Source organism: Aphis gossypii, chromosome X, assembly GCF_020184175.1.
Source record: "Aphis gossypii isolate Hap1 chromosome X, ASM2018417v2, whole genome shotgun sequence".
Classification (NCBI taxonomy): domain Eukaryota; kingdom Metazoa; phylum Arthropoda; class Insecta; order Hemiptera; family Aphididae; genus Aphis; species Aphis gossypii.
In genome coordinates this window covers 51,623,958-51,740,154 of record NC_065533.1, presented here as the reverse complement: position 1 = coordinate 51,740,154, position 116,197 = coordinate 51,623,958, and the positions used below count along the sequence as shown (strand labels likewise).

Sequence of the window (116,197 nt, the reverse complement as noted above, 5' to 3'; positions counted from 1 at the left end):
GTAATGAGGTAAATAAATTTCACGAATCAGTTCATAACGAATAATAAATTCATTTATTTTTACCTATAGGTACTTAAATAATAAGAACTAATAAGTAGGTAATGGTATTAATAGTGTTGGGGAAGTTACCTACTGTTTTTTTGGTAATTAAATTACATTACTAATTCCTTATCAAAATTATTACTAAATTATTTTTAAGTTACTTTTTTTTTATTCGGTCAAGTTACATTTCTTTTGAGTTTAAAAAGTAACTCAATGTCAATAGAAGTTACTTTTTTCAAAAATATCACTGGAGCTTAATATAACCATGTGTTCAATATGACAATATACATATACCTACATAAACTTAACATAACTTAAAATAATAACAATCAACAATATGAAATTATTAACAAATACTCATTTTGCTACATATTAAATATTAAACTTTTTTTTCAAATTTATTTTTAACAAAAATAACTCAGTAATTTCAAAATTACAGTCACTAAATTTAGATCGCTTTTAAGTGCATGTATTAAACCAAATAAAGTAGCGATTAATTAAATAATAATTACTACAAAAAAGTAATTTAAATAACATATAAATTACTTACAATAAAATGTAATTAAATTACCATCATAATACTTAAGAAGTTATTTTATTATAGTAACTTGTAACTTAAGTTAGGTTAGTAAGTTACTCCACAAAACTGGGTACCTAGTAATTATTAGGATATATAGTATGTTTTGCACCGTGGAAGTAATAATTATGCGAAAGCAGTTTCCACAGCGCCGTCGGTTCCAAACTTGGAAAAAAGTATGTTGTACATGTTATAGGTATAATATTAAGGTTGTTTCTTATAAATGTTATATATGTAGGTATACTAAATACTTACGTAGGTATAAATAAAACGAAAACAAAATATTATTCACTGTGTTTGTATTTTATGGTGAATTAGTGGGAATAAAAAAGTGTATATCAACAGTTTAACGTCGAGGTAAGTTTATCAGTTATAAATGTTTGGACATAAATCATTATTAATTTTAATTAAATTTTATTTTTGAATTCAATCTCTTTTATTTGCTGTTAACAATACGGATTTCTGAAATCATTAATAACTTTGTTGTGAACTTAGGTATTCATTTATAAAATATTATTAGGTACCTAGGTACCATTCCTCATTTTTTCATTTTTCATTTCTCACAATCGAAAAACACACTATAAATTACAATAACTTATTGTATCTTATTTAAATAAAATATTATTAAACTGTTGTTTTATTATAAATATTAATATTATACCATTATGAGTTATTTGTTATTAATTCATAACGACTAATATATTGACATAGATACAAATGCTTTGTGTTAAAGTAAAATGTCAAACCTGATACTGGTTCAGCAAGTTGCACTTAAATGCTGAATCGGATTAAGATTGTTAAAAAAACAATTAAACACCAATATTACTTAAATTATGATTTGTACACGATTAAAGTGATCATTAGTAGTTTGTAAGTATTAGAATTAGGTATCTAAAGGATTAGTATATTAGATAATAAATATATTAGGACATCTAAAAAGATTGTATCCTTATGAAGACTCAATAAACGCCACTGCATTTTTCATTCAATCATTCATATTTACATTTTTGTGACTACTATTATTGTTATTTAGATTCTGAACGAAGTGATGAATATATTGATTTTACAATGATGTGTGTTTTTTTTATTAATGTTTTTGTGTCTGTGTACACTGTACAGCATAACTACCTAGTCAAAATAATGCTTCAATTTTAAACTTTGGAAGTGGTTTTCGATGGCAAAATGAATATCCTTGGTGCATAATAAAGGTCAAAAATAAACATTTTCCAATAGTTTTAAAAAAAATCGAGAAAAACAAAAAAAAAAAAGTGACAGAAAAACGGGAATTTTTACGCAAAACCAGTTTTCGACTAAATCAACTTTTTTATATGGTTGTAATTCAAAAACTAATCACTGCAAATACTTGAAATTTTCACCAAATATTTATGTTAGTGTTATCTATATATAGTTAAATTTTCAAAATATTTTGAATTTTTTTGAGTTATTTATAGACCACTGAAATTTTCGATTTTTATGAGAATTTATTTTTTGAAGTGTCGATAAAAAAATTTTGGATGACCAAAAAAACTTGAAAATTTAATACAAGGTTTCTTATGAGTTGTCCTTATTGTAGCTAAAAAAAAATTAAAAATCTTTAATCATAATTTTTTTATAACCGTTTATAGTTCAAATATGTACGAAATCTGTCAAAATCGCGAAAATTTGCAACTAATTTTGAAGTTGAATAATCATAAAATTTGTTGTGTTTATATCTAAGGATTAAAAATACAACACTAAGTTTTCCTTCAAGTAGCTATAGGGAAAACACGAAGCATCATTGTAAGAAAAATTTTAGGTACGTTTAAATATTACATTTTTACGAAATAGCGTGAAGATAACGATTTATCATCAAACGACTTTAAATATTTGTTATTATTCAAAAATGTATAATTTGTAGATACTTGAAAATTTCACCAGTTATTTAGATTAGCATTTTCTCTGCATGATTTAATTTTCAAAATATTTTGACTTTTTTTGAGCTATCTATAGACAACTGAAATTTTCAATTTTTCTGAAAATTTTTTTTTCAAGTGTCGATAAAATTTTTTTGCCCAATCAAAATACTTGAAAATTTAATACAAAGTTCCTTATAAGTTATTCTTATAGTGATTAAAAAATTATAAGAGTACATAGGCACAATTTTTTTTTTTAGCATTTGAAATTCAAATATTGACAAAAATTCGTCAAAACCATGAATATTTTTAAATTGTTTTGTAGGTATAATTCATAAAAATTGTTGTATAAGAGTAGCTAAGAGTTGAAAATTCAATACGAGATTTTCCATAAGTTTAGCTTATAATAATTATGAAATAAGTTAAATTCTAGTGTATTCAGGCCATTGAAACATAAACTACCTTTTTCACCAACCATTCGAAAGGATATCCTAGGCTGACAAATCATCTTCGTTCAGAATCGTTTTTCGTATACAATGATACCTATCATTGGATTCAAATTTAACACTTTTGTAATATATAATAGTGATCCACACGAAACCTAATGTACAACAGAGTGGTACCCACTTACCCGCTTTTTTTTTCTTTTTAATTTGCTAAGTTGTAATCAAATTCTTATGATCTTAGTTTTTATATCAATTTCTATTTCGATTTTGTTATAGTTTTAAATAATATAATATGATACCTACAGATTTTAATACGTACTGGTTTTTATCACTATTCTTTGGTTTCAGTAAGAATTTAGTTCAGAGCCAAATTGAGGGACTTTAGAGGACTAAACCTTTAGGGCCTAGGCCTTCAAAATATTAATAAGCTAATACTTACGTATATAAATATTTTCAACAAATCATATTACTATTAGCACATACTTAAAATAAATAAATACATTTAATAGCAATATGAATACGTCATATAGGTAGGTACTTAGTAATAGGTATAGGCTGACAGTCAACAAGCTGTTTCCAATCAGAATCGTTTTTTCAGATAACTGTGATTACTATGACTTACTCAATGATGAGGCACATTGATACACTCTACACCTAATATACCTACCTACAGCAGAGTGGTCACTTATTTCCTTCAATTTTGTTATTTTGTTTTGGTTTTTTTTTCAAATTTAGTTTTAAAATCAAATACACATTTCATTAGCTATTGATATAAAAACGTTTAGGTACTTAAAATGTACAATTATCATAATTATTATATTTATCATTCCACATTCCCACCAATATTATACATATTATTGGATATAAGATATTATAATTTATAGGTGTATTTTATGGTACCTTATATAGTACCTATATAAGTATAGTAAATGTCCAAATGATTCGATAATATTAGTAATAACTTACAATACGATAAATGCCATATATTATTGTAAGATTTTCATAGTAATAATAAGTGCCTAGTAATATAATACACTGCATCGTAAATTAAGACTAAGTACATAGGTAGATAGTTTAGTATGTACCTAGTTGTAATAGACAGTCGGAAACTAGGTATACATAAGTATTTTACTTGTCTATGTTTCAGACTTTGACTACTTCGAAAACCTAATAGTGATTATCAGTGGTTATTTATTTTTTATTTTTCATAGAACTTATATTTAAATTTGTGATTACTATTAATTCGTCCAAGGTATGGTAGCAAAATGTTATAAAGTACTATAAAGGTGGTAGGTACACATTTTTATTTTTCATAGTGCACAAAGTGTGTCGTAGTACACACAAAAATAGCCATTGGACTTATTATATTAAATCGTAGCAAAAAACTAGCAACATGCCAACATATAATATTTATCATACAAATGCATAATACATTTTGTACTTCTACAAGTATAATAAAACTTAAATGAATAATTGAATAAGTAGGATTGTAAAAAAAAAAAAAAAAAAAAATAATGAAATATTAACTTGAAAATTAATTTATGTACCATAGGTAGTCTATAAGTAAAACTATACATAATTTAATTTCTTTAATTAGGTGTCAAATACGATTTTGTGTTATAACCACTTACATATTATTAAGTGCAACAAAAACATATATGTATACAATAGGTCTAGTATCTACATATATGATCTATGTTAATTTATTTTCATAGAAATTATATGTGAGTACATTTTTCAAGTTAGTATTGAGATTACATTACATAATTACAATTGAAGTATTTTTATTTTTTAACAATTATTGTTTAAGGTAGAGATTAGAGAACAATAACAAATAGATACCTACCTAACAATATTATTGTGATGGTTTTTATCACCATAGTAACAACATTCACAACTGTATCATAAATTTGCTGTAGCGTCACGTTTTCAATTATACTGACCTACCTAGATAAACAATTTTGTTTATAAGTATCAGAAATATAGAAAATATATGTGACAATATAATCTAATTAAAATATAATGTTTAGTGACAGCCCAGTAAATGTAGTCGGGTTTAATCATACTGAAACGCATAGGAAGGGGTATGATAAAAAAAATAATTTAATATTTACTGCAATTATTTTTAAATATTTGTTTAAATAGAAAAACTGAAAAATCAAGTCAATATAATGGATTGTTTACTGAAGATAAATCATGCGATACCGTTGATGTGAAAACTGTAGAAGTTGGTTAAATTTATCATCAGTTTTTTCTACAATACATTATTTTCTGTTGAATGTTTCAGACGCAGACTGATGCCTTTGAAAATATTGATATTGGAAAAATTGATCTTGTTGCATTAAACAATTGTTTGGAGAAAGGCTTAAGACTTTTAAAGACTGAATGTAATGGCTGGCCAGAAATGCATAGTTATGAAGAGAAAATTCAGAAAGATATAAATGATGACAAAACCATTAAAGTATCGTTAAGACAACACCCTTCATTTGGAGCGGTAATTACTTGTAGTTTTTCAAATATATTTTTGTGAAAAGATCACATTCATTGTATTTTAATAATATTATTATTTCTCTAGTTCTGAATATTTTAATCAAAACAAAGTAATTTAAATTTGGTGGTTTTAAAAATTAATTTTGACTAAGCTATTAGAAATAGTTTAAAAAAATTTGTTTGATATATCAATGAGTTATCTTTAGTAACAACTAACAACAACTTAGTAAATTATTCTCAGATATTATAAGTCATGTTGATTATAGATTTTAGTTAAGAGGTTGATTATAATAATTAATGGTTACAACTGACATATTTTAGTCATTAAAGTAGTTTAGACGTATACCAGTACCCATATCCTACATATTATATTAATTATTTATTTTGAATTGACTTTCAAGAAAAACATCAGTGCATTAGGTTGGAATTGTAGCGGTGACAAGTTAATGGTAGCTACTGGTGAACATTGTCATACACAGTGGTGTAATCATTTAAATTCAGTGTTTGTTTATACTATATCAGAGTGAGTAAATTATTTCTAATATTGCCATATTGGTATCCAACTTTATGAAAATTATTTAATATTTGTAATAGTGTTATGAATAATAAATACTATAATATGTTTATATTTGAAATTTAGTTTAGAAAATAATGGCAGTACTGTATCTAATAAGTTGGAGGTCACTTCTTGTATAACATGTTTAGCTACACATCCTACTAATGAATATCTAATAACAGCAGGATTATACAATGGTAATAGTTTAAGTGTTTATGAAAAATACATATAACAATTTAACAATATTACTAATTACTATAATATTATAATGTTTTTGATTTTAAAATGGTGACATTTATTGACAATGTAATAGTTTTAAAATATTTATTAGTAATGTTTGACACATGTTGATAGATAAGCATTGCCTAAGCGATCAACATATAGTTCACTTGTGTCACAACCATTCTACCAGTTTCACAACTAGCGGTTGTGCATTTCACCCCGAAGAAACCTAATCATTTCTTGAGATGGCCCTCAAGACTTTGACACTAAATTATATTAATACATATAGAATTTGACTGACACCTAGGTCACCAAATCTCTAGTTGTGGCACCATATTCTACATTTCTATTATATATTTTATGAAACTCAAAAACTGCAGCCTAATACTAATCACTACCAAATAACTCACATTAATTTAATTATTGTTCGTATTTTTTATGACAACAGTGACCTTTATGTTGATTGTAACAATTACGGTAAATTTCTTATGATACCATTGCCAATAAAAATTATTGTACTTAATTTAGTACTTACTAAATTTATTATATATCAATGAATATATAATGCTAAACATAATTTTTAGGCGAATTATTGATTTGCAACACCAATGACAATATGTCTATGGTTTCCCTTGAATGGCATTCACAGCCTGTATCTGAATCATTATGGTTTGTGAGATCTGATCTTCGTGTGGTATTGATAACTGCTGGAAAAGATGGATATGTGTGTGTTGGAACTATGATGAGTGACAAAATAAAATTTATCCAGCGTATATGCAGGTATATAATACAGAAATTTAATTATTCAAAATAATAATCATAAATTATGATTAATAATTCATAAGTCATTAAACTATATTTCATTTAAATATATTTTGTACAAATTGATATAACTAAAATATAATTTATTATATAACTGATTTATTGTTTAAATTTCATACAGAAATAAAATTATTTCTAAATATTAAGATATAAAATTTGTGTATGTGTTGTAACTGCATATTATATATACATAAATCAAATCAATGTATTCATAATATTATACTTGATTCTCTGGAATAATTTTCAACTACATAGAACATTTTTTACCTAATGAAATGAATGGGCATTAAAAGTCATTATTTAATGATTAAAATGAAAATAATAACTATAAATTTACATTTTTGTTTAGTAATATTCTATATACGGACAATGTCTTAGATACTAGATAATAAAGTGCTGATCATGTAAATGTCCTTAGCTAACACTAAATTTTGTTCAAGTATTAGTGTATGCATTTATTTATTTCCTGAATAAACTTTACAAAAGCTCTGTATATATCAATAAATGATTACTGGTTTATTGTATTACAATTAACAATTATACACCAGTTTCTTGATTATTTATATTTGCTTGAAATGTTGTCAGACATCCAACACCTACTTCCTAAATAAGTAACACCAGTTTCTAATGAGTAGAATAATTGCTTTGTGACTTTAATTCAATTTTTTTATTAACTATTATAGAAAAAAAAGTACTTGTTCTGCAACTAGTAGGTGTTGAATATACCCTTTGTCACTATGTAATGGATGAGTTTAGTTTAAATTCAATGATAAATCATTGCAAAAAAAAAAAAAAAATAATGGTGTGCAATGATAATAGGAGGATTAACATTTATTTATAAAATGCATATAATCGCATACATAGTTTTTTAGAATTTATTTTAAAAACTAATATAGGTATATTATTATATTTATCTAATGAAGATCTGTAACTGTTATTTTTTTTTGTCATAAATATACTATTTACTCGTAAAAACTGACATGATTTATTAATATTAATATTTATTTATTTATTAAGCAATAGATAAGATATTATCTTAATACTTAGGTATGTGTGATCACTAGTAAAGTAATAGAATACCCACACAATTGTAAAACTTGTATAAAATCTAGCTCAATCCAGAATCTAAAATCAATAGATATTTTTAAATAAAAAATATTATTATTGTACATTTTAAATTATTTTAAGTGATTTGATTAGTTTCAACTAGAATTATGATCTGAATTCAAGTAGGTTAGTAATAAATTAAGTAGAAATATATATTATATAATAAATAATAAACATCTAACTACATGTCTATAGATATTTAGTCGGGATTCCAGGAAAAGTCGGTATTCAGTGTTTCGATTATTCAAACAGACATTTTTTAGTAGCTCTAGAAAATGGGAAAATTTCCAGTCATTTGTGTGGAACAACAAGAAACATTAAAGGTACTTTTTATTTATTGAAAATAAAATAAATTGGTTATTACACACACTATTCCACACCACCCATGAGGTTGTGTGTCAGGTGCGTTTTTTTTAAAGTGGTTTCCCCAATAGGCCTAATCCACTTTGACAAGTCCAGAGGATTATTACTTGTACCGTGCATTTTTTTTTTCATTGAATTATAGTAATTAGTACATTAATACGAATTTGACATACATTGGTACTTGGCTATTGATGTTGACTTTAAATTTAAAAGAAAATATTGCAATGTATAGTATAGATATGTACCTATTATTTTAATACAGATGATGTTAACATTTAATTTTTAAATTTTGAATAATTTGTATAAAAATATTAAGTATAGAACTAAATTAATTTATTATAATTTTTGCCTAGAATTTCAAGCCGCAAGAGCTTTATCATAATTTATAATTTTTTTTTGTACTTTTGGTGATTTAACCAACATTTTTATTAAATTGTGCGTTTCAGAAGACCAAGTTTTAGAAGCAGTAACAGTTAAAACATATAATGGATGTTCATTAATGATTGAAAATATACAATTTTGTCACAAAAATTCAACTACATTTATCATCACTCAATTTGATTGTACAATACTATTATATAATGTGTATCAAGTTGGTAAAAATAAATTATTAATTTTAAGTTTACTTTAGATTTAATGTGGTTTATTCACAGAAGGATCCACAAAAAATTATTTTCAATCAAAAACTAATAACCAGATTATGTTGGAGTTTAGAAAATGAGTTTATAGTGTATATTGGCGAAGACAATGGAGAACTTACTAAAATTAATCTGATAAATGAGAAAACAAATTCAATCAAAAAATTCAAATCTTGTGATATAATTGCAATGAAAATCAACCCAAAAAGGTTTTAATTTTAAAAAGTTTTAGTGTTGTATAATTATTTAATTATTAAATTTTTTATACAGAAAAAATATTGCAATCGGTTCATTACAAGGAGAAATTTATATATGTAAATATGAATAGCTATTTACGACTTGAAAATAATATGAATTATTATGGTTTTATACATGAATATGGGGCGGAATGTTACTCACGGTTTAATTAATTATAAAAATACACTGCATTTAATAAAGAGAAAAATTGTATTACTTTTGAGTTATTTTTTTGTGCTGTATCAGGATATTTTGAGACATTGAATTATTTTAAAGAAAAATTAGTTTTATTGTGATGGAAAAACTGATGAAGAAAGGAATAAATAAATATATTTAGTGTACTTGTAGTATTGTTATAAGAATGAGATCGTATAAGGAATACTAACAGCTTAGGAATGGCTGTATTTCATTATTATAATTACTATTTTTTTTTTGTTTTTTTTTTTTTTTTGTTTTTTTTTTTTTTTTTTGGTTTTTACATTTTTTCTTAAAGTTAATGATAAAAAAAAAAAATTAGTATTGAGTTGAATTATTACACTAATTGAAAAAGAATACACTACTAAATGTTTTAACATTAATAACAATTTTAAAGATATTTGTAAAACAATTTAAGTAAATAAAAATACATTTGAATATTGGTGATTCATCTTACACATAATGGATTGGAATACTTAATTTTTTTAACTGTAACAGTTTCACAGAAAAAATAATTCCAATTCAACATTAATATTCTTAACATATATTTTTAAACAATAATAAAATAATTTATCATAAAAAAATAACACAGTAATATCACACCAATGGCCACATTCCTTATAATATGTATAATATCAACAATAATAGGATAGCCACTAAAACAGACACATACTGTGTTCCTTAAAACTAATTTGAAGAATTATTCATTACCGATCTAACTTAACAGATTAATGCCTAATGCTCAACATAAGGAGTTTAATGGGATATGGTTTGTGCCCATTATTTTAATCACACATTTTGTATGTCAATATTATTTATAGCGAAAATCTATACCAAAAATTAATATTGCATAAGTGACAACATATTAAATACACATGAATTGTTATCAATTGAACAGCATATTGCTGTTTTACATTCTTTTTTTTTTAAATTATCACTTATAGCAATTTACATTTTTGATCGTATGAAGATCTTAGATATGAAATACGTACCAACCTCTATAACACATTAATACACTGAATCTATTCTACTTGATACAGTCGGTGGAATAGTTTTTGATAAACAATTAGTATATAATAATCTGTGATATTGAACTACAATACTTATTAATTATACTTAAGAGAGGTTGACATACAATTGAAATTCTTTCGCATTTTTTTTTAACAATCTATCTTTTAAACATTATACATTCGTTTAATCTTTCCAAAAGTTACAACATTCACAAGATACAACACACATAAGGGCTCACTATATGTAATATAATTATGGTAAGTAAACCTTAAAAAAAATAATATTGTTCTGTATCACAATTGCACTTAAATAATATCAGAGAAGGGTAAAAAGTGTATTTGAAGTAATATTTATTTTAACTTTTTTTTTCACATGCTTGTGTTCATTATTTATAAAATTGGTAGTTAAATTAAAATATGAATAAATATTAAATAAAAAGGTAACATTTAAAGGAACGATGAAGAGTTCCATATACATCTGATTGAACTGATGTATATATACTTTATGTTATAATTTTCTTTGAATTTCATAGTTTTTAATTCAAATACAAATTTTACCAATTACTGACAAAAATAAAAATTGAATCGCTGATTTCATTATTATCACAAATATCACATTAACAAATGAATTATTTTTACTTAACATAATTTTTTTTTTTAATTTAAATATTGGGTGGGGTGGGTTTGATGAAATAACATATTGATTGATAATACAACGAGGTATATATAAAAATTGTCTTATTAAACGTAGATTTGATTTTCATAAATATTACAACCAATCAGCAATTCAATTCAATTATATTATATAGCAGTTTAAAATAATAACTTTCATAACTATCTATGTACTAGTATTTGTATTGCAATAAACTTTTAGTTCACCTAAATAAGTGACTAGATACTGATGCAAAAATCAGTCCATGATGAGTTTTGTCACAAAAAACAATAAAAAAAAAAATTAAATAATTAAAAAACAACTTTACATTTAAATAATTATGATACTTAAGATTAAAAAATTTAGTTAAGAAAAAGAGACTGATAAGATAAAATAAAAGTTATTAACATATGATAATGTAAAAAATAGAACTAAAATGTTGAAAATATTTAAAAGACAACTTCATCATGAATATGGGGATGAGGGGGTAACATAATTAAGTGGAGGGGAATATACTATAGTGAAAAAAATCACAATAAGCGTTATAATGTAAAATCAAATAATAATAATAAAAAAAAAAACATTTGTCAAAACATATTCTGAAGAATATCTTATATAGTTATGTTGAAGATAAGAGGTGATTTTCGACGCATAGATTTTGCTTGTGCTTGACAAGAGTTAAGCCATTGCATGGGTGGCAATGGCAAATCTCCAGGAGATGGACAATTGTTGAATTTGGCACCAGCATAAAAGTTATCACCATTAGGTGAGCTGCATCGTTCATCGATGTTCATAAGTTGTTTGAGCAAGGCATATTTTTCAATAACCAATTGCTCTATATCATCTTCTTTAAATTTCTTGTAAGGACCATATTTTTGTGGGGATTCATACGATGGAGGAGTGTGATGTAATGGCACTTCTTGTAGATGTCTAGTAGGAGTGTCAATAGGCTGAGAGCATAACAAATGAGGTCTTTTATCTTTTATTATTTGGTTGTTTTTAGCTACTTTATGAAAATTTGCTTTATTGTCCACAATTTCATCTCCATCCGACAAACTATGATCCGTAAATTTCCTAACATTCTTTGTATGTGATTCATTATAATTTAGCTTTTTAACGCAAATAGGCGTTTTTGATTTGGGTTTTTTTGATTCATGAATCACTTTAGAATTTTTAGCTGGACTAAACTCTGCTTTAGGTAAATTTTTTGTTTTACTTCTATGTACATTGCTTGGTAAGCTGTTTCTTCTTGGGCGAATTGGTTTGTACATATTTATGATTTGCATTGAATAATATTTAATGAGCAATGTCAACCTACAAAAAAATATTTTTATAAATATCACTGTTTTACATAAAATAAAGAATTAACATGTACTCAAGATAGTTCAAAGTTTAGTATTAATAGATGCAATTAAAAACCTAAAAATTTCAGTATGTGCCTATGTATTAAAAGGAGAGCTGGACATTTCAATAACAAATTTCTATGAACAACTTATTGTAGAAGTGATTCCTTACTCTTAAGGTAGACAATTAAAGGAACTAACGGAAACTGCAAAATAGACAATTTTCATTCAGAATTTGTAAAATGTTCTTCATATCCGATTCTATAGTTTGTTTTAAGTATTATTTATATTTAAAGTGTTTATTTGTCATTTTGTAATAAGTATATTTACCTTTAAGTCATAATTAAAAATCTGATTAATTGGTCTACGCCTTTAAACTGAGATTTAATAAAAATTGATTCATAACATACAACTGTACCTATTTAGAAAGGTACCAAGATAAACAAAATTTTTTATGTTTTTATACATTAGGTATAGGTAGTCACAGAATGATTATAACTAGGTAATATACTTTAAAATAAACAAGAATAGATGCAACATAAAAATGACTAATAATAGTTATTAACTATATTATGACATGGTACATACAAAAGCAGTATAACAGAGAGCAATAAATAAAATAATAAAAATGATTATTAGTTCAGTAATGCTAATATTCACTTGATGAGTTTTTATGTATAAATATTTTAATTAGAAACTAGATAAATCAACATATGTATCTCAGTATTTTACTTAAGAAACTATAATATACTAGTACCTATAAGTATATTCTCGAGTACATTACGAAAAATATCATCTGACTTAAGTACCTAATATACAATATTGACCAACTTACTATTTTTATTATTATTTTTTTTTTTTATAGTGAAATAATTATTGTATTTTATTTTTCATATTCATAAATTAATGGTAACTGTATTAAAAGTGGTTTAAGACTGGTGGAAAAAAATAAAATTTAAAACAGGCAAGACAAATTACATTAAAAAATATGTTTATCATTGTAAAAAATAAAGTTGATATTTTAATTTTGATTATTAAGTCATCAGCTCATCATGTATCATAAAACATGTAATCAAAACTTAATAAAAGTCTCGATAAAAGTAGAGACAAGTAGCATAGATAGAAATTATAATATTACGTGTAGGTAGAAAATTATTTATAAAAATATAATGGGACCAGTCCAACGTGATATACCGCCAAAAGACCATCTATAATAAAGAGTTATAGTTAAATATATGATCTACCAATAATTAGTACATATTATGCTACCTACATATTATTTTAATAATACTTTAATACCTAATATTGATACAAATTAATTTTGTATATGTATTTTTATAATATCATTCAGTTATTTATCTGTGAATTATAGCACAGAGTGTGAATATGGTGGACATTTATATGAAAAGAAAAAGATCAGTAAGAAATACATTTGGATGGTACTTTTAAAAAAATTGGGGCTTCAAGGTTTATTTAAAAATATTTCAATATTAAATATCATAGTAGTAGGTAGGTATGGCAAAAATAATAGAACTTGTTTGATATTCTAATTTATAGTAGTAGTATATTTTAATATATTACTATTTTAAGAGGACACCACACTTACATGTGTTGTCTCTGTCTTATACACGCATAACATAGTTAAAGACTGTTTTGCGAGGGATGACTTTACTTCCTCAGTATTTACATCAGAATTACCAAAATTATAAATCGCATAAAGAATTTTATCTGTGTCATACTGTTTTAATTTTTTTTGATAGGTAATAGTAACCAGTAGTTTTTAATAATTAAATGAAAAAACCTCAAGTTCCAAAATCAATAACTTTAATTGTATTCATGTTATCAAAAAAAAAAAAAAATTAAAACGGTACAATACAAATAAAATTTTTCCCAATGCTATTTATAATATTGATAAAATATTGAGGGCGTAAATTTTTTTATAACTATGTTACATGGGTATAAGACAGATACAGATACAATACATGCAGGTGTGGTGTGGTGTCCTTTTAAGAAGCAAATATAAATAATATGTTGTTTCAACTTCAATAAAATATTTTGAAAATATACTTAGATTATCGATATTATAAAAAAATACACTTAAGCTCTATACGACCTAAATTCTGAGCTACTAATCTAATAACTATAAAACAGGGGTGGCCAAACTTGTTTTGGTCACGATCTACTAAAAATATATTTCACCTTTAAAGATTGATTCCATAGAAATTTTTTTTATTATTGAATAACTATAATAATTATTAAAAACATATAGGGCGCGTGGTCCTAAAAATAAATTCTAACATGATCGACTTTGAAATTGTCCGCAATTGACCGGTTTTGACTGTTTGGCTGCCCCTGTTATAAAATATTTTCACAAATATAATCATTAACATTACTTATCACTAAATATTTTTGTATTTTTTTTAAAGTTATTACCAATTAATTTTTGTACACATATTAATAATTTATTAGTGTGAAATAGTGCATATAATTTTAGTATATAATTAATGATTTTGATTTAGGAGACCTGGACAGTTTCACTTTAAATTTAAAAGAGCCCATGAGAAAAAAAAAGCACTACCTACTCTAAATTATTGATTATAGTGGTATGATTAAAAATCGTTTAAGACACATTTTAACAACCACTCTGATTAAAAAAAAAATGTTTAGTCATTTCTGAAACAGATATTTTATTTATATTTATTTAAAAATGGTTATCTTGTCAATTATTTTTGAGAATTGAAAAATTATTTGATCTTAAACAATTTTAAAGTACTAATTTTTCAGGTGGTAGGTAATTTAATAGATTTTAAGTATTTTCTATGAAATTTTGTATTTATAACTTTTTTAATTCATACCTATAGAAAATAAGATAGTTTTAGTAAAAAACAATAGAAAAATATATTAGTTATTTATACTTATAATTAAATAACTCCTTTGAGTATCAAGCTTTCAAAAAATTTAATGAACAACAACAATTTTTATAATTATTGTGGCAAAATGCCAAAAGCTTCATACTTAAAGACAATAATAAATATAAAAAAATAATATAATATGATCACACAGTATAAATGTAATAAAAAAAGGGTACTTAAAAATTATTATTAGTAAATATTCATTGTAGATGTAGTACTAACATTTTTAGCTAGGTTTGCTTTATTTATTTATTACTTTATGGTTAGATTAAGTTAATATCTACTGGATACTTAAAATAAATTATTTAAATATTTTTCTTCAAAATCATTATGACTAGGTATCATTAATACTCAATTAATATAGGAGGTACCTAATGGTCACTGGTAATAATTAGTAACAATACTTTTTTTTTAAATTTTTACGTTCAGCCAAGGTTGGGAAAATGGGAAACAAAGATTTGAGTAAGCTATTAAATTCAATCATATATAATATTCAATTATATTTATAGCAAAAATAAAAATAAACTTCAAACGACATGACAGTCGTCCCAGATCATGGTACCTGTAGCAGCCAGTGCTCGTCACCGCGGTGCTCGCCTACTCGATATCCAAAACACAAATAGGACACGAAGATTATGATATTATAACGATCACAGGTCACTTTTCACCAGCTGACAGACGAAACGTAGACGAAAATTTTAATGACAATGACAACACAACAATAACGCGACTGTACAGACTACGTAGGAAAATTATACTGGACAGGTACGAACTAACCTGTGATGGAATTTGTTGGACGGGAAAAAAAAAATTTAATTGGTCCGCCATTACCCTACTCTCTCCCTCCCCCCCCCGCCACGCGAACCATAGACAACACGCACTCAACCGCAACGACATGGGCTTCGGACCGTGGTTAGCAGCAGCCACGACGTCCGAACCCGCTGCCAGGTTTCCCGAATTTGCTTACCATCGACACAAATAATAATTTGAAACGCAATGCTCACCTATCGGCGACGAATATTGTGGCGCGTGGGTACGTCTTCTTCGTCTTCGTCTCTGATAATGACGTCGACGGCAAATGTTCTTCGTCGCGTTCGGGATGGCGAGTCCGCCACGCACGCACAGCACGGGCTGCGGGCCTGGCGTGTGTGCTAGTCGGCCGACAAGATCGAATTGGACCGAACGACGACGCACGACGAGCGCACTGTTATTGAAACAACAACGATAATGACGATAATAACAATAATACGATATTACTACACGGTACCGCACTGACGGGCAGCGAACAATGTTTTTTTCTTCCGCTTTTCTGTCGCACGCGGGACGGACGAAAGAAAATCGCCGAAACAGCAATAGCGACGACGTCACGATACGCGATCGGTCGGTGTTGTGGAAATAATACAACAATATTATTATCGCGTTATGAGTTTAGTGACGCCGAATTAATAAAAAAAACAATAACGATAATGTCAATAATTTTTATATTATAGCACTACTACGGCGTATCAATATTATTTATACACCCGTATAGTATAATAGATTCTCCGTCGACAAGCGCGCGCTAGTTTCGTGAATGCCTACTTACGTGCAAAAATATACTCAAATGTCGATTCGCGGCCGTCGTCTTGCGCGGACGGCGGAAACGATACAAATAATAAATTTCAAAAACGAATAAACAATGGTCACGATGCGATGCGGACGGTGCGCGTCGCCGGTGGCAAAAAACGCAACGGATGGAAAATCGAAAACGACTGAGAGCAATCGGCACCGCGGCGATGGAGTCGTTCGACAACAACAACAACAAAGACGCGCTACGTACTTTGCGTAGCCTCCGTCGTAAACAGTGGTAGTGGTGGGGCTTACCCGATATACCACCCGCCACTCGGCCGACCCACCGCGCCCCGTTCGGCAGTCGGGCGGGTCGTGTGGTGGCGGTGTTTCCCTTCGCTTCCTCACTCCTCCCCATCGCCGCACCGCCACGGACGCCGGGAACAATGGCACTCGGCACTCTGTTGCTCGGGCGGGCGAGTGGTAGTAGCAAAAAAAAAAAACACAAAGTGAGAGGCTGTCGCTCGCTCTGCTCGTTGTGCGTGACCAGCTGCGCCGCCGTTTGTCGCTGACGCACATTGCCACATCGCCTAAAACCTAACCCGCCGCCGCCGCCGCCACTGTCCTCCACGGCGATTGCTGCTACTGCGGCGTTGCCGGTTGTTGGCGCGGGCGGTTCGGCGGGACGGCGATTTCTCGACGTGTTACGCCGGCGACCCGGCGCGGTGAAAGGCTCGTCGTCGCGTTTTACGTAAACGTGTCGGCGTTAAGCAGCGTTACGACCGGAGAGCGCTGTACGAAAGTTCTCCGTTAGTCGGCACGGTGCGACACCATGACGTATAATGACGCACGACGAAAAACAATATTTGTAGTAGCGCCAAAATATTATTATTTCGGACGCTGAATTATTTACGATTTACGACGACAATAATATAATATACATATATTTTGTATTGGCGCTATAATATTATATTATGCGTCTGCACAGAGAATGTATACGTTCGGTTTTCGTCTCCGTTTTTCTGACAAACACGATTTAGATGGGCAGTGGGCACACCTACCGATCGTGGTTTATTATTTTGTACTTTGTAGTAGGTATTTTACTATTGGTCGGACTAGACTCGAAATCGCATCATTACAATGTCGGTTTTCACGTTATTGGCCAATCGCTAATGAGTCACGAATATCCATAAAATTTTAGACAGCAGTGCGGGTTTTTTAATTTAGTCGATAGAACAGTGTACCTACATAATATGTGTGTATCACATTTTTATGATTTCAATCACGTACAGAGTACTTACTGTATGTACTGTGTAAGCGACCTAACCAGTAACCTAACCACTCGCGCATAAGATATCTCGACGCGATGAACATAATGTATAAATAGGCACTTGGTTCGAGCTTTGAAAAGCTATATTAGGGTCTAGGCTCCTCCTCCGGCCCGCTCGTCGATGAGATGTTATGTTGTTTATAGGTCACTTACTCACTTATAAGGCTATAACTAATTATAATTTATAATTCAAGTATAAAGTTATAGATGGAGTAACAACAGAATCAATAATTGTTGTCTCTTTTGTCTATCTATAGTAGATATCTGTATTATGTGTTATGATAAAAGTACATAACAGTCAATATTTTTTTTTATTCGTATCTATTCCATATAGCTGACAACACGCCTCGCTGTTTACGACTCAATACAAAATGAGAATGACAAACAAACGTTTAAAATATACAGTTGGGAATCAGCAGCTAATATTGTATTTTAGCCAAACACTCGTGCAGGCATATTATACATAACAACAAAACTACTCACAGTGGCGTAACGAATATGGTACCTAATCGAGAGTCAGTTTCACTAGATAGGAACGAAAACCGCTTTGAAATACCTAGTTAAATTCACCAAAATATTTTTGTTTTTGTTATGTGAACAGTGTTGGCAAACACTTCCATGGAAGTAACTTACGTTTATTGTAAATAATTTCAATTACTTTTTCGTAGTAAAAATGTAAAATTACCGAATTACTTATTACTCTTTTTAAAAATACCTATACGTTTTGAGAATCAATTGACATATTATAATATGCAAGTATATCATACACGTACGATTTTTTGGCAATAACATTTTTGTATTGCTGTTTAATAAGAAAAAAAAAATAATTTGATTTAATTGAAAAAAAAAGAAACTTCTTCAATACTACAGATATTGCATTATTTTTATTCCGTTACACTATAGTGGGGCTGTAAACCGGGATTGCACAAATACTTGTATAATATAAACATATATAATATACAGGGCCGGATCTAGCGTATTTTTTTTACCAGGGCAACGGGGGAAAAAGTATAAAATTAGTGCCCCTTCATAATTCGGCCACTGTTATTTGGTTATTGGGCTCCCCGACCAAAATTTCAGGTGCCCCGGTTTGCCCCTTTTAGACTCGGCCTCCTGCATTTATATTATATACGATTGTATAATAACAATAACGTATGTGAAGGGTATGGCAGATGGTTCTTGTCGTAGTATACTACTGTAAATTGTTTTCATCGTTGAAGCTCTCAGTATTCTATTATGATATAATATTATGAATTTATGAACATTATTAAGTTGGCCCGCAGTAATGAACGAGTCATATACCTATATTAAACAATGTAATTTTATATTAATTATAGGGGTTGACCTAGGCTATGGTTTTTAACACTTTTATGTTGATAATAATATAATATATCATAATCAAACAGTCATAACTCATTAGTCATAGCCCTAAACTCTTATAAAGTTACTAAATATACACAATTATTAAACCGTTTGAACCTTTTTTTTAATAAAAGCATAATAATAATAATTCATTTTATAAATAACTGTACTACTTTTAATTTAATAACAAATAACCTGTTCCAACATATTTATAAAATGTAGAAGCGTTGTAGAATTTTTAAGATCCAATCGCATCTAAAATCGTGTTTATAACTGGAAAAGTAGGAACTATTACCATATCTGGTTCAACATGATTATATTTTTAACGGGGAAGAGATTCTATGATGAACTGATAAATATTGGACGTTCGCGTGCAACGTATTACATAATATTGCTAGTATGGCAGTATAAACACTATAAACTAAATATTATTTAAGATTATCGAGGTACACAACGTTTATTTACGTATTGTGTGCATTTAATATTTTCTAGCCTTTCAAAAGTATCATTGTCACAGTTATTTATACTGTAGACTATAGAGTATAGATAGGTACCAGTAAATCCATTGACCACACTCGCACCACAGTTACAAATAAATAATAATGACTGTGCAAACATAACTACTGTGTATTCGACGTTATTATTTTTCCATCAATTTTAATCAAAAATAATGATAAGATACTGTGCAATAATGGATAATAATACATCATAATGGGTACGTCATCAATATATTATAAGATTATACGTATATAAATTTGATAAATTTTACTTTTATGGTATATTCAATATTGCTTTCTCTATTAGCTTAGGTGTTCAAGTAAAAATACCGATAGATAAAATACTTTAAATGTCGATTTTTAATAATTTTAATAAATAATAATTATGACAGTGAACTGAACATTTTTGACTTGATTATCGTTGGTAATTATCTCTAATAGAAACAATTTTTTATTTTTTTATCGACATTTTGATATAGAATATTTTTGGTTTTTAAAATTGGTATGTAGGTACCTAAATGAAGGCATATAATAATATAAAATATCAAATTTCCATACTGATGAGTGATGATTAAAAGATACAATGTATAAACGGCAGTAAAATGTTATATAGGCTATTGAAATAAAACTGTAATTTTAATTGTATTAGGATCAAACGATCGTATTTTATATTTTTCTTTTAGCTACAATAAAGTAATATCCTTTACAGTTATTGAGTTATGTAATAAAAGAAGAGTAAGGACTAAGGACAGTAAAGTGGTAGCACTGATAGCTCGCCCAGTCGCTCCGATAAATGTATGCGTATTACCCATATTTGAAAAAAAGTATTAGTATAATATAGGTAGGTACCTACTTAAATGGCTAAATCCTAAATATCAAGTGTTTTATTCTATCCACGACGTTTTTATTTGCGATAAGTCGATACTCGATATCAATAAATAGGCCTGCGAGAAAGGGGTAACCCTCCACCATTGGCCTTTGCGCCTTTTTTTACACCTAGGTCATTAAAAGCTATTGGTTTTATCGAATTAAAAGAAAGTTTAATTCTGCGAAAATTCTATAGTATTATGTACATAATCTAAAAATTATAAATGATATACACTTTTCATATAGGTACTTGAAAAATTAATACAAATATAATATGTTTTGTTGTTATAATGCTGCAATCATTTTTTATGTAATCATCTCCGCCAAAAATTACCGAGTACGCGAGGGCCTGTATATTATAATATACAAGGTTGAAGGTATAAAGTATAAACAATATTCAATATATATATTTATGTGTATACATTATAAATAATAAAAGTAATCATGATGATAATATATAATGCATAATTTATAATAGGTACGTATATAGAAATATACGTATTCTAAATAATACAACGTTTAATAAAAAATTGTTGATTTATCATTAAATAATAACCTATCACGTAGGTACGTACTGTATACTTTTACTGTATACCTTTCGACATTTACCTAAATGTGTATTACACTATACTAAACATTTTTCCGCGAAAAACAAAATATTACTCTATAAACACTAGACATTGTATAGTGTTCATTTTAGAAAATGCTGAGTATAAAAGTACAATTTTATAGCCATTAGCCAAGTATACTTACTACTGCAAAGCGCATGTTATATTGCATTACAACAATACTGTCGTTGAGTGGCGTATCTATTTAGATTGTTATTAACTGTGGACGTCAAACAGAGTTTTAGCCAATCTACTCAGTACTCATTTTGTATTTTTTACGAGTACAGTATTTGCATGTTTTCTCAAAATGCGTGTCACGCACGATGTAGTCGAATGCAAATTTTGAAAGTTGTTGCTAATAGTGATTTCTGCGGGCCTTAGATTTTTCTCAGACTTGTTTGACAGAAGTGATTTCTGGGGCTTAGATGATTTTTAAATATGCCACAATTCATGAGTAGATGTTCTTCATTAACATATTAATTACATAATTATAAGTTGTACTAAAAAATATTTATGGACTGTTATTTTTGTTTAATCTTGTTTAAGAATATAAGTTGGATTTATTAAAAATATTATATTATCTGTATTATAATACTAATAATGTAACTTGAAGTAGGTTCATATATTTATTATCTATACATCTATACTCAAAGGTGAACATTATTGTTGTAGTCGAAGATTTATTGTTTTAAGCTTTTAAACTTAATTGCTAGTTTTTCTCAAATAAATTCATTAATTCAATTTAATTAATAGTCCTTTGTGATTACTTATGAGAGCTTTTTTCAATTAATTTGAAAAGTATGAAAATATTATATTAAGAGCAAATTAATAGTTGTACCTATTATTGTAATTAAAATTACAAATTAATTAAATATTTTTTTTTTATTTAATCACTAAGTAAAAAATAATTTTAAACAAAAGTAAAATTAAATAATTCTTGATTTAATAATTTATTGGAAATAAATTTATAATTGATATTGATTGAATAGAAGGATAAAATATTATGAAATATTGAAATGGATAGTTAATGGAATACAATTTAAAATTAGAAATAAATAATAAGGAAGTAGCCATGTAACACAATTTGGGTAAGAATTACAAAAAAAAGAATACAAATTAACTAGATGTAAATATTTAATTTTTAACACAATATATAGTTATGGATTTATGGATGTTCAATTAACTAAAGTAACTCGAGTAAATATACCATTTTAGATAAATATTTTAATGAATATGACTAACTAAGACTAAGCATAGGAATTACATAATTACATAAAAAATATACAGAAAATTAATGTTTAAGCATAATACTTAAAAAAGAATATGGGTGGGTAAGTAAGAAACCACTTTGCTGTACTATATTATTAAATGTAGGTACATCGAGTATTCGAGTTTATCTCTTCATCTGAGTCACTATAATTTATATATTAAGTTTCAATTCAATTCAACTCATTGGATAAGAAAAATATCAATTAAATAACTAAATTTGTAAATATTTATATAAATATCTAATTTCACCAGAATTTAAATTTCAAATGTGTATAAAAAAATTGTGGCAATATAATTTTTACATTTTTAAGGTTTAATATTAAAATTTTTGTTTTTATTAACAAATTATTTGTAAATTGTTTCAATTAGGAATAAGGTTAAGGTTTTCAAGAACCTGACATGTCTGATGAACTAAGCAGATGCCATGGTCACGTGGAACATCCAGTCAGCGGTCTCCGGCAACAATTCCATAGGCGGAGGGTGGATATAACAGCTATACTTTTAGATTTTTAGCGCGTGATTGACGTGGACGTCGTTGTTCTTGTTGATAGCAGTGACGTCGTTGTTACAGAGGAGGTGGTTGACATTCTGCGATTCAATTTTGTTACCCATCGCGACATCGCCTCAAGCTCTCGTTGGTAGTGGACGCAATACTGACTATACTCGAAGTGGTGCTGAATTTGGTGTGGACGTTGCTGGTGGCACCTATCATTTTCGTTTCCCTCATGTAAAAGACGAAGACAAGTCTGATTCGGTGGCCATCACATAAATCAGTCATGCTTATGTAAATAGATCGAAATCGTTTTCGACGAGTTTATTATATTTTATTATACGGTTAAGTTGAACGGTGATTTCCTAACCATTCCTCAATCCCACTAAAATATCTGTCTCGAAGTAGACACGACTCATTCTCTGATAGTTTTCACTTTTCTTTTACATCTGGCTGGCACTATTAATTTCTACTTAAATGGTCATATTTATAATATCTGTCACGGTATACCGACGAGTTCACTTGTGTACACGCCCAAGCTGCTCCGTAACCGATTTAAACCCAGTGTCTAAAGCTGTACTTTGACGTCATTGCCGAAATTCTTGCATTGCTTTTTGCAGTTATCAGTAATTATATGTGATCGTAATTATTGGTCTCAGTGCCCAACAGGTGGCTACACGGACGTTAGCTATGAAGTTATGGGGCTATGTCTAGTGGACGCACTGACCAGCGGACATCATCCTACATTTATTGTGTAAAAATATCTTTTAGCTCTTTTTTAATCGATATGGTTCGTCCTGCTCAGTACAACTTCAGTTATCTAACGATTGTATTTTAGCGTTTGTTTTCGACATCATGCAAGCGTTATCATAAAATATGTCTATTTACTTGGTAATTAGTATAGTATTCAATGTGATTCTATTGAAAATATTATAACTGTATTAGGTACTTTGTGTTAACTGCAATTTTACGGATTCCACGCCGAGGTGGTGGGGGTAAAAAAGCTGGATTTAAATATTTTGGATCAACATTTGCATCGTTAGTCGACATTTAAATTATATCTATTATGAATATATTATAATACATGAATTCACATATTACTTATTATAATCGGGCTATAAGGTAATATCTTTATATTATGAACGAGTAGGTATACATAATCATTTTTGTTATTAAATAGTCTTGAAGCTTTATGGTCTATTTTTAGTTTGTTTAGATTTTTATATCTTACATGACTTATTTGTATACAATTTAGGCAATTTTTTATTTTGTATACTTAACTAATATAATAAGCATTTTGCGTATTGCTACGGCGTAAGTGATGCTAAATAAGTGCGCACCGGCCACGTTTATATTTGAATCCGAAACCCTCGCTAAGACCGATGACACGAGCTGGTAGCGGGTTATTCGCTAAATATAACGACGTTACGTAACGAAATTACTAAATGTATAGCAGTTACGACAATTAGGTCGTGGTTTAATTATTATTAATAGCGTCCAACTGAGGGCAACGATCGTTCTCAATGTCGAAATCGTACACGTAACCGCTGTTGTCAGCAGCGCATTTTCTGAAATATACGAACACCTTTTGCACCTGATCGTCGGTTACGGTCGGCCCGATACCCGGTACGTGGTATCCGGTCTTCAGTCTACCGTCTGTTGTTGTAGTTGCTGCTAGACGACGGGATAAAATCGATTCGAGTGATACACAAACGTCACTTTGCTTCAACTGGTTAACTTCGGTTGGCGGTGCTGGAGACACGTCCAAAGACTTGCTGGTTTGGACCACTGCAGGTTTGTCGCCGCCTGGAAAAACAAATGTGATGTGTAAAAATAATATCACTTAAACACGGTAAATTATACGCTTCAGATTACAGATACGCACCCTAAAGACACCGACCAACCCTTCTTCCACAGGCCCCCATTTTTTAGTTGTATTTCATATATTTCCAAAGGCTTAAAGTTCTCTAAACACAAACAAAGCTTGTATAGAAATGCCTTTGTTATACTATACGATGAACGTTCATAAAACTATATCGGTATGTTTATGATATCTACCCGAAAAGTCGATCAGAGAGTATTGTTATAAAAAAAGCAGGTAAGTGGGTACCACTCTGCTGTGCATTAGGTGCCATATGGATCATTATTATATATTATAGGAGTGTTAAATTTGAATCCAACGATAGGTATCATTGTATACGAAAAACGATTCTGAACGAAGATGATTATTGTCAGCCTAGGATATATCCTTTCGAATGGTTGGTGAAAAATGTGGTTTATATTTGAATGGCCTGAATACACCAGGATTTAAATTATTTCATAATTATTATAAGCTAAACTTATGGAAAATCTCGTATTGAATTTTAAACTCTTAGCTACAAACATTTTTATGAATTGTACCTACAAAACAATTTGAAAATATTCATGGTTTTGACGAATTTTTGTCAATATTTGAATTTCAAATGCTAATAAAAAAAATTGTGCCTATATACTCTTATAATTTTTTAATGACTATAAGAATAACTTATGTATAACTTTGTATTAAATTTTCAAGTATTTTGATTGGACAAAAAAATTTTATCGACACTTGAAAAAAAAATTTTTCAGAAAAATTGAAAATTTCAGTTGTCTGTAAATAGCTCAAAAAAAGTCAAAATATTTTGAAAATTAAATCATGCAGAGAAAATGCTAATCTAAATAACTGGTGAAATTTTCAAGTATCCACGAATTATACATTTTTGAATAATAACAAATATTTAAAGTCGTTTGATGATAAATCGTTATCTATATTTACGCTATTTCGTAAAAATTTAATATTCAAACGCACCTACAATTTTTCCTATAATGATGTTTCGAGTTTTCCCTATAGCTACTTGAAGGAAAACTTAGTGTTGCATTTTTAATCCTTAGTTATAAACACAACAAATTTTATGATTTTTTAACTTCAAAATTACTTGTAAGTTTTCGCGATTTCGACATATTTCGTACAAATTTGAACTATAAACGCTTATAAAAAAAATTGTGACTAACGATTTTTAATTTTTTTTTGGCTACAATAAGAAAAACTCAAAAGGAACCTTGTATTAAATTTTCAAGTTTTTTTTGTCATCCAAAATTTTTTTATTAATATTTCAAAAAAAAAATTCTCATAAAAATCGAAAATTTCAGTGGTTTATAAATAATTCAAAAAAATTCAAATTTTTTTTTAAAATTTAACTGTATATAGATAATACTAACATAAACATTTGGTGAAAATTTCAAGTATTTACAGTGATTAGTTTTTGAATTACAACCATATAAAAAAATCGATTTAGTCGAAAACTGGTTTCGCGTAAAAATTCTCGTTTTTCCGTCATTTTTTTTTTTGTTTTTCTCGATTTTTTTGAAAACTGTTGGAAAACGTTTACTTTTTTCCTCTATAATGCACCAAGATATTCACTTTGCCATCGGAAACTATACCCCCAAAGTTTGAAATTGAAGCATTATTTCGACTAGTTATGCTGTACACAGACACAAAAAAACACACATCATTGTAAAATCAATACATTCATCACTTCGTTCAGAATCTAAAATATTAAAGTACCTTCTCTGACGTTGAAATTTAGACACATTTATTTATTTGCGTTTCTTAGTACATTAGTAAATATTAGTAAATATGATCAAAACCTATTATGTTGAATATTATCTAAGTCAATTATAGTAGATGTTTATTTGTTAGTAAAAATTATTTACGTTATTTGACACGACCGTATAATATCAAGTACCTACATACATATCATATTATATAATAATATGTACCTACTATATGCCTTTCAAGTTTCAGATATTATTGAAAACAAAAATCAATATTTATTTACAGTGCTTTTTTAACCGTAGTGTTCTCTACAACAAACATATTGGCAGAATATTCAAACAATTTAGTTCACCTAGTTTTTCCTATCCAGTGAAGCTTCACATTATTATGCGTAGCAAAATATTTATAGGTACCCAATATAATAATAACTGTAAATCGTACCAACGTGACGTTTAGTTTTTGGGCGGTATGGTAGTAGGTACATATTATTAGGTATATGTATGATACCATAAGTCCATAAACTATTGCGCCTTACGTTTGGTTAGATTAGGATTATTTTGTTCGTAGGTAAGACCGATAACCGTTGTTGATAGATAAGTCATAAGATGTGTTGTCGTTGATTAATGTGAGCAGTGGGCACGTAAGTATAACATAACATAGAACTGAGCATTGAGCTACGTCAATACGGATGGATAGTGCTTACGTCATACACGTTCTTATCATACGTATAAATCTTATCAATGGATCCGTTGGATCCAAACAAAAGCTATTACAATGTAATAATATCGCTTAAAATTAACATTTTACACGTTGTTTAAGCAGAATTGTTTAGTTATTAAGGTTTATGTGTACTAATGCACTGTGCATAGTTAGTTTAATGAAAAATCGCTTAAATTGAAAGTTTAAACTAAAATTTTGTTTAAATTTTCTAAAAGTATATGTTTTTCATATAGTACGAAATATTTGTTTGGATCCAATTGGGACATTTGATAAGGATTTATAACATTTGTGACGTAACACTATCCGTCCGTATAACGTCACGTAGCATCTAATACGACCGACCTGTGTAAACGTCGTCCGGAAGTGAACAATCCAACTTCGCGAGGTATCCGTAGAGCTTGCAGGTGACGTCCACGTGCATGAAATAACCGTTGGCGGCCAAACACTTGCAGAATGCTTCGCAGCACAATAATACGGTTTCTTTTAGCGACTGAAATAAATAAATAAATTTAATCAAACACTGATGAATAGATACGTCACGATTTATTTTACGTATCTCAATACGTATGGCATTATTATTGTTACCTACAATAATATTTGTTTCTCATTTTTTTTTTCGATTAATATTTAATCAATTGGTAGATATATCGTATAACTTGAGTCTTAAGTATAATATGGTACATACCAATAGTTATATACTATTATATGTCTATATTAGATATGTAATTTCGTTATAAATATTCGTATAATTTATTGTCTAATTATTATTTTTATCGTAATTTATTACAAACAGTAAACAAAACATCACAGATAAAATATATCCATATAGATAATGATTAATGAGTAATAACTAATAAAGATATTATACTATTGTTTATCAATTATTTATAAACACTAATCAATGAAGAATAATACAGCTTTAAATAATGACATACTCTTTATATTACTGTAATACCATAAATACCTAAAATAATTTAGTTAATATTTTTTTCCGTGCATAATATAACTGTTTAAATAATGATTATTATGGTTATCTGTTTTTATTTATAATTATCGGACACAGGATAAAATTTTTTAATGTCTTGTAATTGATATTTATTATATAATATGCACGATTGCACGAATACGAATATGAACATTAATTAATTATTATTTATTATGAATCAGATCTTAGTTGATATTTGATAACGACTATTACCTATAATATTGATATTCGTAATTTATATTAGTAGGTCTTCTGAATTATTACCTAGTCAATAAGTCTATATTTTCTGTTTCCATCAAAATATTAATTAAATACAAAATATGTTTATAGATGTTATCGAGATTTGTTTTTAATTATTAAAAATATCAATTTATCTTACTTTTGTCCAATGTCCAAAAGTTATACCCAAAAATTCTACCATGTCCACTTGTTCCGCACGAAAATCTCCAATCGTATAAATTTGTTCTAATAGATTGAAATCGAGCGATAAGTCCGACCACACTTCTTCTATTCTTTCTTTAGTACCTATAGTGGTACCTAGCTGGAACAATTATTATGAACAAATAATTACATTAGTGATACTGAATATGTATCAGGTATTCAACTTAATATATACTATCTATATTGTCGATTACTTACTTGAAAAGCTAATATTCTGAATAGAGTTCGATGTTGTGTTTGTTTAGTGTTAATACTTTTTTTTGTAGTCAATGAAACGTATTGACTGTCTGCACTTTTGAAATACTCCGCAGACCAATTAACTATATCTTCAGGCTGAGATCGGATCGCAGCTTTCACGTATTTTTTTAATATCTCCGGTAAACTGTCGGGAACGATTATTGAATTCATATTTTTTTTCAAAATATTTGTGCAAATTATTATTATATTATAATCGAAATTATGTTTTGATAGTTAATATATTTGTGGTACAGTGTACAAATGTAAACTGTTTTTTTCTTTTATCAAGAACAGCCTATTATGTGAAACGCGATGTGTTACACTCACAGACATTTATATATTAATTTCATGTATACAATGAGTACGGTTTTGGTCTAGAAAGAATCCATGAATATTGAACACACTATTAGTTTTCCACCCGACCAGATGCCATATCGTCGTGTTATGACATTTGTTTCTATGGTTCTAGGACGGAATCGATTTTGTTGGAAGAAAAACACGAAAACTTTGGAAAAGTAAACACATCATAATATGGACTAATATGTATAACATGGACTGATTACTAAATATTCTTAATTTAAATATAATCACGTAGGTTAATTATAAGTATTAAATTTAATTTTATTAAATATTGGCCAAAGAAATGTATTGCATAGGTATTGTATACCAGTATACCTAATAATGAGTTTAACGTAATTGTGGTAGGTAGGTACTATTTATTTTGTTTATATGTTTAATACTTTAATATATAGTTTATACCAGCGGTTCCCAATTTTTTTAGTTGTGTGGACCACCAATTTTGTAAAAAAATCTTTGAGGCCCACTTATAGCACACGTATTCATATAATTATAGTATATATTATTATATTATATATATGAGATAAAACTACATTCAAATACGTTCGGTACTGTTAATTGTACACTTATTGTACAGTTCTACACTGTTGTTAATATTAATTAAATATAATTATAACCAGAAATATTATTAGGTATATATAACAAAAATATATAATAATATTATTTTAAATAGGTATGTATATAATGTTTAATATTATATGGTTCACGGCCCAGTGCCATGCTGCTCGTGGCGTATGGGTTGGGAACCGATGGTTTATAGAAATTTATACATATGTATTAATATTATATTATTTAAATACATGATTTTTTAAATTTTATATCTATTATAAATTTGAATGGATTAATCATTGAGTATTTTAATATAATATATTAAGGTATTATGGTAAAGCGAAGAATGTATTGTTATCTTAACAACCTAATCATGTTTTTTTTTTTAATAGTATAGTTTCTGAATGAAACGACGAATGTAGTGACATTTAAACACCAATTTAATTTAATTTTTTGATCATTTCAATTTTTAATAAAATTAATAACTTCCATCTTCCATGTAGGACGTAGGTATATCACTTTATAGTTTAAATTATTATTTTAACGGAGAAAAACAATTTTAATTATTTTTATATCGTTCAAAAATAGTACATGTATGGCTTGAAATTTGAAGTTTTAAAATATTTAGAAAAATAATAAACAAATATTGATATTTATTCCTTATTTATACTTCGAATAACAAATAAAAAAAAAAAAAACTGTATATATATATATTATATATATTTACATATGTAAAAATTAATGTATAACCTCACTTAAAAGTGTCATCACTGGGCGGCTACTTTTATTAAGCTTATTCATGTATTATAATTTTTATTTTAGCCAATACTCTTATTATACCCTTGAGGTACTGATTGTGTATATGTCGTAGGCATATTATAGTCAAATCAGGCATTTTACTTGAAATAGGCATTTAGTTAAATGTCGAGTCATTTTATTAAATTACTAGGCATTTGACTAAACCTCTAGGCGGATAGTGAAATTGCATAAAAATTAAATTCTTTGTTTATATGCCTAGGCATTTAGTAAAATGCCTGATTTGACTATATGCCTACGACATATATAACAATAAAAGAAAAAAAAGTTTCGAGTATACAATATTTAGGAGTCATTCTGCTACCATCTGGCCAACTAGATTAAATGTTTGCAAATGTTTGTGTCTTAATTTGGTGTTCTTTCGGCATTTAAGAAGTATGTATTTGACTCGGACAAGGGTTCATCAGCTGGGCATAGAAGTAGGTAGATTTTAATATTGTGCATTATTATAGATAATTATGTAAAAATTCTTGATAAAAATCAATACGATCATAATAATATGGTCTATCGTAGGCAAATTTCAGCCATAATATAAAAAAACTAAACTTTAAAATTAAGCTGTTGTTTTTTCAGTTTTAATTTAATATTTCTATAACAAAAATTAACAATTATTGGAAATATGTAGTCACAATTTTTTTTAATAGGCACTTAAATTTCAAATTTTGTTGATATTGATTAAAATTAATTTATGAATTTAATAAACTATTTTATACATAATATATAGATTGACGGATGTTTTTACAATTAAAATCATTCGGTTGGGTGGGTATAAAATTTGAATTTAATTAATTTCAATACTATTACCTACTTATTTTATTATTATAATTTATAACTGTAGTAACTGTTAAAATATTTGGTATTTTTGTCTTATGTTATTATTATTATTTAATATTATTATTAATGGTGTGGTACCATTACGATTACAATTTTAATTACTTAAATGTAATTGTTTTGAAACCAATACTTATTAGTATTGATTAGTACTAGCTAGTACTTGTTTTTCTTGTAAAATATATATTATTTTTAATGATATAATTATTATTAAATATTAACCAACGAGCAAAAATAATTAATTATAACCTACTTTAAAAAATCACACGGCGTATGTTTAAGACCCATAACATTTTTTCATACAAAATTTATTCCTTACAATAATAATGAGATTATTTTTAAAGGTATTATATTTTCGAAAAGTTTTAAAAAATATTTTTCCATACAATTTAAATAAGTAACAAAATAATATTTTTTAAAAAATATTGTTAATTTGTTATTAAGTTTGAAATAGACCATTATGACTTAAATAGTGATTTTATAAGCACATTAAAAATGTATATAAAATGTTATTAATTAATATTATTATCATTTTAATTAAATAACAAACTTATTAGACGACTTCACATAAGTTATAAGTTGTACCAACATAAAACTCATGAACAACTAAAATAGATAGACACGATCTGGGCTTTATCCCGTTTATGTAGAAATAAAATCAATTTTTATTGAAAGCAGATATTTTTATTAGATTGTATATATGGTTACGATATGTACTATATCTATACATTATATACAATCGTAAAAAAAAAATTAAGACTGAGAGCAAGCATAATCCGTCCTTAGATGTAAAAACTACAATAATCCAAAAGCATACAAATGTTAATAGTCTTACGTTTGAGAAGTATTCACACTATAGAATTCGTGAAGTCATTAATTTTTAATTAATTACACATTTCAAGTACCTATTTACTTGTTTAATGTCTATATGAAATTGAAAAAATATTAAAAATATTAGTAAGTATAAAAATTTAAATGGAAAAAAGTAGGCTATAGCCTATAGCATGTTTAAAATGTTTTGCTGTAGATGGGTAGAGTGAAGTACATTATTTGTAACGAGTTTACTATGACAATAAAATAAACAATCCGTTTATTTTATATTTTTCATATTATATATTTTTTTAAACGTAAAAAACTTTTACATAGTAAAGAATTATATTACAATCGCGTGACTAAACTAGTCATGTTTTTTTTTTCAGATTCATTTATACAAATCAGGGGTTAACAATTTTTTCAGAATCAAATGGTTTTTTGTAGGTTCCTACATGATGTCTGGAAATTTAGAGTTAAGAATATTAAAAATCTTAATTAAAAAAAATTAAAATATTGTTATTTATAAATCAATTTTTCAAAAATGTTTATTCCAAAGAAGATACTTAAAATGTGATAACTTCTAGTAAAAGATCAATATCAGCTTTATAAATAATACAATTTCTTTATACAAATAATACTTATGTTTTTATTTATTCTATATGTATTACATTGAATAGAATTTTACTTAACCAATATATTTAAACCTAAACGTTCGTGATTTAAACTTTAAGAAAATGTTGGGAAGCATTTGTCACGCATACGACATTTAAGACACGATACTCCAATAAATTACTGCATATAATATTGTCTCGTGCTTAAGTTTACTGTGACATTTTGTTCATCCACCAAAACGGTTCACTAGCAACAATGTACGATAATAAGCAAGTCTTTTCGTTCCTATATAATGTTAAATATTATGTACGCAGATACATCATATTAATATAGTATTATTATCAGCTAGTACACTCTTAATCAGGTAATTATGATACTTTTATGGTAATAAATATTGACACTAATTTGTTATTGAGTCTTTTTGAGTAAATATTGAGATATTTTAATGTTAGATAGGTTGAGAAATAATACATTTGTTTGTACCAAATAATTATGAAATCAAAATAAAACATTGTAATCTAAAATAATATCATTTTTAATAACATTATTATGCAGGATTTTATCAATAAACATTTAAAGCTAGTTTTTAGACAAAATGTCTGAAGGAAATGACAATCCACAAGATCCACGACCTGAGTTTTTTGGAAACTATATAATAAAAGCTCTGAAAGTTAAGTCTGAAAAATGGTTCAGATTAATGGTGACAGAAGAACAGGGTTCAAAGGTCTACAACTTCTTGGATAATCCAGAATGTATTGTTTTGATTATATTTCAGGTACCGCAATTAAACCATACGTTAATACATTTAAATTTTCATCATACTGTTTAAATTTAAATAAAAGACATATTTCTTTTAGTTATGCAACAAATATTTTGAATAATAAACTTTTAAATTAAAAAAATAAAAATACTTATTTATAAGTATTAAGTGTACCTATGTCCTATATGCATAGGTATTCGTGAGACTCGGCTAGTGTTTAAATTTAAGATGTTTTTCAAATTTTAAACGTCCATAATAAAAATATGATTCAAGAATTTTTTTTTAGTATATAAAGGGAGTATATTTCATTTACATTGTTTTAGTCGGTGGTGTACTTATTATTATAAATTTTAATAAATTCAATTGAACGACAAATTTTGGTAGGTATAGTAGGTACCTATCTAATATTTATTGGTATCTATAGATTAAACTTTTTATATGGTACATGGCTATTTTATATTTATTAGATAATGTGATAAAATTAATAAAAAAAAATAATAAGTTTTGAATATTATTATACCTACTCGAAAGAAAAGGTTGTTAAATTTGTTTAAATATAATTGCACGTCTTAAAAGTACTTAAATAAATAATTGGTGAAAATGTATTACGGAAAAATGATCAAAATTAATTTCATTCTAATCTTTTTAAAAACATATAAACGATAGATTTAATTCTATTGTTCCGCTAATTTTGATCATTTTCTTTACACTTAAATAAGTATAATAGCTATATTATAGCTGCTATAATACAAAACAATAGTGAAATCCTAAATAGATCATAATGTATTATTATGTATAGGAACAAATTTTATTATAAAAAATATCTATCGGGTACTCGAATACGACCTATTTTCATTGCATGATAAAGTAACTAATTATAATTTGGAACGTCTGATACTTTGATCTTCTATAAAATAAATAATAAATGAAAAAAAAATTATAGAAAAAGTAAAAACACATAAATATTATGAAATACCATTTACCAATAACATTTTATTTGATTATATATAATCTAAAATAGTGTATTCACAATTTATTTGTACGAATATCAATTAATTTACAATTATATTATCATTTAAACTTCAACGTTTAGAATTTAAAATTGTCTTATATTATTATTTTTTATTTTAATTTACTTATAGTGTTATGTTGTGTCACATTAAGATAATAAATACTTAGATAAAACTAAAAGAAAAATATAGCTATATGAAAACAATGATATATTTTTTACTTCATTCGAAGTATAATATTAAAAAAAATATATTCTGTATTTTAATATTTCAAATTTTATAAAGTTTAAACAAACATTGAATGTAATTATAAAAATGTTGAATAATAATTTTTAAAACATTGAAAAAAATATAAATGATGGTTTACCTTGTATTAATATGCAAATGTTCTAATTTTAAACTGCAAATTGTTTTTGTAAGATCATGTATTTTTTAATTATTAAAGTATATTTATTTTATAAACATTTATTAATAATTATTAAAAATCTTTTAAACAAAATATTTAATTAAATAATCGTTAAAATGGTTTAATTCCACATTTATAAAATATAACATATAAATAAATAGATCCATAATGAATAAATTAGTATTTTGTAAGAAAATATGTTTTTTTATCTTGTTAAATCAATTTATTTTTAAATGCTATATTATGCTAACTATAATACGTATCAGTAATAATATTAAAACTAAATAAATATTTTTAGAATATGGCTGCACAATTATTTGCAATGGATAGTTTTCCAGTTCCTTTAAAAACTAAAGCAATTTATTTTGTGAAAATTGCTAAGGTCGTTGTGCCTAAAGACAATCCAAGTTCAGTTCTTATAATTGGTGATATGGCGAGTAAGCCTATTGAACAATTGGCAACTATTGTAGATGACGTAAGTATACAGTTACTTTTATTTTTTTATTTTGTGTTTAACATATAAAATGAGAAATTTACACTTGTATTGATTAAAACAATTGTTATATAAAAAAAAGTTAAAATAAATATGAAATATATTTATAGAATTTAAATTTGCTCTTATTCGTTAAATATATATAGTTACCCTGTATAGTATGTATGTTTTTTGCTTAAATAATTACTTATGAGCTGTTATTTTTATAAATAGTTCATATACCTATTATACTGAAGATGAAAAAAAGGCATTGTTGTAAAATCTCATATATATATCTTAATTTGTATGTCCTATACAATCGTTTATAAAATTAAAAATAACAATTGCTGAAGCTTCACCTTTTTTGCAATTCATTACAAACGATTGCAACACGTCACGTACCTATAGCAAAAGATTTATAAATTTATTAAAAAAAGCGAAATGATTGCGGAAGCATTTTGTATCTAAATTGAATTAGAAGCGAAATTTCAAAATTAATTACCAATTATATTTCATAATTACTAATGCATTTTTATAAACATAAAAGAATAAACTTGTAAATCACTGTAAAAAAATAACTATAATATAGTGTTTAAGATTTAATCAAATAGGTATAATATTTAATTATTAAATAAATATTTAATAATGATAAAATCATATCTTAAACATGACTGACCCATTATTTAAAAAAAGAAAACCTATGTTTAAATAGACACATAAAAATATGTTATTTATAGCTAATACCTATTATGCGTACTATAAATAATGATAAATCATTGTTTATTTTACTCGTATTATAATTATTCTAAATTAAATATTTTATTACTATTATTTTTACTCCGGGGACAATTCAAAATCATGTACTTAATAATATGATGTTATTATCTCAAAAGCCAATTTTTTGACTTGTGTCATTAATCATTATACTATTATAGTCGCCGAGGTGCGTGTCTAAGTTTCGATCGTGCACAAAATAATACCTATACCTACAAACTAAAATCAGAGGTATGAGGTATCAGAATGATGGCTTATTATAATAATTCATGAAAATTATCCTTTATAACACAATAATTAATAGTAGGTATTCTAAATAATATTATACCGATGTTATTCAAACGTATCGAATAATAATTTAAATGCATTCATATTATATAATATTGTTATCAAAATATGTTATGCATAATGTGATGTTATTCAACTCAATCAGAAAATTATTTTAGGTCCTTCTTTAATAATAGGTAAGTCACGTACATATACCACTCATAATATTACATTATTATAAGATGGTCTTTAATTTTATTATCTCAGCTTTGTTGATCGTTCTGATGTTATATTGTAGTTCTGTTTACTCGGTTCGTGTCATACGTAGTTTTTATATTTTATACTCGTTGCACGACCACAAAATATTTATACAACGTCGAAAAAAAAATACAGCGTTGGAGAGCTCTGTGTGTGACGTACTTCGAACGAAATATTATAAATTATAATATCTACAATCTACGTTGCTTACAAAGTACGGTTATGGCCTTGTGTGTGCACGTAGGTTTTAGGCCTTTTAGCTGTATAATACTGCTGGTTATTATTGCAATAATATAGCTGTAGTACCTAAATACCTACATAGAAAACCTATTCATCAAATGCACGTATATAGCGTATTATATTTTGTGTACTTAGTGATAGGTAAAAAATACGTATTATTACTGATTATTTTAATATGGTTGATATTGATCGATTATTTTTGGTTTAATTTGCTGATCAATGTTAAAATATAATGTTATGTAGATCCACAGTAGTCAATAGTGTCATAACCCTTGGTAATTTCTTCGATCAGTTGAAATATATTAAGATGTAATGTACCTATCTTTAGTTAAATAGGTAGTTAACATTCAATATTGTATAGAGTATAGACTATAGACTGTAGTGTAACTGTATTTAACTGAACATTTAAATGAATAACATTTTATGTAATGTACTTATAACTTTGAAATTTAGGGTGTATATAGTATATAATGAAAAATAGCGCATCAGTCGTAGAGATAGTGATTGAGTTAAAAAAAAAAAATACAGACATGAATAGATTTTTTGGTAACCATAAATTGTGTTTTTAGGCTCAATTTTAACCATATTAGGTATAATATTGCTATTTAATTTAATTTTGTACGTGTAATAACCCGTATAGGATTTCCAAGTGATAACTATGTTATATGATAATATAACATAATATTTCCGTGGTTTATGATAGAAGTAACTACCTATTTAATTCTTCATGTGGTTTTTTATTTTTATAAAAATATATTAAATAACAAGAGTAATGTAAGGTGATCTCAACGAATCGTTTTTAGAAAAAAAAAAACTAAAAATGCACACTTGGTAAAATTATAAAAAAATAGTTTGTTGTAAAATATTTGTACAGTATGATATTCAATTTTTATCTAAAGAATATATTAAGATTTTTAAATAAATATATAAATCATATTTTTACACTTTTAAAAATAGTATAAACTTAGAATTGAACTATGATGTATATATTTTTCTTACATTTTTTGCATAAGAAAAAGATTAAAATTTTAAAGCATAAATAAAATAAAAATTACATACCTAATATGATAAATATGATTATCTATTTAAGTATCGTTTCGGCTTTAGTAAAATTTTAAATATTAAAAAAAAATTATCATTGTAAAAATATTATTTAACATATTATTTTGTTACTATAAATTTTTACTATGGTGTATTCATTTTGTAATGGGTATTAATGTACTTTTAGATCTTTGTTCCGTTGCTTGCAAATCCGGAAAACCATAAAAATTGGGCAACTGTTGTTTCATTAGACGTTAAAGAACACGTACATAGTCTAAAAAGTACTGTTTACCAAGTTAAAGGTCAAATAAATGGACAAACTATTTTACCAATGCCGGTTGGCGTGGAACGTTTGGATAGTATTGAAAAAATAGTTAAGGAAAGGTAAGGGTGGTATGGCATATTATATAATTAATAAAATATAATTTGAAATTTTTAGATTATTTATTTTAATGAATTATATTTACATAACACCTAATATTTTAATAACAGATGAAACAGATATATTATGTACCTACATTAAACTAAATGACCCATTATTTTACATGTATTAGTTTTTTTAAAACTTTGTGGCCTTATGCCTCAGTCTATATTATTATTATTATTAAACATGGATTTTAAAAAGGTACTTTGTTTAAGAATACAGCCTATAACTATTTTACTGGCGTTAATGTTTTATACATTTTAGATAAATAATAATGTTTATTTTATTTTTAAACGAACTGTGGTCGTGGAGCGTTTATTTTAAACTAACTTTAAAAAAGTAATTTGTTGTATTAAATTTCTAGAGCTATATTCAGTATGACTGTATGTTTGTATGGAATTTTTAATTTTTATAGGGCTCAAAATTATTTTATAGATTCTTTAATATACGTATATACAAATAAAAAAACACTAATTAATTATTTTCATGTTATTTAAACCGAGCTATCTAACATAATTTAAAATATGTATTTATAGATACATTTTTAAAAACAAACATCTAATAAGGACTAATATAGTTGTATAAGTAATAAGACTAATGGTTTTGTAAATTTTTATCTGATCAAAAAAATGCAAAAAATGATTTGTCACTGAGTAATGAGTTATGATGTTATATTTTTCAAGTGATGGAAAAATAGTCGATCTACACTTTAAATCGGCTGTTGAAGGTGTTATTATAAAATGGGCAACTCAAATAACTGAAGTGTTAAGTGCAGATTCTGTGTCGGCATTTAAGAGTAATCAACACTTAACTCCTTGGGCTGGTAATATTAAAATTAATAATGTGTAAAATACAATTTAGTTTTTTAAATATATTCATTATAGAGAGTACATTATATTTAAGTATTATCATTTTTGAAATTTCGTTACAGAGGTGGCATTCTGGAATAATCGGGTACACAATTTAGAATATATTTTTGAACAATTAAGAGATCAACGGATAATGAAAATGACTACTATCGTTCAGCTAACCAACAGTGCTTATTATCCATGTTTGAAGAATATTTATGCAAATGTTATTTCTGGTAGTCTTTATTGTATTTATAATTTATTCATAACACTAAATGTGATTGTTTTCTTCTGATATGCAGCACTGGAAGAGGCTAATGACATCGTTCGCTATTTGAAGCCGTTACAAAAGCATTTTAAATTATTAGAAGAAACTGATTTCGGCGACATAGCTGTATGCTTAAGTCCACTGATGCATGTCGTTTGCTTAGTGTGGTCAAATTCTCGATTTTACTGTAGTTCCGGCAAGATTATTGTTCTTTTAAAGCAAATATGTAATTTATTGATCACACAGGTTAGCATAAAAATTTATATCGAAACATAATTTTCCATAAATCATGTTCTTTATCCATAGGCAGTTCGATATTTGGATCCAACATCAATATTTCAAAGTGATATTCATGAAACAAAATTGAGAGTCCGCCATTGTATATTTATTTTTGAAAAGTTTAGGTAACACTATTTTAATTTTTACATTAACCATAAAATCATTTATTAATAATTGGGAACTGTAGCTTTAAAAACTAAACCTAAAAATACGATTCATGATATATGAATTTTGTCTTATATTTTAAGTTTAATTATTCTATGGAAATATTATGAATCATATGAATCAAAAATTATGAGATCAAACAGAATAAATACAATCAGCCTACATCAAATGTTATAATATATTATAATTTATAACATATCTATAATTCATTTTTTAATATTTCACATACTTCGTAAAAGAAGTTATTAAAGAATAATGAATTAAATATTGTTATTCCATGATTATCAAAAAAACCAAATGTCTACAAAACAAAATACGTTCTGTGTCAAAAAGATTTACTGTTATTAATATTTGTAATATCTTGGTGTATAATTGCCAATAAATAAACATGAAATCTTTATAATAAATTATGTTTAAGGAATATATTCAACGATTATCGTAAAAAATTACCGTCATATTTCGAAAATGAAGAAACTGCACTTTTGTGGACTTTCCATCCAAACATAATTTTCAACCGTACAGATTTGTTTATTCGAAGATTACAGATAATTGAAGTACGTTTAATATTTATATATTACTTAATTACTAATATATTTTACATATGCGAGTAGGTAAATTGCATGTTATAATGATTATTTATAAACGCTTATTTTATTCGATAGTGGTTTTTTGATACGGTTGTGGAATTTACAAAACTGGAAAGGATCGAATTTAGCGGACTTAAAGGTCGAATACTCAGTACTCGTATAACTGAAATATATTCAGATTTCAATGAGCAGTTCTCATTGTTTTCTAGTAAAGCATACGATGTTCTTGAACCAGAAGACGAGCGCTTCGAAGTAGATTATGAACAATTTAAAGAGAGTATCAAGGACTTAGACCATCGCTTAGCATTTACGCTTAGTCAAGCGTTTGAAGATAGTCATAATTTAGACAGTGTTTTCAAGGTCAGTATTTTTGGTATAAAATGCAATGCATAAAAATATATAATTATATGTAAATGTCAAATTATACAGCTGTTTAGGTTATCATACTAAATTATAACGCGCGCGAAATTCCCCCTCCCAACACACTTCCTTATACTCCACGAATTTCAAACTTATTCAAAAATATTTGTAATTAATTTGTTATTTAAGATTAAATAATATTTGTTTATTTTAATCGCAAATATTCAGCACTTAAAAATAAATAATACGTTAATACACAATAGTTTAACTCAAGTTTGAACCAATTCATAAATATATGAGTGTACTTATTGAATTGACAACATTATGTAAAAAAAAGCACATAATACTGTCAAGGTTTATTATTAAAATTTGAAAGTGACGGTTTTGGTAGAACAAAGCTATAATATTTGTATACTGCCTTGTCTGCCTTACCTATAATATAGACATAATATTTAATTGTACGAAAACTGTAATGTATAGTTATTATTTTTAAACATATTGTATGAATATTTGTAAATTATAAGACAAAATAAGTATAATATTTAACGATATAATGTCAGTTATGAACTTATGAACATAAATTATTATTTTATAGTTAATTGAAATTGTGGGTGTCGTAATGGATCGGTCTGGTATGAAAGATATGTTTACAAGTAGCTATGGTAAAATTTTGAACATGTTGTCTAACGAAGTTGCAATTTGTAAAGTTAGTATATAGACGTGCTTATAAAATGTTGATTATATCATATAATTATCATACTTATGATTTTTCTATAGAATTTATTTGAGAGCCAACTAATTGCTATTAGAAATAAAGGGTCAGTAAATGTTGATAAGCTTATGCCTCCAATTGCTGGTACCTTGAAATGGTCAAAAACTCTTAAAGCTAGAGTTGAGCATCCAATACAATGTTTCAAAAATCTAGATCATCCGTAATATATTATTTTACTTGTCCTTAATTCAAATTAATTACATACATTTTTAGAATCGTTCAATCTAAAAAGGCCCAATCAATTATAAAAGAAGTAGATGAAATGGTTGCTTCCTTAAATAAACTTGAAACGGATTTAATAGATAATTGGAAAGTTACTGTATCAAAAAGATGCGAAGAGCTATTGAAGTTGCCATTATTTGACCGTAGATCCAAGTGTAATGAGTTACAACTCAATTTTCATCCAGAGGTGAATAAAATATATTTTCTATTATTCAATATTTAACGACTAATAATAATAATATAAATATTTTTAGTTGGTTGCTATATTAAGAGAAGTTCATTATTTTCGCTCATATGAACTGAATGATATACCTATTGAAGCATTACAATTTCATGAACGTGAAGATACGTATAGAATATATTGCATTAATCTTAATAACACAAAAGAATGGTATGCTAGTTATTATTTAGTTTAGGTTTTATTATTATTATTATATATACCTACTAATAGTAACACGAATTGTACATTAATATTAGTTACAATAAATTGAGAAACAATAGTCGAGAAATTGAGTTTCAATTGGTTCAAGAAGAGATTCAACAAATCGATGAATTAGTTAAAAAAGGCGAATATTCATTAAATTGGAATTCCGAAGGTATATAATGCTCATCTAAATATATATATATAAAGGAGGTGGCTAACTTGCAAATCTCGTCAAAGCCAGATGTGGCTCGCGTCTTATTTATAAAATCAAAATTTTCTTATTATTGTTATGAATTAAAATTTTTTTTGTAAATATTTATAAAAAAGTACCAAATTATATAAAATGTATTTATAAACATTTTGGCTCTTGGAATAATTGCATTTCTTCACGTAGCTCGCGAACACGTTCATGTTGGCTACCCCTGATGTATAAGTATTAATATATACAAAAAAATATTACCAAAATATTACATAACGTAAGACATTTTTCATTAAAATAAAAATGTTACCTAGGTCTTAACGAGTACATTGGAAGTGTTCAGGATCTTGTATATAAATTATACCGTAGGGTACAAAAAACACAAGAAAATATTAAACGGATGCGATCGGCAATATCCTCGTGGGCCAGACTGCCAGTATTATGTCGAAAAGATAATAAGAAAGACACTCTATTGGCAATGGACGATCGCGTCGAACGATTTTCCAAAAGGTAATATTGCAATATTATTATATAGGTACGCATTACAATATAATAAAAATATATTATACAGTTATAGGTAGCTACATAATAGTTTATTTGTTAACATTTCTTAATTCTTGAATAACATAAATACAATAACATCTTTAAAAATTAGGTACATAAGTATGTACGTAATATACGAATGCTTAATATTTTATTTCCCTATAATAATCTCTATATGTTATACACTTTATTATTTTGTGGCTTGTACCTAGTAATAATATTCAGATAATTTTATCCGTTTGTGTTTTGAAGTAGGATATACCGAATTGTAATTTAGATATAAAAAAATATGACTAAATACTATATGAGTATAATATATTGAAAAATATACTCACGTAAATATGGTGAAATATGTGCAACAATAAATGTTAAGAGATAAATAAACATTAATGAAACTCATCCGATAGTTTTTTTTTTATCGTGTTGTAATATAAAATAAAAATAAATAGATTATTTTTTTTAGATAACACATTTTATTGAATTTTTTATTCACCTTCGATTAATCTTCAGATTTATAGTTTACTGAATACCAGAATACGTATTCTGTAAAATTTAAATAAATTTGATTACGAATGACTCGGCCATCAGAAAATAGTTTATCAACACCGCGTTTTTATTGCAAGTAATTAATTAAGTAATCACAACTGAAGAAATTCAAAATACAATAATTCAGTTTATTACTTAAGAGTAGGTATATAAAATATGTAAAGCAAACGCACTAATAACAAAATTATACTTTGCACGTTTATATATAGGCATTAATAATAATATGTAAAGCAAAATAATTTTTTTTAATGATATCAATTCAATTTGAAATATCAATATTTCAAACCTTTATTATGATACACATTGTATGAATATCCAAATTCAACATTTAAAGATACGGTCTTTATTAATAACTATTCGTAAACAGCAATTATATATTATATTTAGCAACTCATCACTAATTACTAACTATATAATTTCTACCGCGTAGACGAAAAGAAATTGAGAAAGCTGCCACGGAAATCCATAAGCTCCTCAAAGAAAATTGCGTATTATTTGGCATGCAAGACCAAATAAATGTCAAGCAATGGCAAAATTATATGGCTTTCGTAGATTCCATTGTAGCGGATGCTTTGTTGAACGCTATAGGATGCAGGTGACTGTTTAATTATATAATATTATGTATATTGTATATTGTATGCATATTTAATATTTATATGTATATTGTATATACGAGTATATTTTATTTAAATTAATATCAAAAAGATTTTTGGGATTCGCTCAGAAAAACTATCATGGGCCTTAGATGCCAACAATATATATACCTATTTATATATATATATATATATAATAAAAAACGATTCATTGTTAATAAGATAATATTGTACATTGACGTAGAAATATTGTATTTTTGATAATCTGATATTTTCAGCTTATGTTATATAGCAGAAAATATGATACCAGGAGTATCGAATGCACCATTATTTGAGGCTTGTCTCGAGTTACACGAACCGGATTTGGTGTTTACTCCTTCTTTAGATTCGAACACCGAAGGTAATTTTTGTTCTATTATTCAGAGGATAATCGAAGAAATAATTGAACTTTCTAAGCTGATGCCGCGGATATGTGACAAGAATAATACTCGTGATTACTTTGTAAGTCAGATATATACAATTTAGAATTTGAATTTGATTATACTATCATATAAATATTGATATTTAAAAAAATATTAAGAAAATGTTTTACTCACACACATTAGGAAGAAATGAATGTCAATCCTGACATTTGTGATATGAAAGATGATATTATGAATACAGTAACTCGAGTAATAAGAGAGGTAATCGACATTTATTCTTATAAGCAGATAAAATAGTCTGGCAACTATTAATAAGATTGGTTTTAGGCAAACGATTATTGTGTCAATTTTGAAAACTATTCATACTTATGGTTGGATGATCGAGAACTTTATATGCAACACTTTTTACGATATGGGCATCCGCTTTCAATCGAAGAATATGAAAATATGTCACTTGATGATACTTATTCCCCACCTATTGTGAATCCCACAATGGATCAATTTAAGGAACAAGTATAATTATTAGATTAATTAAAAGTTTTATTCCATACCAATTAATCTTAAATCATATACAAATATTGCTACGTATTACATATTTAACATTCGTTGTTAGATTGACAATTTTGAAAGTCTTTATTGTGAAATAGAACAGTTAAAATCTGTTCAAGTATTCGATTCATGGTTTCAAGTAGATATGAGACCTTTTAAACAAGCATTATTGAACACTGTATGCAAATGGAGTCATATGTTTAAACAACATTTGATGGATACTGTAACAAATAGGTGAAACGTGTTTTGTATAAATCGAAAATTTAGTGTAGTATTTTAAATTAGTCAGATATCTTAAATATTCTTTTAATCGTTATTTATAGTTTTGATTTAAAAGTTTAATTATTTTATATTTTAAAATTTTTAATTTTTAGTCTATTTGATTTGGCTAAGTTTATTCAAGACGCGGATGGTGGTTTAATGCAACCTGTGATAGAGGGAGATTATGAGGTTCTCGTCAGTGTTATGGGTTATTTGTACAATGTAAAAGAAAGACAATCTACAACGGACGAAATGTTTCAACCCCTCACAGATACAATACAACTGTTGAAATATTATGACATGGAACTATCAGAAGAAGTTAACGTTTTATTACAGGTTTAAAATCAATTAATATTTTATAATTTATACATAAATAAAAATAATTTACTATAATGGCGATATTAATTTATTTTAGGAGCTTCCTGAACTTTGGAATAACACTTGTAAATTAGCGATTAATACCAAACAACAAGTAGCTCCTTTGCAAGCAATTGAAGTCAATAATATACGAAACAGAATATCGCATTTTGATAGTAGAATTAACTTTTTTAGAGAAATTTTCAAAAAAGCTAACATTTTTAGGTAAAAATAAATAAATTATCTATACATGATCTACCTATATTATATTGATAATGCATAAATTATCGTATTTATTAAGTTCATTAAAATGATTGACTAAATTTAGTTTTAATTTAATAAAAATTTAGGTACGATTGTCCTTATCCATATTTTGTGTTGAATGACGCCAATACTAAGATAATAGATTTCGAAATGAATATGGCTCAAATACAAGAATCCGCGTCACTTTTTGAAGTTAACGTTCCGGAATTTAAGTTACTTAAACAATGCAGAAAAGAATTAAAATTATTAAAAGTTCGTAAAGTGATTCTAATATAAATTATAATTGTGTAGTTTGAATATAAAATCAGTATTATACTCAATGAATGTGGTTAAAAATAAATTATTCCAGCAACTTTGGGATTATGTTCATTTAGTTCATTCGTGCATAAACGATTGGAAAACTACTCCTTGGCGTAAGGTGGATGTTGAAAACATGGATATAGAATGTAAAAAGTTTGCGAAGGAAATTAGAGGTTGGTATTTCATTACAAATTATTAATTAATCTCTTTACTTGTTCATTATAAATTGTAAGGTAAGTATGCATAACAAATGTATAAATAAAAGTTAAAGAACTATATTATCTTTATTATAGTTATATTTTATATTATCGTATATAATTGAAATATATTTGTATATGTCATACTCATAATATTATATTATTAGAGAAAACATATATTTTATAAACAATTGTATTAAATTATAACTTGGGTTTGTAAAATTGTAAAGTCCACCATTTATTTATTCGTGACATACTATAGCGTTGGACAAAGAGATGCGATCATGGGATACCTATACGTGTTTAGAAGCTACAGTGAAGAATATGGTAACGTCTCTGAGGGCTGTAGGTGAACTACAAAACCCGGCGATCCGCGAACGTCATTGGAAACAACTCATGGGCTCTACAAAAGTAAGATATTGTTAATTTTTATCGTTTGAAATCCCTAATTGAACAAATCAATACAAAAACATGTTTACAGACTTTAGCCGATTTACCTGAAGCGTATGATGTGAGTAAACAATCGAAACACGATGTGTTTGTGCGTTGCTTGTTGTAATTGTATTTGTCTTTTGTGTGTGTTGTATGCATTGTGAATCGTCCTATTATTTGCGTATTGCCTTGGAATAACTTATGGGCTATATATATATATAAAAATTAAATTATAATGTAAAAAAAATCAAGTTTAAAGTATTTGTAGCATACCTATTAACTAAATGATAGTAAAACAATTATAATAAGTAAAATTAAACATTAATTAAATACATTTTATACAACGAACGTAGAATATTATTCATGTTTTTTTTTGGCATTTTGAATGTATATATTCTAAAAAAATTATAAACATTTACGTACCGTTTCAGTATAGGAAATAAAAATAAATAATAAACAATTGAATTTAACAAAAGTTTTGTAGATAAAATATAGTTAAAGATTTAGTATTTAGTAAAAATATTGTGTTCGACTACAAATTTTTAAAACACAAAAAATAGTTGAAAATGTGTCTTGCGTTAAAACACACAGTTTATTTGCCTAAACATCATAAATTACATATTAATTTATACCTCTTAAAATTAATTTAAATTTATCGACACTATTATACTTTAATATATTGTGTATATTTTAATTAATAGGGAAATGTAATTGTAGTTGACAACTTGAAAATGCAAATGAATAAAATATAATTATAAAGAATTTATTTAAATTAAATGATTTAAATTTTAGGTTAAGTTTGTTATGGATCAAGGTACAACCTTAGCTGAGTTATTAGCATTAAACTTGCACGAATGTGAAGACGATGTAAAGACTATAGTTGATAAAGCTGTAAAAGAAATGTCTATGGAAAAAATGTTGCGAGAGCTTCAAACAACTTGGGCCGCTATGGAATTTTATCAAGAAACTCACAGCCGTACAGGATGCAGTTTGTTAAGAGCAAGTGAAAAGCTAATTGAAACACTTGAAGAAAATCAAGTGAGTTACCTATTAAAAGTGTACTAAAAAATTTATTTTATGTCTCTTACTTATTTCTTTAACAAAAAATTACAAAGTAATGTTTTGTAGCGTTACAATTTTCTATTTTTCTAGGGAACCGATTTTTTTTTTTTAATTGTAAACTGTTAGTATACACTATATATTGTAATTTAAGCTAGTAATTTCTGAGCTATTAAACTTAAATATGTAGGTACTAGTAGCTTAGAAGATATTGGGTTATTGACTTTAAAATTACTGTAATTAATATTATTATAATGATTAATAACAAATATTTGAACACCTATGTCCTATATTAATACTAATATTATATTTATTAATATTTAAAGTAATTATTAAATCAGTCTTTCATGATTTATTTGAACTACACTAGTGTTATTGTTGAAAATGAATATGAGATCTACTATAAATAATATGTTTCCTTTATTACTATCTGTTTAAATACTTTTTTTATTAGAATTTAAACCTATTTTTTTTTTAAATTTGAATCGGTTAACAATTTTCATTTGGATCTAACATAACTTAATTGTGTAGTTTTTTTGATTACTTAAAATTTATCGTTTACTCGTTCTAATTTAAAATTATTACGAAAGTTATATTTATAGTTGTATTTGATTTTTAATGTAGTTAAACTAGTTTTCTTTCATTTATTCTATTCTATTATTTAATATAGGTACAAGTGTAAATCTATGATTTTTAATTTCTGGTAATGAAATTAAAAAATATTTAGTTAAGTTTATTTATTAGCTAATACAATTATTTAGGTAATTTATTTGTTTAATTCGACTTTATGTAATCATTACGCATTCATTTAAACAATAAATTTGAACGGAGTCGTATTAAAAAGCCAGTGACTTATGTAGTCTACGTAATTGCCATTTTTTTTCGATGCATCGTGGCCATTTTGAAATATATCACCTTAATTCCGCACAAGAGGTTTTTTTTTATAAATAATAAATGGAATAATAATAAAATTTATTTTCAATTCCATATTTCATTATAAATATCAAACAAGTTTTAAATGAATTGATGTTGGATATTTTTTCAATGTTGCGAGATAATAGGTCATGGTATAATTCAAGTGTTATACTGTCGTAAAACGACTAATGATAAGGCCATTAAACTGGGGTCTTTGGAACTTGGTCTGTAGTTTGTTGCAGTTGTCCTTTTATTTGTTATTAAAAGTGAAATCAAGACGTATAAAAACATAATATTGAAAACCCATAAAATACATTGTTATAATAAATTAGTAATTAATGAAAAAAAATAATAAATAGTATTATTACTTCGTTCTCCTTAGTCGTAAGTCCATAAGTACAGATTATTTTACCATGAATGCTTTCTATACTGATGTTTCATGTAGTTTGGCTGCATCTTAGTACATTTATTTATTTTCAACTCCAATACGCACAAGTCAATGTTTGATTTTTAAAATAAATTTAAATTTCCTATCTAATGCATGTCTATGAAGTTGGCTCTCCAACTCTAAAATGATGCCAATATTTTGCAAATTAATTGCAAATGCAAATTAGTTTTTAGAATTTTCAAATCAATTGTTTTGACAATAAGATCAGGGGGAAGGGAATTCACGAACATCACGTTACTTAAATTACAAAACTACAAATATTAATACACTTTTCTAATTACCTATACGAATAATACAATACTTAAAATTAGTTATAACTTTATAAGCACATTTTAAAATAGATATTATTATATATCATATTATATAATATTATATATGTCAATAAATGTAAATTGATACCTAATGATGATAAAACAATTTTGTGTACATGAAGATACAATTATTATCAATATAATATATAGGTATGCAATAAAAAAATTGAATTATCATATCAAACATAAATAATCATTATATTATTTATAGTCTGTTATTACTTTTATTGTCTTTTCATAATGTATAAATATATACATAATGATAACAAATTCAAATTATCCATAACATATAATATTATTAAATGTTATGATAAAATATTTGGATATATAATTAAATTAAAAAAAACTTATTTTATACTTTATATAATATACATAATTGGTAGTTATCGAGATTTTGTATTGAAAATAAATATGAACTAATAGTTTTTATTATATTATTTTATTTCATTATTAATTAATATTATTTCCCATTTTGATAGATTTCAATGTTGACGTATGCTAATAGATACATTATATTATTATGTATAATATTCATTTATGTTAGTGATATAATTGTTATTAAATTATTGATTGGTTTTTGTTTATTTATATTATGTTAAAGGTACAATTACAAAATTTAATGACTTCAAAGTTTGTGGCATTTTTCTTAGAAGAAGTTTCTAGTTGGCAACAAAAATTAAGTATAGCTGATCAAGTAATAAATTCGTGGTTCGAGGTGCAACGAACGTGGATGCATTTAGAATCAATATTCATGAGTTCTGATGATATTCGCAAACAATTACCAGAAGATTCAGAGAGATTTTTCCGTATTGACTCTGAATTTAAAGTAATTTTATCTGTTGATTTTTTTAGATATTATTGAATTTGAATTAAAACAGTTTTCATTCAAATATTTTCAGGAACTTATGGCGAATATGTCTAAAACACCCAAAGTGATAGAAGCTACAAATAAACCCGGATTAATAAAACATTTGGATGATCTACATGGCCATTTAACTTTATGTGAAAAAGCTCTGGCAGAATATTTAGAAACAAAGCGTTTAGCGTTTCCTAGATTTTATTTTGTTTCTGCTGCTGATCTTTTAGACATTTTGTCTAATGGAAATAATCCAGATTTAGTCGTCAGGTAAATCAAACAAAACCCTTAACATAATCATATCCTATATTAATATGCTTTTTAAATCATTACATGATTATAAATAATCATTGTTAATACTTAATACCTGTAGTGATAAGATGTATTAATTTGTGTTGGTAATTATCTTAAAAGCTACTTACTAACAATTAGTTTTTAAATGTATTAACTAAGCAAATATACCAAGTATCATGTATCTGATTTTATTTCTAAATGAATATATATATATATATACATATACGAGTATATTGCCATATTGATCGATTTATATTAAACCAACATATTTAAACACTTTGTACACTTTCAATGATATAAATCCATAATATTATTTATATTATGTTATTTTATTATAATATGATGTTGTATACATTTTTTTATTCATAATTTTATTAAAAGCGCAATAAAAATTTTAACTATCTCAAAATGGTCAAAATTGAAACAATTTATTACTTAATAATATTAAAAATTACGCTAAAATTTCATGTGTTGTTTTTGCGTTAGCACTGCTAACATTATACGTTTATATAATTATATTAATAGGTAGATTAAATATATAATATTCGTTTATAATAGTGATAAATTACAATTTAGTATTCTTTAATAGTTACTCTATTATAATATAAACAATTGACGTATTATTGTATTAATAGGTATATTATAAAATAAGTGAAATTAGGTTTTTACATTTATTTCATCACTCAATAAAATAATAATGAAACTATTTCAAAGTCATTAAGAATGAATGCATAAGTAATGATGAGTGTATGAAACTGTGAATAAAATGTATAAGGTGTATACTGTATATTAATAAAAATAAGTTGTTATAAATACAATTTATATTTTGACTGGTGGTAAATTATATACTACTTAATGAAATACAAAAATTGGGTCGTTGTAATTTTTTGTTTTTTTTTTTAAATCTATGCTTTTAAAATACATCTTAAAAACTGTTTTTCGATGCAACTTCTCCAATTCTCTCATAGTAAAACTACTAAATTGCAGCAATTTAATTATTAACAAATCAAATTACATACCTACTATTTAAAATGTAAATGCTTTCTACAAATTAGGAAAAAAATATGTATACTTATTATCATTAAATTATATAATTTAATATTTCAGGCATATGATAAAATTATTTGACTCAATAGCATCACTTGAATTTATCGACTCGAAAACAACTGAAAAGAAAGTAGCTGCAGGAATGCACGCCAAGGACGGCGAATACGTAAAATTTAACGAAAACTGTGATTGTAGTGGGCCAGTGAGTAGTGTTGTAATTACATTATGTAGTATAGAAAAATACTTTTATTAGAATTTTAGTGTTGTTTATTTTAAAATAATATGTTTCCCATTCAACAAAATTATTAAATTTATATATATGCTATATATATGTAGACATATAATTATTTAGAAGCTACCTACACATTTTTTTTTTTAATTTTAAGGTATACGCACCTATTTGTACTAATTTTACAGAGTATAATATGTTAGTTCATTAAATAATAAATTAATAGTAGGTGTAGTAGTTAAAGTTAGTTTCAACTGTATCTTGTTGTTGTGTACTTATTATTCTAATGGATATATTATGTATATTAAAATTGGTTTTAATACAAAAATTCATTGCAAACGAAAAATGATTTTGAGTGATGGAGATGTTGTTTATATTTAAGGATAGTGCACTTATGTTATACCATGTTTTTATTATTACCTAGTAGCATTTTCATAATTCGATAGGTTGAACTATACAAAGTCATACCAACGTTAACATGGGTTCTTGGTGTAAATCACTGAAAATTATATTTTTTACCTTTAAAATTTCCTAACCTTCTCCCATCGTATATTTTTTAAGTTCTGAACCAAAAAATTACCAATTAGACTCGATTCACAACTAAAAATACTCTTTAAGTTGAACTAGTTGAAAATTATAGAATTTTAACTTGTCTAAAAGATGATTACTGCTACAAAAAAAGGGCGGTCTAATATAGGTAACGCTCTGCTGTTCAGTAGATATTGAGTGGACCTCGGACATAGAGTAGGTCACTATAATGGATGCGTTCATTTTGAATGCAATGATAGGTAACATTGTATACGAAAAACGATTCTGAACGGACATGATTTTTCAACCTAGGATGTATATTTTAAATTAGGTGGTGAAAAGGGTGGTATATGTTTTAATGATCTGAATACCCTAATATTAAATCTTGTACGAAAAATGCAAATTTAAACAATTGGTGTTTGTTTCAAGTCTCTGCGACTAGTAATTTTTAACTATAATAAAAATCTAAAATTATTTTACTTGTCTGTAAATAACTCAAAAAAAGAATATTTTGAAAATTTAACCGTGTTTAGACAACTTAAATACAAACATTTTGTGAAAATTTCAGGTATTTACAATGATTTGTCCTTATGTTGCCCAAAATAGTATAAAAAATTCGACTTGTCGAAAATTGATATAGCGTAAAATTCTAGTTTTTCAGTCCCTTTTTTTGTGGTTTTTTCTGACGCTTTTGAAAATTGCCGAAAACTCCTTACTTTTTACCTTCATAATGCATTAAGGATATTTAATTTGTTACCTGAAATTTTAAATTGAAGCATTATTTCGAAAAGTTATTGTGTACACAGACATAAAAAAAAACAAATAATTATAAAATCAACACATTTATTACACTCCGTTCAGAATCTAAAACAAACATAAAAAAGCGGGTAAGTGGGTACTACCCTGCTGTACATTAGATACCGTGTGAATCACTATTATATATTATAGGAATGTTAAAAAAACGATTCTGAACGAAGATGATTTGTTAGCCTAGGATATAATTTCCAGTGGTTGGTAAAAAAAGGCGGTTTATGTTTTAATGGCTTGAATACGCCAAAATTTAAGTTCTTTTATAATTATTGTAACCTAAACTTAGGGAAAATCTTGTATTAAATTTTTAACTCTTAGTTACTTATACAAACATTCTTATGAATTATACCTACAAGCTGTAAAATAATTTGCAAATATAGATGATTTTGACGATTTTTTTTCAACATTTGAACTCCAAATGCTAATAAAAAAAAATTGTGCCTATATATTTTTAGAATTTTTTTTAAAAAAAAAATTCTTAGAAAAATTTAAAATTTCAGTTATCTATAAATAGGTTAAAAAAAGTCAAAATATTTTGAAAATCAAATCATGTAAAGAAATTGCCAATCTAAATAACTGGAGAAATTTTCGAGTATCTACAACTTAAACATTTTGAATAATAACAAAATATTATATTTAAAATCGTTTGAGGATAAATCGTTGTCGTTACGCTATTTAGTAAAAATTTACAATTCTAACGCACTTAAAATTTTTCCTATAATGATGGGTCAAGTTTTCTTTATAGCTACTTGTAGGAAAACTTATGGAAAAATTAGTGTTGTATTTTCAATCCTTAGTTATTAACATAAAAAATGTTATGATTTTTTAACTACAAAATTACTTGCAAATTTTCGTGATCATGACATATTTCGTAAAATTTTGAACTAAAAACTCTTATAAAATAAAATTGTGACTAACGATTTTTTTCAACTACAATAAGAGCAACTCATAAGGAATCTTGTATTAAATTTTCAAGTTCTTTTGGCCATCTGAAATTTTTTTATCGACACTTCAAAAAAAAATTCTTAGAAAAATAGAAAATTTTAGTGGTCTATAAATAGCTCAAAAAAAGTCAAAATATTTTGTAAATTTACAATTTTGTATAATAACGATAATATAAACATGTGGTGGTGAAAATTTCAAATATTTACAGTGATTAGTTTTTGAGTTATTACCATTTAAAAAAATCGATTTGGTCAAAAACTGGTTTTGAGTAAAAATTCCTGTTTTTCCGTCACTTTTTTTTTATTTTTCTCGATTTTTTTGAAAACTGTTGGAAAATGTTTATTTTTGACCTTTATAATGCACAAAGGATATTCACTTTGTTATCGGAAAGTTTGAAATTCAAGCATTATTTCGACTAATTATGCTGTACACAGACACAAAAAAAAAAAACCACACATCATTGTAAAATCAATACATTCATCACTTCGTTGAGAATCTAAAAAAAACACATTAAAGTAAAACAAATATAAACATGTACCTATATTCATTGTTTCGATCAGAATCTCGTATGCTTTCATAAATGAATAATTATTTTTCAAATAAATAATTATCACAATATTATAGATTTCTATTTCTATTTACGATTCTATTTTTGAAAATAATGACGTTTTACTATGGAAAAATATTTATTTGTAACAATTTCAATATTGTAAATTTTGTGATTTACTATTTTATCATTTACTGACTTGAAGTATGGTTATCTGAATATTTTTGTTTCAAGGTTAAAATCGATAAACATTTTAAATTTTGGTGCATACTCATTATACCCATTGGCCATTGTTCGTCTAAATACTGTTTATATAGTTGGTCACAAAGTATTTTTGATTAGTACTAAACATTATTAAAATTATTTTTTGTTAAAATACTTAAGTATATTATATTATTATAATGGAATAATGGACATGTATTTCATTTAATTTGTGTGTAATCTTATCTACTATCAAGTAGATGATTAATAAAAGCTAATTAGTAACTATTATTTACACGAATATTATAGGAATGGCTAATGACTCACATGTTATGTATACGGTTATTGCTGTTGAAATTTGAAACGCATCGCAACGGGTAGGTACATCATCTACCTATAATATTATTTAATTGAATCGAAGATAACACTAAAATTGTCATAAAACGAGAATACTTAATTTTAACGTAATTTTTTAACACTAAACTAAATATACTTACCATTTATTTATCCGTCTATATGTGGATCGAATGAATATAAAACATAAATAACAAAAAACATAAAAAAACATAAAATATATTTCTCAATCAAATATAATATATTATTTAGTATATGTACGTAAAAAATGAATAAATGTTTTATTAGTTAGTATTTTTTGTGTAGGTAGTTTTATAATATAAAATGTAATACACTTACAACTATACAAAGTATTATACTTCATATGTTGCATCAATTTAGTAATTTATTGTTTAGTTTTTATTTTTTATAATAAATGATAAAAATGTGATGAAAATATTGACCCGATATTTTACTTTGATGAATAATATGCTTTAACGTTTTATTATTGTTTTTGTAGACTTATTTAAAATAAAATTATCCATTTAATAAATTAATTAGTTTCATATTATTTTTTTTAATTTGCATAATATGAAATTTTGATCTTAAAATAATAATTTTAGTTTTTATTACTCGCTTTTTTTTTTTTTTTTTTTAAAAAAAATCAAATATAAAAATAATTTTCTATAAAGTATAAGTAATTAAAATTAAATTTCGTTTCCATGCTATTTTGATTTTGTGATATTTTTTTATTTTAATATTAATATATTATACGATTAATATTTTATGATCCACTTCCATAGTGATGTACCGACTATGACAAAATCATATTATTATTACTTTAACAAATATTATGTAATATTTATATTTTACTGTACATGAGATCTAAATTTCGGGCTGTGCAAAACTATCTCAAGTTTGTACTTTACAAGCATTCCAGTCAATCACACTCCTTATGAAAACTTCTACACTGTAATAGAAGTAGATATCAAACTACACACTCCATGCAGACTTTAAAATTTTAAGAGTTAACCAATTAGCCACCGAACAATATCATTTACTCAAAGTTGTAACTTTTAAACTATACAAATCCATATTTTGTAAAACACATTATGTGTAATGTATATTGTATATTTTATTTTCAAATATAGTTATAATGTAATATAAACGTCTGTAATAGGAGATACCTACATTAAACTTTTCAGAATTTAAAATTTAATAATCTTCATTACATTTTCAAAAACTAAAATACCCTAAAAAGCCAATAAGAAGAGAACCCAGATAATATCTTTACTTCTAAGTTTGATAATAGGTCAATCCTCTCTAGTGTTTAAGTTAACAACTTAAAATTGGAACTGTTGTCTGTAGAACCTATGTATTTGTATGTATTATATATGTTAAAAAGACAGAGATAACACATACGGGTATAATGTCCTCTTCCAATATTATATTGTCGTATATATATGTGATTGCCTAAGCGTGATATTTAAAATTTAGTGTAGCTTTGCCTCGAGATGTTAACCTTCAAATAGATTTCAAGGTAACCGCGAACTCTACATTCGACGTTAGTCATACCTTATACATAGGTTACCTATAAGTATACTTACCTACCTACTATATTATATTCATCAAAATTGATACGGAAACAGCTATGGTTCTATAATACAACAATATAATAGGTACTATAACTATGATATGTCTATATTCAAATAATAATGTAGGTATAATTTAAATTCTCTTCCTCGTATTGTTTACAAGATCATTTTTAAATTTGAGGCTCTGTCGTAATATTAATGTTCAATTTATCGTTACAGTTTTAGTAGCATAAAAATTGTAACCTAAAATAACCTAAAATATAGGTATACCAATTTATAAATTGTATTGGTTATATATCTCACGAGAGAATAGTTTAGATAATAGTTTTAAGTTTCTAAACTTTATAAGAACATCTTATATTTCTGTTGAGTCCGTCCGTTAGTTACCGCTATATATAGTTACAATATTGTTGATATAAAGATATTGATTTATTGCCTATGTAGTTACTGCATGTCTTTTTATAAAATTATTAACGATGACTGTTTGTATTTAGATAGCATAACAATTCTATTCAAAGTAATTATCAAAAAATAATAAACCAAAATATGAACATATTCAAATTCTTATTAAATTGTAGATATTATTTGAAATTATTGTTTATTGCAGTATATTAAAATATGTTTAAAAACTAAGAATTTAATCACTCTCGTAGAGTGAGTTTTACTAATTTGTTTATTATTTTTAAAACATTTTAAATTTCATAGTGAATATTTAAAAAATGAGCTATATCAAAAAACATATTATGAAATATATTAATTAGTGTTATGGCTTATGGATTGTCTCTATTCAAAATTGGTTTTGACGTTTTTGTATTCAATGATAGGTCCTCGTAAATTGCATGGAATTCAAATTTAATAAATGTACATTACACTATTATAGAGACTTATTTAATGAAGAGATACAATCAACGTCTACTTTATAGGAAGGTGGTTGCTTACTTTTTTATTTAAATTCTGAGTTGAATAATGAATGTATTAATTTTATAATATGTTTTTTTTCTATTCATCACCATCTTTTGGAGCAATAAAACTATTTAAATTTTCTACTTTGAAAGTGGTTTTAGGTAGCAATTTTTTATGTTAAGACTTTAAGAGAGATACAAATAGATACTGTTTTTATGTTAACGATTATGATTAGTTTAGGGTATAACGTGTGTGTTATTGGATTCCCAAGTTGTCACCCATCCGGTAATTAGAAACGGAGTTTAACATTAGCATAGTTAAGTAATTGGTGCTTCTAAATAATACTTTTTTTCATAGACATTTGAAGTTCAAGTTTGGACGAAATTAGGTACATATATAAACTATAATTATGAATAAATAAGTTCATTATTTTACTATGATTAAAAATGTTATTTGTGGGGAATACAATTTTGAATATATTAATTAATTTTATTATAACTACACTATGATATTTTCAAAATATGTTGATTAATTTTAAGGTACTTTCTATTTATACCATGTTCATAGTGTTTTACGGTAGGTGGTATTTGTTCAAATAATAAATGATGTTAATAAACCAATTGGTTTCAAAATATTAAATCTTTTTACTTCCTAAATACCACACGCTGTCATTCCAATGAAGATTTTTAATTTCTATTGAAATATATCATTCTTATATTTAGTTCATGGTCATTTCACAGCTTAAAGTATAAAAAAAATCATTTTTTTTTTAACCGACCAGTTCCAAATAGTTTAGATATAACAATTAATATTATATGGATTTTTTATTATTATTATTATTATTATTTTTTTTTTTTTGAATATGTATTGCATAATATTATTTTTATACGAAAATAAAATAAGTAGAACGGTACGTATTTACCTACAAAAAGTAGCTGTCTACTAAATTTGTTCATATTGATAGGTTATATTTTAATAATCAATATTTAAATATTTGAAACATGACTTGGAAAATAGCTAAAATTATATACAATATAATATTATACAATATTTTTTGTGGTTATTGCTTACCATGGTCAGTTATATACGTAAATTCGAATTTGGTCAAAAAATCTCATTTCCGTGTATACTAAATTGATTTATGTACTTCTTATGTTATTTAATCTATGATTTTTATGTTAAACTAATGATCTCTAATAGAGGGGCATTTCTTAAACTTCGTAAAATACCAAATATCATTTATGAAATAAATTAAGGTTTGCTTGATGTCTAACCTATAAACTACATAACATTTTACTTAATTCGATAGTGAATGTGTTAATTTAATACATTTATTGTTTTTGTATATTGCATTCTGTCTAATTAAAGATTGAAGTAAATACTTACAGAAATTCCAACAGAAACCAGAAAATGTATTATTCAACCAAGAAATAAAGGTCATCTTTCAAAAAAATAGGACAAATCGACAATAGATTTAATTTAACAGTTACAATAAATTATTATTTGTTGATAATTATTTTAATGACACTGAGATTTTCAAGGCAATAGATTATAAATTTATATAAATTTTGAAAACACAATAAGTTATGGTCGACAAAATCACAATGATAATTAAGTCTTCCTTTGGCACTCTATTAGTCATTAGCCCAATGTTAAATTAAAATCGAAAAATCAATATAATATTCAAATGATTGTTTTTTTGATATACCTTTTATCCGAAAAAATGATGAAATAAGCGGTTATTGGGATGTATTAGTTATAATTTTTTTCTGTTTTTGTTATATACATTTATGAAAGAATACACTATATCTAAACAATAATGTTTTACAGTTATAAAGAGTATACTCTTTATATGGACCAGTTTATTACTTGAATCATAATCTATAGTCTATAGGTACTCTATATGTAGAACTTTAGGTAATAACTTATATGTATAGATTTTTACAACTTTTCTTTACGTATAAATGTTTATTATTATATTGCGATACTAAAAAGTGTGTTTAAAAATAAAACTATTCAAGTAAGAAATAAAAATAGTATTGTAAAGTTAATGATTTATTTTGCTTGTGATATAATTTAATTGTATTGTTAAATCGATTTGTTACTTTTAACTTATCTCATTTATTATTTATCTGTTATATATATTATATTATTTATATTGTGGAGTATGAAGCAGAGAGATTCTTTGAAATTAAGTTTTAATTAATTAAATCTTATGCGTTGAAATAATATTGATTAGTATTTTTTTACTTAAAGAAATGTAGTATAATGTATCAACATCTTAAATTTTATTAGGGGGAAGCTCTATCATTTCAAAGTTCCTTAATTTTGTTTTATTGATATCTCAGTACAAGTGATGAAACGGGATGCAAATTTCTGTACAAACTATGCATTAAAATTTAATCAAATCCAATTTTCAAATTTTGTTAATGTTAAATTTGAATCTATGCATAATATTTTCTGCATATCATAATTTTTTTTTTTCAATACTTGTAATTAGTTATAATTTTAATTGCAAATGTTCATAGATGATAGATATATTTCGAATATTTTTAGTGTAGTAATAAGTGGTACTTAAAATTTTTACTATAAATATTTAAAGTAATCTATAAATGATAGACGAATCAGCATTTAACTAACATTATGTAACTATACAATCGTTGTGTAACTAATACGATAATAATATATAGCCTAATAACCTTTATATTTTAAAGTCACGCAGTCACGTCAGCTTTTTTAACTTAACTCGCATTGAGATATCGTTAAATTTGAAATAGAATATCAATATTAAGTACCTAACTATAGGGCTATCGGCTCTTGCTACATAGAAATTAGAAAAATTTTAAATATATATTTAATATAATGTTAAAATTAAATTATAATATTTAATATATATTATATCTATATACCTACTTATATAGTTATATTGCGCGTATAATAAATGAAAACGATTAATGTGATTATTAATAAAAACGACTATTTAATAATTAAATTATTATTTTTACGCGTGAATTTTTTTAGGCTTAGTATACGGATGTCATATTTTTTATTTGTTCAATCAAATTATTTTTGTTTCCTCTATAGATAATATCGATGCACTCATAAACACACTCATGTATTTGCCGTATTTTTTTTAATTTTTTTTTTTAGCTGAGTATTTCGAATACATATATGAACATAATAATCGAATACAACATATGTGATTTAGAAAAAAACATTATCTATGTATATTTAAATACGTACTGATAATATATTTACGGAAACGCATATTATATAAGTACATAATATACATTCGTAACTCGTAAATATAATAACAACGATAATATAAGTACCTGGTGTTTTAATATTATTTTTTTTTTATAATTTAATATAATACATATGATTTATGCAAGTTAAATTTTAGTTAAAACGAGTTAACTACGGTTTTTGTGTAATGTAGGTATTGTAAATAATAACGACGAGGTTGAAAAATTGTTCACAGTATAAGAAAATGCGAATAGGTATTAAATTGAAGAATCATATAAAATTATAATAAACAATGACTTTGATAATATAGTGTACTATAGTATTATTTGTGTATTGTTTACTACTCAATATGTTAATATTTAACATAATATATAATAAATAGAGCAAGGACTTTCATGCACTAAAAAATCATCAAGTATGAATTTAAAAATATGCCCTTATATGCATCAAAAACTTAAAAATATGCAGTTAAATATGACCTCAAAAAAATTAATACACTAAAATTTTTTAGCTCTAAAAATTATATTTTTTCATTAACTCTCATAATTTTTAACTAAATTTCATATCACTTTATTGTAATATGATCTACAGATTCGAAATTAAGATAAAATGAGTTTCTTTTGTCTTTATGAGAAATTTTAAAGAAACAGTTAAATATAATAATTTGGGTCCTTGATCGTGAAAAATATTCACTGAAGTACACAATTTTCAAAAAACCTTCAAAATATGTACTAAAAACTTTGAGCTTTTGGTCACAAACATTGTGAAATGTATTGTGTACTTACTCTGTATACGAATAAGTTAACTAGAAAAATTATAAGAATGCATGAAAGTTCTTGTTCTAAATTAATAAGTAGTAACTATGAACAATGCACAAATAAGATCGAGTACTAATAGTAGATATTATTAAGGTATTACATTAGTACGACACAGTGCTCTTCCTCTCAAACTTACAACAAATAATATCCATGTGAAACTCATGAGGTTATTATCAGGGCTTAGTTCAGGGCCTAGAATCCTAAAAATTAGCATATAATACGAATTCTATAAAGCGTAGGATACCGACACCTATCGGCTATACCAAATAGCATTATTAAAATATAAGAATATTCCTTTTATGTGTGAGTCAATTAATTATATATTCTATATTTTTGCATTGTTTTAAATAAGCTCCCTTATTATGCAATTGACATCCTCGTACACTGATTTTTATTTTGGTATGAATATTTTAATTAATATTTGTGTATAATTCTATATAAATAGGAATTTTAAGACATAATATAAATAGTTTAAGATATGTATTTCACATTCAATAAATATTCCTTTATTAATCATAGTATTATTTTGGCCAATTTCTATAAATTATAATACTACAGATTTAATAGAATATGAATATTGAATATAAATCTAACAATAGTAAAGTACATCATTGTTATTTGAATATTTAATACAATAAAACGTATGGATACTGATTTTTATTATGTATACAAATATATTTATATTTATTGTGCCATAAAATAATGCATGAATACAAAATATACAGTCATTATATTTTTATAGCTACAAATATTAAAATATACTATTACAAATTATCTAAAAGGAAAGATAAGTTTCATTGTTTTTTTAAAAAAATATATATTAACTAACCAATTCCATGAATTTGAATTGATTTGAATAAACAATTTTCCTCTGCCGGTTTTTTTGCTATCAATAAGACGTTTGAATTATAATTACCTATATAATATTTTAAAGTCGTATTATACTAACATAACATTAAAATAAGATCATCTATGAACTATTAACAATTGAATTTTTTATAATTATTGGTCATTTTAGTTACAATTTAATGTCTGTTTAAAAACCCATATTATATTAGATAGATGAATAATTACTTAGAAAGTTCTCCGTTTAACTACGGACCTGTGACCTAAACGGAAACGGCAACCAATAAAACGCATAGTGTTGTGATTCTAGTTTTACTCTTCCTTAGTAATACGATACACAGCACTACACAACTTACAATACTGGTTCCGACTAAAATATTGGTTTATAATATTTACATTTAAGGATTCTAAAATCATCTTCGATTCTCATCAAAGTTTATAAGGCAACAATTTAACAGTAAACAGTTATGCCCGCGAGCTATTATAATATAATATTATTATTTATTATAACGATGCGTATTGTGTGTAATACATGCATGACGATGACAATGTTCACGTGACTGGTGCACGTATCGGTCATCACGTACTCATGTATAAGACTTGAAAAGAAATATTATTTTCATTTTAACATTGCGACATATCACATCTATACCAGAGTGTCCTCCAACCATTATATTATAATATTATACTATCTGTATGACTGTACTGATCGTTATGGCACGGTGTGACTCTTGGTAAATAACTGTCGTCTGTCAACGAATTTAGAGATACACTTGCAATATTTTTTTTGCAGTGGTTTGTATACCTATTTTATATAGGTTCGCATACATGCTGCCATTCTATATTTGTATTAATAATGATAGAAATAATCTAAAATAATTTGTAAATTGTAATGCCCAATCCTACTCGAAAACGATCACCATTTGTACGCGTGGTCTATCATATTATATATGCTAAAAATTTCAATTAAGATATCATTTGTACTTAAAACTTGTTAAAACTAAATATTATTTTTCAAAAAACGACATCGAAATAATACAACAACATTTTGAATGTAAATTATTTTGTTACAATTTTTTAGGCTTTTATCGAAATCTATTATTAATTCATATTAAATTAATATAAAACTATAAAATTCTAAAATAGTGTGGGTGTTCTGAACTTTTAAAGTTTCTCAAAAACGTAATATAGTACTATAAGCGTTATAATATAACAAAATATAATAATATGCATTTAAAAATACTAAAAATGATTTCGTAATTCGTTGCAAAAACTTTAATTTTCAAAATACCACATCATCGTGGATTTTATCAATACAAATATTATCGCGATTAATATAGATTACTATAATAGTTGATGTCCGGCAGTCCGGCTTCATAAAAAATACAAAGCGGCCAACATACGTTAGATTAGGTGTTTATACGGTTTTATATTAGATGGATCTTTATTAATACTGTTGTTTGTGTTTGTCGATTTTCACACGAGTTAATGTACACGTAAGTACGTGTATAATAAAACGTGATGACCACACCGAAGTCTTCGTTTCTCGAAAAAGAATCCAACAACATGATTATTAATTTAGAACATTAATATTATTAATTATTACCTATACAAATAGTTTCTGGCATTCTGCAATCGACGGATAACGCTACATAGTCGTTGGTCGACGTATATTATTATACGAAAACATTTTTTGGCTGAACGTACAGTTGTTGTTGTCTAATCGATATGCACCGCGCTGCCAGAACATGCTTCTGACTTGATGGGATCCTGTTATTAGGCAACCGACGACGGTCTTTGTCGGAGAAAAAAAAAATTGTCACCGGGTGCAACAGGTGTGTCCGTCGGTCGGCGATCGTGGCGTGGTGACGGCGGCGGCCGATAACTCGACGACTGTTAGCATGCGGTCCTGGTAGTGCAGGACTCTCAAACAATGCCCTCGCCGTGACGTTGCGAGCTCCAGTCCGTCAGCTTTCGCGCGTATCGATGTCGCTTACGACCCTGGTAGATTGTCGCGTTTTCGACGTGTTGGTTGCCAACCAACAGACAAATTCTACAAATTTCTACTCAATTTGCTTTGTGAAAAGCAAGAAACCGATCATTTTCACGTTTTCCGAGAAGAAAATATTGACATCCGGGTCTGCGATGTTTTCAAATTGCATTCAAATTACATTCAAATCACATATTATTTTATTGTTATATAATATTTTTAATTTTAATACGTCAAAATTGAATGAATATAATATAGTTTATAGTTTTAATGACTTTAATTTTGAATAATCGACAAAATCAACATTTATATTGAATTACCAAGTCAACTCCAAGTCGATTTGTACAAAATCGCTATCGTTAGATATATCTTCAGATACATTAGTATGTATCACTATCACACACTACCAAGGTCCTGTATAATAGAAAAAAATCACATCACATTAGGACGTCATATTATATTATGACTGCTTACTTGTTTACTGTTCAGTAGTTCAGTTATTACGATTATTGTTCTATAGAATATTCTAGCATATAAATACTGTTGTATTGACAGGAATACTGTATACTTATACTTCTTAGTTATTATATTATAATACTACTGTAAAGAACATCGTAAACGTTGAGTTATGAGTAAATTTTATACATTCATAGAATTGTGCAAAATTGATTTATGCTATGCAATAATATGTATCATATTTTCAGTGCAGAGTTTATTATTTAGGTAGGTACCACCGCGTTTATTATGTTTTAAACTTTTATGTTTTATATATAAATAAATTAAATCTTGAAATTATTTAAAAATGAAATAATATAATTAAGTCACAACATGAGAAGTATGTTTTTAATAATTGTTTAAAAATGTAAATATTGTACAGTTTATCGTAATACATTTATGTATGTTCTTTATGCTATAAAAATAAAATGGACTTAATGAATTGTAAAGTGGACCAGTAATAAACTCCCTTATATAAAGTTTTGGTAGGAGATTTTCTTAAAAAACGGTTCTTAGAAATTTGAATACATTCTAAACTATTGTTTTTTTACGTTTTTCGTACGATTTATTTGTAAAATGTTTATGTAATTTAATTTTTTTCTTCTTCTTTAATAGTTACTGTATCGATTTAAATGTATTTAATTTGTTTGACAAAAACTAAAATATAGGTATATAACCTATATTATACTTATAACCTATTATAATTATTTTAGTAATTGATTGATAATGCTAATAAAGCATAAAAGTATACTATAGTTACTTATATGCACAGCGAGAGACTAGAAAGTCGAATTGATTTTACCCATTGACTAGTATCATTACAAAGAAAACATATTTTCTAAAAATCATACGTTTCTATTTCAACCTTACCAGTTTCTCAAGTTTTCGTTTGAATTTATACCCGTTTAGTGGGATACAATATATTTTTTTTTGTACTCAACGGACTCCAATATTGTGTGCTTGTTTTTATAACACGTAGGTACATTATAATATTTGTACTTCCTGAATAATCAGAATTGTTGGCATCTCTGCTAGTTAATAGTTCAGTACCTACCGTGAAGTCTGTAAAAACTATGTTTAACGCTAATTATATAAATAGCATCATTGGTGTAATTTGGATTTGTATTACGTTATTACAAGCTCACTGTCGTCGAACTTCGGTGAAAATAACTATTGGAATATAATAATTTGAACGTTTATTTCAATATTAGGTTTCAAAATAATTTGCGTTGTTTTCGACATTACGTAGTTATCGATCGCCGGTACTGCCGGGTTAGCGTTTTCTCCTGATTTCCTGTTACGCTCACACGCCCGAAAATTGGAATACTTTGTAATTTCAATTACTTGCAATTTCATGTACAAAAACATCGTTCCAACCATTACTCTATGGTTCCAACACCATCTAATGATGTACAATAATAATAGAAATAAAACTCTGGAAATATCACTGGTTGACATTCCGAAAACATTGCATTAGTTATATAATTAGTATTTAACTATTAAAATAATGTATAACTGTATCATAATACCGTATGTTAGACAGTGTGAATAGATTAATAACATAATAGATAGTATCTTAAAATTAATCTAAATATTTTAAAAATGTCATTGTGTAAACTGTTAAGTAAAATTCATATTAGGTACATGCAAATATTTTAAGTACTCACTAGGTAACAATAATATTATGTTAAATTGATAACAATATTAAAGACTCACATCATTGTAAAATCAATAGGTACATTCATTTCTTTTCTCGGAATCTAAAAGTAAAATATGTACATAGGTATCATTTAGATATCATTTTGATAAAATATTATGCAATATTAATGATACAAAATAAAAAATACGCAATACAAATATGATAAAATAGTAAATATACGCAATAAATTTATAAGTAGGTACCAATAATTTCTAAACTTCCATGAAGTGAAAAAGAAATATTTTAAAATTTAAAAATAGTTTAAGTACCTAAAGTTAATTTTTATTGAAACTAAATCGTTTTTACTTTTTAGTTATCTTATTTATTTATAGGCAAGACCAATAAATAAATTCACATAATTGTAATTCATTTTTACATTTATTTTCTCAAAGAAAAAACCACTGGGTCTTATAAAATTAAAATATTATAATTTATAAGCGTTATATAATATGAAATTTAGTCTTTTTTACTAGGCACTTTTATTTAAATAATAAAATAATATACCATAAAACATTCACTTTTATCACTATTAGTCAGTTTTCCATATATTTTGAAGATTAAAAATAAAAAAATTTAAATAATTCTATTTCTATTAATATAATATGTATTTTTCAAGACGTATAATTCAAATCATTAAATAATATATATTATTAGTATATTAATATTATCAGAGGTCGGCTTACTCATGTCTTTATTGTTATTATTATTATTTTTAACGACTGGGTTATTTGTTTTGACCTATAAAGTGTACTTTCTGCAGATGTGTACTGCGCAGAGAAGCGTAGTTAAAAAAAAATATGTAATTTATGTTATCATAATACTGAAGAATATTTATTGTATAGTAAAAATACATCTAGAAATTTTCGTCATCTCAAGATGAAAATGTTTTCTTTGAATTCTACATTGACTGTAGTTGAGTAACGTTACTTATTTTAGATTTACACGAGGCCAAGAATCTCTTGGTTTTACAAAAATAATATTATTTTGTCTCATAAGTAACACATTGGAATAACACGCAATAGATACAATAATTTGTTTTCTCTGTAATCCATCAATATTTCAAAAATGACATATACGTTCAATGATCCGAGCTCGTCTCTGAATTGTTTTTTTTTTTTTTAATGTGAATAAATCGCCTTCGAATTTGAAATAACAATAAAAACACCATCAATTGAACTATTATTATTTGTTCGATTGTAATAACAAACAAATGTCATCTACTATATAGCATGCAATGTATTATGTATGTTTGTTTTTAATTATATCAGCTGTGTTTTTTAATTAAACAGATTTTTTTAGTAATACAAATAATTATCGAACTGTAGTCACTAATAATAATTATCTAATTGAAAGAAAACATAACACTAATACGAGTCGATAAGACTGAACGCCCATTTTTTGTATCCGTTCCGATAATTTGTTTGATTATTATTGTTTGTGGTTTTAGTTATAATTGGGATTCAGCCGATCTAGTTATTTAAAAGAAACCAAAACATTAACATGACCAGCGTTTCTGAACTAGCGCTATAATGTGTATTAGTAGATACTTGTGAGCTGTATAGATATTTCTTCGTCAAATCAATTTAACAAATAATAAATGACAAAAGTACAAGAAATTGTAAAAATATGTTAGCTGTAATACACTGATTAATAATTAACATTTTTTTGTATATGTATTTAAATAAAATAATAATTGACAGGTGATTATAAATTTAGATTACGAGTGAAATCTATTTCAATATGATATACATATATGTTTTTGTAAAGGTTAGTAGAATTGGCATTAGGAAGAATAATTCATTCTCATTACTTTGCCAAGACTATTTTCAGTTTTGAAAGTACCTAGTCTATCCGAGTGTTAAGACCTTTAGAATTGAAAAATAAGTTAGATAGTATAAGTAACGAAAATTAAAAATCAATTTACCTACAGTTATCGTACGTTATAACTTATAAAGCTTACATAGAAGTTGATATTTTAGTAATTTATCACACAAATATCTGTATAGTAATTGACGTTATTTTTTGTGCAGAATTGGTAATATTAGCTAATGTGTCTATTAATACCTAAAATGCATAAATACATAAAGTTGTATAATATCAAAAAACAAAAGTGAAATCAGCAGTATAATTGATCAATTAATAATAATTACTATTATTAAAAAATATATATATCTTAATATACAATTTTTTTCGTACATAATAATGCTATCAATTTAAGCAATTCAAACATTTTGTATAATAAACTGTTTACTTATAAGTGGATACTGTATAGTGTATAGACGTATAGGAAGTAGGAGCTGAAGTATATTATATTAAGTATTTAATATGAACACTGCTTTCAAAAACATTGACTATTTATATTATAGGAATGCATAAATATTTACACCGGTTAGTAAAACGTAACAAACAATTATTTAGGCAACGCTTAATTAGAACACTGTATTTTCAATATTAAGAATATTCTACTAAACAATAGTTAAATAATAATAAATAATTTTTATCTGTGTCTCAACGTAAAAAGTAACATTGTACATTACCTATTAATTTTTAGGTGTCATTAAACACTTATTGTAAATATCTATTACATTCTGTTTAAAATAATATATTTTATATTTTATACGAGTTATTCTAATTCAATAATTATCACATGGTTATTTATTAGATTATTTTTATTTATCTATACTACCAACTATACTAATATTTTATTTTTAGTATTAACTTACATCACGAAAAAATTCATTTAACTACTTATACTAATTATAGGTAGTATTAAGAATAATAAAATATTATATTAGGTAGATATTTATTGAAATATAAATATTAGATTCTGAACGAAGTGATGAATGTATTGATTTTACAATGATGTATGTTTTTTTTTTTTTTTGTGTCTGCGTACAGCATAACTAGTCGAAACAATGCTTCAATTTCAAACTTCGGGGGTGGCTTCCGATGGAAAAGTGAATATCCTTGGTGCATTATAGAGGTAAAAAGTAAACATTTTCCAACAGTTTTCAAAAAAATCGAGAAAAGCAAAAAAAAAATGACGGAAAAACGGGAATTTTTACGCAAAACCAGTTTTCGACCGAATCGATTTTTTTATATGGTTGTAATTCAAAAACTAATCACTGCAAATACTTGAAATTTTCACCAAATGTTTATGTTAGTGTTATCTATATATAGTTAAATTTTCAAAATATTTTAAATTTTTTTGAGTTATTTATAGACCACTGAAATTTTCGATTTTTATGAGAATTTTTTTTGAAGTATCGATAAAAAAATTTTGGATGACCAAAAAAACTTGAAAATTTAATACAAGGTTCCTTATGAGTTGTTCTTATTGTAGCTAAAAAAAAATTAAAAATCGTTAGTCATAATTTTTTTCTATAAGCGTTTATAGTTCAAATATGTACGAAATCTGTCAAAATCGCGAAAATTTGCAACTAATTTTGAAGTTGAATAATCATAAAATTTTTTGTATTAATAACTAAGAATTGAAAATACAACACTAAATGTTCCATAAGTTTTCCTTCAAGTATCTATAGAGAAAACTCGAAGCATCATTATAAGAAAAATTTTAAGTGCGTTTGAATTTTAAATTTTTACGAAATCGCGTAACGATAACGATTTATCCTCAAACGATTTTAAATATTTGTTATTATTCAAAAAGTATAAGTAGTAGATACTTGAAAATTTTACCAGTTATTTAGATTGGCTATTTATAGACAACTGAAATTTTCAATTTTCTGAAAAAATATTTTTGAAATGTCGATAAAATTTTTTTGGCCCTATCAAAATACTTGAAAATTTTATACAAAGTTCCTCAAATGTTATTCTTATAGTGATTAAAAAATTATAAGAATACATAGGCACAATATTTTTTTATTAGCATTTGAAGTTCAAATTTTGACGAAAATTCGTCAAAATTATGAATATTTACAAATTATTTTGTAGGTATAATTCATAAAAATGTTTGTATAGGTAGCTAAGAGTTGAAAATTTAATACAAGATTTTTCATAAGTTTAGCTTACAATAATTATAAAAGAACTTAAATTTTTAGTGTATTTAGGCCATTAAAACAAAAACCACCTTTTTCACCAACCACTAGAAATTATATCCTAGGCTGACAAATCATCTTCGTTCAGAATCGTTTTTCGTATACAATGATACCTATCATTGTATTCAAATTTAACCTACCCTAGTCCGAGGTCAACCCCACTCCCTAATGTACAGCAGAACGGTACCCACTTGCCCACTTTTTTTTTTTTTTATATTTTAGTTTCAAGTAGTAAATCTATAGGTAAATTGTGTAAAATCGATCGGAACTTTACACAATCGAATGAAATAATTATATTTTGTATTGGTGCCACAAATAAATAAATAATAAATATTATTTATTAGTTTATTACTATCACAGTATAAAAATTTAAAATGAAATAAAATTCTCACACGTAATTTATTAAAATAATAATTACAATAATGATGGTGTTGTGTTTGAATTATCAATAATAGTATACTTAACATTCTTTAATTGACAATTATGGATTCTTAATATTTATAAACAAGAAGACAAGAAATTAAAATATTTACTATTGTACTGTGTTTTAGTTATAAATTATAATGTATTTACAGGTAGAAAAATGGCTCAATAAGATACAATCAATGATGCGTGAAACGATTAGGCATAATTTTTTAGAAAGTACCTTGTCTTACGAAGAGAAACCAAGAGAACAATGGTTGTTCGACTACCCAGCTCAAGTATCGTTGTGCGGTACTCAAATTTGGTGGACTACGGAAGTAAACATTGCATTTGCCAGGCTTGAAGAAGGCTATGAAAATGCCCTAAAAGATTATCAGAGAAAACAAGTGATTATAAAAAAAGAATTGATAAAAAAATGAAAGAATATATCCTGTATTTCATTAGTATTTAAGTCATGAGAATATTTTGGTAGTGTTTATGTGTATGTGTGGGGAAGGGGGGTAGGGGTTAGCTATTTCAATAGATACATCTCTCATCCGCATTCCGCTCATCCATTACTAATTTCTATATTCTGTCTATGCAGTGTTGTGTATTCAAAATCAATAAGTATTCTAAAATGTATAGCTATTAGCTCGTCATTAACGACTGATAAATTATAAGTACACTTATTAATTATTATCGAGTAGGCAAAATTTTATCAAAATGAAATAAATTAATAATGGCAGATACCGACTTAAAGATTTAGTACAAAGTTAATCATTATAACATATTTAATATATTATTAGTTTGAACAAATAAAATATAATTTAATTTATAACAACCACGAATAAAAAATGATAGGTAAGGAATATAATATATTTTGATAAATAACTTGAATTAGTGTTTAACGAAATGAGGACAAAACATTTTATTAACTATTATTTACATAATATACAATTTAATTATTTTACCATTTGGGTCATGCTCAAAACACATAATTAAAATAATTATTATAATTGTCTTAAAAAATAAAAAATAATAATGTCTCATTTAATAATAATAGTAACAATACCGTATAGATACTTATACATTGCTGTTTAAAAAGATATGATAACTCCTATATTCTTGAATATTATAATTTAGTTACTTGTATGATATTTTATATTTTTAAATAATGTCACAATAGTATTGTCGAAATATATTTTGAATTAAAATTAATTCAACTCAATTTTTGTTTTGACTTTTCATAATCTTATTTTGTTGTTTAGATAAATATTTAGTACAGTTTACAGTATTAACCTAAGCTACATGGCTATATGGCCATTGGCCACATATTAGTATTAGTATGTAAATAATATTTATCGTGAGTTTAATAACAGCGAATTTGTAAATATAGATTTCACAATTAAATACATTGATATCATTATTATTGGGAGAATTGACTAGACAAGACAGACAAAAAATAATGACAATTTGTACGATTGATGTGCATTCTAGAGACGTAGTAGCTAGATTAATACAATCAAAGATTGAAAATGTACTAGCATTTCAGTGGCAATCGCAACTCAGACACAGGCAAGTATATATGTTAATAAAATGTATGTAATGTTTTAAAATGTCAAAGTAAAAAATTCAAATGACATTTGTGTATACTTCATCTGATAACGTAATAATTGAGGGTTTATTAGTTATTACTATATTCTGTATAACAGTTAATTATATTATAGAGTGTGTGATTTTTCGATTTGTTAAAGAATTAATAGTAAATATTATATAAATATATTTTATAATAATTATACCAATGATATCAAAATTAATAATATACAGAGAACTTTTTTATCATCAACCTCATCACCTCGATAATTTGTTGTGTTTATTGAAAAGAATAGTATGTTCTTATTGTTCTTAATCAGTAAAATCATAACATTTATAGTTATAATTAACTATTAACTTATAATTTATTGTTGATTTCATTCGTTATTAATTATTTTTGTGACAATATTCTAATAATATAATATATGACTGAGCAGTGAGTGGTTATGTGAATCGTGTTTCCTTGTGTATTATGGCTTATACTCCATCACGACTGTATACATATACGACTGTAGGTTATAACTTTTTGCCGTTTTGGAGAGTAAAAGTGCTTTTATCTTCAAATATTACACACTTATTAAGGGTGATTTTTGGTAAAAAATTTTAGTTGGATCTAGTTGGAATTTTGGAGTTTCCAGTACTAGTAAAAAATATAATCTGGAGAATTAAAAAAAAAAAAATCCAATTTAAATTTAATGAAATCAATAATTTTTCCATAAAACTAGATTTTATTAAAATTGATATTGTTTTGTTTTTGCTGTACTTATATAAAATGCTCATCTTTAAAGGATACAATAATTGTTTTCTAAATATTTTTATAACAATTTATTGCACATGATATAATTTTGTTCTTTCTGTTCTTTGTACTTTTTATTAGATACAGTCGAGTTGCAATAACTGGAATTCATAATTCGAAATCTTTTCTTGCTCATTGTAGTATAGTTTTTTCTATTTATGAATAATACATTTTTGAGTAGTATATTTAATTTTAAACAAGGATCTTAAACTAAGATGTATTTAAAGTAATTAAAAAATACAGGGGATACCTACATAGCCATGATATATTTTTTTTATTTATTTTGTTTTAATCTTAAGTAGAATACTTTTCTAAAAATTATAATTTATAAAATATTTTAATTACCTACAAATGTTTTACACTACTATTACTCAAATTATATATATTTCAAGTATTATTTATAAAAATATTTTCGTTGCATATTCGATATATTTTCTGAATCAATTATTTTAGAACATTCTTTTTATACTTATGTAGTATTATGTAAATACAAATATGGATTGTTATTACAAATGATCATTTATACATATTATCTCAGCTACTTAAAGCTTAAACACAAAAATTCACAGTGATAATAACAGTTGCAGTTTACGATAAAATAAAATTTACTCAAGAAGTATTATTTGAATGTTTCATATTAATAAATGTTTTTAATTTTAGGTGGGATGAAAAGGAAAAGGACTGCTTCGCCAATATTTGCGATGCACAATTTCGATACAGTCACGAATATTTAGGTAACACACCTCGTTTAGTTATCACTCCTTTGACGGACAGATGTTACATAACCCTCACACAAGTAAGTATCATAGTTTATGATCATTTTGTAGCTATCAATAGAATAAAAGAAATTGTTTATTTTTATATTTATTAGTCGTTACATTTGGTAATGGGCGGAGGACCTGCCGGGCCTGCAGGAACTGGAAAAACAGAGACAACTAAAGATCTCGGTCGCGCTCTCGGTGTCATGGTTTACGTGTTCAATTGTTCTGAGCAAATGGATTACAAGGTATATGTTATATATAGTTTAACGACTAGAAAGTAATCAATAAACATAACTGTTTCATAACCAAATACATATATTTCAGTCATGTGGCAACATTTATAAAGGATTGGCTCAAACAGGTGCCTGGGGTTGTTTTGATGAGTTTAACAGAATATCTGTTGAAGTGTTGTCAGTAGTTGCTGTCCAAGTGAAATCCATTCAAGTATATCATTAAAATATGATTATGAAAATTTAATATGAATTAAAATACTTCCATTATTTTTATTACTTAAAATTATATTATAATATTAATCCTTCCTTTCAATGTTAGACATTATAATTATTAATTATTATAATATTAAATACTAACTTGCCTTCGTAGGATGCGATTCGAGAAAAAGCAACTACGTTTAACTTTATGGGAGAAAAAATTAGTTTGATTTCATCGGTTGGAATTTTTATTACTATGAATCCCGGTTATGCTGGTAGAACAGAGTTACCAGAAAATTTAAAAGCTCTTTTTAGGTTAGTACCCTTGATAAAAATAAAACTAAAAAAAATAAAAAAACGATTTTTACTATTATAGGCCTTGCGCTATGGTAGTACCAGATTTTGAACTTATCTGTGAAATAATGTTGGTTGCCGAAGGTTTTCAAGAAGCGAAAATTCTCGCAAGGAAATTTATAACTTTGTATACTCTGTGTAAAGAGCTGCTATCTAAACAGGATCATTATGATTGGGGCTTAAGGGCCATTAAGTCTGTATTAGTAGTTGCTGGTTCTTTGAAGGTAAACTATTTATATTATTCATAACACTAAATTGTGATTATAATATTGTGTAAAAATTATAGAGAGGTGATCCTGGACGTATTGAAGAAGAAGTTTTAATGAGAGCTTTAAGAGATTTCAACATACCAAAAATTATCAGCGACGATGTCCCAGTATTTATGGGACTGATAGGGGATTTGTTCCCGTCGTTGGATGTGCCTCGTAAAAGGGACCAGGATTTCGAAAAGACTGTCAAACAAGCAGCCGTTGATTTATTGTTGCAACCCGAAGAAAATTTCATACTCAAAGTACTGGTTGTTGTATTTGATATAGTTACTTAGTGTCAGCATAAAAATTACATTTTAATAAACAGGTCGTACAATTAGAAGAGCTTTTGGAAGTTCGTCATTCCGTATTCGTAGTCGGAAATGCAGGCACTGGTAAAACCGAAGTTTGGAAAACGCTATTTAGAACTTATCAAAATATAAAACGAAAACCAATTTACAACGATTTGAATCCAAAAGCAGTAACTAATGATGAACTATTTGGTGTTATTAACCCTGCTACCCGTGAATGGAAAGATGGTAATTTTCATTTCTTTTGTCTTTTAAAATTATTTCTAAAATAAAACTAGTATATAATAACAATAACAAAAATAATTTATATTAGTAATATAAAATTAAATGATGTCTTTGATATTTAATCCAAATTATAACGGGGTTTTCTTTATATATCTTTCAAAGGTTTATTTTCTGTTATAATGAGAGAACAAGCAAATATCCCGAATAGTTTTCCCAAGTGGATTTTATTGGATGGTGATATTGACCCGATGTGGATTGAGTCACTGAACACTGTGATGGATGACAACAAGGCATTTATATAGAACATATACATTTAATATTAAATTGTACATAAACGATTGCTTTAAAACATCTGTGTTGTTTAGGTATTAACGTTAGCCAGCAACGAACGTATTGCCTTAACTCCTTCGATGAGGCTCATTTTTGAAATATCAAATTTGCGGACGGCTACACCAGCTACCGTATCTCGAGCAGGAATTTTGTATTTAAACCCTCAAGATTTGGGATGGAATCCGTAAAAAAAACAATAATAATTATTATTTATAAAATCAAAACAATTCACAATGTGTGTTCATATAATTTATAGATATGTGACGAGTTGGATTGAGACCAGAGAATATGCAGTGGAGAAGAGTAATCTCGTGATCCTGTTTGATAAATACATACCACCGTGTCTGGAAAACATCCGTAACAGGTTTAAAAAAATCATACCAATAACGGAAATGTCGCATATACAAATGCTGTGTCATTTGCTCGAGTGCATTTTAGTGCCAGCCAATACTCCTACGGACTGTCCTAAAGAATGGTACGAACTATACTTCACGTTTGTATGCATATGGTCGTTTGGAGCAGCTATATACCAAGAACAGGTAAGAACAAAAATCAGTTACAATGATTTAAAAGTCCTGAGGAAAATTTCAAATTTTTAACCCGACAAGTTTACGTAAAAAAAAATATTAGGTACTTACTAGTATACAGTTATAGGTACACTTAGTTGTAATCAGTAGTTTATTGTTTTATTATCGCAATGTTGAGTGATACTTATTATTTACCACTGTGTTAAATATTTTAACGGATATCAGCACTGTCGCTCCTTGAAAAAGTTTACAACCTTGGAAACAAAAAGCATACCACTGCGTGAAAAAATGAGTAATAAGTGCCAACCGGGCATGTAAAACACACTGAGTATCTAAATTCTAAATCATCAACAGGCGATGCTGTGCAGTCTGTAGTAGGTGTTGCAAGTGATAGAGTATTAGAACCTAAAATTTCTATAAGCCCTATTAAAAATACACGGTTGATATAAAGCATAATTTTCCCACATTTATATGTTTAATGTTTGTATTTTATATACTTTTGAAAAAAATAATAAATTGAAGCCCTACCTCACCTGATTATTTACTCATATTTTGCGCGAAGATACTTCAAAAGAATTAAAAACCTATCATTTTTTTCTTCAAAATATTTTTTATTTCATTAATTTTTTTACAACCTAAAAACTATCACAAAGCATATAATTGGTGTTCTTATTTTTTAAACTCAGGTAGTTGATTACAAAGTAGAGTTTTCCAAATGGTGGGTGGCAGAATTCAAAACCATCAAATATCCATCTCAGGGTACTGTGTTCGATTATTACATCGACACGGAAACCAAAGAGTTCTTACCCTGGACGAACATCATTCCCAAATTTGAACTGGATTCGGACATGCCCCTACAGGTTTAATAATGTTTACAGATTGTTCGACGTTTTTATACCACTGTTTCGTTTCTCACAGAGTGCTTTAGTCCACACGACAGAATCGATAAGGACCAGGTTCTTCGTGGACCTTCTCATGAATCAAAAACACCCGGTAATGCTAGTCGGGAGTGCGGGTTGCGGAAAAACGGTATTGATGAACGAAAAGCTCACAAGTCTCTCGGAAAATTATGCTGTGACTAATATACCGTTCAACTACTATACGACGTCAGGTAATCACATATTTTGTTTAATAAATAATGGTAATGTCTTCCTCATGATTGTGATTTGTAAGTTTAATCTAGTTTGTGCCAAAAAATTATTTAAAGTAAAGTAATGTATATATATATATATATATATATAATTTAATTCAAACTTGAAACATTTATATTTTGAATTCCTATCTTGAAACAATATTCAATGTTACCTATCATTAAATACAAGTTGACAATTTGATATACATAATTGATAATATGAATAGGAACTTTTAAGTCCTAGTTACGATGAAGTTTGGTGTTAAATACCTATTTAAATATATATATATATATTATATATTTTTAAATTATATTATATTATATTATTATGTATGTAGTTTTTTCATCTGTATTAATTTATTATTGGTTAATTACAGAGATGTTACAAAAAATACTAGAAAAACCTCTCGAGAAAAAAGCTGGCCGAAATTATGGACCACCGGGAAATAAAACACTCATATACTTTTTAGACGATATGAATATGCCCGAAGTAAAATAATTATTAATAACTAATAATAATAACAGTTTACAATATAAATTTAAATATTTAAATTACATAATATTAATATAAGCTCATTAAATCTTAAAATCACGGAATTTATTATTTACTTTATAGTGAATAATATATAGGTACATTAAAAGTTTTTTTATAGAACGTCTATGAATGAAAACAAATCCATACGTGACTTGGCGAAATGCCGAATACCGTGGTTTTCTATGATAGTAAACAATTTCAGGTAGATTGCTACGGAACTGTTCAACCGCACACTCTGATACGGCAACATTTGGACTACGGGCACTGGTACGACAGAACCAAATTGTCGTTAAAAGACATTCACAACTGTCAATATGTGTCCTGCATGAATCCAACCGCAGGGAGTTTTACGATCAACCCTCGGTTACAGCGGCATTTTTGTGTCATCGCTGTGAGGTATAATAAACCTTTCATTTTCAATAATTCAAAAATCTTATTTTCATTATTGTCACGTATAAAATTGTGTGTATTACCTACCTAATACGTACTATACTTAACAATATACGCACGATGTCTCACACAGTTGCTTTTATGATTTACGCAAGATATTAGATAATTGAAAAAATAAAAGAGTGAGCTACAAGAACAATGTATATAACATATTTAAAACGATTGAATAGGTAAAATAAAAATAAATACCAGACATTTATAAACATAATATCTACGTTTAAACTACGATATAAAACAAAATCTTACAGATTAATTGTTTATTAGACTCTAAAAATTAAAAAAAAAAACAATTGTTTCATAAAAATTGGACTGCAACATGTATGGTTCTTTATTGAGTAAATATACCTTTAGATTTTTATTCAAACTAAAATATGCAAAACAAACATATAATTTGTGTCAAATTATACAGAAATACAGTGTATATAATATATGTTATTATAGATGAAAAAATAAAAAATACGTATATATATATATTTATATATTATATATATTTGTACCTACCTACTAATATTACAATTTTATATAATAAATAATATGAACAAAAAAATTATATCACAATGTATCATATAAAAATAATAACTTAATATATATTATTAACTTTAAACTTATAATACATTTATAGATTAAAGCTGTTTGTCGCTTTTGCAGAATGATATATTTCTTAATATTAAGTTCAATGAATTCAATGATTGGTTTTGTTTTATTTATTATCATTATCTTATTATAATGTCTATATATTTTTTTCATTATTATAAATTCACTTTAATTATTCTTACTGTACAGCTTTCCAGGGTCTGAGTCGTTGACGATGATTTATGCTTCAATTTTAAATCAACATTTCGGAAATTTTGAATATCGAATCCCACAAGTTGCCTCAAAACTAGCTGATAACGTAATAGAAGCTACAATCTGGTTACACAACAAAGTTAATTCGGTGTTTCTACCTACCGCCACCAAGTTTCATTATATATTCAATCTGAGAGATTTGTCAAATGTCTTTCAAGTATTTGAAACAAAAACGAATAATTCTTTTACAAATCATGTAGATATAATATTCATTTAAAATATTGTATTTTAGGGTCTGCTTTTCAGTACTGGAGAGTGTCTGAACTGCAGTGCAGATCTAATGCGATTGTGGATGCACGAATGCCAAAGAGTATATTCAGATAAATTGGTCGACGACAAGGATTCAGATGCATTTACTAAAATACAGACTGATGCTTTGAAAAAATTCTTTGATGTAAGTGTTCTCTAATACTTGTATAGTTGTATATGAATAGAATAAATTAAACTATAATAGTTTAACACTTAAATATGTCTGTTCCCGGTTTAAATTTCAATGATATTGTATTATCTATAAAAATAACAAAAAATATTTTTGATTTGTTTTCAAAATGTAAAATAATTTTTTATAGATGATAATTCATTGATAGATTCTATTATTGTAACATTCAAACACTTCTTTATTATTAATATTTAATATTGTATATCTGTATATCTGGTTAGTGCCCTAATAAGCTTAAATGTAGGCAATTAAACTTACATTAACCGGGGGGGGGGGGGGAAGTTAATGATATTTTTAAATTGAGTTGAGTTGATAGAAAAACGTTTGTAGTTACCTAGTTTAGTTAAGAGCGTTATATAGAAACTAAAAATGAAATTATATAATTTTTTTTCGTTTAAAACATATTAATATTCAATAGATTGTTTAAAATAATACATATCAAGAAAACAATTATTTCCTTATGTATTTTTGTATTATAATGGCGATAATATATTATGAAAATCTTTTTTCAAAAATTTTTAAACACTTATAATTCGTATGGTATCAATAATAAGTTAATTTGTTTGAATAATTCTAGCTAATAACAACAAAAATGAGTAAATTTAAAAATTCAATTTTTTATTTTTTATTATAATGTATGTTAAATAATCATTATATTATATTTATCATAATTATTTTATTTGTATTGTATATTACATACTGTTATATGCCATATAATATCTTATATCATATAATATATGACATTATGACATAAATACTTTTAACTAAAATTACAATAATTATTTATAGGAAATTGACGAATGTGCAGTTTTTGAAAAACCAAATATTTATTGCCATTTTGCTCAAGGTATTGGTGAACCTAAGTATTTATCGGTAAAAAATTGGACTAATCTCACAAAATTACTGGAAGAGGCTCTAAATTTATACAATGATTTGGTTGCTGCCATGAATTTAGTGCTTTTCGAAGATGCTATGATGCACATTTGCAGGTTTGCAAAGGATTATAATTATGATGTATGGCTTATAGTTTTCGATGTGATTGTGTGACGATTTTTACCGAAAATCTAGAATAAACCGAATATTGGAATCGCCAAGAGGTAGTTGCTTATTGGTTGGGGTCGGAGGTAGTGGAAAACAATGTTTAGCACGTTTGGCGGCGTTTATTTCCAGCTTGGAGGTAGCTCAAATACAACTACGTAAAGGCTACGGGCTTCTAGATCTTAAAGTGAGAATTTAAAGAAAATCTATTATTGAAAGTAAACAGTTATAATATATTCAAAGTTAAGCATCAACTAGTTAATAATTAAAAACTTATTTTTTTAGACTTTTAAGCTAGTTAACTGATTTTTTTATCAACTTATCACTTAACTAGTTAAATTTTACATTATATTTAATCAGCTATTTTTTTATTTAATATGAAAATTATAATGCTAAAATCAAGTTTATACATATCTATAAGATGTTTCTATAGGTACATTTAAATTTTTTTAATTATATTTTTTATAATTTTTTTTAAATACATATTTTTTAATCAAATAATTTAGTTGAAATTAGTTGTGCTACTAACCTGTAATTACCCCCAAACACTAGATAGGTATAACAGCTAGTGTGTAATAATAAAGAATAGTAGAATTACTTATTTTTTATAAAATATTTAGTTGGTATTTAAAAAAAAGTACTGTTTGTGACTCAAATAGAAATAATAATAAACATTAATAAACTCCTTTTAACTAAGTAAATTTTATATTTTTTTTGTATGCTGATTTTAAACGTATATATTAAAAACCTATATTAATTATTATGTATATATTATTATTATATTAACTATAACTTAATATTGTTAACGTTGACTTAACTTAAAATTATTTTTAACAATTATTTTCATTAACTTGCTTGCCTATGAATATAAAATACTCAACAAAGAATGATCATCTAAAAATAATTATTACCTACTTGTAGATGGAATTATCCAGTTTGTACTTGAAGTCAGGTTTGAAAAATGTAGGAATTGTGTTTTTAATGACTGACGCTCAAGTACCGTCGGAATCGTTTCTAGTTCTAATCAACGACATGCTTTCGACGGGCGAAATCCCAGAATTGTTTCCCGACGATGAGGTCGAGAATATTATAGCCGGCGTTCGTAACGAAGTAAGATTTTACATTATCGACGTTTAAACGTATAAAACGTTATAGTATAATAAAAATAAAATAAGGAGATATGGTGTTAAGGGGAGGGCAGGTGATGTTAAATGATAACTTTACATATAGTGAGAGAAAGATACAATCGTGATGGTAATAATGAATTTTTTCTGGTCATTGGATGTAGTAAGGAGATATTATAGTCATATGGTGACTTGTGAAATGGTTCCCTTACTTTTTATAATATTTTAATCGGTTTTTACTCTTAATTGTTATTGTTATAAATTATAATCGAAGTGTATACTATAGCTATACTTACCGATATATCAATTATTATTGTTTATATAATAGGTATATATTTATATTATATTCATACGGATATTTACTATATGTGTTATGTGTGTACATTTTTATGCATGCGATGTCTGTTCATTATTGTTTGTTCAGTGATACCTATACTGAGTTAATTGTTGTAGGTATTTATGAGAGTACCTATTAATTCGATGCTAATACCTACGACTTTACGTACCTATTTATTTATTCTTTAATGATAAAGGACGTGATATAGGTTATAGTGAATTATATATTATTTTATGTACCTATACAATTTATAACAATGCTATGAATTATTATAAGTTTAATATTAGTATAATTAAATTTTACTCGATTGCGCATTACCGTGAATCGTTAACTCTAAATTCTAGAGCCTGGAATATCAGATACGTTTGAATCAATAACATAGAATCTCTGTAGTCTGTAAATAATTTTATAATACCCTATTAAAGCGGTCAATATTTTAATATTATGATAATGAGATAAGATTTACCTTTGGCACCTCCTAACAATGTTTTAAATATATTGTATAATAATACACAATAATAATAGATAAAACATAATTAAAATTTATTAATAATTATCAAACATGATATTTCTAGAAGCCATAATTTGAAGTGTTAAAATTTTATATTGTTATTAAATAGGTAAGTTATTTTATTATAAAACAATTAAACAGAACATTTTTTATTTCCATGATGAGACAGATCAGCTAAAGTAAAAGCAAAAGTTTTTATATTATAATTGGTATATTATTGGAAAAATTTTTTTTTATATCAACTATAAAAATACTATAAAATAGAAAATAGTTTTAAAATACTATTAAATTGAATCATTATTATACTACAAATAATAATTACACAAGTAAAGTAGAAAATATTGTTAGAGGCTAAGCCTCGTTTAATCATACTTCCCTCAATTTTCACCTTTGTCGATATGATATTATATTTGAATGTCGAGTAGGTTAAGGGCGCTGGGCAGTTGGACACACGCGAAAATTGTTGGAAATTTTTCATCGACCGGGTTAGACGACAATTAAAAGTCGTTCTGTGTTTCTCACCAGTTGGTTCGGTGTTACGAGTTCGTTCCAGGAAATTTCCCGCATTGGTTAACTGCACGTCAATCAACTGGTTTCATGAGTGGCCACAACAAGCACTCATGTCCGTATCCAATCAGTTTTTATCGGAACTCGAAGTGCTCCCTGTAAATAACTTTTTTTTTGTTTTCAATCGAAATCCTTATTTACAATTGGCATCAATTTATATGTGCACTTTTTCTAGGAAAACTTCAGAGAATCCGTTGCCAAGTTCATGGGTTACGCACACACACAGGTCAACATCATATCCCGAATATATTTGCAGAGTGACCGCCGGTACAATTATACAACCCCCAAATCGTTTTTGGAACAAATATCACTCTACTCCAAGTTGCTAAGGCGAAAATCGGCTGAACTAGCAAGCAAAATAGACCGTCTAGAAAATGGGTTGGAAAAACTGAAAAGTACAGCTAATCAAGTAAGTTTACATTATTATTTATTGACACAATTACTTTAAAAAAAAAAAAGAAAGGATTTGTATTTATGATTGTATGAAGGCCTGAATTAAACCCATGGAACTGATTCTGCTGTATGCCAGTGTATGTAATATAGCTAAATTTAAAGAGTAGGAAATTCGCCATTGAGAAGTTATATTACCGTAATAAATGTGTTTAATACTTAAATTTAAATCCAATGATAAATACCTAATAATTACACATGAAAACAATTTTGATCAGAGATGGTTAGTCACCTATATAATACTAAATAGCAGGTACATTGTATAAAAGATTTATTTTGCTACAGTAATAATTCATTTATTTATATTATTAATAATACTGTAGGTTGAATTAATAATGAAGAATGAGGATAGATCGTTATTATACGTTAAAAAATATATATAATATATATTATATATATATATAAAAATTGTAAAAATAAAACATTCTTTGCTTTACCCAGAATTTAAAAATATTTTGCGTTAAGTTACAAAAGCTTTTTGATAAATCATTTCGGATAAAAATTATTGCGATACTGCATATTTATCTGTATTAAATGCATGACATGTAATTAATGAATAATTTTGATTTTAGGTGGATAATTTAAAAGAAAAATTAGCAATTCAAGAAGTTGAATTAAAAATTAAAAATGATGCGGCTGACAAACTTATTCAAATAGTTGGAATTGAAACTGAGAAAGTATCAAAAGAGAAAGCATTTGGTATGATTTAAAATCAACTAAAAAAATAATATTTTTTAAATTCTAATATTATATTTATATAATTTATATAAAGCCGATGACGAGGAAAAAAAAGTTGGTTCAATAGCAGAAGAAGTAAAGAAAAAACAGCGAGATTGCGAAGAAGACCTCGTAAAGGCTGAACCAGCACTACTCGCTGCTCAAGTTTGTATTTAAAATATATTTAAAAAAATATTGATAAACTTCTTTAAAAATTAATGTATAATTATTTATTTAAATGTATAACGTATCCATATTATAGACGTGTGAGTATTCTAATTTTTGGTTGAGCCTTAAATAACTGATGTTCCAATATTCCATTAACACTTTTTTTCTTAATATATCAAAATGCAATCTACTTTAAATTACAATATTGCCGAATGTGAATAAAACAATTTTAATATTCATGAAATCCTATTTTATAAAAACGAAATAACACATCACATATTTGCACTATAATGAAAAATTTGGTTAATATCTACAAAAAATTAAACAATATTTAAACACTTTAAAAATATAAATATATTATAATTATAGAGAAATTTGTCCATTTCCCATTGTTTTAACTTTTAAGTGCCACATTAATGTTAACACTACCAGTAGGTTTTTGTTCAGTGAATAATTTGAACATATACATATTTTTGTGAAATTCCATTTTTTCAACAATTGTTTTTGGTTTACAACCGTGAGGATGGTTTGGAAAATGCAAAACAGTAAGCAGATTTTTTTTTTAAATTATAGACTGTGGTAGTGTGGTGTGATAGAGAAATTAAACTGTGTTATGGTTTTATGTCATGCATAGTACCTAGTTTTTTATTCAACGAGAGCATTAGGTTTTAATCAGCGATAGCACACATCAATTTATTCAATAGTGTTACTTTATATACCACTCGGTCGATCGTCAGGCAACCTATTTTAAATTCGTGGCTATAAACAAAACATTGCACCTACCATCCACCATATATACATTCAATAGATGATTTAAGATTAAAATAATAATCGAAAGAAACACAAAAGGTTTCTAGAGTAGAACTTATCTAAGAATGGTGGCATATTATATACTTTTCTTTTATACAAAATATTTTCAATGTAATATAGGCATGGTATCCGTCCACATTCATTGACTTATTGCTATGTTTAATGAGTATAATATGTATTTTACAAGATTTTTTTTTTATTTATTTAGGAAGCTTTAAATACATTGAATAAATCAAATTTAACAGAATTAAAATCATTTGGATCACCACCCGGCGTTGTTACAAATGTAACTGCTGCTGTGATGGTATTATTGGCGCAAAACGGTAAAATACCCAAAGACCGTAGTTGGAAAGCTACTAAAGTACGTGCTATACCTATATACTTATTATGAAATTATATTTATTTTTATTTTTAAATCTAACTGGTTTAAAAATAATTGTTTTTGTTATTCTATCCTAAAGTAGTACTGTTGAGATTAAAAACAAAAATTCAATCGTTACTTGAAATGATGATTACAAATATGATATTTTACAATGTATTTATATTCTATACAGTATACACTATATACACTATATATATATTATATTTTATTTGTTTTTAAATATATATGATTAGTATCCTATTAATATACAATATATTATAATACCTATAGTTAAATTAAGTAAATAATATTGTACTCAAATGATATTTTAATATGAAAAACGTCATTAACATATTTTGGAAATTAGAAAACCAGTTTTCCATTAAACTAAGACCGTTTAATTTGAATTTAGATTATGATGGCTAAAGTGGACAGTTTTCTAGATTTACTCATAAACTATGACAAAGAGAACATTCATCCAGAAGTAACTAAAGCCATTAAACCGTATTTAAAAGATCCAGAGTTCGAACCTGAATTTGTTAGATCAAAGTCTGCCGCAGCTGCTGGTGAATTTCAAAATTCGTGTCTATACGTTCAACTTAAATCAGTGTTATTTGTAGTGTTTGATATTTTAATTGCAGGTCTCTGTGCTTGGGTGATAAACATTATAAAATTTTACGAAGTATATTGTGACGTCGAACCAAAGCGATTAGCCTTAGCTCAAGCTAACACGGAACTCGCTCAGGCCCAAGAAAAATTGGCTGTTATAAAGAAAAAAGTTGCCGTAAGTATGAAATACTCTTTAGCAGTTAATGAATTATAAGAACATTGAATTAAAATGAACATTCTTAATAAAGTCCTTAGAAGAACAGCTTTCCAAATTGACCACTGACTTTGAGCAGGCCACATCTGAAAAACTACACTGTCAACAAGAAGCGGATGCTACTAATAAAACAATCGAGTTAGCGAACAGATTGATTGGTGGTTTGGGGTCAGAAAACGTCCGTTGGGCCGAAGCTGTAGCTTGGTATATTATTGTTGTGTATCAAATTGTGTTTATCAGATATGTATTTATTTTTAATAATTTTAAAGTTTTATGCAACAAAGTACCACTTTACCAGGAGACGTCCTGCTTATCACAGCGTTCATATCGTACGTTGGATGCTTCACGAAACATTATAGACAAGAGCTGTTACACAAAATATGGACACCATTCGTAAAAACTTTAGATGTACGTATATGTACATTGTACAGTAGTACTTAAAGAAATTAAACAATTTCGTGAAATAAAAAATGTTAAAAAAAAAATTACAAACGAGATCAATATCGTTCAAACTTGATATATAGGTATATGAAAGTACCTATAGTTAATAATTACACACTATATAGTATATATACATTTACAATTCTTCAATACAAGTCACCAATTAATTTAAAATCATAAGTTTGGCTCGTATATATTTTTAATTGTTGGTGAAGTTTTGCATCAACACCATAATTTGTCACATTAATTATAATTAACGGTCCGAAATATAAACCTTCTTAATCATTGTGAATAAATGCATTCTGTCTTTTGTTATAGATAAGTATTTACTATTTTAATAGGTATATTAACTAATAACTAAGTAATAGTTTGGGTTTTATTAGTTAGTTAAATTTAATTTATATTGTACATTGGAGTTTAATGAAAGCAAATTCTCAAAAACTATTATTTATCTAACATTATTGTCTATCAAGTACAAATATAAAATCATTAGCTGTAGTAAAACGCTTAATTGTAAAATTATTATCATTTAGTTACACTTTTGTAACTATAACTCAATTCGTCTTTATTTTGAAAAAATTGAAACATACCAAACAAACCTTTAAATACATAGTATTCAAGTTACTTAAGTATTTATTATATATTTATGTATTATAGAACTATAGAAGTAATAAATTAATTTATTGTAATAATGAAAATCATACAAACACATTTTGCATAAAGTTTAAACAAAAGGTTAACACTACATTGTAAATATTTAAGTTTTCAGTGTATTTGAAGTAATTCTATAAAAATAACTTTCTTTCTTGTGAGAACCCTTAAATAGATAAATGTAATGAACTTTCTTGTAATTAAATACTCGTTTTGTTTGTTATTGTGTTTAAGTAAAAAATACGCTACTGAATACAATTAATATTTAATTAGAATACATTAAACTTGTAGCCCGCTGTACCAATAACTGAAGGATTAGACCCGCTGACTTTACTGACTGATGACACTCAAGTGGCGATTTGGAATAATGAAGGATTACCCAGTGATCGTATGTCAACAGAAAACGCAACTATATTATCAAATTCTGATCGTTGGCCGTTAATGATTGATCCACAAGTAATATATTCATTTTTTGTATTATTTAGTATCTACCTATTAATTTACTATTTTTATTTATTTTCCTCGAGTAATTTCCTGTAAGTGTGTCATTAATATGTCGTTTAAATTGTATGTTAACTATTTTGATTTTAGATATTTATTATAATTTACTATTATTTATTAGTTTACTTAAGTATTTATACTTTAAGATACTTTTATACTTTTATATTAATCTTATTTAAATAGTTATAAAGTTTTCATAAAAGATTAGTATAATAAATCTAATATATAGAAAATATATATAATTTATAATCATTTATTTATTTTAGACTACATCAAATACGTTTGATTTTACAAATTTGAATGTGTGACCTTGAACTTGAACTTTGACTTTTGAACTTGGTGAAAGTAAAAATATATAAAAAATATTAAAACAAATAGATTTAAATATTAATAACTTTGCATCGGTTCCTATTAAAATAAAATATAAAAGATCTTTTCTGTAATCATGTTTTGTTTTATTTATTATTATTTTTTATATATTATTTATATAATTTATATTTTAGTTACAAGGCGTTAAATGGATCAAACAGAAGTACGGAGAAAGTTTAGTTGTATTACGTTTAGGACAGAAAGGTTCAATGGAAGAGCTAGAAAAAAGTATAACAACGGGAAAAATTGTTTTGCTAGAAAATATTGAAGAAAATTTAGATCCTGTCTTAGATCCTTTATTAGGTCGTAATCTCATAAAAAAAGGAAAGTAAGTAGATACAATTAGTGTGCAATATTATTTAAAATTTGTGAAAATATGTTTTAGTTTTTTCAAATAATCATATTATTATTTTTAATTTCATTTTGGATAGAGCCATTAAAATGGGAGACAAAGAAGTTGAATACAATCAAGAATTTCGGCTTTTACTCCATACTAAACTAGCTAATCCACATTATAAACCTGAAATGCAAGCTCAAACGACTTTGATTAACTTTACTGTGACGAGAGATGGTTTAGAAGACCAGCTACTTGCTGAAGTTGTAAAAGCCGAAAGACCTGATTTGGAACAACTCAAAGTAATTCATATTTTTAATTCAGCTGTATTAATTATTGTGATATAATTAATCTGTTATATTATTTCAAGGCTGAATTAACTAAACAACAAAATGATTTCAAAATCATGTTGAAAAAATTAGAAGACGATCTACTCTCACGGTTGTCCTCAGCAGGAGGTATGCTATATATAGTAATTTTTTTTTATATAAATAGTGGCTTATTACTTATTAATATAAGTTACAACGCTTAATTAAAGACCTTTATAGTTATAAAACGTCAGGTACTACATAAAGAATATTAAATATTGTATTTAAATATCACTAGAATTAAAACATTTTATCAGTTTTTTAAGGATTACATATTGTTTATTTACCTTTTGAACACTAAATATACAAATGGCATTTAAATACGTACGTATTACGTTTTCAAACATACATGACTGAATTACATAACTCCCTCGATAAATACTTTACTGATTAAAAAAAAACTATAAAAGCAGAGGAAAACAGAAATATATCTATATATTCTATTTCTTCTATATATATAAAAATTTCGTGTCACGATGTATGTTCGCGATAAACTCCGAAACTACTGAACGGATTTTGATAAAATTTGGTAACCATTTATAATATGGTCCAACTTAAAAGATAGAATAGTTTTTTTTCAATATTTATTATTAATAATATGTGGCGAGCGTCGATAATATTCTGGAACTGATGATTCGCTCCTATTGGTCGCAGGAGAATGTGCTTATGTAATACAATTTTAGGAAACTACACCAGAAAAATTCGGAATCTGGGTGTAAAAAAACAACAACAACTGTCACTGCAGTTGTTCAGCAAGAAAATAAACTATATTAAGGTCGCTATTGATTATGATTGAATATAATAGTTATAGACCTGATGTTATATTTTGTTAAAACCATAACAACAAAAATAAGAATTAGCGAAATAAGTCAATGGCCACAGTAAATTTAAAATTCACAGCAATAGTTAAATTTAAATTAAATTAAACTTGCCAATCGCGTGAATGCACGTTGTGACTACAATAACCTTGATTATTTTTTTGCCAGACGCATCATCGGCGAGCTGGACGCTCTCATCGGATTTTAGTGCGTTAAGGTTGGGTTAGGATTATGTATTAATTGATTAATATAATCCACCGTATTATGTCAAACTTGGTATAACTTTGATATTTATTAGAGTTAAATCATACACTTACATACAAACAGCACTAGGTCCGCGATCTACCGCAGATAGACAGATAGATTGCCTACCTGATAAATGATAATATACTTCAGCAGTTCAGCGAATCAGAATTTTTATTCCGGGCAACAGAAAACTTAAGATAAATCTAGAACATAATCCACCGAATATTAAATAATGAATTGAACAAAGTTTGAGTCATACAGAGTTGGTATATTTAACGAGCAAGATAAATATTAGTTAGTAACATTATAAACATAGATCATTCTTATATTAATTATTTTGAAAATAGTGCTGGGATAATACACAATATAGTATGGTGTATCACATAGTACATAGGTATTTAAATGCAATTTTAATATAAAATTTTCATATCTTCGTATCTACGAGATGGCACATTATTGTATTTTACCTACCGTAGTAAAAAAAAAAAAAATGATATAACTTTGAAACTTAAGTGTTAGAAATTATAAGCTTATGTACATATCTCGCGGGGTCCGCAATCCACTACGTATTGATGCCTACATGATAATATACTGTTCGCATAATCATAAGAGAGTCTCACGGCAACGGCAAGCAGAATGACTATAATACTATGACTTGAGTAACTCATTGACTAATAAACGTAGAGCCTGAACAATGATAGATCGATGCTTGCAATTTACACGACACATTCATAAAATCGTACCATAAATATAGTGTGCAATGAGAAAGCATTTTACAAAATTCGCATATTAAAGTGGTGCTTTCACAAGATTTTTGAGAATCAAAACGTTCAATGAAAATGTCTAAGTTTTGAACACCGTTAAACCGAGTATTAAATAACAAATTAATCAAAATTCGAATCATATTATATAGAATTGGCATTTTTAACGGGCAACTATAAGTACAAAATGAAGTAAGCAATACAAAGTCTGCCGGGTCAGCTATTATTATTATTAATATAATATAAAAAAAATCTCGGTTTTCACATGAGGTGACTTTTGCCCGGGCATATATATATCTTTATTAGTTATTATTCATGGTACTTGAGAAAAAAAATATAATATTATAATGATGGTTGTGTTTTTTTTTATTGTAGAAAAAGGTCATTGGCCGCAAACGATATAACATATTATATACGTAAAATTAAATTTAAAAAAACCTAGGTATAATAGGTTTTCAATATAATGGTATATATATAAATATAACCTAACCTGTACCAATGGAGGTACTTTTTTAAATTTTTTTTATAGTATACTATAAAAGAATATACTTATAGTATATCCAATATTCCATATAAATAAACGTTAAATTATTATACGTTTTCAGAAACGTGATATTTTAAATGCATAATAATCGTTATTTTTAATTCTGAAATGTTGTAAGGAACATTTTATTCAATGAATGTATCAGAAATTAAGAAATAAAAATTACTTTTTAATTTATCTCATACATGGTAATATATAACATAAATAATTTTACAATATTTTTGCTAACTTTAATTTTTAACTTTTTTGTGGTTACATATTATGGGTGATGGTTATTGGGTATAACATTAAAAAAAAAAAAGAAAACGTTACCAATCGGAAAGAATACTAAAATTATAAAATTTAACTCGTTTAGAATATTATTTGTTAATTTTTATTTACCTATCTTGTCCCGCCAGCCTGAATATAATTAAACACTTGTATAATACATGGAAAAATGTTTTCATTTTAAAGACAACATATTAAGTGACACGGCGTTGGTGGAAAATTTGGAAACAACAAAAAGAACTGCCGCAGAGATACAACAGAAAGTCGCCGAGGCAAAAATCACTTCGGAAAAGATTGACGAAGCCAGAGAACATTATAGACCGGCAGCCGCTAGGGCTAGTCTGTTGTATTTCATACTCAACGAACTGAACACGATTAATCTGGTCTATCAATTCTCGTTAAAGGTAAAAATGCTCGTTAGATTTTTATAGTTCACATATACACTTTTAAATAACATCATATGTCGTATCGAAAACTGTAGGCTTTCAGCGTCGTGTTTAACAACGCCATTGAAAAAGCAGTACCTGCGGAAAGTGTATCGTCAAGAGTGAACAACTTAATCGACTGTATCACCTATTTCGTATTTGTGTATACTTCTAGAGGGCTATTTGAATGCGACAAACTGATATTCGCGTCACAGATGACATTCCAAGTAAACGTGATTGCGAAAATAAAATAAATTATAAATAATAAATATAGTACGCACATACCATGTTGTTCATACAACATAATTAGGTAAACCACTAACCAGGTATATAATTAATTTTGTTTGTTGATGTACACCGGCGTTGAGAAACCAAAATCAATATTATTTATATTTATAAATATTAAATTGCTTTATATAAACACTTAACGTCTAGATTATATTACGTATAGTTTGCTATTTAGGGGCACGGAGTGGAGTATTTTTTGGTTTTTGAGTGAAAGGCAAAATCAAAGTACGGTGTGGTATACTACACCACCGTCTATCTATTTCCGTTATTCGTTTTTGAGTTATAATGTTTTTCATATCAACAATCGTCGGAATAATCTTGTATTAAATTTTCAAATCTTGGTTAGAAAATCAAAATGTTTCTACATTTTTAACTATGTACCTAATTATTTGTAATTTTTTGAGATTTTTACGAAATTCTAATTTTAAAGGCTTATAAAAAATATTGTGATTATACATTTTTAATACTTTTTACATAATTGGAAAAAATATTTTTCAGATTTTAATTTTATTGAACTATTTATATATTGAAAATTTTAAAAATTGTATTTTTATAAATATTCATGAATCATTTATCACAAGGTAAAACAGCAAGAAATTATCATACAAGGATTCTCATAAGTTATTCTTACAAAAATTAAAAAATATAAACAATTAATTAATAAAAAAAATGTTTAAAGAGATAATTTATTTTTTGAATTATTTAAAAATTATTTTTAATTAAAAACTAATTAAAAATTTTATTTTAATTAGTATTAGTAGTATAGTATGAATTATGATAGGTATAATAAAGGATAATAAACAATGTTTTTGAAAAAAATTTGTGTATGCTGTTAATAGAAAAATATATTTATGATAATATTATTAGTTATTATTAAATATCTTTCGAACTAGAATCTGAGAAACCGTTCAGAACCATTTTTTTGCTATGTTTTCTCGTCAATAATTAAATTATTATTTTTAATATATTGTATACTAATAGGTATATGTTTCTTATAATATAAATATTAGTCATAAATTATAAAATATACCACGTTCGTAAATATTATATATACATTATCCATTATTTAATATTAAATTATTATAATGGGTTTTTATAGTTTCATATTTAAGGTGTTTAATATTTTCTCCTCTGTCTTGAAAATATTTCCCATTTGCATCACAGCGGATAATAAGAATACTATCGTCTAAACATTTTTTGGACTTACCTTTGTTTATTATTTATTTGTGAGTTATGAATTTATATAACCCATCAAAACACAATTTGTTACCAATTTATAATTATTTTAAATTCTATTTATTCGTTCTTACCTATTATATATGTATATCCATATTAGTTATAATTTAAAACTTATAAGATACACACATTTACACTTCAACATTTTAACATACATTATTATTATATAATACAATATAACATACACTGTTTGATCATTCATATATGTGTATATTAACTATTAAATGTTTTCATAAAGTATTTTGGTAATCTAGCATGTGTGTTAAAATTATAATAATTTGCTCTCGTACAATAATGTTATTCAATATTTCGTTTACGAAAAAAGCTCCAATGTAGATACAGACATGAAACAATCAATAGTAAAATTGTTATATATTCATACTTGTAACGATTTAAGTTATTTAATATTAAAAACAAAACGTATTACAGATATTATTAATGAGTGAAGAAATAGCTCCACAAGAGTTAGATTTCTTTTTGAGATTCCCGACAGCACAACATATTAGTAGTCCAGTAGAATTTTTGTCCAATTCTAGTTGGTCAGGTGTTAGAAGTTTGTCAACTAAAGACGAATTCAGGTATTTTAAAAATATTCAGTTAGATCAAACAGTAAAATCATGAAATATTTCTTAAAATAATTGTTAAAATGTTTATATATATATATATTTTTTTAGAAATTTAGACCGTGATATAGAAACATCATCGAAAAGGTGGAAAAAATTTGTTGAGTCGGATTGTCCGGAACGTGAAAAGTTCCCTCAAGAATGGAAAAATAAAGTGTCGTTACAAAGACTAATGATGATGAGAGCATTACGACCAGACCGAATGACTTATGCTATGTCGTTAGTTTTTTATTTGTTCTTTATAGAGTTTTATACTTAATTATGTTTGATTATCAGATCCAATTTTGTTAATTTATTTTATATAATATTAAATTGTTTTAAGGGTATTTATTGAAGAAAAACTTGGCGCAAAGTATGTAGAAGGTAGAAGTGTAGAATTTTCAAAATCATTTGAAGAAACTAGTCCAACAACACCGATTTTCTTTATACTTTCCCCAGGAGTGAATCCATTAAAAGTAATATAAGTCATATTAATATCATAGATAAAAGTACCTACTAATGAGTTAGTTGGTATTTAAACATTTAAATAAATAAGCACTTAAATGAACCTAAACAATAAATGTTTTCACAAAGTAATTTGTTGAAATTAATTTTATACTACAATGTTATTTTATAAAAGTATAATTTACGTATCATATATTGTTTAATGTACAAGTACATAATTTAACTATTAAAATGTGTATATTTATTTTTTCTATAATGTAATATGCTATATTCATTGTATAAATAATATATCATTACGCTATTTTTAATAAGTTATTAAAATAAATAAATAATTTAGGATGTTGAAGATTTGGGACATAAACTAGGAATGTCAACGGCATTAAACAATTTTCATAATGTATCATTAGGTCAGGGCCAAGAAGTCGTTGCCGAAAATGCAATGGAGATTTCGGCAAAAAATGGTCATTGGGTCGTTCTTCAGGTATACATTATTTATAAACTATCACAATAATGTATTAAAAAATTAAAAACATTCTATTATTTAAATAATTATCTTTTTATTCAAAAAGTGTATTATATTATAATGTAATAATATATAAATGATTTATTGCAAGTTTGATTATAATTAATATACAATACGGCATTTTCGATAGGCAATTTAGGTACATCATTGCATTGTCGATTTTTTGTTTTGTAACCTCTACTAGGTGTACATAAACCCTTGTAAAAAAAAAAAAAAACTTATTAAAACTTATAAAGTGACACTATGTTAACGTTTTTACTCATAATAAATTATTTTTAAGTTTAATAATGCAAACAAATAAATAATGCGTTCACCGACATCTATCTACCAATATTATTCTTTATTTTTCCCATTAACATACATCAATTCGTATTAACCACGAAGGTTAGGTTATTTTACTTAAATTTTCTGGGTAAGAAGAAGATCCTGTCTAAATATGTTATGATATAATATTAAAAAATAATTGTATATTATTTACGTATGTTCAAATTAGTTATCAATAAAATTTCATATTATATAAAATAAACATAATATTTTAATTATTTATTACATTAACTACTACACTACTATAGAGTTCAAATTAATTTATAGAACAAAAAAAATTACACGTTTACTGAATGAAAGTTAATTACGTACTTATTTCATTAGCTGTTTTTGTTTTAAATTTCAGAACATACATTTAGTAAAGAAATGGCTATCGACGCTTGAAAAAAAAATGGAACTACTCGGAGACATGGCTCATCCAAACTATAGACTTTTTCTAAGCGCTGAACCAGCAGCTACGGCATCGGCGCACATTATTCCACAAGTACTTAACTTTTTATATTTACCTGTTTAAAATGTATTTATGCATTGACTAAAATGCACGCTATATAGTTTAAGCTCGGTAAATTTCCTATATTTATTACAATATACAATAGAAGATGCTCCTTAAAAATGTTAACTTATCTTATGACTTTCAAATAAAATAAATCTCATGTAATAATAATAAAAAAAAAAACTTTGACTAAAAACTTACAAAGTTTATTGATATGCAGAGATAACGGCTTATTTTGTTTTAATATGTACACAAAATAAATTGTATTAACAAAGATTGTCTGATAATATAAGTGTATTTATGTTAATTATTAAAATCTTATAGTTTTGATTATGTTTTATTAAATTTGTGTGTATCACAACATTAGGGAATTTTGGAATCGTGCATCAAAATCACGAACGAACCACCGACGGGTATGCAAGCTAATTTGCACAAAGCGCTGGAGAATTTCAACCAAGAAACATTGGAGATGTCGTCCAAAGAAGCCGAGTTCAAAGCGATTCTATTTTCACTTTGTTACTTCCACGCTGTAGTTGCTGAACGCAGGAAATTCGGTGCGCAAGGATGGAATAAGATCTATCCGTTTAACGTTGGTGTGTATAATGTATAAATATGCAAAAATTGTAAATATAGTATTAGAATGGTGATCAGTTGAAGGTGACGCTTATAATGCAAACAAAATCGTTATCGTTTTCCGTTCAGGTGACTTAAATATCAGCGTCAGCGTACTGTTCAACTACTTGGAAGCAAATAACAAAGTTCCATGGGAAGACCTGCGGTATTTATTTGGTGAAATTATGTATGGTGGTCACATAACAGACGATTGGGATAGAAAATTGTGTATATCATATTTGGAAGAACTGATGCAGTCTGACTTGGTAAATAAGTTTAGATATGTTACGACTTTACAAGTGTGGTTGATTTAACATGTGCCATAATATTATGTTACTTTAAGAGGAATGGTTAACGCGTTTTAATTACATAATATTATACGACTATAATTTAGTATATTATAATATTATAATTAATTCATATTAAAAAAAAATAATAATAATGAAAGTGTGTAATAAAATAATTGATCAATTTTTAAACTCCTTAACAATTAATTATTTAATATGAATATCTGACATTTAATAGTATGGCATAAAAATAGTTTGATAATGTTAATAATTATTTGTCATTGTCGCTTGAATTTTTAAATTATTTTTAACTTTTGTAAATTCAAAATATTACAATCATATACTATTATAATAGTTTTGTCATAATAATTAAGCAATGTCATATAATAATTATAGGTATATTCTACACACTAACCATAAACCTTTATTTGCGATCACTCCTCTTGTATATTATATTTTTAGTTTCTTAATACATTTACCGAGTATTTGATTTGGTGATTTTAATAAATTATTTATAAAATCATAACTATTTACGAATCAAATTATCTTATATGTATACTGTATATCTTGTACAGGTCGACGGAGATCTTCACCTCGCTCCGGGTTTCCCCGCACCACCAAATACAGACTATCAAGGTTACCACAATTACATAGACGAAGTCCTACCTGCTGAGAACCCGGTGCTTTATGGTTTGCATCCCAACGCTGAAATCGGTTTTATGAGTACAACTTCCGAGAATTTATTTCGCACAGTATTCGAAATGCAGCCACGAGAAGCTGGTGCCATTGGTGGTACGAACGTCACAAGGGAAGATAAAGTAAGCGCATCGGAGTATATTATTACCTCCATCCATAATGAACAACTAATACCTGGAATTGCAACGTGATGTAAAATTATATTAAGCTAAATTGGGTACAAAGAGAAATAATCTCGTAACTGCATGTAGTCGAATAACTATCAAAAAATAACCTTATCTTACAAAATAAATAACGGTGTAGAGAAAATTAAAATAATACATTTTGATAGTTAATACAGACGAGTAACCAAAAAAGTGTTAAAAATCCATTTATTGTTTTTACATTCTTTTGTTAGGTAAAACAAATTGTCGATGAAACTTTAGAAAAATTACCTGAAGAATTTAACATAACTGAGATGATGGGTAAAGTTGAAGAAAGGACACCTTACGTGATTGTAGCTTTCCAAGAGTGCCAACGAATGAATTTTCTTACTAGCGAAATGAAACGGTCTTTGAAAGAACTAGAACTAGGACTTAAGGTAAACATATAAATTACAGTACCTATGTAGTATGTATATTTTATATTTATACATTGATTAATTGACAAAATCAATAAAATTTTAGGGTGAATTAACCATTACTTCGGATATGGAAGACTTGGAAAACGCCTTGTTCCTGGATCAGATTCCTTTGGTGTGGACAAATCGGGCTTATCCATCTCTACTTGGTCTCGGTGCATGGTTTTCAGATCTTTTGCTGCGTATTAGAGAGTTGGAAACGTGGACCACTGATTTTGTCGTGAGTATGCGTAATTCATAGTATAAATTTTAAGAAAACTGTGGCTTTGTTTTTTACGCACAGAAATTAGAAACTTCTTATTAACTTATTGTTACATAAAAAAAAAAAAAAAAATCAAAACGAATAGATACTTTTTACGTAATATTGAGTCTTATGTTTGTATAATATAAATTATAATGTATAATATGGTGAGGTATATAGTGGAAATTTTAATATCACTCGAAATTTATGGTGCATTATAAACCACTTGTCAAAATATAGAATACGTATAATTCATATTAATTTTAAAAAGTATTCACGGGGGCCATTTAATATCTAAAAACTACTTAATCGTTCGAATCGTTTGAAATTGTTTTTCAAGTATTTTGCTTCAGATTAATATTTTTAAGTTATAGGTTGCCATTTATAGATACAGAAGTCAATGTAATGGTTTTATAAAAAGAAGTGACAAAAGTAAGGGACATACAATTATTATACCTTTTAGAATTTCATAATATGTATTTTACATTTTCTTAAAAATATTAATAATATGTACGTTCAATATAATTAGCGTTGGCCGGTAAAAAAGTGTATCATATGTGTATTTTATGTAATTTAATATTATTTGACAAATAATATACTATTATATATCTAGACTATATGTTATATACAAGTAGGTTATTATCTAATTATTTAATAATTGCAATATAATAGAAATACAAAAGAAACCATTTGTATCTTTCAAGGTTCCCACGTCAGTTTGGCTCTCCGGATTTTTCAATCCTCAATCGTTTTTAACGGCAATTATGCAGAGCACAGCGAGGAAACATGAATTACCTCTTGACAAAATGTGTCTCCAGTGTGACGTGACGAAAAAACACAAAGAAGAATTCAGGTAAATGATTCAGGTCATGATAATAATTATACACGATAGGTACGCATAAAATCACGAATTCAACTGTTGGCCAATAATTACTAACGTAGTTATATGCTTACCGATAACGATTTTTCAGTGGAGCCGCCAGAGATGGGGCTTACATTCACGGGCTTTTCATGGAAGGCGCCAGATGGGATATAATGCAAGGGGTCATAATGGAATCCAAACTAAAAGAGTTATTCCCCCAAATGCCAGTGATTAATGTCCGAGTAAGTATAAATACGTTTTAAAATCAATTCTTTTGAAAATTCATAGACTACTATGCATTATTGTGTACATGCATATAACTTTAACATTTGGTACGCTTAAAACGAAGTACATATTTACCATGTTTGCCTTGATAACGTTCAAAAATATGTTGTAATTTATAAATAAATGTTTTAATCTAACCTTTTTTTCTTACGTGATTTATTGTACATTTTTATGACTTGTGTTGAACTTGCAGGCGATTACACAGGATAAACAAGATTCACGGAACGTTTATGAGTGTCCAGTTTACAAAACTAGAACAAGGGGGCCAACGTACGTATGGACATTTAGTCTTAAAAGCAAAGATAAATCATCCAAATGGACATTAGCTGGTGTTGCACTTCTGTTACAGTTATAAACCATAACAATATTTTTATATTTATAAATTATAGCCTTAGATATTTATTTTCATATTATATTTTATCAAAATATATTGTTACCTATTTATTTTATTTTAGTTTTGTTGAAAAGGGTTTATAACATAAAATATTACTTAAATATTTTGATGAAACCATAATATTATATGGAATACAATTAGAACTTTTCTTTTAATTTAAAATACATTTGTTTATTTATTTATTTATTTTATTAGTTGTATAAATTGAATACACAAACTATATTTTCAAAATACTATTTTTTTTTTTTTAATTAGAAGAGAATCGCTCTTACACGCAGTAGATTGTATTACATTAATTATAATTATTTATTGTTTTGATTAAAAAAAATGCAAAAAGTAATATTGAAACTGCAGATACAATTTTAATAATAAAATATAAAACCGTATTAATCTAATTATTTTAATAGATGTATAATTAAAATCTTACACAAAAAACAATTGGGGAAATTATCAACGAAGTTGTATATGACTTAAAATAAAATTATATTTCAGTCTCCAAACCATTATAACGCTTTATTTTCAACAAAAGACAATCTCTATAGTCTATAATTTTACTTTAAGTTATAGAAAATAAAATATACATAAACATATTATTCATAATTATTCAAATAACATTGAACAAGGACATTCTAAAATACCATCATAGATATTGAAATTAAAAACTCTATATTATATGGTAGTAATACAATTATTATTTGATTGAAAATCAAAAAAATTGTTTTAGATATTATTTATGTATTTAAACATTTTAATATATAAATAAATAATATATTTACTCTTATATAAAATACATACAGTTCAAATACCTACGCGTACAGCAATGTAATGACATTGACTAAGTAAGCAAAACATATTATAATAGTTGTTGAAAGTTATATTTTCATAATTTTTATTTATTTTAAAATTTATGTATGTATGTATATGTATATATATATATATATATATATTAATATATACATTAATAACTCTTGAAATGTGTTTTTTAGAATAGTAAGGATACTACAGAATACATATTTTTCTAACAAATGTGGTTGTATTCTAATATATTTTAACATTGTTATAAAATTAAAAAAATATTTAAGAAAATGCATAAAAAATAACCATTGTCTATTAGTTTTATTTTATAAGCTGAGGAATTTATTATAATAATAATTTTAAGTCTTTAACAGCTTGCATGAGGTTAAACAGTTTTGTTTGAAATATTTCAAACAAAAACTGGTGAAAAGTTATTATTCTACTTTTAGAATGAACAATATTATAATTTAATACTTCTTTAATTACCAAACTGGGTAGAATATCAAGTTCAAGACACTATGTAAGTAACTATAACTAAAAAGTTACATAAATTAACCAGTAAGTAAAATGTATATACTACTCAATTTTCAAAAAAAATTGTAAAAAATAGTGCCTTGAAATTTATTGGCTGGTTATATGATTTTATTATGTATTACCTATGGCTGTTAGGCTTACATAAAAAAATATTAATTCATAATATTTTTCATAGTAATTATTATGTTGTATAATTTACAACTTAAATCAGGTATTTTTAAATTAATGTAGATATACCTTATCTATTAAAACTTAACGTTTTCGGTAAAATCGGATGAAGTGTAAAATTGATTATTTCACAAATTATCAAGATTAATGTAGATAAAACAGAGAACTAATTTATAGAAATAAAATCCTAGACATAGATATTAACAAATAAAAAATACTATATAAATATGTAAGTAATATATTTTATATTTAAATTACCATAAGATTATCCATCTTCGATTTCCATAAAAGTTAGATTAGTTCACCGAGTTTATAAAATAACCGGTTATTTTAATTATAAATCTGTATTTATTTAGTTTCCTAATTACGATAAAATTAAAAAGAAAAATACATCTAAAGAATAAATTGAATAGGTGGCAATATCAATGATTAATGATAGTACGTTAAAGGGCATAACATTAATAATTATGACGAAAAATGGTAAGTTTATCTTAAAAAAAAAAAAAAATACAAATTATATAAATATATATATAAACATTTAAGTAAAATAATCTGGATAAACGTACTAAATAAACACTGTAACATCACCAATATACGATCTTTATCAACGTATAGTGCCTACGCGTTTTAGACTGAATAATATAATATGTTCGTACAAGATAGGACACAGAAAGCAATTTGAAAGACATGTAAAACGTGGTATATAGATGCAAAATCAATTAACATGTTTTTGAAGTACAGGTTATATATAATTATATTATGCATTATGTTAAGTATGCTGTGTGTCTAATGGAGTGCCGGCCTTATGATTGCTTCGGTGAAATTCAAAGTTTCGAAATAATTATCCATCATTGTCAGGGATAACGACGAATATTGTTGACAGAACTTTAGATTATTTACTATATGTGTGGAAAAAAATAATAAGGCAAGGATACGTCGAGTTTTACGAGATTTCACGTGTCAGTGTCATGTGCGTAATGAGGATGTCGATAATGTGCGATATTTCCACATCTATAAAATAAAAATACTGATCTGTTGATGTGTATTTTTTTTTTTTAGCGAGACCGACAATCGGTATGTATGATGGTTAATTTTTTCAGTTGGTCCTTATATTTTGTGGTCTGCTGTGTATCTTGTGTTGTGATACGCAACCATAATAACGGTGACATAGACGGGTGGAAACCTTTTAGGCGACGTTACGCATAAAAATATAGGATATTATATATTATGACAATAATAGTAATTGCAATAATAATAGTAATAATAATAATAATAATAATAATAATAATAATAATAAAAATTATAGAAAAAAAACTTCAGTAACTACTTTTACACAGAATAACAATGTTACAGGTGCGAGTACTCATGTACTACTAGTTGCTTTTGACTTTCGCAACTTGATTGTTCGGAAGACGATAAATGTAAAGAGTACCATTTCGTGAGGACGATTGGTCAGCGAAGTGTATACGGTTTTCGAGTTCAGCATTTCCGTTATTGTTTCCAGAAGGATCTTCGAATGGTACCAAACTGCTGTCGGTTACCTTGGGACAGCAATTTACATTGTAACTCCCACATGGTCTCGGGTGGGCGGAAGCCTTGTCATTAATGATTTTGCATATTTGATTGAACGTACAAATACCTGTCGAGCCGTTGCTCATAATACACGATTCACCTAAAAAAAAAAAATAAAAATATAATAAAATAAAAATATAATCCCAAACAAAATCGATATTGTTAAATAATTTAGTGTGTAAGATCATTTTTATAGATCCGTAGTTCGCATTTATGTAGGGTATCGCCCTGCACTTTTTTAAGTTAAAATATAATATAGCTCTGTAGCAGATCATTGTGATTCTCATGAAATTATACTTCTGAATTGGTTATTATGTTTTTTTGTCTAGGGTAATATACAGTATATCTGTAAAGGAGTATAATGATACTTCACTATAATTTATTTTCTATCTTTTGAAACTTAATAAAATTAACAAGAGAGGACTTCCGTTTTGAGAGTTAATATCTAAAACATATTTTTTTAAATGAGAAATTAACATGGTTCTTAATAAATTTCTTAAGGTGCATGTGGAAGTCAAAGCTTAGAGAAAATACCTAATTATTTGAAACATATTTTATCAAATGTTTTATCATTTTAGCATCTATAGTGATTTCATATTAATATATTTAATATATTTAAACAAAAAAATACAATATATATTTTTTAATATTTGATCATATTCGTTTTTTTATAATTTTTAATAATAAAATTAAGATAATACCTAATTGGGGCGATAATGGACACACACATCCTAACGTCAATGTATTACTTACCACATAAGTCTTCGCACATTTCTCTGGTCTTTGGTAGATCTTGATTTTCAGCGCAAATATGTACGCCCTTCGGCGAGTACATTGGTCGGCAAGATTTGAACATCGAGTGGTAGAACCACCCAGATAATTCCCAGTCCAAGATCGGGTACACTGAAGTATCGCAATTGTTTATCGACGGGTGGTGGCAACTAGGTCCTTTGAAACAAAAAAAATCGAAATTAAAAAATCGTTAACTAAATATTTAATGTCGTGAATTAAAAATATGTGTGTTCAAAATTAATGTTAACGCTTTCTGATCACATACCACTCAACTTAAAGTTAAGCATATGCTTCTTTTTTATATATGAGATAGAAATCTAATTTTTGTTTCACATTATTCTGGTTTCAAATAAACCAATTTATTTTGGCTTTTTTCAGCTTTTTTTATGTAAATGCTTTTTTGTTTTTTCAGTTATTTCAGCTGTAGAATTTTTATATGTTTATTATGCTGTTATAGTAATAACTAATAATAAAAAAATTGAATTAATAAGAAACGTAAAAACCCAGAATGCGTTGTATAATTATTGGATTATTATTGTTTTCGTAATCGGATTGTTTATTAAATGTATTAAATGTATAGATCATCGATCTATATATTATTATAGAAATAAGCAGTATCTATACGGTTAGTATGCCTATAACATTGATATCGACCATTTCAAAATTTAAGATTTAGTGTTATAATTTGAAACTTTTTGTATGAAGCATCGATCAATTCAGTGAATATAGAAAATCGTTTTCTATGTATAAAAATATTCCGTCGAACAATATAGTCAGTTTCACTACCTATTGCAAATCTAGAGAAATACATGGCAATTAATTATTTTTTTTATTTAAATTCATTTTTCAAACATTTTTATTCATTTTTATAATTAGTTCGTGTTCATTTTTAATCATGTTCACATGTTCTCTATTTTGCTTTTTTTTAATAAATATAGGTAGGTACTTCTTTTTGCTCTTTTAAAAAAATCGTGTGATTTTTTAGTTGCTTATTATGCTTTAAAATCCGAGCCCTACTTATAGTATTTAAAATAAATGATCATATCATAACATAAAAATCGTCATCAGCCTCTTGTATATTATAGTTGAACAGCAACAAAATTTGGCTATACAGAATATGTTTAACCTTATAATTACTATTATTTACCCGAATATAAAAACGATTATCAAAAGAGTGGTTTGTTTATAACAATTAACTACTTTGCTGAACAATATTGGTGTTGAGTCTTGAGTGTACCTCTTCATTGAGTAGGTCACTTTGATAATAGATGTGTAATAAACTTATAAATTTATGGCATACCTAAATAGGAAATAATTTAAAATATATTTAAATATTTTGAAAATGTCATTGTGTATTATAAAATATAATAATAAGCCACCACGTGCTTATGTTTTTTTATGTTATTAAATTTTTATACGAAAAACTTATGTGAGACTATGTAAGTTTTAAAATGTCTTTCAACACTTTTAAAATAGCTAAACGATTCAAAAACTTTAAATGCCTAAAAATAGTTGAAATTTAATCTGAATATCTTAAAAAAACAGCGAAACTCTCTTAATTAATCTCTTTAATAATTGACACCTCTGAATAGCATACATTATTCGGTAAAATTGGTATTAATATTACTCATAGTGTTATAATGATTTCTCATAAAATGTTTTTTTTTTAATATATAATTAAAAAGTATAAATCGTTGAATAACTTGAAATATTTCAATGTGATTTAAAGTGTCATTTCGTAATGGTATTCTAAAAATATTTTAACTAATTAAAGCTCTAAATATGCATTTAAAATTCTAAGATTGTTTAATTTTTTTTTTTTAAAGCAGGTATTTAATAAAATGTTAGGTTAGGTAAATTTTCAAACAAACTACAAGTCTGAATTTAAAATACGAAATAAATTATCGTACACAACATTAAACAGATTAAATAAAAATCGAAACATTTCATTATAGTGAAAAAACAACTTAGCACGTGTTCAAATGACCTTAAAATATTTCTTTTGTTATAAATTATAATGCAAATGTAAATATGTTGATTAAAAACTTGGAAATTTAACCATTATATTTTTACAATTTCAAAAATAATATGAAAGTATTTTAACACATAACAGATTAATGTTCAATAACAATAAGTTATATTTTTCTACTATGTGTATAAATATTAAATATAATTAGTATAAATACAAAAGAAATTATCTAATAATTAAAAACTAATAATTAAATGTAAAAAAACATTGTACTAATATAAAATACATTCCATCATTTTTTATAATTATAATATAATATTATGATATATTACTATGGCAGTATTAAAAAAAATTGTGTACCTATTAACTGACTTAGATGTTTTACGCTTATACGTGGATATAATGCGAAAGGAGTTCCCACGGTTTGGTTGATCAAAAAACAAAGGTATTGTACGATTTAAAAATATTCATTAGGTATACTTTATAACCAAGTTTGAATTTAATATAATGTTTCAATTGACAATATAGCACTCGAAACTGATGATCAGTTCGAATCAGAATTGTGTTTTTAAACAAATATTAACAAACTATCAACATGGTTACACGTGATAAAATAGATAAAAATTTAATTCTAATGTAAATAATGTAATATTAAGACGTGTTAAGTAGATAATCGAGTTTACATGATTAAAAATAAAATAAAAATCGTCAAGTTAAGCATTTCTTATAAATACCGTAAACACGAAGGACATGATGGACACACACTTTGCGGGCATATTATAAGATAATATTCATTAATATAGATACGAAATATATGTCAACAGCTTACACCAGCTTAGTGTAGAGTATAACAAATTTAAAACATCTTCAGATTTTTGACTTGTATAAATATTTTATGAATACTATTAATATTAATAATATTAACATTATTTAATATTTTTTAGAGCATTTGATTTTCAATTATAATTAAAAAAAAAAAAAAAAAAAAAAAATTAATATACACCAAATAATAATAATGTTGTATAAGTTAATAATATAGGTATATGAATTATCCGCAAGTTTATTAATCTTTGTTTTATATACCATACTAGGTTTGTTAATCTTTGTTTTATACCATACTAAATTTTAATCATCAGTGGAGGCCAATAATAATGATACTCACGGGGTAAATTATATACATAACAATAACAATGTTCAATATTATATTATCTAGATGTATCCAGTTGGCAGATCGTCGAAGTTAACTGAAACGCGTCTCAACAAATATCGATTATTTAACCCATGGGCCACAGTAGTATATACCGCAGTTATAAATTCGTATACATCAACTTCAGCGGTGGATATTGCAAGCGACCTTTGAACACATTATTGCACAGACTGTCTGAATAAAATAATACTTAATAATTAGGCTATTTTGTATTTCCTATCGACATTGTTCCGTGGTTAACACTCTAAGTGTCTCAATAATTTACGAAATCAAATCGATTTAAAAGATATATTGTGGAAAAATTGTGTGACACAGCAGGTCTCTGACGTATTTTTTTTTTTTATAAAATAATACAATAAAGATACAGAGTGATTCACCAAGTATGATCATTCTCCTCCTTTCTACGAAGTTAAGTATTCAAAATCTGATTTTTGCAGTTCTTATATACTTATGAGTATATTTAAATATGTTTTCAAAATCATGAAAATATTTGCACTACTTAAGGGATTTCCTGTGGTGATAAAAATTTCTATTTTTCAAAAAAGAACTAAAATTATTTAGTAGATATTTTTTTTGGAAAGTATGTTGACACCTTTATCCAAATCAATTATCGAACGAGAGGTTTTTGAAGTATATAAAATTAAGTATTAATTTTAATAGTCCATAATTATATGAATATTATGGTCATGCCATGTATAACATAAAATATATTATAAAACAATTATTTAAGTTGAGAACTTATTATAGCACTAACCTGCTGGTAATATGTTTATACAATTCTAAACATCAATATAATTTATATTGTATAGAACAATTATTTCGATTAAAAATCAAGTAATATCCTTTAAGATTTATTTAGTTATCTATCTTGTATTACTAAGACCAAGCTTAAGGAAAACTTCAGATCTCCATGATTATAAATTATTTTAGTTAACAGTTTTGAAAAATTATTTTATATTACAATATAATCATTATAGGTATAAGTATTATTATTATCACAATAAATAGGTACCAATTATTAGCATTGTCGATCAGTTGAGAGCTTTACAGTATTGTGTCTAAATTCAAAACTTTTTACGTATTATGACAGAAGCAAATTCTATGTGAAAAACCGGAAAAGTAGTAACTCCGTATTACACAATATTCAATATTATAGTCATACAGGTGTATGGCGTATTGCTTAATACTATATTGTAAAAACATTCTTCTAGAATTCACTGGTATTAATTAAAAAAAAAGGTAATGTTCATATCAATCATGCAGTGTTATTAGGTAGTTATTGGATACTTATACAATTATGTATAATAATAATATTGTCGTGACTATGATAGTGCTAAATCCTCCTTAGTATAATGCCATCCACCTGTATATGTTACGTCGTTGATTTCAAGACTACAAGAATATAATGAAAAGTCATTTTATTACCTATGGTATTTCATGCAGATTAATTAATTAGGTACCTACTAATTCGTATTTATTAAAGAATAATAAATTGCTTTATTTTTGGTTATATCACAATAATTATTAAGCTGAATTCTGTAATTGTGGCTTAAGATTTAAAACTTAAATTTTTTATTACTATTATTATTTTTTATATATTTGTTTTAAACATATTTAAATTTATTTAGGTAGGTAGTTAGTTAATGACAATTTTAAGACTACTGAAAATTAAATGTTGAAGAGTACCAGTAATCCGTGCTTTTAATTTCTCTTGTTACATATTCAATGAACTATATCAATATTCCAACAAGCTGATATATTATCATAAAAAAAAAAAAACCATAAAAATTATGAATATAAATATTGAAACTAACAAGAGTATACAATACCGGCATTACAATGATGATTTTTGTATGCTGTAGTGTATTGCAAGGGGTCATTTTTTTTAAGTTTATACTATTCATTTACCAACAGTTTAGTAAGTGCACTAATTATATTGACTTGTATAACACTTATATTATTATAATATTATGTATTACGTGCCTAAATTTTACGATTACGACAAAAGAACATACGTGATCGTTTCAGAACAAAAATGTTCTATTACTGTGAAATATTCATAATATCAACGACCAAAATCGATGATGAAATTTCTAACGATTCACAGTTATAATAATCGTGAAAAACACGTTTTTTATATTGTATTTACGTCGTGCAAAATGTATTTTACGTTATAACTTATTACGTAGGTATTTATGCGATATAAACACAATAATATGATATTGACTTATTGGTTTACGAATAACATTACTCATAACCGCGTACTATAACAACAATAGAAATATTAAATAAGTAGCAAATGATATCGATGACCCATCGAAATGTAATGAGTAACGAGTAATGACGTTATTGTATTAATACTACCTCTGTGGTATTATTATACGCTAGTTAAGATTTAAACTAATGACTACCAAGTAATATAACATTATTAACGTTTGATATTATTCATTAGGTTTATTTTTATATTAGATTTCATTAATACAAATGGATTTTATCAAACTCACGTTAAAACTACATAAATGGCCGATAGTTTCACGGAAAATAAAGATTAGTAAAAATATATTGTCAATTGTTTACCTAATTTTACTAATTTATGGTATTACATACTATATAGCTTAGTATTTAATTGCTAGAAATGCAAACATTTTCATGAATCAAACATCAAACATGTTCTGCAAACATCCACCGTTATCTAAAAAAAAACCTAGTGTGTCATAATATTTAGGTATCTAAATTATTAATAAATATTAAATATATTATATTAGTTATACAAAAAGTTAGATATTAAAAGGTAACCAAATTAAAATGTACAGTTTATTTTCATCCATATTTTTAATTTTTTTTACGGGAATAACTTATCCGTGAAATGTACAGTAACTATAATATATTAGATTCTAAGTGGAGCTATGCTTTTATTTTACAACAATGATGTCTGTTATTTATTTTTTTTGCATAATATATTCATATATACTAATATAGTAACATATTATAGTTGCTTCAATCTTCAACTCTGAGGATAGTTTATGATAGAAACTTTAATCTAATTGGTACTTCAAAATTAAAAAATTAAAAATGCCCAGTATTTTTCAAAATAATCAGAAAGAATAAAAACAATCAAAGATATACAGTAATTTTCGCGTAAAATAAGTTTTAGTAAAATACAATACATTATTTTTGGGTGTAACTTAAAAACAATTAACCATAGATACTTGAAAATTTTACCAAGTGTTGAAATTAGAATTGTCTATACCTACTGTCTTGTTGACATTTTCAAAATTTTACTACTCTTTCTGAGTTTAATATAATAATTTAACAATTTTTGATTTTAATTAATTTTTTTATGCCGATAAAAACAGTTTTTGAAAGTACAACAAGACTTTCTGGATTTAATAACGCCCAATGAACCATGATAAAAATCAAAGTAAAATCCGTAAAGCTTAGTTTGCTATATAGAGTACTATGTCTTAGTATTACTACCCTCAATGTTGAAAATTGAAACATATTTTTGACTAATTGTGGCTATTTTTTGATTATTTAAGTGTAATAAGACCGTCGATTGTAATATAAATAAAAATTATGCCTATATATTATATCATGTAAATTTTAAATTACTATAGATATATAAATAAAATTTATCGGGAATTTTGTATAAATTTAATTCTAACTTTTTGACCAAGCATGCAAATTGTGATCCATACTTTTTAGAAATCAAACATAACATGTAGTAGACAAAAAAAAATGCTAAAAAGCAAAACATTTTGAGTATTATATCACGTGTAAAAATACAAATACAAATATGTAGTGAGCAATTTAAATTTCTGGTTATGAATTACAATACTCAAAAACGTATAGGTATTGTCAAAAATTATTTTTACCTAAATATTTCTATGATTATTTAAAATGATAATTGACATTTTCTACCTTTTACTTCCAAATTCAAATTAGATGCGATTTTTTACTGGAAATAACCACCAATATCTTGATTAAATGAAAAAGTTTAAGAAGTTTTTTTTTAGAAAAAATACAATTGTAAAACCGATACATTAATCGCAAAATGTAATACAAGTCAGGAGGTAATTCAAAGTTAACAATATTTTTATAATAAAGAAATAAACATTTTTCAAAACACTACATTCAAATGTTATTACTGTTAAAAAAAATTGATTAAAGTAAATCATTAAATAATAATTAAATATGTATTATGTATATTGATAAAGCAGAAAAGTAGGCAAGATTCTCTAAAATATAATTTTTTTATTTTTATAATGAGTGGTTTTTTTTATCTCTGTAATAACAAAGATATATTAATAATATTATAATCAGTAAAAGCCGATCTACTTCAAAATATTCCAATTAAGTTCATAAACAATCAACAACCTAGACTTATCATAATTATGTATAATATTTTGAACTTCAATTTTTAAAAATATTTTGATTTTTTTGTAAAAGTTCGACAATTTTTTTTTAATATTTAATACTACAATAGTGATAGATATTTTTATAGATTACATTGTGTACACTTCTGATCGTATAATCCATTAAACACTTACAATTCGTACGAAACTCGTTATTTTTATAGGCATTACCTATCTATATAAAGTTATCGGTGTAATGTTTTACTATTACGATTATTATTATTATTATCAATATTAGTTTTGCCATTTCTCACTACTAAAACGACCTTGGAACCTAATTACAAAAAGGAAAAATGCTAGTTGAAATAAGATTATTCATCATAAAACGTAACATAGACAAGGTTTTTGCCAAATATAATCCGTATAAATGTCTAATACTATCAAGCCGCGTAACCGCGGGATTGAGATTTTCTTTGGCGGAATTGTAAAAACCATCGCAACGTCGCGATTTACCGTCACAGCGCTAGAATTTTTTTTCTATATTTAACATTTTAGTTTCCCAGAATAGAGTATACTCGAATATATAAGTATAATATGCTCCATCGAAAAAAAAAATGATGATATATAGATTTTCGCACAGACAATTATCGGCCGTTAGTGTTGTACTTATATAACAAAATATTATAAAGAGATTGATTATTCGTTATTAACAATATATTATACGAATCATTCGACACGTCATACGATATAGGTACCTTTCGTGTTCGAGACTTTTATGGCGTTGGCCGCCGATTGCTTCCCGTGACCAACAGTACGCGACGGATTAGGGGCTTGGACGGCGCCGATCAGCAGTACGATCGCAATGGTCAATAGCCCGCGGATGTTAGTCATGGTTTTATCTTTGCTCTTCTGCAGAACGGAAAGGCCTTTCCGGTGTCGACTAAATGATCGGATACGAGTAGGAGCGAGGTACACGACGAGCGAGGTACACGACGAGCGAGACACGGCTGAAAGATTTCACGTGACTGACTGTGACAGTTCGGAACGGCAAGTGGCGATCGCTTTTATAACCGTCGAACGTTTACGTGTGCGCGAGTGTGTGTGCGTGCGTATGTGTTGCGCAGACGAAGACGACGTGCAAGTCACGAGTAGTAGGGAATCAATAGTAATACACACCGGACTGTGAAATCTTATCGTTCGGCCTTTGCTCGGTCAGATAAGTGCGGTGACTGTGATCGCAACTCGATTCAAATAATAATAATAATAATAACAAATATTGACCTATAATATAAAATAAAAAATTATCATATTATACTTCTCACGCGGCTGTAATAATATTCAATTTTATTTTATTATACACTGTTAGTCGTTGTTCCGATGATAAACGATACGACGACGACGATGGCATAATAATAATCAACGCAGCACACCTCCACCACCACCTTACTACTTCTCCTCCTCCTATCGTGTCGCGGCTGCTTGTGAATTAATGCGTGTTTGTTTTACTTAACTACACATAATTTGATTTGATTTGATTTTACTCTTTATCGTGCTTACGCGCATAGCACCAAGTCTGCCGCGCGATTCCGAGGTTCCTGTACGCGACGACGCGTTCGAAGGTGAAAATCATAATAATAAATAACAACAATACAATAACGATCGACACGTCTCGTTTTCGTTAGAATGGAATTAATCGGGTGTATGACCCAGACAGTAATCGGTAAAATATGATACTTAAAAAAAAGGACAAGGGTAAAAAACAACACGGAATGTGTTTTTATTCATATAACTTTAATTTTAAAGATAAGAGTTCTGCAGGTCACGACACTGTCTTCTTTTATGCTCCTTGCGGGATTTCCGGATAGAGTCAAATGAAAAAATTAAAGAATTCGCAGGGTGATTTTCTAGACGTATAACTCTAATTTATTATAAAAATAAAATATGAATGGCGAATGTCCGTGGTAAACAGCTGTATACTTACACGTCTGTTAATGTGTTATTGTAAACAAGCGAAAAGTTCCTAACTTACCTATATTAGAACATTAATTACCTATGTATAATTTTGATAGTAGGCGGTCTTAAAAACGACATTCTATATTTGTTCATAAGATGACGGCTGACGGTCATATAATATGGCAGCCAACGTGCCAATAGGATCAACTGACTTAGTAAAGATATTTTTTAATTTTCAAACATCTTAATTATTTACCTATATAAGTAAAAACATATTTCGTGTAGTTTTTTACTTGACATATTATTTTTCCCCACATACTTGACCTAGACGCAGGTATCGTATACATAACATTATTATCATTATTATTTTATTTACAATACTCATATTAGGTACCTATATAGTATATAGTTTATATATTTATATATATATATACATTATAACTGTACAATAAAATAGCGTCGGAATACGACGGATGTGCCTAATATATAATTCTTTCGGAATTCATTGCCAGTAGTAGTTTTGTGCGGTTTATACGGTGGTGGTCATAAATTGTGTAATAACACTAATAACACTAACCTTCTGAATAGGTAAATATTTGTCGTGCTGTGTAAGTAATCATAATAATATACTATTGGTATTGTAGGTACCTGCTATAATACTGCAACGTTCTTTATTTTTGTCGTCGTCGCGTTCCGTCACGTACGTATAACAATAATACTAAAATATTATGTATGAATTATGGTAACAATAAGGGTTTAATAATAAAATTATAATATTATATACTATTAAAAAATTGTGAAATTTGTGATAAAGAGCTCTCAAATTCTCATATCGTATTTTCGTCGGGTGTGTTGGGCTACAATATCATATTTTCAATATACCTACGATACATTACAATGTCAATATTAAAAAAGCGCAAACAGACGAATTTAGTTTTCAAATACCTATGTAGTTATCGTCGGTGAAAAACCGATGGTGTTCGAAAGGTCATACACATTACACATAATATTATTAAATTATATTCGTAGTTTTATGTAGCGTCGCTTTATCGGGTAGGTAGTGGTGTATTAGCATTGCTGTTACACCCATTGCT

General features: G+C 26.4%; 4 protein-coding genes and 1 pseudogene across 6 annotated transcripts; 2 read left to right on the top strand and 3 right to left on the bottom strand.

Moving 5' to 3' along the window:
• Positions 1 to 4,767: 4,767 nt before the first annotated feature.
• LOC114126324 (cytoplasmic dynein 2 intermediate chain 2-like) lies at positions 4,768 to 9,609 on the top strand. Of its 2 annotated transcripts, XM_027990239.2 has the most exons (10): positions 4,771 to 5,041; positions 5,103 to 5,184; positions 5,245 to 5,451; positions 5,849 to 5,970; positions 6,088 to 6,200; positions 6,810 to 7,005; positions 8,350 to 8,477; positions 8,964 to 9,109; positions 9,171 to 9,364; positions 9,426 to 9,609. In XM_027990239.2, the coding sequence occupies exons 1-10, from the start codon at positions 4,980 to 4,982 to the stop codon at positions 9,481 to 9,483; spliced, it is 1,308 nt and encodes a 435-aa protein (XP_027846040.2). In that variant the 5' UTR covers positions 4,771 to 4,979; the 3' UTR covers positions 9,484 to 9,609. The 2 variants fall into 2 exon arrangements, with proteins under 2 accessions (XP_050062251.1, XP_027846040.2); XM_050206294.1 differs by lacking the exon at positions 9,426 to 9,609 and having other exon boundaries at positions 4,768 to 5,041; positions 8,964 to 9,113.
• A 64-nt stretch (positions 9,610 to 9,673) lies between these two features.
• LOC114126323 (uncharacterized) lies at positions 9,674 to 17,352 on the bottom strand. 2 transcript variants are annotated; one of them, XM_027990237.2, is made up of 2 exons: positions 16,509 to 17,352; positions 9,674 to 12,563 (listed from the first exon to the last, which is right to left on the bottom strand). In XM_027990237.2, the coding sequence occupies exon 2, from the start codon at positions 12,533 to 12,535 to the stop codon at positions 11,861 to 11,863; it is 675 nt and encodes a 224-aa protein (XP_027846038.1). In that variant the 5' UTR covers positions 12,536 to 12,563; positions 16,509 to 17,352; the 3' UTR covers positions 9,674 to 11,860. The 2 variants fall into 2 exon arrangements, with proteins under 2 accessions (XP_027846038.1, XP_027846039.1); XM_027990238.2 differs by lacking the exon at positions 16,509 to 17,352 and adding an exon at positions 16,067 to 16,306.
• A 7,239-nt stretch (positions 17,353 to 24,591) lies between these two features.
• LOC114126326 (ropporin-1-like) lies at positions 24,592 to 29,787 on the bottom strand. Its single transcript, XM_027990242.2, has 4 exons — positions 29,394 to 29,787; positions 29,134 to 29,295; positions 28,112 to 28,259; positions 24,592 to 25,281 (listed from the first exon to the last, which is right to left on the bottom strand). The coding sequence occupies exons 1-4, from the start codon at positions 29,601 to 29,603 to the stop codon at positions 24,953 to 24,955; spliced, it is 849 nt and encodes a 282-aa protein (XP_027846043.2). The 5' UTR covers positions 29,604 to 29,787; the 3' UTR covers positions 24,592 to 24,952.
• Positions 29,788 to 33,502: 3,715 nt separating this feature from the next.
• LOC114126320 (dynein beta chain, ciliary) lies at positions 33,503 to 104,466 on the top strand. The gene is made up of 80 exons (XM_050205551.1): positions 33,503 to 33,774; positions 33,966 to 34,185; positions 35,885 to 36,061; positions 38,826 to 39,022; positions 39,746 to 39,885; positions 39,994 to 40,146; positions 40,213 to 40,424; positions 40,485 to 40,582; positions 41,041 to 41,176; positions 41,285 to 41,569; positions 42,165 to 42,275; positions 42,347 to 42,501; positions 42,555 to 42,750; positions 42,818 to 42,954; positions 43,041 to 43,159; positions 43,501 to 43,696; positions 44,706 to 44,870; positions 45,147 to 45,369; positions 45,474 to 45,551; positions 45,618 to 45,803; positions 45,904 to 46,073; positions 46,214 to 46,436; positions 46,516 to 46,682; positions 46,808 to 46,973; positions 47,071 to 47,194; positions 47,481 to 47,629; positions 47,700 to 47,729; positions 48,443 to 48,688; positions 50,985 to 51,209; positions 51,283 to 51,509; positions 52,641 to 52,782; positions 72,396 to 72,629; positions 73,619 to 73,797; positions 75,272 to 75,407; positions 75,483 to 75,617; positions 75,697 to 75,816; positions 75,976 to 76,118; positions 76,180 to 76,381; positions 76,444 to 76,668; positions 76,734 to 76,944; positions 77,104 to 77,231; positions 77,307 to 77,455; positions 77,528 to 77,810; positions 78,485 to 78,658; positions 78,717 to 78,909; positions 79,308 to 79,420; positions 79,668 to 79,861; positions 80,699 to 80,918; positions 80,994 to 81,155; positions 81,990 to 82,189; positions 82,269 to 82,425; positions 83,160 to 83,348; positions 84,636 to 84,875; positions 84,953 to 85,186; positions 85,800 to 85,926; positions 86,000 to 86,109; positions 87,131 to 87,283; positions 87,696 to 87,849; positions 87,925 to 88,067; positions 88,141 to 88,310; positions 88,376 to 88,514; positions 89,490 to 89,654; positions 90,203 to 90,396; positions 90,500 to 90,704; positions 90,773 to 90,860; positions 93,593 to 93,810; positions 93,888 to 94,058; positions 95,785 to 95,933; positions 96,030 to 96,197; positions 96,301 to 96,433; positions 96,760 to 96,903; positions 97,616 to 97,753; positions 98,130 to 98,355; positions 98,465 to 98,640; positions 99,237 to 99,479; positions 99,755 to 99,937; positions 100,023 to 100,196; positions 100,922 to 101,070; positions 101,189 to 101,321; positions 101,558 to 104,466. Exons 2-80 carry the CDS (start codon positions 34,006 to 34,008, stop codon positions 101,717 to 101,719), a joined length of 13,449 nt encoding a protein of 4,482 aa, XP_050061508.1. The 5' UTR covers positions 33,503 to 33,774; positions 33,966 to 34,005; the 3' UTR covers positions 101,720 to 104,466.
• LOC114126318 (uncharacterized) lies at positions 104,463 to 114,238 on the bottom strand (annotated as a pseudogene).
• Positions 114,239 to 116,197: the final 1,959 nt, after the last annotated feature.

Excerpts from the sequence above, each read along its gene's own strand:
- LOC114126324 (XM_027990239.2), top strand. The coding sequence starts at position 4,980 with ATGTTTAGTGACAGCCCAGTAAATGTAGTCGGGTTTAATCATACTGAA. Across the intron at positions 5,185-5,244 it reads TTGATGTGAAAACTGTAGAA|ACGCAGACTGATGCCTTTGA; the intron begins GTTGGTTAAATT and ends TGAATGTTTCAG. Across the intron at positions 6,201-6,809 it reads AACAGCAGGATTATACAATG|GCGAATTATTGATTTGCAAC; the intron begins GTAATAGTTTAA and ends CATAATTTTTAG.
- LOC114126323 (XM_027990237.2), bottom strand. The coding sequence starts at position 12,535 with ATGCAAATCATAAATATGTACAAACCAATTCGCCCAAGAAGAAACAGC.
- LOC114126326 (XM_027990242.2), bottom strand. The coding sequence starts at position 29,603 with ATGAATTCAATAATCGTTCCCGACAGTTTACCGGAGATATTAAAAAAA. Across the intron at positions 29,296-29,393 it reads TCAGAATATTAGCTTTTCAA|CTAGGTACCACTATAGGTAC; the intron begins GTAAGTAATCGA and ends TAATTGTTCCAG. Across the intron at positions 25,282-28,111 it reads TCCGGACGACGTTTACACAG|GCGGCGACAAACCTGCAGTG; the intron begins GTCGGTCGTATT and ends TTGTTTTTCCAG.
- LOC114126320 (XM_050205551.1), top strand. The coding sequence starts at position 34,006 with ATGTCTGAAGGAAATGACAATCCACAAGATCCACGACCTGAGTTTTTT. Across the intron at positions 86,110-87,130 it reads CAGCACTACTCGCTGCTCAA|GAAGCTTTAAATACATTGAA; the intron begins GTTTGTATTTAA and ends TTATTTATTTAG. Across the intron at positions 99,938-100,022 it reads AACTAGAACTAGGACTTAAG|GGTGAATTAACCATTACTTC; the intron begins GTAAACATATAA and ends ATAAAATTTTAG.